The 141610-nt window shown below is 50.0% G+C and overlaps 3 protein-coding genes across 3 annotated transcripts in view; 1 reads left to right on the forward strand and 2 right to left on the reverse strand.

Moving 5' to 3' along the window:
- Nucleotides 1-12133: 12133 nt before the first annotated feature.
- RAD54L2 (RAD54 like 2) lies at nt 12134-57719 on the forward strand (the record flags this gene model as incomplete). Its single annotated transcript, XM_082004818.1, has 21 exons — nt 12134-12284; nt 38457-38655; nt 40100-40239; nt 42428-42559; nt 43338-43570; nt 44068-44250; nt 44527-44660; nt 45968-46164; nt 46689-47031; nt 48710-48887; nt 49496-49747; nt 50365-50483; nt 50793-50908; nt 51899-51998; nt 52359-52564; nt 53844-54019; nt 54799-54995; nt 55110-55306; nt 55786-55875; nt 56423-56515; nt 56731-57719. 21 exons carry the CDS (start codon nt 12134-12136, stop codon nt 57717-57719), a joined length of 4425 nt encoding a protein of 1474 aa, XP_081860944.1.
- A 4049-nt stretch (nt 57720-61768) lies between these two features.
- LOC309408655 (semaphorin-3D-like) lies at nt 61769-74576 on the reverse strand (the record flags this gene model as incomplete). Its single annotated transcript, XM_082004550.1, has 17 exons — nt 61769-63495; nt 63581-63711; nt 63959-64023; nt 64233-64390; nt 64644-64685; nt 65109-65197; nt 65315-65537; nt 65618-65762; nt 66128-66197; nt 66360-66474; nt 66713-66858; nt 67165-67293; nt 67757-67859; nt 68219-68338; nt 68568-68630; nt 69376-69536; nt 74453-74576. The coding sequence occupies 17 exons, from the start codon at nt 74574-74576 to the stop codon at nt 63079-63081; spliced, it is 2301 nt and encodes a 766-aa protein (XP_081860676.1). The 3' UTR covers nt 61769-63078.
- Nucleotides 74577-91803: 17227 nt separating this feature from the next.
- The window catches only part of RBM6 (RNA binding motif protein 6), a 54672-nt gene continuing 4865 nt past the window's right edge, over nt 91804-141610 (reverse strand). Inside the window, exons 4-22 of the mRNA XM_082004511.1 lie at nt 140950-141019; nt 128274-128347; nt 108560-108634; nt 106820-106880; nt 105510-105578; nt 104155-104406; nt 103475-103635; nt 102645-102742; nt 102106-102148; nt 101452-101512; nt 100419-100510; nt 99553-99705; nt 98412-98501; nt 97873-97962; nt 96972-97241; nt 96328-96402; nt 95645-95742; nt 94267-94375; nt 91804-92541 (exon numbers count right to left, since the gene is read on the reverse strand). Coding sequence (XP_081860637.1) covers nt 92416-92541; nt 94267-94375; nt 95645-95742; nt 96328-96402; nt 96972-97241; nt 97873-97962; nt 98412-98501; nt 99553-99705; nt 100419-100510; nt 101452-101512; nt 102106-102148; nt 102645-102742; nt 103475-103635; nt 104155-104406; nt 105510-105578; nt 106820-106880; nt 108560-108634; nt 128274-128347; nt 140950-141019 — 2067 coding nt within the window. The 3' untranslated portion in view covers nt 91804-92415. The remainder of the gene's footprint in view (nt 92542-94266; nt 94376-95644; nt 95743-96327; nt 96403-96971; nt 97242-97872; nt 97963-98411; nt 98502-99552; nt 99706-100418; nt 100511-101451; nt 101513-102105; nt 102149-102644; nt 102743-103474; nt 103636-104154; nt 104407-105509; nt 105579-106819; nt 106881-108559; nt 108635-128273; nt 128348-140949; nt 141020-141610) is intronic.

Genomic DNA, 141610 nt, shown 5'->3' on the forward strand with positions numbered 1-141610 from the left:
AGCCTTTTCCTTTCTTTGCCCCTTTAATGCTGGTACCCACATGTAATTGGAAGGACCTGGTCATAGAGGCTATTGGTAAATACGTTAAATGTTAAGGATTTGAATGAGGAGGTCTATGGATACTTTGCTTTGAGCTCTGGGCAGTTTAAAAGTATTTGCTATGGGGACAGAGATGTTAACAGCGCACAGCGAGAGTCTCTAACTGTGTGATACAATTTATGGTACCTTTGCCCTTTGAGTGGCAATTGCATTGATTTTTCAATTAAAAAAAAGCCAATTAAATGAACTTCAGAAATAGATACCTGTCCACACAAACCACATAATGATGCCATGGCTATTTAAAGAAGGGGAAAAATGAGAGCGTTAAATATGAGAATGTTCATGTCTCATCTCAGATACAAACACCAACCGAAAGGATGGTGGATGTAATGAAGGTAAGGGAGCTTTGTCACAAGGACCATCTCACTTTCTGAAATCAAAACGCTGTCCGTACCCTGGATTGGAGCAACATTCTGCCTGCTAAGCCCATGGCCCTGTGGACTGTGATGCCAGCTTGGTCAGGCCGTACCCAGGGCTGCTTGTTCCCACCCTCTGACTGTATTTTCTTTTGTGCCTGCACAGCTGTTCATGCAACTTTGTAGTAAATTACATTTGGGAACTGAATTTTGCTTCCGACTTGTTTCTCAGCTGAATCAGTTTGCTGTCCAGCCACACAGTTGTGCTGGCACAATACGGGAGTGGTGTGCTTGTGGGAAAGAGCAGCTGCTGCGGAGACGTGTCCAAGGCCTGAGAAGCTGCAATCAGCAAGAGGGAAAAATGGGTAATTTAATCAAAGCCAAATGTTTATTACCCTTCTGCTGCTTGTGTAATCTGACATCTGAAAACTGTCTGTCAATGTCAGGGCATGTCACTGTCTCTCTAATTGGTGGCATTAGCATCAGGTTTTGGTTGCCATCTTGTGTTTATCACTCTGTTCTCTTTTATTTAGTCTTTGCATTTACTATTTGCATCACTAGCTAATGAAAGCGAGAGAACCAGCATCTGTAGTGTAATGTATTTGTCCAGAGGTTTAGATTACTCTTGCAGCAGCACTACTTAACACTTGTGTGAAAAGGTGATTGGCTGTGGCTTCTCCTTTCCAGAAGTAGTGCAAGCGTTGTATATGCCTGCCTTAAAAAAAAGTGCCACGGTTGTGGAGTGCACCTCAGCAACCTCAAACATAAGCTTCTGGGCATAAGAAATAAGAAAAGTCAGATTGTTTTTGCAGGGGATGTTGGGGTGTGGGAGATCGCAGGAACAAAGAATATTTTCTTAAATCAAGAAGTTGCTGTAGGAGTGGTGTCATCAGTTAGGTTTTAAGTTTCTTGTCCGTAGGTGTCAACAAACTGAGGGAATGGGACCAAAAAATAAACCTTACAAAATCAGTGCCTTTCAACGCTTAGTGTATGAAGTGTGTCACAAGCTCTAAATGGGGTAAAGCAATTGCCTTGAAAAGCGGGTGGCAAGATGAGTATTGCGTAGAATAGAGAAGACTTGGGGTTGAAGAAGTTAGATGCTTTGAGATGTGATATTTGGGGAAGAGCTGTTATCCCAGAAAATATTTTTTTTTCTGATCTTTCCTCTCAGTCCTGCAATGTGGTCTTGTTATTTCTGGAGGAGAATTTCCTGCGGAAGATGTGGGGGGGTTTTGTTGTCTTTTTGGTTTTTTGCAGAGGGTGTGGGGGGAAACTCTTAACTCTGGACAATGCATAGTAAGATTTACCCTAGCCAGCATTTTTAAGTTTCTGTCCACTGTAACTTCACATCCTGTTCTCCAGGAATGTGAGTAGCTAAGGCCTTTATTATGTGATCTGCATTTGTTTATTCTATAATGACAGGAGTTAAATACTTGAGAGAAATAAGACCCAGATAATGAGTACAAAACACTGAGGAAACGGGTGATCTGCTTAGTCATGCAGACTCTGTAAGAAATTGTTTTTTTTCTGACTCACCTTTAAAAAAAGAAGAAATTGTTTAGAGGTGTCTTTTTTTTCCCCCTGAACTTACCATAGCATTCACGAAAAACAAGAGGGGAGATTTTATATTTCAACTAAATCAATACATTCAGTGAAATGCTTATTTTAACAGAATGAGATACAGAGCTGTCAGCCTCTGCTGCTAGTGTGGAACCTTTTTGTGAATATAAATATGCTTTTATTGTGATGAGAAGGTGCATCCTCTAGAAAGTCTTTAACTTTTATCATTTGCCTCCTTCATTCCTAACAGAGAGAGAACTATGAATGAAGTTGAGGGAGATTTTACAGCATTGCCAGTAAATCTGCTCTGGAATTACCATGTAACTAGTTTTCTCTGTTAAAGAACGCTATTAATTGTACCCAAGAACTCCCATCAAAAGAAGAGTTATAGTTACTATTCAAATTTCTGAGTTCAGCCCACATCGATAATGATCAAGAATTCCTACAATTAAACAAATGTGTAGTTTGATTAAAATGACTTGACAACCTTGATTCAAGACCAATAATTCAATAATCCAACTAATAATTCAAGAGGAGGGGAGGAAAAATAGAGACGGGACAAGAAATGCCATTCCTGTTACATTTTGGGAGATATCAGCAGCTGAGTATAGGGATGTTGCCTTCTTGCAACATATGGTCCCCTTCCCTTGGGATGGTAACATGTCAACAGGACACCAGAAGAACTGGCTTGCCTGCAGTTCCTTCCGTACTTACTCGCTGGGTACGGCTGCCAGTCAAGCAGCATTTGCAAACGCTAAATGAGCTTTGATAGAAAAAGCGGTCACTTGGGGAAAGCAATTGACTGAGTCTTGCACTTAACTTTAAGAGAAAGAATACCCAAAAGGTTATGGTTTTTTGAAGATCACAGCTGAATGCTCTTTTATCATTCTGCTTCTGAACTTTGGCAACATAACATTTGGATTGTGTTGGGTATGCATATCTATACAGTATTGTCTGTTCAGTAAGAACCAGTACTACAAAAGACATTCCTAGCATTTATGAAAGTTAAGTGAATTTGGGAGATAGTGATATTTTTACTCTAAAGGAGTTGTGTCTAGTAGCCAGCAGCTACTTCTGTAGATGACTGTCATGGTGCTTATTCACCATGCAGTGTTTTTTTAATCATTTGTTAATACGTACCTTTTCAGTTGCACTTTCCTGCCTTAGCATCGGATATGCTTATGCCTATTCATAAGGGTAATTGATGTCCTGTTTAACATACATTGGGACTGGACAGTTGAGTATGTTAACCAAAACAGTATGGTGACCTGCAGGACATGTTATCTCTACGTTAATATTTGCCTATCTCCTTAGCCAAACTTGTATTGTGCTGCCTTTAAAGCTCTTTTGAAAATAAGTTCAAGTATGTAGAGTCATGGACTCAAAATTTTATAAGCTAAAAATGTAACATGTGTATCATGAGACTCATAGCTCAGTTTCTTTTGTGAAATAATACTTCTTAACTGTAATTGGGGTGTGTGTGTGGGGGGGTGTGTATATGCAAAGGGTCCCCTAAACAGTGTGTTGGATTGTTTGTACTGTATGGTGAGAGGCAGTAAGCTGCATTCTTTTCCCTTGCAGGCCTGTCCAAACCATTGGGAGGTTTTGAGCCAGAAAAATGCAACCACAGTGGCGCTTCCATTACTAAGGACAAAACCACAGGACGCTATTTCATCCAGTTGCTTTCCATGTGAGCTGCCTATAGTGTCAATCTTAAGTGTTATCAAAACAAATGTATTTGTGCAGGATAGATAAGGATCAGCGTGAGTGTTTTATTTTGTTCTGTTTTGTGGGAAAGGCAAAGATCAACAGGTTTTGGTGACTTTGTTCTCAAAACCAGCAGAAAAGTGACCTTTATAAGTGGCACTTACTTTAAGTTTTTCCAGCACTGTGCAAGTAGAATGTTATGCTGGAGGGAATGGCTCTGAAAGAAACCCATGTTTCTGACAGTCTTTAATCCTTTAATGGATTTTTAATCTACAGTGGAATCCAATAAAAATTAGTTTAATGTCTGATTGCTTGACAGACTGGAGCAACTTGGGTCTAACATACGCTAATTGTCATCTTCATATCATGCGAGTTCAAAACTGTTTATTTCCATTTCCTCCTACTTCAGTATTTTTTGTTTTTCCTTTCTTTTTTCGTTTGTGTTCAAGTTTCTTTGGTAAACTGTAGGTGGCATAAATAATGCTTTATTGTCACTAGTGTAATTATCATTGCTGGAGGTGGGGTAGGGAATAAAGAGGAACAAAACCATATTGAATTTGTCCTTTTTCTAAAAATTGCCTGAACCAAAACCTCAGGTTTTAAGTCTAGTTCTGAAGAGGAAGAAGGATGAGGCGTTGACAGCAAACTCCCAGTCCTCTGCAACTCTTTGTAGTGAAATGCAGACATATGACCAAAGGAAGAGTTAAGTTGTGTTTACTTTGTGATCTGTTGATGACAGTGTGTAATGTGACTGGCATCTGTCTCGCAGGGGATGGTGGGTTGCCCTGGACTGCTGCTGATGGGAAAGCTTGTTTCCTGAGCAGAGACACAGTCAAAGGCAGTGAATCATTCCCCCATAATGAAGTGTGCTTCTCTGGGAGGCAAAGAAAGAAGAGTGTGTGGATGGGGCAACGCTGAGAAAACAGGATAGATCAGCTAGGCCTTTCAGCATTGGGAAAACATGCAGTTTTCCTCATTCTGAAAGACGAAAACATTGTTTATGAGCTGTATCAGTCTGTTTCTGTGGGATACTCTTCAAGGAGGTAAGCCATAATGTTAGCATATCTCCATGACCAAAGCCATAGCTTGTCTTCATAGAGTGACAGTGACTGATCTTTACTTGAGAGAGGATTAGCTCTTCTCCTTTTCACTCATCTCTGTTCCACTGCTTCTGTTTATGTAATCTAGTCTTGATTTATCACGTAACTTCTTCCCTGGCACCTATGTATGACAAGAGCTTAAACTCCTAGAGGGATCTTTCAGTTATCTGGATCTTCCTTGCTTGTGGGAATTGGCCCACGTCTTTATATAGTTTGGGTACTCACAAAGAGAAGGCTTGGCATGCCTCTCCCATGAGCTGACGTTCGAAATCTGTCTTTTGGAATTTGAGAATAGTTATCAGTAATGCTGGGTAGGCAAGTTTGCCCCAAATTAATCTGCTATAGAAAATGTATTGAATATAATTTGGAATCCTGACATGCTATGCCCTACTATTGAGTCTTCCCCATAATTTGAAATCTTTTCTTGGGATTTTATTCCTCCCACAGGTACTGGTTGTTTTTCATAGCTATAGCACCATGGGCAAAACCTGTAAAAGCACACTTGAAAGTGGCTTTTATGTTGAAATGCTGTTTGCTTTGAAAGCACAAACAGAGATCAGGGAAGGAAGGTTTCCTTGTCTTGACATTTTCTTTAGCAGGGAATGCAAGTGCCATTTATACATAAATGGAGATTCTGTGAAGCAAGAGACAAAATTTTTGTTCATTTGTGATGGTGTTAATCCAGATGAATATCAGTAATTACTGGAAGCAAAACCGATCACGTGCCTCTTACCTCAGATAGTCTGAACTTTTATGTAGTACAAAACAAACAGCTCTTCTAGATGTGGCAGTTCACTTGTGAGGACACTTCAAGTATTTCAAAGGAAAGAGTTGATTTATAGGAAGCCAATTTCTACTTCCATGTGATCAAATAAAATTGCTTTTAAAAGCAATGCAATGTTGTTTATGCAAATAATTATTTTTGTGTTTGTATATATGTGTGTATATAGTTTGCCTATTTCTGCTGGCTCTGTCCGGAGGTAAAGATCTTGACAGTGCCCTATGAAGTCTGTGTGGAAGGGAGCGCTGACATCCTATGAAGAGTATTCTGGTTTTTTCTTTAAAGGTTACAAAATGTTGACACTGTCGGCAGTAGAGTGTACCCACGTCCCTTCTGAATCGCAGGAGAGAAAGGACCCTGTGGCAGGAGGTTCCCGCAGCAGTTGATGGATGATGCGGGTGTGTGCCGCTGCCACCGGTCTGGGTTGTGTAATGATCTGCAGATGCTGCCATTGACTCGCACTAGCTCTTTTTGTTCGGGAGCGCAGTGGGAGCCAGGCCTTATATAATGTTCATTGTCACATTCTCCGTTCCAGTGCTGTCATGTCAGCAGAGGGGAAGGATTAGCTCTCCCTTTTCTTTCTTTATGGGTTGGTTTTAGGGGTGGTGTTTTTTTTTCTTGCAGCAGCTTTTGTTGTCAGGGAACAACCAGTTTCAGGCTGGTTTTGGTATTGTGGCGCCTTTTAGGAAGGAGCTTGTTAACCTAGAGAGCATAAAAGAGCAGGTCCTGCAACTCTTCCAAAACTGATATATGGAAGTGTTTTTTAAAGCATGCTGTTACTTTTTCTCTTAATCCTTGCTCCCCACAAATCACAGTGGACTCCTTAATACCTGCCTAGGTAGGTAGGTATTAAGGATTAATACCTAGACTACTAGGTAATACCTACCTAGACTAGATGGATTGTGCCTGTGTTTACATGGGGTGGGGAGAAGCACGCTTGCCTTCCTCAGAAAGATGGTCCAGGGCAAGCAGATGCTCCCCAATTTATGATTTTACAGGCTTTCCCTTTCTTTAGTTTAACATTCCTGTAGTAAACACGTCGCTTGAGAAGGGATCAATGCCACTTAGTTCCACTGCGATTTGAACACGACGAAATGAAGGAGGAGAATTGTTTTCTTCCTTCCCAGCTAGCAGTGTGTGGCCACCAGTTATCTGTGAGTCACAGCTGAAAAACTGTATTGCTAGAGTCTTAACAGTCTCAGACTGCAAAGGGAGAAGGGATGTAAATCACAAAGTAATCAATTAACGATGGCTTTAAATGCAATTTGTGGGGGCTGTTGCTGGGGGAAAGAAGTTCCTGTTGATTTTTCAGTAAACACTTAAGTTTGCTTTGTTAAAAACATATAGGGGATCTGCTAGACTCGTATTGGTCAGTAACACTGTTGACTCTTTTCTGAGAAATTATTTATCCTTTTAAGTGATTCTCCACTCCCCTGCCATTTTTTACAGGGTAATGTAATATAGAGATGTTAATATGTTACATAACATAAATTAGCAGAGTTCTAATGTTTGTTAGAATTCAACTGTCCAAACCCACTGATCTCAGATTTATTTCTTATTAGATTTTTAAATTGAACAGAAAAAGTATTCGTTGTTATTTTGCAAAAACATTGCAGATTGTTACTTGCAAACTGTTACAAGATTTTTTTTATTGTACAGAGAAGCTTAAGCTCATGACTTCTTTAGTGATCCGTCTGTATGCTTTATAATAATTTTCCGTTAGTTACTGAAGGCTACCCATAAGGCACCAAAACTGTGCTAGCAGCACATCTAGCAAAAAAGATGAGATTTCTCCCGAGGGACCAGCAGTTACCTTTGTACGCATCCAGTTTGAAGTGTTTGTGTGTGAACTGAGTGTGTAAGAGGACTCTTATGGCCCCAACCAACCAGTGATTTTGCTGTTTTGTTGCCAAACAAAAAAGGTAAAGGAAATTATTATTACCATACAACATGACTGTATAGCAGAAACTGAGGAGTGTTATGCGGGACTGACTTTGAAATAACTGGTTTTATTAAACTGTCTGTGCAAATCCTCCTGTGATTTGCCTGCATGCTTGATCCGTTTCTATGGCCAGGCACCACAATGACCACTGTGAAGTCTTGGTTACAAAACAGGCTTTAAGGGACAAATCTTGATGAGTCCCAGATATTGAGCTTGGCTGGAGATTGGGAAGGTGATGGAATCCTCTTTACTATTCAGCACCATAGTAGCATTAGTGTTAAACCTGACCTTTCTGAAGGGATTTGTGTGGGATGGGTGTGCACTCAGGAGCGAGCATGTCCTGTGCTTAAATCACTTGTGTCCTAGCAGGCAAAGAGCTTCTATAGAGCCACTTTGGCTTCTGTGGCTTCCTGGTACAGAATCCCTTGGTACAGGGGAATCCTGCTCCCCCTTGCTCAGGTGGGGAAGGACTCCAGTCTGCCCTGTCCTGCATCCTTCCCTTTTACTTGGTTGTATTTGGAATAGTTAATTAAATAATCGTGTAGTTTTTATAGTGCTGATGAGTCCTCTGATGAAAGCAGTGATGTTGTACAGAAATGGGCAAAGTCACCAGATCCCATGATGTTTGCTGTGTCACTTAATAGTTTGGCTCGTGGCATGCGTGACTATGTGGTCAAAACCTATCACTTGGAAGGGAAAAAGTTCACTCTCAACTTCATACGTAAGAAGAAATTATGATTTTAAACCTCTGCAGAGTGAAAGAAAAACACAAGGACAAGAGAAATGTGTCCAAATTTGCAAGCCCTCGAAGTTTCCTAATTCAGAACTGGACCTCCTTTCTGTGTACGCTGAGGAGGAGGCAGTCATCGCCACATGGCATTTACTTACTATCTGGGATGTTCTACCTTAAAAAAGGAAAGCCCAAAAAACTTCAGAACTATTTTTATCTTTGCTGAAAGACAGGACATAATACGCGAGAGAGGCTGTCTTGGATGTTAATTTGATGTGCAGTTGATTGCAGGGTTTCACTTCCTGGGTGGGATAAACATGACAGCTCTTTTCTCCTCCCTGAGTAAGCAAGAGGAATTTTTCAAAGTGTTTTCACCTCGTACCCCAGCCCGTTTTCTCAGCAGCGTCAGCAGGTACTGAACTGGGCACTGTGCTGGATGGACTTCTGGCTTTCTGTTTTAAACTGTGCTGCAGCGGGTTGGGTTTGTATTTCTTGGTGCTGGTAAACCTCCCGACGGTGTACCGCCCGGGGCGCAGCTTCTCTTTTTGCGTCAGGGCCGGAGACTCGTGGGTTGATGTGGGACAGCCAGAAAGGCCAGACAAACGGTAACTTGGATTAGTTGAAGGTAATATGTTAGTCTCTCACAAAGTGCCCTTCCTACAGCCATTAAAAGTTGAGCACGGGGCGCCTGCGTGGGCAAAGGCAAGAGATGGGGCAGGTTGGAATAACTCAGCCATAAAACAGTAGCGGCAGCTACAATCTGGCCCTGTTGTGTAATTCCCCTTGGTGGAAGGCTCCGAACTGGGTCAGATCGGTGTGAGAAACAAGGGCAGTCTCGCGGCTGTGTAATGCCTACCTGCCTGCCGTGCCGTGTCCCTGCTGCGTGCTCCCGGTGCCAGCAGGCAGGGTGGGAGCCCTCCCGAGACCCGGGGCTTATGCAAGGGAGGGCGACTGCGGAGCTGCCAGAGCCGAGGAGGAGGATGGGAAGGAGGAAGACAGACAGCAGCATGACAATAGGCACCAAGGAGTGAACCATCTTTGTTTCACCCAGCTTTTGCAAGATTTTATTAAGGCTTTTTGAAAGCTTCTGTTTAACTCTCCTGCATATGGCTGGGGCTGCTGAATGGGTGCCAAATGTTAGCTTATAAAGAACATGTACTTACTGCCAAACAAAAACAAAGCTTAAGTTAGAGCCCTTTTGTACTCCAGTCTGAGAGATAGCTGCTCTCCACTAGGTTTGATTTTATTTATAGAAATACAAAGACCCGTATTCTTTCCTTTAAACAATTTTCAGAAAGTGTTTTGTGGTGGGTTTTTTGTAAGGTTCTGTGACAAATGATGAAACATGAGAGATGACACACTAGAGGATACTGATGGCAGAAACTGTATCATGTGTCATTCTTTGACCTGGAGCGTTTAGTGGCATTACAGCACTTCTGCTTTTCCCATTTATAGATGAGAATTCATTCCTGCCATTTTAATGGTGTTTGTATTTCTTTTGTTTTTGTTTTGTTTTGTTTGGTGCTTAGTTTGCTGGGATAGTAAAACAGGGAAGCTTTTTAATATGCTTATGTTGATACGGTTTCCCGCAGATAGCATGCAAGGTGTGTTACAGCATAAACATGGAAATAAACATCGTAACATATGACATGGGAATAAATAAATCCGCTTGAAATCCCAGGTGGCCAGCAGAGACCCACAGAGGTAACACCACTGACCATCTCCTGAGATGTAAGGGAACACATGCAGTTTTACAGTTACAGGTTTCAAGTTTGAGGTCAAGTTTCACAGTTTGAGTTCAACCTGTGAAGAGTAAAACAATGTTTGTTTTCCTTAGGGCTGAATATCAGCTGGAAGGGAACGTTGTTGCTTTTTCAAAGTAAAAATAAGCCACTGTTTTGAAATACAGACTTTAGCACAGCATTTATTCAGAAAAACTTCTGATAATGGACAGCTTTGTGTCTGTGGGCCTTGACTGAAGGCACCAGGCGTCAGAAAGTAAGCAGTCCCGGACCTCGCGGTGCCCAGGGGTCACCCTCTTGCAGCAGGCTGACAGCAACGGGGCTTGGTACCTGCCCGCCAACAGACCGGGGAAGCTGAATGAATCTGTTTGGCTTGTGTAAATTGGCACAGTTCCACTTGAGCTAATTTAGATTTTGGCCTTTTCTACCATCTGCTTGATGACTAAGCCAACTTGTTTTGTGTGACACGTGTAATAGTGTAGGGACTTCGGTTGTCTCTGCCTGGTGGTAAAGCGCTCCTGGGACCTACCGGTGAAAGGCTTCCTATTCCAATACCGATCTCCGCAAAGCCTGTTCTTCCCTTGTGTTTATTTGCTTTCAGATGCTCTTCAATGTTATTGAGGAGGCGAGAGAGGCAAAGCAGGAACTGATGACTTCAGCTGGAATAATTCGGCATACTTGACAGATTTTCAGCCCTGCTACAAGGGTGTTGAGTTGTGTCTTTAACCTTCAAGTTTCTGAGCTTATCTAGTTACTGTTGAAACACAGCTGAAAGTGATTTTTTTCTGTTTCTTGAAGTGTTTGTATGCTGCCTTATCTTCTTAGAAGTTTCTTTTTTTTTTAAGTGGCTGGTAAGTTCACAAACATTTTATAGTTTACACTGAAAATGTGATATAAGTAGGGGGCAGTGGAAAATGAGTGATGAGGAAATGTTTCTCTTGTCTGTCTTTAAAGCTTTCTGGGGAATGTGTGGGTAATAATTCTTCTGAGGCTTGATTTTTTTGAACACATTCTCTGCTTTATGTTCCTTAAGGTCAAGATGTCTTCTTTATTTTCCTTTCTTTATTGTGTTTTTTTTCTTTTCATCCATCTTACGCAGCTTCTTTATGATAATTCTTTGTGTATGGAAGAGGAGTTCCCAGGAGTACCCATCACTGTCCAGAAATGACAGTGCACGATCTGAACAGATAAACTTGTGACTTCATGATTGCCCTGTCCATCTCTTTAGGCTTCGTCGTTGTTTTGTACCATGATTTCTGCTGTGATGCACTGGAGTAGTGTAACAGAGGAGTTATGAGTTATTACCCACAGCCAGCTCCGATTCTTGTCCTTTAGAGAAAGGAAATGCAAATTCTCTTTCATCTATCCTTCCTTTGTGTTTACTTTTCTTCTTACCCTGCTTTGCAAAAGGACGTACAACCTTTAAACACTGGATCTTTGTTGTCTTCTGTCCATACCGTTATTAAGGGTAACGCTGTCTCCATTCCGTTGGTTGGAATGGAGACTTAAGACAGGCTGTGATCAGCAGCTGGGTGACCTTCACAGCAGCTACAGCTAAGTCAGGAGGGTGGTTTCTGTCTGCGACCCATGGTCTGCATACTGCGATGATGTTTGCAGTGCTCGGGGGTCAGGGTAGCAGGTATCCATATGGGATTCTGAGACTGATCCTTTTTAATATGCTTCATATTTGGATGGTAGTGTTTTGAAATTGTTCACGTGATTGATTTGTTTTCGTATCTTTTTATAATCGGATATTGATACTAGGAGTATCTTGCTGTGTACATGTCAAGGATACCAGGAAAGAGATGGTTTTTGAGTGATTAGTTAGTATATTGGTTCTGATATTGATTCTACAATGCTGGGCCTATATCATTATGATACATTGCTTATAGCATCCATTTTCTACACAGGATTTTGTGCACAGTCTGATATAACTTATTTAAAAGACTGATGGTGGATTTGTATTTTTATATGCAGTAATCCTGCTATGATTTTGAGCCTTGAGGCTCAAAGGTTGGGATTTACTGGGCTCATTATGTGCCTCTTTTCTCTTCTTGCAGGGCTGCCTCACGGTAGAACATGAGCAGGTAATGCACCAGGAGCACCACTGGGAATCATGTCAGACGAGTCAATCTCAGGGAGTGATCCGGACCTGGACCCGGACTTGGAGCAGGAGGATATGGAAGAGGAGGAGGAGGAAGATGAGGAGGAGGCAATGGAGGAGGACAATGATGGGGATGATGAGGAGGACTTACTTGATGAGAGTGGTAAGTGAATGGGGTTGTGAATCTCTGCATACATTTGTTATACAAAACTGGCATTACTAATTTTGGTGAGTGACACCTTGGTAGATAGCATACGGGTTAGGATTTGTCCAGGGCTTGGTAGGGAGAAGTGCTTATGTGAGTGTTTAGTTTAAATAGGGATTTAATGTAGGTTAAACTTGGACTCTTGGCCAAAAAAACTTCCCATTACAAAAACAAGCCACAAGCATAAATTGTAAGGAGGATAGAATTAAAATAGCTATAGATTCTGGGGAAGCAATTATGTAAAGAAGTAAATAAATAAATAAATTTACAATTACATTTATTATTAAAAGGATCCGATGAAATTAAATATATTTACATCACTGGCTTGCCCATAGGTAAACATTTAATGGATGCTATGGACAAATATTGCTCACTTACAACAATCATCTTTAACAACTGGAAAATATTCTTTTCTGACAGCATACAGGTTGGCTTTATTTTTGTTTGTTTGTTTTACAATATGAACGGTGGCAGTGCTAAGTAAGTTGTCACCTTCTAGCCTCACCTAGTTATGACTGCCCCACTCTCCTCTTCGGTTAGGACCACCAGTACAGCTGTTCGTGGGCCTGTGCTAAGCAGGCTACATTTAAGCAAGATTAGGTAACTGTTCTCGTTCATGGCATGACCCTAGAAATATGTTTGTTGGTCCAGCAGAAGGGCTGATGTTCTATGGCACGTAGACAGGAATGCATGGCTCAGGTGGGAATTCCCCATGCTGTATTTGCCACCAAACTCCTTGTATCATGAAACTACATCCCGAGCCTAAGGGGATGCTGTATTTGCTTCCTTTAAAATTGTGATTTTTAATGATTTCAAAGGGTGTGCAGATTTTTGAATGTACCTACTTAAACCTACTGAGAATAATCTTCCTTTTCTTAGTGGAGAATGTGTTAAAGACAGTATCTGTCTTTACTCTCCGCTTCTTTACTTTAGTAACTGGAAGAAGAGAGTAAAGACAGATACTTTAGTACTACTAAAGTAGTATACTTCTTTAGAAGTAACTAAAGATGACTTCTAGTTACTAAAGTATTTTTGGTTTCAAAGTACATTGTTGTCCTCAAGTGTTGTTTGTTTGTTTTTTTATTTCTTTCAGCCATGTGCTACTTGAAGATGCTGTTTTGATTTAAAATGCTTGTAAAATGTTTACACAAATGAATTTTATTCCTCTGGTTTTATTCACGTGATGGCTTTTTCTAATGAGAAAGTAGCAGAAATGGAAGTGTTAGTTCAGGTAAGAAACAAGGGAATTCCCAGGAGATAGAGTTCTAGGGCCACAAATTACGTTGTCTCAAAGAGGCTGGTGGTGACCTTGTCACTTTGTTCACTTTGGGAACCTGCACCCAGCGGAGCAGTCAGAAGTGTGACATTGTAGACAAACTTTTATTAACAGAGAGGAGTATGTCATGTCCAAGTGGGTCATTCCCCATGGTTATTTTATCATAGTCCTATGTATTTTATAGTCTACATCTGTATTACTGTGGCTGAATACTCATCATTGTTTGTCAGGATTATTCTTTCCGAAGCAAACAAAATCAATGTAGCTATATCATTAACTGTTAATGACAGCTGTTTATTTTCATCTTAAAACACAGGAAACATGTTTATGCTTTATATTTCTTTAGTGACTAATTAAAAATAAAATTTAACAAAAGTAGGAAATAATGAGGAGGAGTAACAAGACAATTTACATATTAACTAACATAAAATGTTTTTATAGTTCTTCATTAGGTACAGGAAAAACTCTTTTGCACAACGTGAGCAAAGCTAGATTGCCTCTGAGGCTTCAGATTGTTTCAGCTTTAAATCTGTCTGCCAGAATATCAGGATGCTTTCTGTGTGCTTTGCTGTATAATAATTTTTTTCTGTGGAGGTGTCCACTCTGCTTTGCCTGATATCTCTTCACAGCTACATACTGCCGCAGAAATGTCATTTGACATCTGTATTACCTTAGATCTACTATGGAAGGAAGTGCTCTAATGTTTGTACTATGAAGCTTTTTAAAAGCTTAATTTTAATAATTTCTGTTAAAACTTTGTTCTTCCTGTTCCCAGCAGTGCTGTTCTCCTTCCCACCTGATATTGTGGTTGTTCTGTAGATGTTCCAGTGGGGATCCTGGAGGGATCCTCCCACTGTGGATGGGCTCTTGCATATTTTTAGCACTACAAGATTTAGAAGATTATTCATCTTTCACTGTTACTTCCTTGGAAGGGCGACAGGCTGCATATACATTTTCTCCAAACTGAAACTGATTACTTGTTTTAAATAAGTGCCTATAACAATTCTAAAACTAACATTCTTACTGCTTGCTTGCAAAACAGTGGCTTTGTTTTAGGAACATAGGTTTTCCATGTTTTGATGGTGACTCAAATTACTTAAGAACCTTCCAGGCTTAATGTAATTTTATCCACACCCGTCGATGGTGGATAGTATAGTCTCAGACTTAGCAGTGACTTGTGTTTTGCACATTTAACCTGCTTTTGTCTTATTGATATATGTTATCTGTGGAATTAATACTTGTGGTGGTTTCAGTTTCAGAATTTTTTTGGAGTTCTTTTTACATTCTGGTAATTAAAAGTGTTATCTTCAGTTTTGGTGCAGTTCTCATTACTACGTGAAGTTTTGTTTTTGACATAGGCTGTGCCATAGATGGTCTAGAGTTTACTTTAGTTTGGACTTTTATGGTACAAACTTTCAGTCTTGATGAAAGCAGTTCTTAAACCTTCTTCCCCTGCCCTCAAAGTAAAAAAAAAGGTCACAGAAGGCTAGTTCTATGAATATTTCTGAATAAGTCAGAGTTAATAACTGCATAGCTTACATCCTTTGTACATTTCTTCAGTGGTGGTCAGTTAACGAACCGTAGCATCATGTGTACAAGCTGTTATAGCTTTAGTCTTTTTTTCTAGAGCACTTCTTCCTGGACATACCTACCCTGCCACTTGTAACCCCTTCCCAGTGGCTGTCAGACTGCACACCCATCGTAGCAGCATGCTTCAATCCCAGCCGAAGGCTTCCACTGCTTTTCCAGCCTTGTCATCCCTGCCCACTTCAACTGTTTTCTCATCACTTATGGGTAGAAGCACTTGTTTTATCATGTTTGATTTTGTGATATCAGTGCGTGACTGCTAAGAACTTTTTTCATTAACTCCCTAAATCCTTTTCACTAGAAATGTGATGTACTGATGACTGTAGAGATAAAGGGCTGTTTCAAGTCCTGCACTTTTTCCCTCTGATCCTTGTAGTTGCTCAGGGCTGTGTAGAACTCCATAGGAATAAAAGCTAATTTGAGCAAAGAGGAAAAAAACCTCCAATATGGATTTTACAGATCATTTCAAATGCAGGGACTGTTCATACCTCAGAGCTTTCCCGGGGAAAGCTGTTGAATGTTTGAATGAATCCTACTGTAGTGCTCTGTTTTTCCATGTTCTGAGTGTCTTTGGGTTATTTTCATTGAAGTCTCTGGAATTCATTATCTCTTACTCATACATATTGCTGTAATTCTGCTATTAATAGTGATGGCAAGTTGCTTGTTTTCTTACTTCTGAGTATATGGGTTAAACAATTTTAAGTGTAGTTCAGGGGTAGAAGTGTGAAGAGCTGGTTGTTTCAGTTCTCTGAAAGATGCCTTAATAAGCTCAGGCATTCAGACACTGTTCTCGAAGGCTACTAGTTGTGTTTGCATTACAGGGTGTGTGGTACAGCAGGCAGGGACTGGAATCGGTACTTCTGAGCTGTAACAGTGGACAATTTTCCAGTACCACAGTAGTACCGCAATTCTTAATGTACAGGTAAACCAGGCAACACCAAATAATAGCATGTTATATGCCAATATTGTGATATAACAATCTCCATGCAATTGGCCTTGTCTTCTGCCCTGTGTTGTCCACTTTGCCTGTTTTCTCCTTTCTCACTCCCTCTTTCTTTCTGCAGGGCTGGGGGTGTGCTATCTCCATGGCATCTCTGACTAGCAGAGAACAGGAGAGGACGGAGGCATTCTTGAGGTGCAAGGAGCTGCTGCTCATTTTGGGAGATCGTGTTATTCATGTGCTTCCTACCCCAAAGTTGTTCCATCTTTTCTTCTCCCCAACAAAGTGCTGGAACAAAACAAAACTGGGGGGTGTGTATGTGAGTCCCCAGGCTGAATGCATGGGGTTGGGAATAGAGCAAATTTCTGTCCTTGCAGGGGGAGAGAGGAAAGTCTTCGGTATAAACCTGTTAATTTAGCAGGCTCCTCCTGCTCATATATGCAAGCTTTTTGCTTTTCATTTGAAGTTATTCTTATAAATTAGGTCATGTTATACTCACCTGTATGAAACTGAGAGGCAGAGGAAGAGTGTGGAGACAGTCTCCTGAATAATACCCTGCTAAAGTATATCCTATTCTGTATCATTTTATATCCATATTTAGAAAGGCCCATACTGCTGAAGAAAAAAAGAAAAAATAGAAGGAGAGCTGCTGTTAGAAAGTAATTTACCTGCACTTTTTACTTGGATGGTCCTGCTTGTATTCGTAAATGGAGATTAGTCCCAGCAATCTGAAATCTTTTTGCCTTCTACTTTTGACCAGACTGCACACCATTTTCTCCTAGGAAACACTGGTTTTCAGTTGTCCTCCCTATCTACTAGAAAATGAAATGCATTCCTTAAGAAGAGGAGGAGCAAATACATACTTAATTCTTCAGTCTCTCAACTCCTTTTAGAAAGCAGCTTTTCACAGCTGTGTCTTCGGGTGGTATCGAGGGTAGATGGGCATCCCAAGGTCGAGGCAGCCTCAGAGACTATAGCTGCTCTTTGAGGAACCCTTTAATGAGCTGCTTCCATCTGCTGCAGTACATGGGCACAGTGGACTTGATTGTTTCTTGCTTTCTGCCTCAGACTGGTGATACATGTACTTTGATCTCTTGTCCTTGTTGTTTAGCTGGAGGCTTGTGGCAGGGGCTAAGGAAAGGTGCAGGCCTGTCGGAGTAAGCTTGGAGTGGAGAAGAGGCTCTTTTTGTTGATTAAAAGTGGATGAGTCGGAGAAAAAGGCGTGGAAAGAAACAAAAGTCAGGACTTCCCTAAATCTAGAAAAGCCCTGAAGACGATCATGAAGGTTCCTTTAATTTTAAACTCTGCTGTAATTCTGTGTGTACAGAATTACAATACAGAAATACAGTGGTGGGTGCCAGTAAGTAATAGTCCTATAATTTAATCTGCAAGTTACAGTTTTGTGGTGGGTTGACCCTGGCTGGACACCTGGTGCCCACCAAAGCTGCTCTTATCACTCTCCTCCTCAGCTGGACAGGGGAGAGAAAATATCACGGAAGGCTTGTGGGTCAGGATAAAGACAGGGAGAGATCACTCACCAATACTGTCATGGGCAAAACAGTGGGGAAATTAGTTTAATTTATTACCAATCAAATCGGAGTAAAAGTAAGATCATAACTAAATCTTAAAACACCTTCCTCCCACCCCTTCCTTCTTCCTGGGCTTAACTTCACTCCCAATTTCTCTACTTCCTCCCCCCTCAGTGGCACAGGGGGACAGGGAATGGGGGTTGTGGTAAGTTCATCACACATTGTCTCTGCTGCTCCTTCCTCCTTAGGAGAGGACTCCTCTCACTCTGCCCCTCCTCCAGCGTGGGGTCCCTGCCACGGGAGACAGTCCTCCATGAACTTCTCCAACGTGAGTCCTTCCCACGGGCTGCAGTTCTTCACGAACTGCTGCAGCCTGGATCCCTTCCATGGGGTGCCGTCCTTCAGGAACAGACTGCTCCAGCCTGGGTCCCCTGTGGGGTCACAAGTCCTGCCAGGAGCCGGCCCCAGCGCGGGCTGCCCACGGGGTCACGGTCTCCTTCGGGCATCCCCCTGCTCTGGTGTGGGGCCCTCCCCGGGTGTGGGTGGAGATCTGCTCCCCCGTGGAGCTCCATGGCCGCAGGGGCACAGCCGGCCTCACCGGGGGCTTCCCCAGGGGCTGCCCGGGGACCCTCTGCTCCAGTGCCTGGAGCCCCTCCTGCTCTGACCTTGGTGTCTGCAGAGCTGTTCCTCTCACATATTCTCACTCCTGTCTCCGGCTGCAGTTGCCCAGATTATTTTTCCCCTCTTAACTCTGTTGTCCCAGAGGCGCTACCACCGTCACTGATGGCCTCGGCCTTGGCCGCTGGCGGATCCGTCTTGGAGCTGGCTGGGGTTGGCTCTATCAGACACAGGGGAAGCTTCTAGCAGCTTCTCACAGAAGCCACCCCTGTAGCTCCGCTGCTACCAAAACCTGGCCTGGCAAACCTAGTACATGTTTGCAGAGCACAGGGTGGATTTCTCAGGGGGAATGGAAGAATGGTGACTGACATATTTCCATTTTTTTCCTTCTTGATGGACTTTCCTATCTTGATTCTTTTATTTTGGTTACTTGTGGCTGGATGCAGCTCCCTCTAGAGCCTACCAGTACTATTTCTAAGGAAGCTAAAAGGGCATATCCTGGGGGAAGCAAACCTCTTCTCAGCAGTAAGTTTGTTGCCTCTGCAATGGTCCTGATCTTTCTAAGCCTGGGAAGCCAAACCTGAACTTCCATGTACCACTGTGCCCCTTGCTGTTCTTAAACAACCAAGTAGATTTTAATGCTTGTAGTGACTTTTTGTAGACTGTCTTCCAAGACAATAATTGCATGCAAAGAGGATGGCATGTGTGGTATCATAGAGGTACAAAAGTAATCGCTACATGTGAAAGAATTTACTTGTGAATTAATATCCTGCATATTGGCATGTGTTTAAACTTTATCAAATTGTTACGGGAAACTGCATTACCTTAGAAAATGATCCTTATGGATTAGAGTGTTTAAATATGCTTTATCATACAGTGCAGATTGGGGGGCTCAACCTCAAGTCAGCTGGTGTGGATAACTCGGTCAGCAAACCTGCGTCTAACTGCAGACGTTGGATGCATTTCTCAGGTGACTTGCTGTAACTAAGAAGTTGAGGGGTTTTTACCGTTTTCTCAGTTCCTGAAAGGGATAAGAGCATCTCTGAAGTTGCTTTGTGTCTGTTAGGCATACGTTCTCCGCCTCCGCAAATCTTACATTCGAGGGTTGTGTTGGTTTCCCAAGACCCAGAAAGTTAGGAGCTGGCTGTCTGCTGTGTTTCCACAATTCAGCTGAATAAAATACAAGAGATATAGTTAGTATCAAAGGTGAAAAGAGACTGGATACTAGCATTTGCAGTTTTAGCAGTCTTCCTTGCTGAGTATTGCAGAAAGGTTACATTGAAATTGTAGGAAGAAGGTTTGCCTCTCGTTTAGGCAAAAGCCCCACTGATTTCTCTGGGAACTTTGTTTCATTACAGAAAGCTGCATATTTTACCCATTATTTTTATTGTGGCAGTTTCCCTGAAGTACAGTCTGTCTTTTAGAACAAATGGTGTTTCTGTGTGCAGTCTGAGGGGTTTGGACCTGCCTGTCTAGCAAGTGTCGGCGTACCCAGCACGTTGTGTGGGATCTGCTAACGCCTGTGCAGAGCCCGTGGCAGGCACCCAGCTCCTTTGAGGTGGCTTTACTGGACTCACTAAATGGTGACATTAAAAAACCCAAAAAACTCTTGGATGCTTTGCTGGGAATGGCCAGTACCGTACGCTTTGTTGGCTCCCTTTCTGCCGGACCCGAAGCTGCAGATTGCCTTGCCGGGCATTTTGTTTGTGTTGGGGTGGTTTTGGTTGTCGGAGGGTGACAGAGGCAGGTGGAAGTCCCTTGTAGACAAGCTCTTTGCCCATAAATCTGGGAGGAATAGGGGAAGATAACAGGAATGGAGAGGAGTGTGGGAGGAGTGGCGCCTGGGGTTCGTGGGGGTTTTATTGACTGATTCCAGCATTTTAACTAACCTTGTGAACTAGGTTATTCTCAGCGGGGTGAGGTGTGGCTTGACGGCTGCTGTGGGAAGGAAGGATGAGATCCTAGGAGAGCTGTCCCCCCAGCCCCCTTCGCAGGGAATTGCAGACTGACGATGTCGCAGGTCAGTTACTGAGCCTTTCGCCGCCCGCCTGCTCTGTCCGAAAGCACGGACTCTTTTGCGGTCTCCTCTGCTTATCCTAAGCAGTGGGAAGCTCCGTATGAAAACATTCGTGACTCCTGTGCCCCCCTTCCAGGCTCTCTGACAGCGGCTTCTTTTTTGAGAGGGTGGCACAAAGTCTGGCATAGTCTAAGTGTTATATAACCTGGAGTAATGACTTGCTTTACTTCTTTAAAAGGAGGTGATGACGCCAGAGCTCTGCTTCCTTCAGACCCGCTGATTGGGTGCAGGGACTGGCTGATCTCGAGAAATGATGTGGTATTATAACTAGCTATGCTTTTTTTTTTCTCTTCCTCCTTCCCTTTGATCTATTGCGTATGATGGAATACAAAATAGAAATCCTTCTATGCAGTTCAAGAACAGCCCATGTCCATGGCTCTGCGTTTTCTATATATATGGATATGGATATTTTTCAATTTTTTTTTACCTGTAGCTACACACTGCCTATTCTTAAAGCTGCCATAAACATGAGAGTAGCATGAATGCACAGGGAGAAGGGTCGAGCAAGCGGTTATTAGCTGAACAAAGAATTGCTCCAAGTCCTCCATGGGGAGGAGAAGATTCTCCTTTCTTCCTGCTTTTCTGATAGGCTGTGCAGGATATGGAGGTTGTGCTTTATTGGCCAAAAACTTGCTTTTCTCTTTTCACAAAGCAGCCAGAGACTCTGCAACGAAGGACAGTCACGCTTACTTCTCTGTCATGTTTGGTACCTTTTTCCCCACGTACGTTTTCAATAGTCAGCTTTGTACCACACCTAGTCATTGCTAATAGATACCGTACTCCGTCAGCTGCGACTTCTGAAACCATGATGAAATCACAAGGAAACTAATTAGCAAATTCGTAACGTGGTATTTTCCCTCTTGAACAGGCAAGGAGTGGCGAAGTGACTTTGCCAAGGTCGCCTGATGAGTGTGATGAAGCCAAAGTAAAAACCCTTTGCTTTACGTTTTAGGCAGTGCCCCTTTTGTTTTCAAATGTACTAGGTGAAACACTTCTCTGTTTTGCATTTGAGTTTAAACTATACAAGGGATCCTTATTTTAATTTTTCCTTAATTTATCTGGTATTGTGTTGCTTTTAATGACTGGTTAAATAAAATGTGTGTGTAGCTATATGTTGTACAAGTATAATATTTTTAGACAAGAAGCAGCAGCAAGTTTGGAAGGAGAAGGAACTGTTTTAATTAAATTAGAAGTATTCTTCAGACTTTAAAACACAATATCACATCACAGTTACTTGCTTTATTTGTCGTTTTAATTTCCTGCTTAGGCTTTACAGAAAACTGCAACACTGAACTTTCAGAAGTGTCTGGCTCATCTTTTGGATCAAAGTTTTTTGATGCCATACCTGGTTTTTATTTTAATTAAACAGTATTTTGTACTACAGATGTGGAAAATGTCTTGTTCACATTTTCTTCAACATGCAGTTCACTGACTCAGTCTCAAAAAAATTCTAAGTAGGAGTCAGAAGACATTATTTTCACTTGCAAATATGCAAATAGGAATGAGACAGGAGAAAGCTACAAGATAAAATCTTTTTGGGCTAAATGAACAGAAACTTCTAGTTTAAATCTCCGTCGAAGCAAATTTTGCAATTAAAACATCTGTAGGTAACCTTCACCTATGTAAAATATTTAAATACTTGAACTATTAGAAGTAATTTTAAAATGGCACTTTTGTGTACTCTTAGCTTGTGATTTATGTCAAATTTACACTTACATGAAAACTGGAATAAAATTAAAGCTGTATAAAATCACTCTTCTATGGTGCACAAGGACATTTGTCATCTTCAGCAGCAGGAATGTAGCAAATTGTAGGAAGAGATGAGAATCAGTTTCTTGAATATAACTGGGGTTGTAACTCAATGGATTTAGCTTCGATCAAAATGGTGATAAATATCCGTGATATAAAGCCTTTGCCTTAAAATCATTACATGTTGTCTGATAACGGCTTGTTTCCTTTAATACAGTTAAACAATCTTTGAAGCCTGGGACTGCAGTCTGAAGCAGTATATGTTTTGCCACAGCGGCAATCTGAACAGCATTTGCAGAAGGCACTGCTCTTCATCACTAGCTGTATTTTGTGTGGTTAGATTTTTATTACATTATGTACAAATTCCCCCCCCATTATGATTTAGATAAGTGTGGGAAAGAAAATAAACCAAGATTTATATGAATACAAATGAAATGAGAAAAAAACAGTTTGATCAAATCGTACACCTTACAGTGCAGTCCAAAACTCACTAAAATCAGTGGAAAGATTCCTCTGGTTTTCCATGGTTGGTTTAGCTCTTGCTCAAAAAGAGGTTTTTATTTACAGTGCAGTGTTTTTTTTAAAAAGCAAATGATTCTCAAAGCCCAGCAATACTCAGGTGCTGACAAATAGTGTTGTGGAGTTTGATTCCATCTGAACTGCTTTAAGTTGATAAACACCACCTATCCCGTAAGCAACTGTGCTGGTTTTGGCTGGGATACGGTTAATTTTCTTCACAGTAGCTAGCATGGGGCTGTGTTGGGGATTTGTGCTGAAAGCAGTGTTGGTGATACAGGGAGGTTTTAGCCACTGCTGAGCAGTGCTTGCACAGAGCCAAGGCCTTTTCTGCCTCTCGCCCCAGCCCACCAGCGAAGAGGCTGGGGGGGCACAAGAAGTCGGGAGGGGACACAGCCGGGACAGCTGACCCCGACTGAGCAGAGGGATATTCCAGACCATACGACATCACGCTCAGCATATAAAGCTGGGGGAAGAAGAAGGAACGGGGGGACACATTTGGAGTGATGGCATTTTCCTTCCCAAGTCACCATTACGCGTGACGGAGCCCTGCTTTCCTGGAGATGGCTGAACACCTGCCTGCCCACGGGGAGTGGTGAATGGATTCCGTGTTTTGCTTTGCTTGTCTGCACGGCTTTTGCTTCACCTATTAAACTGTCTTTATCTCAGCCCATGAGTTTTCTCACTTGTACCCTTCCGATTCTCTCTCCCACCCCGCCGTGAGGAGAGTGAGCGAGCGGCTGTGTGGTGCTCAGTTGCTGGCTGGGGTTAAACCACGACACCAACTCAAAACTGACATTCTTGTGTGTTTTCCATGTCGCTAAAACAACATGGGAAACAGGACAGGGAAAATAGCCTTAATGATATTTGTATGTGCTACTAGCAGCTGATAATAAAGAGTGAAATTTGGCTGTTGAGGCTAGTTTGTGTTTAGTAACTTACAATTCAGATTTGAAGGCAGCTTCTCTACTTGTTGGAGACCAGTGGGGTGTGCAGAAGCAGCTGGTGGATGTGGAACATGCCCGTGAGAAAGCTGTGGGATGGGGAAGGGACTGCACAGCCAGCATGGAGCAGTTGAGGTGGGCAGGGAAGGACTCTTCTGTTCTGCAGGGCGGCGACGAGCGTGAACAGCACACAGGGCAGTCATTGGAGAGAAGGGAGCTACGCTAGCTTGCAGGGACCAAGAACGTGGTGGCACGTCATGGATCCAGTGCTTCTCACCCATGCTGCCTCTGGTGGGCTTGGATCAGGTCAATGTTGAGCAGTCCCTGAGCTGCTCATCCTGCAGAGCTCAGCAAGGGGAGCAGTGGGTTGAGAGAAGCAGGGTCAAGGTGGAGAACAGGAGCTACTCCAGCTTGAAGGGATGGGGAAGGAGAGTCACTTGTGATATGTTTTGGGATATTTTGTTGAAACTTTTTAGTTGAATGGAGTTTAGTTTGACACCCTCCCTGCCATCTCCAATGTTCATTGCTATACAGAGGAGATAGCGTCCTGAAAAATTTTACAATCAAGTTTCTTATGTGTGTAGGCAGATTTAGGTGTGAGTTTTAACCCTTATGAATTTTCAGTGCTCAGGGATGCTGATATGGCTGCTGAAAAGACGTGTCAGACTAATAAAAGCCATGTTCTGAAGGGCCTTTATCGTGATACTCTGTGAAAAAAACAAATTTTATAGTAATTTTTTTTAATAGGGAACTCTCCTGTGTTGTTTGCAAGGACACCTCTCAAGTGACAACACTTTCTTGAGCAGCCTCTTTTGATGTATAGTACAGTCGTACAATTGCAAAGAGCTTGTGGTTTGAGGCTGAGGTAGGTGAGGTATAACAGCTAGGTAAGATTTCAGACGCTGCAAGGGAGGAAGAACATTCTTCCTTACTGGCAAGGCTGGCCTCGCAGAAAAGCTATTCAGAAAATGGGCTTATCTATAACAAGGTTACCTTCCATGAGGAGATCATTTTATAAACTGACTGTTTCTGGCAGATCTAATTCTTGTCTGTGTGAATATGTATTTATCATGGCTAACAGTGATGACCTCACCAGTAGGCTGTTGTGAGTAGAAAAGCTAGAAAAAATTCCTGTCCATTTGGCACACTGAGGCGAAGAAGGACATTCCCTTTTTATTGCTGTGTGCAGGACGACAGGTACAGGTCACCAGTTTCCCCCAGTGTATTGAACTGCCATCTCCCTCGTGCTTGATCGCTGTAATAAGCATGCCTTGGGAAGCACCCAGTTGTATTTACACAAATACTTGTCTTTAAATCTTGCTTCCCAGTTTCATAAATCTTTTAGGTCAGATGCTGAGGTCGTTTGGTTATTTATTCCAACCCTACAAAGTCCTTATAAGGCCTGCTGCAAGATCCTTGGCTATGTACTTTTCTTAATATATTTGTCCCTCTTTTCCCCCTTGATAAACACTGGATGTTCTTGTGTACCAGCCAGGTGATTTGCATCTGTGACATAGGTGAAGGGCTGTCTTGTTAGCAAGCCTCTTAATTTTAATACAGTTCATCTTTTCTTTGGTAAAATTTGTATGGGTCTAATTATGAAAATAGCACCTTGGGTTTGTTTCAAAGTTGTGATGTACCCTGAAGCAATGAGGGTATTTTGACGGTAGCAAGCGTTCACTGTGCCCTACCACCCTCTCGAATGAAAGGTCTAACAAAAATGGCTGGAGTCACACGAAGGGTAACCGGGCTCTGCCCTGGCTGTGTTTGCAGACCTTTAGATCAACTTTTACTGTTACGAGTGCAGCACATTGTGCTGATTCCGTCCTGGACTCCTGCAGATCTGTGCCAGGGCTGTTCAGACACAACCTGCTTCAGGCTGTGCCCATCCTGGTTTTTCCAACCCTGTCTTGCCAGTTGTTTCAGGCAAAGAGCTGACTTCGTTATGTGGACAGACACTTGCTAGGAGCGAACTGATTTCATTACATGTCTATCAGCCCAGGTTTGCTGTTTGTTACTGACATTGGGCATGCCTGTGAAGGGAATTGGGTATGGAAAAAGTCTCTATAGCACTGAAGAGGGCTAGGCATGATTGCTAGATTCTAGGGGTTCAACCACAGCTCTAAAGTACTTATTATCTCCTGTGCTTACTTATTCTCTCCTGTACATGTCCTGGTGCAGATGGATGATGGGGAGGAGAAGGCTTGCTTAGAATAAGCTTGCACTCCACAAATTCTGCAAGGTTGGTTCCTAAAATCTCATTCATAGTCCGTTTGCTGCACTGAGAGCCTTCTGCAGACTGGCGGTGCTGTACGAGTTTCCGATTTAATGAAGCGGACAGGATGCTCTTTCGCCTATTATTGTGCAAACAGGTTAGGAGCTCGCATCGAATTGCTCAGGTTTCGGTCTCGGTTGTCCAGGTTTCTTGGAAGCATCATGCAAATAGTTCATAAAATCACAGATACCAGGATTGTTTTCAAAGCCAAAAAGGCTGTAATTCTTTCTGCAACTCGCACCCCCCATCTCCGGCTTTTCCTTTCGTGTTGTGAAACTTGAAAGCGGGGTTACGGTCCCGCGTGTCCCCTGCTCTGAACGTCCTGTTGTCTGTTGGGATTCCCCTTGCGTGGGGCCCCGCCGGAGCCTGAATGGTTATGTAAGGATTTTTATTTTATTCTCAGTCTTGGTCTCTGCCACTAGTTGAACTGGATCACAGGCTGAGTGAATGGGACCTGATCCGAACGGGGTGCAGCTCTGCCGTTCAAGACAAGAGAGAGGAGAGAGACCTCCCCTGTACACACCCACTCTGCCTCTCTGCTCTTCTTCTCTCCTTTAAAACTCTTCCCACCTGTAACTGAGGTTGCTCCTGCTGATCGGGAACACATACTGCAGCCAAACCGGCCGGGCAGCGCAGCTCCAGGCATCAGTCCCCAGTGGAGCAGCAGCTACCTGGGGCAGGGCTGTGTTGTTTGACCCTCCAAGCAGGGGAGGAGATAGTGACAATTTTTATTTAGGCTGAACACGAGGCATATTTAACTAGTTATATAACAGTGACTCTGGTCTGTCTCGGCTGGGTGCAGGGAGGATATATGCGTACTGATTCCCGTCACACCAGCTGGGTGGATTCAAGCACTGGGAGCTATTTACCAAAGTTATTTTCAGAAACCGTAAGTGGAGGTTTCCCTGCCTGTACCCTGGACTGTTTTATCAGGAGGCGCTTTCCCGCTTGCGAACTGAACAGCCAGTGAGAGTGGATTTAGTGCTCGCTGAGCTGCGGGCAGAGATAATGAGTTTTCGGGAGTGACTGGAAACTTTTGTCCCGAAGACCCTGAGACAAGAACAGCAGGGCTGAGAGTGTGCGGCCACGTTGAACAAGCGTGTGGGGCAGAGTTGCAGGCAGAGGGGTCTTTCCTCAGTGCCCTCAGCAGCATGTTACTCTTGGATGAGTCTCAGCAGTTTCCAGGTAGGACACAGGTTGGCTTTTTGTGGTTTTTTGTTTGTTCCCCTCTGTGTTTTCTGTTCCCTATTGCTTTCCTCTTACAGACAGTTCTCCCTCCCCTGTGCAGGAGCACCCTGCTCAGCGGTTAGCAAAGTACGTCAGGAATCAAGACTCAGGGGCTCAGGTTTTCATTTGCTACCTGCCTGGCAGGTATGGAAATGGTTGAATTTTCAGAGTATTGCAGTGGTTGTTGGTTTGGTGGAGGGGATATAAGAAGGAAGCTCCTTCTTCCTTTCTTCCTTTCTTTCCTCTGCTTTTGATTCTGAAGACTTTGGTGATGTGACGTTCTGGGTCTGGCTGTTATTGTTTCTGCTGCTGTCATATTGTAATGCTGCAAAAGTAAATTTTAGCAAGAGAGGAGGCAGCTGCTAATACCAGTGTGATTTTTATATAGAATCATAGAACCTTTGGGTTGGAAGGGACCTTTAAAGGTCATCTAGTCCAACCCTCCAGCAGTGAGCAGGGACATCTTCAACTAGACCAGATTGCTTGGTGTCCTCTCTCCCACCACCTTCAACTTTTTGTGTATACTTCCCCCAAGACCCTACTTGATAAGAGTTTTGAGAACTTCTTTTGTCAGTAAAATATTTGGTGACTTGCTGACTGGGCAGCAGTCTGGGCACCAGGCAGAGCTGTTGGTGCTTATTCCAGATCCCCTAATTAGTGCCTGATAGACTAAGAGCTACTTGGCTCTTTTTTTTTCTGCCCCATCAAATGGAAGATGCTGGTGAATCCCTAATAGGATTTTACAGTTTTGGGATGGCTGCCATTTAGTTTGCTTGCTGGTGGGAGCATGTTGTCTGTTGGGGAAAACACTTTGTTCAGATTTGAAGAACTTTCTAAATTTGTAATTTAACTTGTTACTTTGAGGTCAGGTACTTGGGGACACCAAGCAGCTTCTACCTTGTTCACGTGGCAAATACCTCCAAAGTTCATGCTCTGAACTTAATAGGCTGGTCAAAAATGGTCCTCAGGAGTTCCAACTCTGGGTTCCTGGTTTATTACAGGAGTCCAGTGCAGTGCGGTCTTCAGGCGGAGTTTTTACAGAAATAAACCATGCAGTATTTGTTGTCTATTAGTGGGAGGGGAGGATTCTAGGAAGAAAAAAATCCATCTTTTCTTGCTTTCTTAGTTCTCTGGTTGTAGTGGCAGGACAAAGAAGCTAATTCTGGGAGAGTGTGAACTGAGAAGAGAAAGGAATTACGATACAAAATGAGTTTGGATAAATGAGGAATCTGGGTGATACAAGTGGCTTATGTAACTCAATCTAGATAATAGGTATAAAAAGAGAAGACAGGGAGGGGAAGATGCTTTTGGAAACAAGACTGTAGGTCATAGATGGAGGGAGAACGCAAGGTTAGAGGCCTTCCAAAAATTTTAGGTGGAAAGGTATTTTGGGGTCATGTGTATAAGAATGCAAATAAACTCCTCTTTGTGCAGCATTGCTTGTCAAGTTATAAAGTCTGGGGCAAGGTTTATCACAGTCTGCTCTACCAGTGGGAAAATTATCTTTGTCTGAGGAAGCATTTGTAACTGATCTAACATGGTTGTGCTCTGGCTGGCGGATCTGGGAAGGTCTCTGTCCCACTTCTCTGCAGCCGCCTTGTCCCCAGAGAGGATGATAAAACTGCACAAGGTCACAGAGTGAGTCTGTGAGTGGGGGCAGGACTGAGGCACCATGTTCTTCCCTGCCTTTGTGCTTCAACCACTGGTCAGTATTGCTTTTTCCTCTCTGGTTTACATGGCTTTTCCTCAGTCTAGGTGCCTGAACACTTTCTTGGGGTGTTCAAAGTAGCAAGCGCTTGTATATGCAGTGCTGTGCTATCTCTTTATTGTTTTATAAATGTTTCTGGAAATTTAGACAGGATTTTAATGATTTTTATGGTAGCACCTATCAGCTAGTAAATAAGGTTTGTTGCAGTACACTACCTATGCCCTGTTTGAAAAGAGGCTGTTGCCCTGCAAGAAAAATGTCTTTTATTTGAAGAGCCCTTTCTCTTCCCCATACACACATATGCTTCTTTTTACCATAGAGGTAGCTGTAATTATAGCAACCTCCTGAAGGAACCAGTGCTTGTCTCTTTTCCAGGCAATAATGGGCTTAGCTTTTGGGGTGTTATGTATTTTGGATGGGGGTGTCCTTGTGATATTGCTGCTTCAATTTCTGTGAGTCTGATTGCCGTGGACAACTTTGCAGCCCCTTTGTCAAACTCCTTTAGCAGCGCACAAAGCAGCACCAATATTTTGAAAAGGAAAACTAGAAACAGATTGTTCTCTGAGTGATGGTGTTTCATCCTGGTCTTATTAGCTTTCTCCTGCTCTCGGTCACTTTTCTGGCTGCACTTGATGGAAGAAGTGCCAGTGGAATGCGGTGGCACACAGGCTCAAACTCAACAATTTGCATTTTTCTCCCAAGTGATGCCTCCCTCATTAAACAGAGTCCTTAAAAATTCCTCTGAAATTACTTTAGAGACTGAAGCAGAAAAAGGAAATGCAGCTGAAGTTCTGTGCTTTGTTACAGTTCTAAAAAAATCCACAACTATGTTTTGTTTTTCCAAGTAGGAAATTATCTTTAAGGAAAGGAAAGAGAGAGCCTGTTGGTCGGAGCATAGGACAGGGAGCCAACAACTTGAGAGTTACTCAGCACTGATGCCTACCTGATTTCTTTGCCTTAGTTTCCTCCCCTGCAAGATGGACAGGAAAGTGTTTCAGAGGTTATTGTGAGGACTGTGTCGTGCTTGTGAACTCCTTTGATACTGAAGTAGAGTGCAAATGCCAGGTATTATAATTTTGAAATCTCTCCTCTCTTATACCATTGCCATCATGAGCAACAAACAAAGGAGTGCTGAGATGCTGAAGGATGCTTTACGCTGGGATTATTTCCAATGCCACTTTCTTAAACTAGGAATGAATATCAGATGTCTTCTCCCCCCTCCCTGCTAACAGGTCCTGAAAGAAGCTACGGTGAGGGCTTGAGGCAGGGATTAAAGTTCGGTTTGTGCTTGTTGTTTGTTTGCCATTTTGGTGGCCTTGGAAGCGTGCGGCAGCAATAATCCCCTCTTTATTATTTCTCATTGCTCTGAGGGTATCCTGGTATAAAGCTAATACCACAACTCCCAGCTACCTAGTGTAAACTAATGCTTATGTAATCATTGCATAATGCAGAATGCTTGCTCCCCTACTCGTCCTCTTTTCTTAGTCCCTGAAATTTATCCCTAGAAGAGTCACGGTAGCAGCCAGCTGCATTCACTGTGCTGGGAACATGGCAAGCCCCCGTATGCATCTGTTTTCTGAAGTTGGGAGGGGAAATTTATCTTTGTTACCTAAATCAATATTTATCCACCTTAATAGAAAAGACCAGATTCTTTTTTTTAAAAGGTTTTGAACTATTATAAAAATAAGTAAGGTCTGAAGGTTAAATCCAGTTACTTGTGGTTTAGATCCCTATGGTAATTTTTATAATCTGGCTGGCAAAACTATATTCTGGGTTACTAGTTAACTGGGATAACCAGAAAGGGGAGGTTTCAGTTCCCTCCTGAGTGCAGTGTGTTGAAAACTTCCCAGCACTCGGCCTGAAACACTTCCTGACTCCGGTGCAGTAGTTTTATGTAACTCGGTTGCTCTCGCGCGCTCCCAGCTAAAGGACAAATGTAACCCATCCCTGCTTCACTCGCTGCCTTAGCAGGTGCGCTTCCTGGCTTTGTTTCCTCGTCTTGGCTAATGCCCGCAGTGTCTGTGTGAGGCGGGGGGGGCTCGTGCGAAGGAGGCAGCTTACATTTTAGGTTTGAGGACTTTTATTGGGAGAAGTAATTTTGGTTATGTATCTAGAAGAGGGATGCCAGATAGCGACCTTCTGCATTTCTCCAGTTCTTGCCATCTCGAAGCACTATGAAAATGTTTGATTTGAAATTTTACAACCCTCCTATGAGCGTATCAGAGCTGGAAATGGACTTGTGACTGCCCAGTGCTCCTGAGTAACCATCAATCTTTCCTCTGTGGTGCCTGCGAGAGGGAGGACAACCTGACGGGCACCCCCGGGAGCTTGTGTGAGGTCCTGGAGGGGCTGTGCACAGCTGCCCCGGCACGGGGCTGGCCGGAGCAGCTACCTGCCACGCTCCAGTGGCACAGTGTGCTGGTGGCTGCAAGCCCGTGCCATACAACGGTTATATAAGTGCTCTTTGGTGTTTATGTAACCTGGGTCTCGGCATCCGCAACGTTGAGGCCTGGCCAGAACAAGAGCTCTTGGCTATTTGGGGCCTGGTTCTGCTTGCATAATCCCAGGGCTAGAAGATATATTGTCTGTCACCAAAGTTGGCTGTTCGATGTTCCAGTTTGCCTCCTGGCACTTCTTGGCTGCCTCCTTTCCCTTTGGTTTTTGGGTGGTATCTTCCTTGCTCCTGCCCTTCAATTCTTCTGCCTTTTGCTCCTGAAGGATTCCTCCAGGCCAGGAAAGGGGCTTTATTCTGCAGCATAACCTCATCAGGAACTGATATGCTGAAAGACCTTTGAAGAAAAAAAGAAGGGCAGTGTTGCCTTAAAATTTATCTTTTAAAGTTTTCCATTGACTGGGGCTTACTTCCTGCCCAAGAAGGAGTCTGGAGATGGATTTGGCTTTTGTGTGTTCCTGGCTCTCTCCCTGTGCTCTGGCCCACAGAGCCTGTGCTGGTGGTGTTTTCTTCAGAGCCCATTTCACATCTCTCACCTCCATCCCCAGGTCCTGGGCCGGGGATGGAGGCAGCCTGCCATCTCTCACCGGCAATCTGCAGGTACCACGTAGGTGTCTTGAACCTGCAGTGACTGATCACTTTACAGATGCCTAGAGAAATTAAAAATATGTTACTCAGACTTCAAGCAGCGCTGTTTGTTATACCCAATATGACAGTCTCTGTGTCTGGTTACGGTGACAAGTATGAACAGCAGACCTGAGGTGGTTAACTCCTAGATAAATCAGCAACAGGAATGAAGATGTTAGAGCTGATGTAAGTGCCATTTGGCAGGCGAGGGAAGCTTCCCCTGGGAGCAGGCAAGCTCTGGGGCTGGGCAGGCTTCAGCCCGAAAGATGCCTTTGTGCTTCGCAGTACCGTGGCCGTGACTCAGCAGGACACCAACCATCGCGGCCAGCAGCAGAGCTGGGACGAGAGCAATGGTGGAAACTGGTCATTCCTCTGATCAGTGGGCTGCGTTTCGTTGGAGTTGAGCGGGGACAGCACGCAGCAAGGGACTGGGGGCTGCGGGTCCTGTCCGAGGTGCACGGCGTGGCTGCCCTCTCAGCCAGGGCACAGCACGCCTGGCCTGGGAGCTCCCCACAGCCGCGGCCCTGGCGAGGAGAGGGCATCCACAAGGGGCACACAGACAAGCACAGGAGTACCCCGTGCACGCAAGAAACCACTGGTGTAGACAAAAGGCTGATCCCGGCTCGCTGCCGGCTCTCGTCGGCGAGTGGGCGGCTGCTCGCCACCGGCGAGGGCCGAGAGGCGCCTGGCGCGCTGGGCCCCGGCGTGCTGGTGGGGAGCGCGGCCAAGCGGGTGCTGCGGTGCGGACGGCGCGGGGGGGTAGGTGTGCCGGGTTATATAATGCTTACATAATTAGGGCTTTGTTAAGCAGTTGTGGCTGGGAGGGGCGTCCTGCTGCCGAAGACTGAGCCCGATTATTTTCCGAGGAGAACAAAGTCTTGTTGCTAATTAGCTGTGCTGATAGCGGCTGCAGGGGGTAGCCATGGCCCCAAGTCCCCGGAGGGGCTGTGTCCTGCTCCATCCCCCCTGCTGGGTGGCTTTCTCCGTGCTTCGGGAGGAAGGAACAGGGCGTCAATGTGTGTCAACCCTGGGAGGGGGCTTTGTGGCTCTCCTGGATGTTGCAGCAGGTAGAGGCTGGAGGAATGGTGTCTGAGCTTCCCCCTTGCTTTTGCCTACACTGTCCTTGAGAGGTTTCACAAGGAATTTCCTGTTTCCAGCCTTGGGGTGCTGAAGTGTTTCCGTAATGCCGCCTCTATGGGAGGGTGCTCTGTACAGACGCTTCTCCTCCGTTCTTGCATGACATCCGTGCAACAGCTGTACCAGTTGCATACAGAGAAAGAATGTTCTGAAAATATTTTATATTCCACAGCTGAATACAGGACGAGCCAGAGCACTCTGACTGTTGCCAGCCTCTGAGATGATTGCTGTGCCGCAGTTAGAGAACTGCTGTTCTTAGGTGCCAAGCACAGTTGAACTCTGGCATCACCTACACACCCCTCCAGTGCCCAGTGCACTGGGGAAACAGCACATAACCCCAGAGAACATCTTCCAGCCTGTCAGTGCCTTTGCAGGCAGGCTTGCTTTGCAGAGTCACTTCTCTAGCCTTTGGCACAGTTGTAGTTCAGTGTGTCAGTGACTGCGGGTGTTGCAGCTGGAGCCATGCAATTAGTCTTTTTGTGCCATCCCTCAGTGCTCCTCCCATTCTTGCTTTGACAGCTCAGTACCGGCTGTAGTAGTACTAGCTAGTACTAGCTAGTCTCTGACAAGCTATTGCCCACAAACTGCCTGGAAGTTCCCAGAAAGCCTGCAAATAATATTTAACTGATCCTTGTTCTTTGTGCAGGACAAGAGAGCACTCCAAAAGAAAGAATTAACTCCTCGCTGCTCTGCATGCAGCTACCTTCCTCACCATGCATGCACATCCCTGTCTTTAGGGTAAAGAAATAATGCCCAAAGACTTAGCAAAATAGTGCTATTCGGTATCCTGAGTTTCTGTAGTGAAATGATTTTAGAAATAAACAGTTGTCTGGTTTTCAGTGGTATATCTTCCCTGGAGTCATTGGAGGTACCCTGGCAGAGAAGTTGGCCTCCTAAGAGGAGGGTGTACCTCTAGCTAGTCGCATTATCTAGCTAGTAACTGAGGAGGCAAGGAATTAATTATCTTACACAATGTTTTGTCTGCTGAGGGGTCTCTTGCACCTTCTTGTGCAACAGCCTCAGGTAGGGGACCCTCAGGTCTTATCCTGAATGGCAATTTCTGTACTCGAGGAGTGTTGGGCTGTTGCTAGAGTGGTGGATGTTTACTTGTGTGTGCACAGATACTTGGACTTATCGAGGTTTGCCTTGGACCATGGAGATTGGATGCAGCTATAACACTGTTTCTCCCACACCTCGGTGTCAGGAGAAGACTGTTGGTTGCAGAAAACTCACACCCCAAAACATGTACCTTCTGCTTCATGACATTTCACAGCAACCTGAGCCTCCTTGCAGAGCAGGCTGTATGTGTCAAGGGCAATTCACTGCTGGAGGGAAGATGCTAGAGAATACTCTTCGGGCTGCATCCCATGCTCTTTTATGGGAAGTTTGAGAATATTTTGCAAGGAGGAGGTGATGAGGTGAGTTTTTTAAGCTTGGGTGCAACAGGAAGTACCCCACTGTGGGACAAATCCTTGACTATGTTATGCATCATGAGTCACGCCTGTGTGCAGTGTTTAGGGGCAGCTGTAGCAGTTATACCATGGGGAGCATCTGAAGCAGAGTTATACAGAGCAGTCACGACTCTTTTCCTTACAGAGACTTCTCAACTGTGATATGCAAGTGTTGGTCGAGAAGCCAAACACCTCCCCCTCGCTTGTATGTACAGCTGGGGGCGGTCGCTGCTGCTTAGCGAGCGGAGAAAACGGCAACCCCTGGTCTCCTGCATGAACCAGAGCCATGCTGTCATCAGTTCTATTGGGTTTTGGTAGCACAGGCACATTTTAAACCCCTGCAGCGCATGAGAAAGGATAGTTGTGCCCCTCTTGACGTTCAGGGTGCTTTGCAGGACGGTGTGGCTGGGTGTGTGCAGGTGTCCATAACGGAGGAATGGCTTGGGGACACCTCAGCTCATGAGCTGTAACCCACCTGAAGGAGCAGCTGCTTGACAAGCTCACTGTTTGCACTGATGCTATCACCACTACCCTCAGGAGAACCTCTTTGTAGATCTGGTGCCTAATCTGGTGAGCACAGTGCAAAACATGCTGCGGAGCTGGTGTGAACCCAGCAGTTGGTGTTCCAGCTGATTCTCAACGTCCACAGTGTGTAAGTGTGGGTGGGTTAGATCCTCATCGGTGACCACAACTGACCCATGGCTGTCTTCTGCTGAGTGGACTTGGGCCTGCTCTTTCGCCCAGCTGTGCTTGGCCATATGTGTCAGATCTCCCCGTGCAGGGCTGCGCTGAGTTGTTACCCATGGGCTGGTGGCAATGCTTTTCTCATTGAGGCAATGTGGATGACTGCCCAGGTCTTCCTAGAGTGCATGAACAGCTTAAGCATGATCAGGCAGTTGTCAACATGCAAACATGGCTGATGAATCTTTGTGTTGTGTAAAAAGCTACTTGTATAGCCATGTCAGAATAGCATGTTGAGCTCCTGTTACAAAACCATAATTGCATTTCTGTTGTAGATGTAGGCTTGGCAGAATTGGGGCAGGAATTATTCCATTGATTAACTGATGGGACCTGTTCAGCAAGGCTGTTCCCACACTCCCTCCAACCCAAAGACCAAACCTGTTCTTGTATAAAATGGGTTTTTGTGTGTGTAGTTATTGTTTCTTAATGTCTTTCTGTCCCAGTGTGGGTCCCAGTTACATAGCTTGGAGCTCACCACACTGGAGTGCAGCCACATGACTGCAGTGAGGAGTCTCGCTTTTCATATGCGGTCAGATTTAGGCTGTGAACACAATCAGGAGTTTAATACAAAACAGCAACAAAACAATTCCTGCTAGTAACTGCCAGTTCATGTCACAGGTGTGGTGGGAGCCGTTGCGTGGTTAGATGGAAGTGACTTGTGATTTTACCATTGTGTTAGTTAAGCTTTGTGAAAAGCAGCTTTATTCATTGTAGTGGCAAGGACGGGACCAGCCTTGGGAAGCCGGCTGTCATCTGAATCCCACTGCGGCTGAATCAGTGTGATGTTTGGTAGTGCCACCAGCATGGAAGAGATCTCAGTATCTAGATGCGTGTGTGTCAGGAATGTGGGCTGAGGCACAGATTGTGTTCCTCACCTCAGAACTTGTATTGGCAGGACAAACACCAGCCTGAGCTGGCTGATGAGGGCCTGTATTCAGTGCAGGGCCAAATTCATCATCAGATTTTAGGCTTCAGGCTCCTGCTCAGATGAGAATTATCTTTAAAAAAACGTGTCTGATCCAGCTGTGTGTAGGTTTCACCAGCACTTGTATTACACGTGATTAAGAGGAAAGAAAAGTAAAATGCAGAAGTGGAATGAATATACATAGGGATTGCACAAGAGATATGAAAACATACAGAGGACACACGTCATGGCCTCACCTTTGGATTTTGTTAGTATCACCCTCGTCCTGAAGGCACTCTTTCCCAGCACTCTTTCTGGTGCGGGTGGCAGAGTCGCTGCCAAAGGAAGTGACATGGGTAGTTGTGGGGGCGTGAGGAGACAAGTGCTTCCTCTTCCAAACAAGCATGACTTTGTGCTTCTCCGATGCCTTGTTGAGGTCCCCTGGGCCCAGGGTGAGATGGCAGCAGTGTAACCATGGCAGTGTTTGTCCCTGGGATAGTCACTGGTTTAATGACTCATCCCGGAGAATGCAATCACATGTCCAGCCTCCCTGCTTCCCTTTGCCCTATTTCATCCAATCTTTTGATCTAGTTATATAACCAGGAGTCGAGAGGGGTGGGAGGGAAGGAAACAGTGCTGAAGAATTGCAGGTAATGTGACCAAAATGTGTCTTGTAGTGCAAATAGCAGAGCTGTTGTCTGGGAAGCCTGGGAAACTGGGTTTAGTCTCAGCACAGTTCTCTGCAAGTGAATGTGATGTGTGATGTCTGAGCTTGTAAGTTTATGGAGGCATAGTGGGAGGACAGGGCTCCAAGACCTTGGCTGTGGTAGGAGAACTACTGTGACTGTAGCAGCGAACCCCTTTGCCTTTATCTTCACATGCAGCATAACTCTTTCGTGCATTCATCATGAGATCTGTTTCATCACATCAGTTGTGGATTCGTGTTCTTTTAGTATGTGTAGGACTTGCTGGGACTAATGTTCACAGAAATGTTTGAGCTGCTCTGCTGGTATTGCCCCATGGTGGGGTGAGCCCTGAAGTCCTAAATGGATTCTGACACAGGTTTCGAGCAAATGTAGGGGTGGATCAGGTGGGATGTCTGGAAAGGAAGCTTGCAAAGTTGGTGTTTTTGACCCAGGTGTGAATCTAGTTCTTGTCATCTCAATTTTAAGAGGTGATACTGATGGTAAGGGTAATTTAATAGGCATATTGATGTGGCAGCTGTAGAGGTGCCTGTACATGCAATGTGCCATACTGAAGCATCCTTCATTTAAGCTCCCAACTTTTTGCGAAGGGATGCTCTTTGTCTCCAGATCCCACAGTCACAATGTGATGCTTGTTGGTTCTGTATTACTTCATCTGCCACATTCTTCTGCGCTGATGTCTTCTTTCCTTCAAAGTTCTGTCTAAGTGTCATTTTAGTTCAGTCATTAGCTCAGATACACAGTATAAGCAAGAAAGCTGATTATGAGATGAGGTTCAGGGTATCTCTGCCTGACAGAAGGGGACAAGATGCTTCAAAGAAGCTATTACAAGGCTTGTCAGAAACAGTTTACTTCAAGGGAAGCTTTTGAACAGAAACATTTCCTTTCTTTGCTCTGCAAGCATTAGCTTGGTCACTGGCAGCCTGTTGAAGAGCAAAATGTCACATAGAACAAGGTGTCATTTTACATAGTGCTTTAAGACTGAAAGCAGACATTAATGCAAGTCTGAAAATAGGAGGATGTAGAGAAAAAGAAGTACATGTGGTTATAATGTGGAAAGAATATTGCCACTTACTTTTTGTTTTTAAAAAAGCTTGCCAGAAGTTACCATTTAAATCATAAGAATGGAGCCTGGTGATAAAACCACTGAGCTGCTTGCTAAGCCATGACCCAGTGTTTGAACCAGATAACCTCTTGCATAGTATGTTCTGTTAACTTGGAAGATGGTTACACAGGTGTCATATAAACGGAAATTGCTGCCCCACTTGAATGTTGTGAAACAAAGAAAAAGAGAGTTGAGTTCCTTGTTTTAATCAGAGCTCATCGGGCTCCTGTAAGAAAACAGGCCCTTAGGGGCAGTAAGTGCTCTGTGTGGACTGAAATAATTTTGCCTTGTTTTCTTGTCAGGGCACTTTTGGGCTGTGTTGGGTGGTGTTAGTCTTGGCTTTCACAGGGAACAGACCCTTCTCCGTAAAACTTTTTAACACACTTTGAGTGGCACTGTTGGAAAGAAGCCCAGTTTTGACCCTCAGAGAAACATGCTTGCAGACAAGTGAGAATAGGCATTGTTGGTTCCCATTCAGCTCAACTCTTGATGAATGCTCATGTAAAAGCCAGCTGCCAGCCTGGCACAGTTGTTCTCATGTTGTTACCTCCTTGTCTTTTCAGACCAACCCCAGGAAGCAGTGTTCAGCGGTGACCATGTTGAACATGCGGAGGATGGAGCATGGCAGCGCTCTACTTCAACTACCTCATCTCAGAGTGAGCGGGCAGAGCGACACTTGCAGAACCAGCACAAGAGCCTGGCCTCTGAGGACACCAAAAAGAAGAGGGCTCAGAAACCGTCTCACATGCGGAGGAACATAAGGTAAACAGCATCAGGACAGAAGGAGCTAGGGTTCATTATAGACTTTTGGGTAAAAACAGAATCTCTGGACTTTGCTTCTGAGCTACATTTTGCCACTGCTGGCAAACCAGATGGCTTTTCTTTTCCAAAACCTTAGGATTTCACCAGTGGGAGTAGTGATCTCAGACTGGAGTGCTGCATGTGGGTAGAGACTTGTTCGGTATTTCAAAAGAGCAAATATTTGGTTATGGAATATACTGCAAAAATTGTCTATTTGCTGCTGGCTTTTAAGACATGTAATTGAAAAACAACACCACCATTAAGTAAATTACCCAGTTTCAGATATCTGGTGATGAGGATCCTATTGCAAACAGCCTAAAATAAGTCCTTCCGTCTACTATCCTGGGTTGGATACTTGTTGGCAGGAGTGCTTATGCTGTGACTGGTGACTGAAATGTTGGAAACCAGTTTCACCTGAGTTATGTAAAACAGTAATTGTTTGATTGTATAAGTCACCACATATATTCTGGGACAGGTTGTGAGGTGGTAATTCACTATGAAATTTTGTTCAAGGGGATCTAAAATGCTGAGAGAACCCATAATGGAGCAGGAAACCCCTGTGGCAGCAAGTGACTCCTTTGCCCTGTATGTAATGTGCTGGGGTCTTTGGTTCCTATTTAAGCTTGTGCAGGTTGATTTTCTTAAAGCCAAAGGAACGAGTGTTGAGTAGGCCTTGGAAGCTGAGACTTCATTAGGATGGAGGAGATGTCCCTGCAGTGTGGGGTTGGGTGGATTTAAAGGCTAGTTTAAAGCTGGATTTCACTCCTGCTTGTACTGCACCCTCTCTTCTGGCAAAAGAACCTTCATTTCCAGGGATGCACATGTGAAACTGAAGAGGGGGAAAAACAACTTTTGGAAGTAATGAAAGTTACCTGTAAAAGTAAGGTGCTTTGAGAGCATCCTTTGAAGCCATTGTTAAAGCCATTAGAGGTCCTAGTTCCTAAAAATACTATGTCAGGGGAAAATCAGGGTGATGACATTTTGTGGGAGAACTGGTGCCTTTTCTTCCCATGTATCTTCTTTGCATGACTTTGTACATTTTCTGTTTATAAATTGCATAGCAATAAATAACATCCTTTCAGATAGAAGAACTAGTCTGTGATAACCTAGCTTTAGTATATACTTATCCACTCACATTTTTCTTCCTTTCATTATTTTGCTTCTGCCATACTTTTGTCTTTTCCTTGAGTAATAGTAGTGTTACCTGTAGTTGAGAAGCACGGTCTTGAAATAGCTGTAAAATCTGTCTATAGCTTTTGGCAATGATGATCCTGGTCTGTGTAGCTGACAGAGTACCTGGAGCTTGTCAATCATCTTTTGAGCCAGCTGTACAGCCATGCAGGTTTTTGGAAGAAATTGTTTGGGTGTAACCAAATCATCTATCTCTGTTTGCTCCTGTGTTCAGAAAGCTGTTGCGTGAGGACCAACTGGAAGCCGTGACAAAAGCAGCCCAGCAAGAAGAGTTAGAGAGAAGGAAACGGCTAGAGCAGCAGCGGAAGGATTATCCAGCCACTATCCCAACCGTACCCCTAGAGTTTCTTCCTGGTAAGCAGTGGGAGATGTCACTCAAAGCAAGATTTTTAAGGATAGAAGCTGAATGAAGAAGGTAGTGCCATGCTTGTCCATGATAGGACAAGGTGTAACGGTTTTAGACTAAAAGAAGATAGATTCAGACTAGGTATAAGGAAGAAATTTTTTACGATGAGGGTGGTGAAGCACTGGAACAGGTTGCCCAGAGAGGTGGTAGACACCCCATCCCTGGAAACATTCCAGGTCAGGCTGGACGGGGCTCTGAGCAACCTGATCTAGTTGAAGGTGTCCCTGCTCATTGCAGAGGGGCTGGACTAGATGACCTTTAAAGGTGCCTTCCAACCCAAACCATTCTATGATTCTATGCTGCCCTTGGACTTTCAAGTGTAAACTCTTAAAACGGCAGTTCCAAACCACTTGTCAGTGCAGTGTAGTCAGTTCCACTTCTGAGCTAGTTCTGAATCAAGATACTGTGGCTGCATGGTGAAAGGTGCCAGGTAACTTTTCTTGAAGGTATTTTGACAAGTTAATTGTGTGTAAGTGGGGTGCTGGAACAGGTGTCTGTTGTCTTCCAACTTCAACAAATGCAGTTGACGGAAATACCATGTACCTAGTCCAGATCATACATGTAGTGTGAATGGTCTGGTAATGCGTGGGTCTGGTACTAGGGATAGTGGAACAGTAGACTGGGTGTACTTAGTTCATGGTGTTAGACTGGGTGTACATATATTTATGCTGTAACCTTGTCCCTTCTTGCATGTTTCAGCAAGCAGTGACATAGCAGGCAGTATAAATAGTTAAGAATCACCCTTGTCTTTCAGTGAATATGTCATCTTGCATTGTCTTCTAACCTGGATAATTTCAGTGATCTAGTTTATAGCACAACCTCTCAGACTGCTGTAAGGGGCAGAGAAGGGCAATTGGAAGTTGTGTCAGGGGTGTCATGCTTTAACCGCAGCCGGCAACTGAGCACCACACAGCCGCTCACTCCTCCGAAGGTGGGACGGGGGAGGGAATCAGAAGAGTAAAAGTGAAAAAAAAACTCCTGGGTTAAGATAAGAACAGTTTAATAGTTGAAATAAAATAATAATAATGATAGTGATAATAATGATAAAAGTATATACAAAGCAAGTGATGCACGATGCAATTGCTCACCACCCGCCAACCAATGCCCAGCTAGTCCCCGAGCAGCAGTCCTCCAGACAGCTTTTCCCTAGTTTATATACTGAGCATGATGTCATATCATATGGAATATCCCTTTAACCAGTTTGGGTCAGCTCTCCTGGCTGTACCCCCTTCCCAGCTTCTGGTGCATCTCCAGCCTTCTCAGTCAGTAGAGCAGCTTCAGAGAAGCTGAAAAGTCCTTGACTTGGTGTAAGCACTACTTAGTAACAACTAAAACATCAGTGTGTTATCAGCATTATTCTCATACTAAATCCAAAGCACAGCACTATACCAGCTACTAGGAAGAAAATCAACTCTATCCCAGACGAAACCAGGACAGGGGGTAAGGAGTTCTTGAGTTGACTTTGCCTCTTGACAAAATGTATATTCTCCCATAAGTGTCCAAAATGTTCAAAACATTTTTACATGGGGGGAAGGAATAAGAGCTGCTTAAAACACTTTAACTGTTGTGGAGTAGGTTGCAGCCCCAGAAGAACGTCGTTGCATGCTGAGTCACTGCAGTAGTGCTTATTTGGTCCTGTTAGCTAGCCTCTGTCCCCATGTGGCAATACTTAAACATACAAACAAATGGTCTTGATCAGCCAATGTTGTTTATGATATGTGGGATATAATTATTACAGTGTCCCTACTAACAAAGGGCAGTTATCATCCCTTCGTCAGTTGGTACTTTCTCTGCTGGATGGAAAATAATTTTTACTTCTGAGACTCAAAAAAAAAAAAAATTTTTTTTAAAAAAAAAGGACTTTAGCATGTTGTTTGGTCAGTGTGCCCCAGCCAGGGCATGCAGTGGAGAGGCTGCCATCAGCAATGGGCTATTGTTTCGGCGTATTGAGAAAGGAGATTGTGACCCAGGAAGCTGAGTCATAGCAGTATTGTAGACAGTGAGAGTCTGTTATGGAAGATTCCAGGGCTAAGTTATTGGAGCAAAAGTGGAAGGAAATACTGTCTGGTTTCTGAACCGTTTTGTCTCTTTCCCCATTATTATGAATTACTTATTGTTTGTAATTTATGTTTGTAGAGGACATCGTTTTCAGAACAGCAGAGGCTACCCAGCTCCCCCCTCAGGTCCTGGCTGAGGAGGTGATCTGCCTAGATAGTACCAGCAGTGGCAGTGAAGATGATGCTAAAGATAAAAATAGCATTAAAGACGGTAAGTGACCAATTGCCTCAGCCTGATCTTCTCCCAAGATACTGTTTATTTAGCCACAAGCTTGCTGTTTTCATCTATTCAGATGCTCCAGTAGTGAATAACTTTAGGTTTTTGTAGGGCTATTGTTTTCCAAATATATGGCCACTTCTGGCCGTTGGGTCCTAAACTGACTTTTATAACCTGACCTGTCAGGCACTTTGGTGAACTTGTGTTTATTTCTGCTTTATAAATGCACTAAATTTTGCTCAGTGCTCTGCTGAAGAATGCTTACATGAGATGTGGCATCATCTGCTGTGTATAAAAGGAGTATCTGAGTATTCAGATGTGCAACTGAAAGTGGGTTTTGTCCCATCCCTTGTGCCAAATGGATCTAACGCGACTGCTTTATGCCACTCTGGTAGAGTACTTCTGCCTGATTTCCTTGCTGGTCCTTAGATATTGTATCAACAGATAAAATGCATGTCTGGGTTTAGAAATTAAGAAGACATATGGAGGAGAACATAAAACACTTAAAGCAATGGCCTCATGTTCTATTTGGATCAGCCCAAATTAACATTCTCTGAAACATGGGGAAACTCATGCTTTTATATGCTGGCCTGGGGGGCCTGATGTGTGCCTGTACTGTGCCTCCTTGTTCAGAATAGGTCATTAGGCCAGTGTGGAATTGCAAAAGGTGGAAGCCTTATTTTCCAGATATGAGGGTTTTTTCCATGCATGATAAACCCTGACATCAAGTTAACCTTTGCCCTTATTCTCTCCTGTTTTGGTTACTTTACAGAAGTGATTGAGCTGAGTTCAGGAGAAGATGATGCCCTCCAAATTGTGGATAGCAGTGACTCTGGCAATGAAGGGGAGGAGGATGGCAGTGAAGAGAGCAGTGGCTCTCATGTGAATGATGCCTTAAATCAGTCAGATGCTCTGGGGCAAGTCATTGTGAACATCAATCATCCACCAAATGAAGAGGACATTTTCCTGGCTCCCCAGCTTGCGCATGCAGTAAAACCTCATCAGGTAGGCTTTATGAGCCTCGAAAATGCAGTGAATTCAGGCAAGCCTGCCTTGTAATCTCAGCAGAACCTCTTTGGTGAGCTCTGTGACCAGTCTAGTTGTGGTGGCGGCTGTTGTGGACGGTCAAATGATAAGGACAAGTTAAAGGAAGGCTAGGGTTGTGTCTAACTTTGGCTATTGTTATCATCAGACTTTTGTATATTTAGATGAACATTTTAAAAACAAAATTCTGTTTATAAACAAACTAATCAACCCCAATTCAGATTCTCTGGCTACAAATTAATTTTGATTTATTGTTATATTCTCAGAAAGTTTTATGAGTGTCTAAAAACATTGACTCTTTGAGTCTTCCCTAGATTGGAATGCTGTAGTGAACTTGAAACATCCCCTTTATATTTTCATGGTTTATGCAATGCAAATGTGCTTGCCACTCTGTAAATACATACCCATCTTGTTGTTTTCTCCCGCCATTCTAATACATTTTCTACTTTTCTGTCTAGATTGGTGGGATCCGATTCCTGTATGACAACTTGGTCGAGTCCTTGGAGAGATTTAAAACCAGCAGTGGGTTTGGGTGTATTTTAGCACATAGCATGGGCCTGGGCAAGACCATACAGGTCATCTCTTTCTTGGATGTACTTTTTCGGCACACAGAGGCAAAGACTGTTCTTGCCATTGTACCTGTAAGTAGTCCATGTGAAGGGCTGGCTGAGGGGCTTCCTTGCACTACTTCTTTCTTTGCATAGAGAAGACTGATTAATGACCTGTCTCACATCAAGCTCTGTCATACCCTTGCTCTTTTTCTCCCTCTTTCATTTCCTGTGTCCCTGAGTTTGCATGCTGTTGTCTGCTTCTTCTGTCTGGGCACAGCTGGGTGTCATTCCATATTCTCATTTCTGCTATTAAAATCCCAAGTGACTCAGCTGGATTTTTAATCCTTCCATGGCTAACTTTTTCAGGTGAATACGCTCCAAAACTGGCTAGCAGAATTCAACATGTGGCTCCCACCACCTGAAAACCTTCCTGCTGATTATAACTCCAAAGAGGTCCAGCCCCGCACCTTCAAAGTCCACATCCTGAATGATGAACACAAGTAGGTGCCAGTAAAAGCCCTTTTGAGCTCTTAGACTGTGTCTTACAGAACTGTTATCAGAATTGCTGTTGCAGGCTGTTTAGTTTGGGCTAATTCTGTGCCCTCAACTCCCAGATCTTTCCCACTCTGCATTTGTTGTGGATGCCACCTTGAGGGAAGGATTTTTGTACCTGGGAGAGATTTACTGACTCTTTCATTCAATATTTATATCTTGTACTTCCTTCTCACACTGCTGACACACCTTCCTGATCTTCCATATATCTCTTCCTGAGATCAGGAACCAAGTTCCAGAGAGAAAGCTTACTTCTGCAAGCAGTAGTGCTGTGATTTGTTTCTGGCAGTGCAGTGCCAGTCCTATCAGAGTCCTGAGATTCCTGAGGCATGTGCCCCTTATACCATGTGTCTCTTGTGTTTTAAATGTGTTTTTTCCTGAGATTTTTTACATGCTTAGGGATTCCTCTACCTGACACTGTGACTTTCTGTGAACTTGTTGTTAAGTTAAGACACTTTCTTGTGTCCTTGAGGGATTCTGGCAAGTGATACAAAGCCTCTTTGTCCAGAAAGGAGGGATCACTGATTGCAGTTACAGCCTGGTGTGGAGTGTATTCTTGGCTTGTGGATCTCTGCTTTTTTCTGGGTCATTTTTCTTGCATGGGTCAGGACAGTGTAGTGATCCTAGGGAACTCTCAGTTCATTGGCTGTGTTCATACACTTATCTGTTAAGGTCTTCACCTCCCGGGTGGAATGTACTTTGAATCTGCTGATGCTGCTCAGGCCATGTGTTTACTATTGGATGGGATCTGGTGTGCTCTGGGAGGATTGAGTGAGGACAGTGTCTTGATCTGAACTAATTCTCAGCAGACTAGCAGGGGAGGAATAATTGAGAGACACTAGCATTGGAAGAGACAACAACAAGGGATAAACAACTAGATGATTACAACAATGTACATTACCGGCTTGTTCTGAAAATTGTTTTTGCAGAGGCAGTCTCCTCAACAGCTCTTTAAAAAGGATGCTCTCAAGTTTGATATGCTTTTGTACGTGACAAACTTCTACAGCTCGGTTCCTGTAAGGATTTGTCATTTTCAACCCTGCTACCCATGGCACATAAAAGGCTTTTTTCGTTTCCTCTGTACCAGATTGTCTCCTAAAGAAACTTCATTGTATTCCTCTGTCTGGTTTGATATGAGACAGTGCTTTAATTACTGAATGGGTCTTTTTTTTCTCAGCAGACTCCAATCCAGTGGTTCAAACTGAAACTGGAGAGAAAACTTACAGTTTATTTGATTTGTTTGTTTGTTTTGCAGGACAACAGCTGCACGTGCAAAGGTGGTGAATGACTGGGTGATAGAGGGTGGTGTGCTGCTGATGGGATATGAGATGTACCGTCTCCTCTCACTGAAGAAGTCCTTTGCCACTGGCAGGAAGAAGAAAACAAAGAAACAAGCTGGCCCTGTCATTATTGACTTGGATGAGGAAGACAGGCAACAAGAGCTTCTGAAAGGTGGGAGGCCAGTCCTCGAGGGAGTGTGATCCTATTGCCCAGCTGGCTACCAACTCTGGCAGCATGGGGAAACAACCTATAACTTGCTTTTAGTATCCCTGACATGATCAAACTTTGCTGGGCAGGATTGTGTCTTTCGAGACAGCAGATTGTTGAGCTGGCTGAGTCTTTAATTTCTTGCAATAGCTGCAAATAAGCACGGAAGTCAGTACACTGAGCTTGGGGATTTGTCTGTGTGAGATTTGCCAGTCTGATCTGATGCAAGACACTCAACTTCATGTAATGCAGGTCATTGGGCAGAAATCAAGGGGCAGTCATGTCCGGTCATTACCACATTATGCTAAATCGGAGCTAGTGTCTAACCACATTTTATCTCCCGAAGCAGCCTTGCTTTCTGCCACCTGTGAATACTGCTTTTTTTTGTCTTTCAGAGCTATCCCTCTTTTTGTGAAGTTGGTGACCATATAAAATCAGAACTTTGCCTTATTCGTCTCTAACTAACACTTGATGTTCCTTGTCCCCAGGGATTGAGAAGGCTTTGTCTCGCCCTGGCCCAGATGTGGTTATTTGTGATGAGGGACACCGGATAAAGAACTGCCATGCCAGCACTTCACAGGCCCTGAAGAACATCCGCTCCCGCCGGCGGGTGGTGCTGACTGGCTACCCACTCCAGAACAACCTCATTGAGTATTGGTGCATGGTAGACTTTGTCCGACCGGACTTTCTAGGCTCACGGCAGGAATTCAGCAATATGTTTGAGCGCCCTATCCTGAATGGGCAGTGTATTGACAGTACCCCTCAAGATGTCCGTCTCATGAGGTATCGCAGTCATGTCCTGCATAGCCTACTGGAGGGCTTTGTGCAGCGGTGAGTCCACAAGGGGTTCTTAATGGTGTAGTCCATGCAAACAGCTCCTTCATCCCAAATTAGCCTGGTTGTTTGCTGAGTTTATGGAGCTAATCATGCTGCCTTCTAGAATCATTTAGGTTGGAAAAAACCTTTAAGATCATAGAGTCCAACCATTGACCTAACACTGCCAAGTCCACCACTAAACCATGTCCCTAAACGCCACATCTACCCGTTTTTTAAATACCTCCAGGGATGGTGACTCAACCTCTTCCCTGGGCAGCCTGTTCCAATGCTTGACAACTCTTTCAGTGAAGAAACTTTTCCCAATATCCAATCTAAGCCTCCCCTGGTGCAACTTGAGGCTGTATCCTCTTGTCCTGTCGCTTGTCACTTGGGAGAAGATACTGACACCCACCTCACTACAACCTCCTTTCAGGTAGTTGTAGAGAGCGATAAGGTCTCCCCTCAGAGAGCCCCCTCCAGGCTAAACAACCCCAGTTCCCTCATCTGCTCCTCATAAGACTTGTGCTCTAGACCCTTCACCAGCTTCATTGCTATTTCTCTGGACACGCTCCAGCACCTCAATGTCCTTCTTGTAGTGAGGGGCCCAAAACTGAACACAGTATTTGAGATGCGGCTTCACCGGTGCTGAGTACAGGGGACAATCACTTCCCTAGTCCTGCTGGCCACACTATTTCTGATGCAAGCCAGGGTGCTATTGGCCTTCTTGGCCACCTGGGCACACTGCTGGCTCATTCAGCCGCTGTCGACCAACACCCCCAGGTCTTTTTCTGCCAGGCAGCTTTCCAGCTACTCTTCCCCAAGCCTGTAGCGTTGCCTGGGGTTGTTATGACCCAGGTGCAGGACCCAGCACTGAGCCGTGTTGAATCTCATACGATTGGCCTCGGCCCATTGATCCAGCTTCTTAGGCTTGAGTTTTAAACCTTATCTGTCTTTGTGGGAGGATCTTAAGCATACAGAGAAAACTACAGAGGAGATTCTTAGGTTACCAGCTCAAATATTTCTTTCAGAATCTCTGTCTTGTTTAACTTGGTAACTGCAAAGTAGTCCTTATGGCTGTTTTGCCTTGGGGGTAGAAATAAAGTTGGTTTGCTTTGGTACCACAGACTCTGATAATGGAGAACACCACCTCTAACTGCACCAAAGTGGCCTCAGGTTTATTTTGATATCTTAATAGCTAATTTGGATGTGCACTTTTTGTCATTCTCTGCCCAAGGATCTGTAAGTGTTTCATGAACCCTCAGTTATGAAAAGTGACAGTGTCTCCACCACTCTGGAAACAAATCATCTTTGTTTCTCAGAATAGGGTTCTAAGATGCTGGACCAGTGATTTGGGTGGAGTGTCTCAGTCATCTGCAGAGCTAAAAAGAGGCCTTAGGTCTTATTTCTGTTAGTCAACTAACATGGAGAACAGGACTTTCATCACCCTCTTAACACTGTGACCTGTGCTAGAAGTTTGTAACGTTTGAGATATCTGTAACTGTGCTTACAGTTGGTATTAGGCCGCAGGGAGAATATCTTGGAAGTGTCATGCATTAGAGAGGCAAGCATCTAGAGGTCTTTCTCCCTGCAGCCGGGTGGGCGAGAAGTCGAAATCCTGCCTTATAGGCAGTTGCAGAGACATCAGATTGGGGAATTCCCTCTATTTATCTCTCTCTCTTTCTTTCCTCCACAGGCGAGGCCACAATGTGCTGAAGGTTCAGCTCCCGTCTAAGGAAGAACATGTCATTTTGGTACGTCTATCAAAGATCCAGCGGGCCCTTTATACGGAGTTCATGAACCGGTTCCGAGATGCAGGCAACAGTGGCTGGCTGGGACTGAACCCACTCAAAGCTTTCTGTGTGTGTTGTAAGGTAGGTTTTGGCAGGAGATGCAACAAAATATTCTAGTTATGTAAGGCAAAGGCAGGAATATGAGTCAAAACAGGAGGTGAAAGTGTGGTTGGCCAGGCACATCATCTCTCTCCAGAGTGCCCTGCAACAGCCCAGCAGAATTGTTATCCCCACTTCCAGAACTGGGGTGCAGGGGTGTTAAATGTCTTTTTCAAATTTGTGCAAGAAATCTGCAGCCATCAGCTGAACCAGTACTGGGCTGATACCTTAACCATTTACCTGCTGCAATATAGACAAACAGCTTCTTTTGCATTTGTGCTGTGTGGGATGCGCAGTGGCCTTCTGGTTTGTTTTCAAGCAAACAATTTGGCAGTTTTAAAGTCAGGAGAGCCTTGGTTAAGATGGTTTATACCTTGTGTCATGGCAGAGTCACGTTTTCTGTTTTCACTACCTTAATGCAGTCAGACTGGTTTTCTCTGCAGTGCCTTACAGTTCTATGTGGGGATGGTGAGGAGATGATTGAAGTATTAGTTCTTTCCTTTGAGTAACTGTGGAGGCTTTTAGTCTACAGTCATTGGCAAGCAGCAGGCCAGTGCAGGCCTAACCACATTGTTTTCTTACCCCTTCAGATCTGGAACCATCCAGATGTGTTGTATGAAGCTCTGCAAAAGGAGAATCTGGCAAATGAGCAGGATTTGGATGTGGATGATCTTGGCACAGCAAGTACTAATTCCCGCTGCCAGCCTCAGGGAATTAAAGTCAAAACAGAGAGTAATGCTTTGGCATCACCAGCTGGAGAAGCTACCAATAGCAAGTTCCTCCAGAGCGTTGGCTTCAACCCTTTTCAGGAGAGAGCAAATCAGGTCGTTACTTATGAGTGGGTGAGTACCACTGATGGAAAACTCTTCATTTGGAGAGTTACAGTAAACGTAGGCTAGATACTTACTCTGAAAGACTGCACCTCTTTTTGTTAGGGCAGTTTTCTGAAGTAGAGCTAAGAAAAGACTCTTCTGTTTAAGAGTTGGGGATTTATCTCGCATTTTCTCTACGACAGAGCATCTTGATAAGCATGTCTGCATGTTGCTGGGTAGGGGTTTTAGGACTCTCGTGAGGCAGGAGTGCAAGCAGCACTCTTATACGATTGTTTTCATCTGACCAAAAAGTCTGTGGGCTTTGTTATTCTAAAAAGGGTATTAGGGTGGAATTTGATCTAGATAAGATGGTAAATCTAGTGGGCTGAAGGAGAGGTCTTGAGATAGAGTGGAGAGTCATGAGAGGTTAGGAGGATGTTCATTCATCCACACTCCAAGAAGTTTGTCATTTGGAGCTTCTGGAATAGGAGGTAGCAGCAGTAGTTGGGAGTAACATTGTCACCTCAACCTGGCTGGATGTATATAACCTCTCTGCAATGACTTATTTCTCTCACCTTGAGACAGGATTGTTGAACTAAACAGGGAATGAGCAACTCCACCTGTAATAGTCTCCCGTTTCTCGGTAGGCCAAAGACATCTTGTGTGATTACCAGATGGGAGTCTTGGAGAACTCACCCAAGATGGTGTTACTGTTCCACCTAATTGAGGAAAGTGTGAAGCTTGGAGACAAGATCTTGGTCTTCAGGTAAGCAAAGTATCAACAGCTGATCCTATGCTCACTAAACGGTGGAGTAGTTGGACCCCTCCTGCTACTAGGAGGTTGTTACATGGGCTGAATGGTGTGGCAGTTTCCCTTTTGTCCTTTTTTGTATTAGATCCTGGTTTTCCTCCATGGATTTTATACTTCTGCCACTGTCAAGTTTACTAGTGAGAGGTGTGCTGCCACAGACAGGGTTTGGCAACCGTCAATGCTGTCACGGTTGGGGAAGAGTTCTGATTCTCCACTTTTGCTGCTGTGGGGGCTTTCTCCTGAACAGAGATCTTGATTTTGCAGCCAGAGCTTGTCCACCTTATCTGTCATTGAAGAGTTTTTGGCAAAGAGACCAATGCCGAGTCCTCCAGGCTCAGATGGAGGACTTCACAACTGGGTCCGAAACATCAGCTATTACAGTGAGTGCAGCCAGTCCTCCTCTCTTTTGATGTGACAGTGTTTGATCCTCTGTGGTGGACTAATTCCTGAAAGTCACCCACCATCTTCTTGTAGATGTCCCTGGGTGTGAAAATGCTCTTCTGAAGCATTCTTCTGATTGTTCATACTTTAGTTGCTTGGGAAGATGGTGTCAGTTTGATGCAACTAGCTGAGAATTTCTAAATCCTCTTTTTGACATCTTACTCTAATGTCTAACATCTTCAACATCTCACACAGAAGTGCTTTTTTAAGTTGTGAAACATACTTTTTGCTTCCTGTTTGGCTATTTTCTAGATCTCGCTTCCCAAACCAGAATCACTGTGGAATGCTTTCTGTAGATTGGGGCCATGAATTCCTCTTTGCCTCTTCCCCAGCTATAAATCTTGTTCTGACCTGGGTCGTTGCTTTGTGTGGCTACTTTACAGGCCAGGACTGAGAGGAGCAGTGGATATGTTGTTCGTGATTTTTGCACAGCTGCCAGAAGCAAGCTGCTGCCCAGGAACAGAGACATGATACCCCCTGAGCTCTCTGTGCTCAGATCCAGTCTATGGAGTTTTACCAAAGGCTTTCACAATTTTGCTTTCCCTTGGCTCCTCGAGCTTCCAGCATACATGAGACCTTTGTGCCTGCTGCTCTTGCTTGCTGTCTGTCTTGCCTAATACAGAGCCTTAATGTGCTAGGTGTGTTGTAGCACTCACCCTCTTGGCCTTGCCAAGCTTGAGTAATGTTTTGCTTGCTCTTCCAGTTGAACAAATCCCAACCCAACTAGCTTAGCTGCATTGCACCTGCCTGGCTGGGCAAATTAGAGGTACAGAGTGGTACAGTTGAAGTCCTCGAGTGCATGACTTAAGGAAAACCCAGAATTAGTTGGGAACCAGTGCCAAAGCTTAGTGTTTGGGAAGTGGTTTTGTTCTGAAGGGATTCCCCCAAACATACAGAGCTTTTAAATGTGTCCTTAATTTCCTTCTCAGGACTGGATGGCAGCACCTCTGCCTCGGAAAGGGAACGACTGATTAACCAGTTCAATGACCCCAGCAATGCCTCTGTTTGGCTCTTCCTTTTGTCCACACGGTAAGTTGGCTGGAGCAGAAGGGTGCAGTGGAGGACTCACACTGCTGCTCTGTATGCATATGAGTTTCTAATTCTTAACTTCCTTCATAACGTGCTCTCAAGACTCTGTGAGATGATAGTGCCATCTGCTTCTGAATTCCCTAGGGGTGTAGAATCCTCAGGGATTCTTGCGTAGGCCTTAGTCCTCTGCAACAACTTAACAACAGTCTTGGAAAGCAAACATGGGTTTGAACTTGCGTGTATGACTGGAAGGAAACTTTCCATAGATGCCTCATGGACTCTTGGCTGTGATTACTGTCCTGCCTAAAAGCTCTGAATATTGGCCAAGGCAGCGATTTGAAATTTGCCTTTAATTTCCAGTGCTGGGTGTTTGGGTGTCAACCTCATTGGAGCAAACAGAGTAGTGGTGTTTGACGCTTCCTGGAACCCGTGCCATGATGCCCAGGCCGTGTGCCGAGTGTACCGCTATGGGCAGAAGAAGCCATGCCACATTTACAGACTGGTTTCTGATTACACCCTTGAGAAGAAGATCTATGACCGTCAGATCTCCAAGCAGGGCATGTCAGGTAAGTGTGGATGGATATGGCACTCCACTCTTGCCTTTCACTCCTTTTAGCTCCTTTAAGTCCTATTTCTGTTGTTCCTAACCTCTTTTTTTTAAGGTTGAAAACCAGACAGCCAAAGAAGTGACAGAGAGTATTCTAGGGCTATGTTTGATATTTATGAGCTGTCAGTGACATGAGACCCTGAAGGAATTCATGGCAGAGTAGTAGGGGTTGTAGAGCCAGCATCCTGCAGCAGAGTTGTGCTACCAGTCCAGTGAAGTGCCATTTACCTTCCCTGCTACTCTCCTGGCTGCTACAAGAGACTGGAGACTTGGGGAGATGGTCATCCTGTTTTCCCCTGTGCCTGGGTATTACTTCTCTTAAACTGGGCATTACTTATTAAATAGCTCTGTACCTCCATTTCCCCAGCAGCAAGAGAGGGGAAAATACTGAAATTAAAATATACATTGATACGTTTAGTGCTTGCTTAGGAGCCAAGAATAATTCATTCATTCTAGTTCTGACCTGCCCTTGTACCTAAAGTATCTTTTTGGCTTGTGCTAGCTGTCGAGCTGCTCTTGTAGAGCATGCAGCTGAGGGTTATGGTGACCTAAAAAGAGTTCTACTGCTTGTGTCCTCCTTCGTCTCGAAACCCAGCTCTAGAAGCAGCAGCCCAGTGTGATCGGTTCAGTATGCTGTCTTGCACTTGAGGTGGAGTCCCATGGCAGCTGGCCTGGCTCCCAGGAGAGTCCTGGGTATGGATGTTTTCTCCATGTGCTCCCATTTGCCCTGTGTGCAGGAAGGAATGTCCAAGGAAAACTTTCTGGCTTTTGTGAGGGAGGGACAGTGGCTGCTTTTCTTGGCTTTTGACTAAACAGGGTTCTATGAAGTTCAGCACCTGGTTATTAACTTGAGCATTTTTGGTGGAATTTGTGGGAGGGCACGTACTGATGTGGCTGCAGTTCTGTCCCAGGGCTTGTGTGTTTTCAGCCTTGCAATGTGAGATGGGACACCATCTGTAATTAGCTTCATGTTCCTGCATGCCAGGAGCTCAGTGACCTGCACTGCATTGCTCTGCACTCTGGAGCACAAGGTGTTTGTCAGCCTGACTTGATCAAACAGGCTCATCTCTGAACATGGCTGATGATTTTTGTCCCTGCCCTGATGTTTACAGAAGGCTTCTGAGGACCATGCAGATTGCAAGGAGGGAGGTCTATTAGGACAGGACTGTAGGTACTGCTGCCTGCTGCCCTTCCTATCTCTTCCCTTTTCTGCTCACTCCATTCCCTCTCTTTTCCAGATCGGGTGGTGGATGATCTGAACCCAGTGCTGAACTTCACCCGACGGGAGGTGGAGAACCTGCTGCATTTTGTGGAAGAGGAATCTGACCCTGCTCAGCTCTCTCTCAATGCAAGCAAGATGAAGGAGTCTGTTCTACAATTAGCCTGTCTCAAGTATCCTCACCTCATCACCAAGGTAAGACCAACCTGCTTCCTTGCTGGCACAGCACTGCACAGGCAGGAGTAGGTCTGGAGGAGTCTGGCTGTGTGATGGGGACATGGTGGCAAGAGCACATCTGTATACTGGTAGGAAGAGGTAAAAAGTCCTCTAGAGAGGCCCCTAAAAGCCCAGCCCTCCCTGCAATATCTTCTCTACATTTAGAGCCACCTCTGTCCTGGACAGGTTTGGGGGCAGGTTGTAGGGCACCCCTTTCTCCCTTTCTTCAACTTGGTGCTGTGCCAGGAAGGTAGCAGTGGCCTTATCCCAGCTTGCTGCCAGCTCTCTTCCTGGGGTGGCTTTAAAACAAAGCTGGGATAGCCAGCACCCACCTGTGTTATGAAGAGTTTCACTGGTGGGGTGGTGCTGCAGAGTGGGCCTGTGGCTGGGTGCCGTGGGACTCTGGTGGCTGTGTGACAGCTCGGCAGGCTCTGTCCTTGCGCTCTTAGCCTGGCCTTTGGCTCAGGGTTTTGCTGCGTGCTTGTGGTAAGCAGTGGCCTTGGCTGGGCAGGCTCAGCAATGGTGAGCAATGGCTTAGCTGACTCTTGTCACTCATCAAGCTGAGCCTTGGACACACACACAGCGTTGCCTCATGCGTGTTTCGCCATGAGCAGCTCTGCCTCCCAACGCTCCTCTTCCCTGCTCCAGACTGGGATGGAGGCAGCGCTGATGCAGGGACTGAGTGGCTTCCATTTGGGGCATGTTGGTTCCCTCTTGTGGTGTGTTGGTGTCAAAACCTCAGTGCTGTGGGGTTGCAGGAGCCTTTTCAGCATGAGTCACTGCTGATCGACCGGAAGGAGCACAAGCTGACCAAGGCAGAGAAGAAAGCAGCCAAGAAAAGCTATGAGGAGGAAAAGCGAGCATCCGTCCCCTACACCCGGCCGTCCTACGCACAGTATTACCCTGCCAGTGACCAGAGTCTGACAAGCATCCCTGCCTTTAGCCAGAGGAACTGGTGAGTACCTGTGTCTTCCCCTTCTTCCCATGCTGTAGACATGAAATGAGGGGGTAGAGGACGCTTAGCCCTGTCAGTGGGGGCACTGCACTTTCCTCCCTCCTCTCTCACTAGGCGACCAGCCCTCAAGGGTGAGGACAAGCCGGTAGCAAGCGTCCGCCCAGTTCAATCCACCCCCATTCCTATGATGCCCCGGCATGTTCCCATGGGCAGCGCAGGATCAACCTCAAGTTCCAACCCCGCTGTCAACTTCCCCATCAACTATCTACAGCGAGCTGGTGTCCTTGTGCAAAAGATTGTCACCACCACAGGTGAGTTGCTGATGCTCACAGAGAGTTGAGTTGTGATGCCCACAGTGAACTGAGGAGCAGAGTGAGTTGTTCATGCCCACATGAGCTGTGGGCAGACGGGCATCAGAGCCACTGATACTGCCTCTCTGCATTTGAGTGGTTTCCCTGTACCTGGAGGACTTTCCCTGCAGCTGTGCAAGGGACATGGGCCTGGCAGGTTGGGAGTGAACTCCCCATGAAAGGGCCTGCAATACTGTCACCAGTTGTCCTTGTTGGGATAGGGGAGATGCTGTGCCAGAGCTGCATGGCTTTTGCTTCCTTGCAGCCTCTGCTGCCTTCCTGTGCTGCTCAGAAATAAACCCAGAACTTGCTTGTAGCACAGCGCATAGGGGAGACAACTGCACTGCAAGCAAAGGGCTTTGGTGGTGCTCTTCTCAGCTTCTGACTGTGGCTGGAGTGTAATTTCATGGACACTGTTTTGTTTCTTCCCCTACTGCCAGATATTGTGATTCCGGGTACAAACACATCCACGGATGTACAGGCAAGAATCAGTGCTGGTGAGAGCATCCACATCATCCGAGGGACAAAAGGTTAGTCCCTCTGTTTTGGTAAGACTTGTGAATATGGTCCTAGCCACTGCTAATTAGCAAAGAAAAGGATGTAAAAGCATGAATCAGTCCCTTGAGAGGAAAAGAAACAAGAAGAGGAGGAGATCTGGACTCTGCAGTGGCTCTATTACAGCCCATGTTTTGGGTGTGCTGTTGTAATGACACTTCAGGGCTTTTTCTCTCCTGCCTCTGAGAGGAGCTGTTGAACTTCATGGCTGCGTGTCTCATTCTCACAACGCCCACTGCGTATACTGGGGCAGCCAAATACTTCCCGGTGCTCCCAGGGCAAACTTAGTCCCAAGCATGAAGTTCCACATTTCCCACCACTGGGAGGTGGTGAGCTCCAATCTGGGAAAGCTGAAAGGGTGGAAATGGGGAGTGAGGAAGGGGGCAGAAGCCCCCCACTGATCTTCCTGCCTGTACTGTGGGCCTGGCCTTACGCAGCACTGCTGTCCTATCTGCCCGGGCAGCCTTGCAGGCTCATGGATCCATGGAAACGCTGAATGAGGTTGCTCTGCCTCTGTTCCAGGGACGTATATCCGGACCAGCGACGGGCGGATTTTTGCTATCCGGACCACTGGGAAGCCAAAGGGCAATGATGACCGTCGGACAGCTGCCTCAGGTAGGGGCTTCTGAGCGCTGTGTGGGGCTTGCTGACGGGCTTTCCTACCCAAGTGTCGGGCGGTGTTCCCTGGCTGCCTTCTATCACGCCTGTGTTCGGAGCTGACCCCACAGACTCCCCATAATACCCCTACCTTCCTTTCCACTGTTGCCTCTTGGCCCCCAGGATTTTCTCCAAGGTTGTTTTTCTCACCTGCTCCATCTCCTTGCTTCCAGGCTCCCAGAGCTCTTCACTGGAGTCCACAAGCAATGGCAGACACAGTGCCTCATCACCACAGCTCCCCAGCGCGGAGGAGCTCACTCGGCCCATATCACCTGACAGCCCTGAGATCATCAGCGAGCTGCAGCAGTACGCGGAGGCAGCAGCTGCCCGGGAGTCGCGGCACAGCTCTCCCAGCACCAACGCAGTGCAAGGCCACCCTGCTCGCATGGACAACGCGCCCGGCTTAGCAGCCCGAGGAGCCGAGCAGCGCGTGGGGATTCACTGCATGGCTCCTTCCGTATCTTCAGCCCTGCCAGCCACCAGCCAGCCCATCGATGCCCACTCGGTGTTGGACTTACGGGGCAACAAGCGCAAGTCGACCTCACCATCTGCTCCGGAGGAGCAAGCCCACAGGCAGCAGAAGAAGCGCCAGTTGCCATCGTCCGTGCAGCCGTACGAACACGGGTACCCCGTCTCTGGTGGGTTCGCCATGCCTCCTGTCTCTTTAAACCACAACCTAACCCATCCATTTGCCTCCCAACCAGGAAACTCCTTGTACATGGGCACTGGCTCCTCTTATTACCAGCTGCCCAATTTACTCCCAGACCCTCATCTGGTGTTCCCTGTGACTACTGACCCTCTGCTGACAGCCGGCACCGCCAGCTCTTCTGCTGCTACCTCAGCCACCGCCAGCGTCCCCTCATTCATGCTAAACCCTTCTCTGACGGGGGTGCTGCCCAATTACTCGCTTCCCTTCACGCAGTCACTCCTGCCCGAGCCCAGGATGTTTGCTCCTTTCCCAGCCCCCGTCTTGCCTAGCAGCCTTCCCAGGAGCATGGCATCTGCCTACCCTGGCTACATGTCCCCTCACTCGGGCTACCCGGCCGGGGGCCTCCTTCGGTCCCAGGTGCCTCAGTTTGAACCCCAGGAGGTCCCAGAGGTGGGATGCAGCTCTAATGATGAGGACAAAGACGACGATGTTATAGAGATCACAGGGAAATAGTGGGCCCAACCCCTGCTCGGTCTCAGCTCCGCCAGGAGGCAAAAGTTGCAGGACCTTTTGGGAGTCAGGATTTCCCCTCTGGGCCATGGCAGTGGGTGGAGAAGGATGCGAAGGGTGTGGCGTGGGGGTTGTTTTGTTCTTTTCCTTTTATTTTGTTGTTTTTTAACTGTCAAGGATCTGAATTGTATTAGGGGTTGGGAGATGGGAGGGGGATAGAGTGGACCTGCAAGGGCTGGGGGAGCAAGAGCCAAGGGAGGAGGGAAGCAGCAATGCAAACCATAGGAGTGCCTCCCTCCCACGCTCTGTCTGTCTGTCTGTCTGTTCTCTTGTCTTGTCTGGAAGGGGGAGGCTTGGTGTTGCAAGTCACTGCCCTTCTCAGGCCTGGAGGCGTGGGCTTGACCGTTGGCAGGGCCGAGCTCCCTCTCACATGAACTGCCTTATCTGTGAACTTCTCTCCCTTCGGGAGGTATGGGCCGGGGGGTGACTTTAGCAGAGGTTGGGGACAAAGTGTTTTTACTGGGGAGGGAGTGGGGGGCTTCTATGTCGTGTATGTTGGGGGGGATTGATGTAAGGAAAAAAAAAAAAAAAAAAAAAAAGAAACAAAACACCCCAGAAACAATTTGTCATCCTCTTCAAATTCACATGAATCTAGTGTGAGGGCTCCAGGCAGGCTCCTGCCGCGGCGAGGGGGGCAGGGTGCTGGCAGGGGGCTCCCGCGGCCCTTCTGGAGGGTCCCGTCCAAGGTAGGTCAGTCCTGTGGTTCTGATCAGTTCTGTGTGCCGGATGAGTGGAGCAATCCCAAACATTTTGGTGACTGTCAAAGGGGAATCCTGGTGACTTCCCCGGCTCCGTGGCCCTGCCAGGCTGTGAGAAGGCCCTGTCTCACCTGCTGTGGCCCACCAGATCCGGGGGTAGGTGGTCTCGCTGCTGTTCTGAACAGCACCAGGCAGTGGAGGAGGTTGGGAGGGGACACTGGACCACGTGCCAGTTGCTGTTGAATCTGTGATTGGAGCGATTTCCCCCTGCACAGAATCTCTACATTAATTTATTTCATGAAGGCGTAATATTTATTGTTTGGGGGACTCTTTCTTTCTACTTCTAAATTAATTTCCATATTAAAAAATAAAACGCTGGCCTCCATCATGCAGTGGTTGCTTGTTGGCTTGTCTGCGTGGGGAGAAGCAGCTGGCTGACCAAAGCGTAGCCTAGAAGCCCGGCCAGCTGCGGAGGTTGCCGGTAGCTGACCCGTGTCACGTTTGCTGGATCTGCCCCATCAGGGGTTCGTGCCAGAGCAGGGGGACCTGCTCCGGGTGTTCTGCGGCAGCCGGAGGGAGGATGGAGCCCTCTTGTCATATTGGGGCAGGTGGAGGAGCCTCCTGTGCTTGTTCCCGGTGAGGAGGAGGGCTGTGAGGCGTGCGGAGTCGGGAAGGTAGAGCTCCTGCCGGGAAGCGCCTTTCCCCACGCGGGGAGCGGCACTCGGCCCGGCGCTGCTCTGCCACACGCGTGTAGAGGCTGGCCCTAGCCCCGACAGCGGACGCGCTGGCTGTTCGCCTCGGTGCCAGGGCCCCTAAGGAGAGGCTGGGCTACCCAGGCGGAGCTGGTGCGTGTGACTGGGTGTGTGTGTGAACGCGTTAGGATGGAGCCTTGACGTCCAGGAGCCTCCGTCTCACATCAGGGTGTCGCCAGGCAGGAGATGCGCTCACCTGTGTGGGGTGTCCCTGGAGCATGGCCGGGACCGCGGAGTGGTGGTAGCTTGAAGGGGAGCTCTCAGGCCGTGGAAGCTGCAGTCACTGGTGTGTGCTGGGACCAACTAGGTGTAGGAAAGGGCAGGATGTCCTGACATCCTTCATCAAAGGGGCGCTGGGAGATGGGGACCTCCCTTCCTGAGAGAGAGAGGGGGGGGTGTGTGCACGCGTGTGTTACAAAAACATAATAAAATATGTTATGGGGCTTTCCTAGTGTCTTTCTCTGTTTAATGGACATTGTCTGTCAAACATAACCACACCATTCATAGAAGCCTTAGATCAACAGTTTAGCTATGCAAATTATTTTAATTTTTTTTAAAAAAACAAACATTAAAATAGTGCTTTCTTCTTTAACATATCCTAGGAGTTGAAAACCGAGGGGTTCTGAGCAAACTGCTGGACAACTTGTCTTTGGATGCACCATGGAAATAAAAATCAAACCCCCCCACAAAAGTAACAAAGCAAATTAACTGATGGTGTTCATGCAAGTTTCTCCAAAGACTTGACAGTGCTGCATCTGTGAGTCATGCCCTCCTGTGCTCTGTGTGTCCACCTCATGCACAACCCTGTGACACTGATTGTTATGACGAGCTTGCCCAGATGTCCGTTGCGTCCCTGTGAGGCTGTCAGTTTTCCGGTGGATTTGGGGAATGGACCTAGGCAAGGGCTTTCCTTGTCGAGAGTAGCAAGTGTTGAGACCTGCGTGCGGGAGGCCGGAGCGTGAGCAGACCCTCACCGGAGCCCTGCCGCAGCCCCGGTCCTCACTGGTGGTGGTCAGGGTAGTGGGGTTCGTCTGAGGGACCCTCCCACGTCCTTTCTGAACGGGGCCTTTCTGTGGCTCTGTGCTGAGACAAGGCACGAAGATTCGGCTGGGGGCAGTTGGCACTGTGGCTCTGGATGCCTGAGACTGTGTGCCCTTTTCTCTGCTCCTTGTCTCTCCAGGAGAGCACCCGGGGCTTCCTGAGCAGGCCCTGACGCATCCCCACGCTGCTGTCTGATGTCTTCCCGGGGTTCCCCGGCATAGCCCCAGCCCTGTGGCCGTAGGAGCTGGAGGCAGCTGGTGCTCGGCTGCCGCAGGACGCACGCTTTGTGCTACGGGCTGGCTGCTAGCCTCCTGGCACCGGGGCGAGGTGCAAGGGCTCTCCCGGCTCCTGCATGGCCACGGCAGCTTGGAGGGCCCTCGCCACTCTCCCGTGGTGCGGCCGCCCCCACATGCGTCCTGCCACGAGAGGCTTCCTCTCGCTGGCCAACACCCGCTGCTGCGGGCAGCTGCAGCACTGTGCCCCTGCCCAGCGAGCCCCCGCCGCCCGCCCTGAGCATGGCGGGGCAGCACCTCTCTGCCCCACGTACCAGCCCTGAGCACCCCCTGAGCAAGGGGCTGGGTTCCCTGGGCCTGTCAGGGCCTCGGCTGAGCGGTGGTCGCAGAGATAGCCGTGACGCCCTGACCATGGGGCTCCCATGGGGGCTGGCAGCGGCTGGGGCTGCTCCAAGGCGACTGGAGGCACCTCTCTCCCGCGGCGCTGCGGGAAGGATTTCCTCCACCCCACAGAAGCTGCGAGGGCATGCGGGTTACCCAGGGGCTTTCTGGGGGGGATGACCTCTCTGAGCCCTAAAACTCCTCTCCTAGGGCACTCCCTCTCCCCCTCATCTGCCCTCCCCAGACTTTTCTCCTCTTCAGCACGTGGTTCTGCTGCAGAGGGTCCCGTCTCGGTTTTCCTGAGCCTGGAACAGGAGCTTTCCTTGCACGGGTTAAATTTCTCTTTTGCTGCTGAATTTCTCTCTCCCAATGACCGGACGGAAGCAGCTGCCAGTGGCGGCGGGGCTGCGGGTGACACTGAGGACAAGCAGTGCAGGACCCTCCGCTGAGGCTTTTGGACGCTAAGGCAGATTTCTGAGCACAGCCCAGAGGCCGGGGCAGAGCCGTGGGGGCCTCGAGGGCGGCCAGCTGCCCTCCCCAGTGGCCCGCAGCCCTTCCCTTCGGTGGGGGGTGTCCACTCTTGGGGACAGTCGGGTGAAGGCTGGGTACCGCTGCGGGACGTAAAGCCACGGGCAGAGTGGGGCGGGAGGTGGCTGCTGTGTGCCCCAGTCTCGGTGGTTGTGCCCCGCCGCTGGCACGGCTCTTGGGGCGTCATGGGGGGCTGTGGGGTGGGGGCAATGGAGCCCTGCCTGGCCCATGTTGGGTCCCCCAGAGTGCCTGGGAGGGTGGTGGGGTGCATGCAGGTAGTCACAGAAAGCAAATATTCCGGCAAGCAAAGGACGGGATTTCCACAGGGGCTTCGCTAGAAATGATGTATATTTTGGCTTAATGATGTCAGCAAATGGCGGAATGCAAGAGAATTGCTGTTGGGTTTGTGGATGGCTTCCGGGCCAAAAGGGACAAGTACAGCAAATACCTTCACAACTGGTGTTTCTCGCCACTCTGGGATGAATTTTGTTAATCCGGTCTTGGGAGGGGTGGGGGGGCTGGGGCGGGGGGCAGAGGTTAAAAGGGGAACGTAGTCCAGCTAGATTACAGTGAGATGATGGCTCCTTGCAACTTGGAGCGAGCGCTCCCTTCGGAGGGACGGCGGTGCGAGTGAGGGAGGGCAACCTCTGCCGCCTCCCGGCCCAGCGCCACTGCCCGCGGCTGCGTTGTGGCTCCTGCCTTGGTGGCACCTGGCTCGGAGCTGGAGTCTCTGGCAGACCCACGGGAGCCTGCAGGAATCCATCACTGAGTCTCATTTGGGGTTTTTTTCCTTGGTTTTGGGATTCTTTTTTTTTTCTCTCTCTCTTTTTTCCCCCCCCCCTCTTTTCTTTTTTACTACCGCCTTAGTTTGTGGCCTGTCTTTTTGTGGTTGGAAAGAGGAGTATCGCTAGCTGGGTGGGTCGGTCCATTGGCCCCACGCATGATCATGTGCTTCCCTCTTCTCTCTGTCAAACGGGATGTGCTCGCCTGATCTCCCAGAACAGAGACTTTGAACAATTTGTTGTTTATATGATGTATTTATTTTTACTTGTGTTTCATGTCATTTTTTAAAAAAATAATAAATTGTAAGTTGGTATAACCGCTTGTTGTTTCTCTCTCTTTTTTTTGGTAAAATAAATGTCAGAATTTTAAAAAGCGGTGTGGTTTGAAGTGGATCAGAGCTGGGCTGGGCATGGGCATCTCCACAAACCTCAGGAGCCCAGGCTCAGCAAGTAGCTGCGCCTCGTAGCCTCGGCAAGTAGCCAGCAGCATCTGGGCTCTGCCGGCACCTCCGCAGCCGCCCAGGTGAGCGCCCCGCCGGGTCAGGGAACCGCTTGTGAGAGCTGGCTCTTTCCCTTCTCTGTCCTCTGTGCTTATTATTGCTGCTGCTAATGATCGTCATTAAGGGGAAAACAAGGAGAATAAATATTCTGCAGGGTGTAAATAGCTTTGAGTCTCGGAGAGCCGGTGCGGGCTGCGTGCCCTGGCCCCGGCGCGCCCCGTGGGGTGCACGGAGAGGCAGCGGGGGCGGGCAGGGTTTGAGGTAGTAACAGCGAGGCGTTTCTGCACGGGAAGCTGAGAGGTGTCTCAGAGCTAATGCCTGCGTGCCAGAAGGGCCCCGGGGAGCCCGGGAAGGGAGCTGCGGGCGGCCCCGGCTCCCTCGGCACCCTCACAGGGGCTGCGGGTGCCTCCGCACCCGGCCGCTCTTGCTGTCCGGGGACGGGTGCTGCCACTGCTGGTGCCAGGCTTTCTGCCGCTGCCTCTCCTGCTGTCGCAGGGCGTTGCAGTAGATATCCAGGCTGGTGCCTGGTGCCCCCAGGGCCCGGGGGAAGCCCTTGTAGCCTGGGTGCAGGTCAATCCGGGGCCGGGGGCTCTGGTGGGGCCCTCCCAGCTCGGCCCCCTTGCTCCGTTTGTGAGGTGGCACCTCCATGGCCTCGTGCCTGATGACGCGGAGGCTGTATCGGGTGAGGGGCCGGGAGAAGGAGCGCTCCACCGCCTGGCACTCGTAGGCGCCCGCATCCTCCCTCGCCAGCTGGCGGATCAGCAGCCCTTGCTCCAGCACCGAGAAGCGGCCGTTGTTCCTCACCTGAGGCAAAGGCAGAGCACCGTGGGTCAGTCCCCGGGGACCGAGCCACCCCTGCGCCTCGCCCCTGCCGCCCTGTCCGCCGTACCTCGCTCAGGCCCGTCTCCTCGCTGCGCCGCACCAGCCACCGGACAGTCGTCTGCGGGGAGCGCGCCAGGCACTCGAGGAAGGTTGAGTTCTTCTCCACCCCAAAAACTAGCTTCTCCGTGGCAGCGGTCCCTGTGCAGGGGACGGGACAGGGGAAGGGGTGAGTACCCTGCGTGGGAGCTGTGTGATGGGCAGGGAGGGAGGGCAGCACGGAGGACCCAGCACGCAGAGAGCGGCACGGGGTCTGCGGCGGACAGTGCTGGTGCAGCTGGTGGGCACTGGTTTCTCAGCGCCACGCTGCCCGCCCTCCTGGGCACCGCTGGCCCCCGAGCAGAGCTGGCTGCCTGCTCTGGGGCTCCTCAGAGGGGCTGGGGCTCACCCTCTGTGGTGTCCTGGCACTGGCTGAGTGGGTCAGACTTTAGCACGTCCTGGCAGCGGGCACGTCTACGGAAGAGCAGACAGGGCTGTGGGACCCCTCCACGGCAGAGCACCCAGGGAGAAGGGGAGGGCTGGGGGCACCAGGGAGGGCTGGGGGACAGGCAGGCAGGGTGGCAGCAGGGGTCTGGGCTGACAGGTGAAGCTCCAGGAGCTCCCTGCTCCGAACGCCATCCTTTTGCAGGGGGACAGGAGGGCTGGCCTGGGCGGACGCTCACCTCTTCTCGGTGAGCAGGTGTGGGGCGCAGGTCCTGCTGTCCCAGGTGCAGTATGGGTCCCTGGCCAGGCAGCAGTCAGTGCAGGTTTTGCCGTAGAGCTCGCAGCGGTACAGGGAGAGCTGGAGCAGCCCGTGGGTGCTGCTCACAAACAGCTCCTGCTGCTCGGGCAAGCAGAACAGCGGCAGTCAGTGCCCGCAGGCTGGGCACCGGGGCTAGCCAGGGAACAGAGCGCCCTGCCCCGGGCCGGCGTGGGGGGCAGAGCCTGCCACCCCCCAAGCTGCCCTGGCAGGAGCCCATTCCCTAAATGTGCAAGCCCTGAGGCCGAGGGACCCAGAGAGAGGGACGGGGGCCAGCTGCCTTCTGTGCCCTGTCCCTTGGCTGCTTTAGGAAGAAGCAGGAGGGAGAACTCACCCGCTTCGGTGATAACTTCATGTCCAGGATGGGAGAAGGCACCTGGAGGGGAAGGGAGAGGGTGCTGCAGCCGTGTCGGCCCTTCCTGGGTGCCCCAGCTTGCCAGTGGGGCTGGGACCCCCGGGTGGCAGGGTGCCGGGGCCCTGGCCCAGCTCCCTGCTCCCAGCTCCTCGCGCTCCGTGCAGGCAGCCTGGGCTGGCCCTGCTCTGCGTGGGCAGCAGCTGCCGTGCTTTCCAACCCGCGCCCAGCCCTCCCATTTTAGTTTGGGCTCTGCTGTGCCACCCCCACCCCTCCTGGGGACCGTCTGGGGAGCTGGGAGACGACTCAGGTGCCATCCCCCCAGCTCCCCTCCATGCTACGAGCATCGCCTGCCGGTCAGGGCAGGTGGGAGCCACCGGCAGTGAGGCGAGGGACCTCGGCCACGAGCGACGGGAGGCTGCGCGGTCCAGCCCCCGGTTCCCACACCTTAGTGACGCCGATCTCCTCCAGACTGATCACCTCGGTGCCACGGCTCACCCCTCCGGCCAGCCCCACCTTCAGGACTTTACCTTCATCTGTGAACACAACGGGAGGAGCTGTCAGGGCTGGGAGCCACCCAAGCCAGCAGGGCCGGTGTGCCCTGCAAGCCGCCACGTGCCGACAGCATCCCCAGAGCTGGGGCGAGTTCCCACCTGTGCCGAGGAAGAGCACGTCGTGGTGCCGGCTCTCCATCTCCAGCCTGTGCACCAGCAGCCGCTGCAGCCGGTACGGTACGTTGACCCTCACCAGGACGGGCTGGCGGCCCTGCGGGTACACGGGCTCCCACATCAGCTGGTGGGCGCGCATGAAGCTGATCACCTCGTCGGGGAAGTCCTTGGTGGACTGCAGCAGGGGGTCGTAGGTCTCGCTGGGGCACTGTGTGGCAACGCGGGGGGCCGCGTTAGGGCCGGGCCAGCCTGTCCTGCTCCCCCCCACCCTGCTCCCCAGCCCCTTACCGTGCCGGGACGGGGATAGGGGACGCGGCCCTTGTACTCTACCCAGCGGTAGTCGAATCCCTCCTTGTGTGCAAAGGGGCCGCTGAAGGCAGCTCTCACGGCAGCCATGGAATAGATGCAGACGGCAGAGCCGCTGAAGACACCGCTGTGGGGGAACCGTGGGGCTGTCAGCGTCCCTGCTGCTCCACAGGGGCCAGGCACAGGCACGCCCGTGCCCCTGAGCCCCATGCTATCCCCTGCCAGCCCAGGAGTCAGGCATGGCACCCGGGGGGGACAGGAATCCTTTCGGCACAGCCAGGCCAGCCTGGGGGACCACTGGCTGTGCCGGTGCCAAACCTGGTGGTTTGGCAGATGGGCTGGTGAACCAGCAGCAGAGGAAGCCGTTGAAATGGCTGGTGGCCCGTCCTCTCCCAGCTGGGTCCTGCCCTTCTCCCCCCCGCGGGCAGCACTGGTGAGGGGCTGTGGGGGCTGGACTGCCCCACGCAGGGACTAGCCAGAGCCCCCCCTCACCTGGAGACCGTGAAGAGGCCGAAGACAAGGGGGTTCTGGGGGTCCCGCGTGCGCAGGAGGAAAACATCCTCTGCAAAGAGAGGGCGGAGATGAGGCACCTGGGAGCTGGAGCGCAGGTCCAGGGGATGCGGAGGACGTCCTCCATGCCGTGCCCACCGCCCTGGGGCGCGCTGGAAGGAGCAGCCTTGGCGAGCGGCGCCACTCCCGGCTGCGGACCAGGCTGTGCACTCACCCAGCTGGTCGAAGTGGGTCTCGGTGCCCTGGGGCCCAGGGATGGAGCACACCAAGCGGGCCTTGAGGAACGTGCTCCAGCGGTTGATGAGGCTGCGCTTCCCTCCGACGTCGTTCTGCCGGGCACCAAGAGCCGGGCTCAGCCCAGCCTCTCCAGCCCCCCCCGCACCGTGCACTCCTCGGTCCCCGCAGCGGGACACCCTCAGCCCTGAGCCCTCTGCTCTGTGGTAGGGGTGCGGTGACACCCTCATGTCCTGCTGTGGGCCCCTGCTTGGGATAGCCCTGGGCCCAGGGAAGGTAATAGCCCACCTGGTGGGACACCTGGCCACGACATGCCGGCCTTTGGTGACTGACCTTGCAGACCCGAGCCACCCTGGCGTGGATGTGCCGCCTCTCCCACTGCCCAGCTTCCATGGCCGTCTCGCGGAAGAAGATGTAGACCTTGTCGTCGTGCGGGTTGTAGGTATCGGGGATGGCGTAGGCACCGACAAAGGCGGGCTCTGTGGGGGGAAGGAGCAGCACGACATGGCCCTGTGTCCCGATCCGACCCTGTTGTACTGCCCTTGGAAGGCCCTCGGGAGCAGTGTGAGATGCTGAGGGTATGCGGGGTGCCCCGTGGAGACCCTGCTACCCAGGAGGCAGAGCCCCGTTCCTGGCGCGTGCTGGAGCACAGGTCCCACCAGAGGCTTCATCGGTCAGAGAGGAGAAGGGGGCCAGACCGCCGAGGTCGGGACCCAGTGCTGGCCCCAGCCTCTCCCTAGCCGGCAGGAAAGCCCCCCGTGCCCCGCGGGTCCCCCCGCTCCTACCATGGAGCCAGTGGTCCTGGTTCTGCTCCGTCCGGATGTAGCTCTGCTCGGCCCCATGGACCCAGGTCCGGAAGAAGGCGGCGCTGCTGCCCATGAAGTCACTGGAGGTGCCCGAATACAGCTCCCCATCTGTGGGGGCAGAGGGGGCGCGGGTGGGTTGGGGTGCCACTGCTGGAGGACCCTGGCAGGACGCCCCGGTGTCCTCGGAGGCTCCGGGAGGGTGGAGGTGGCACAGCCTTGCTGGGAGCCTCCTCCAGACCCATGACCCGACATGGCTTCTGGCCCCACACCCAGCTAGCCCTTCCACAGCACCGGTATGAGGCGGGCAGGCTGGTGACACCGCGCACCCCCACGCGCGTGGTGTTCAGTCTGCACCCCACATTCCTGATTCTGTTGTAGGAACCTGAACTGGGCCAGGATCGGGCTCTGCGGGATGGCCCCTCTCACGCGCACTCGCTCGGGCACCAGCCCAGGACCACAGCCCACGCGGAGCAGAGCCAGGGCGCAGGCACCACTGCCATCGCCTCCCAGCACGGGCCATTCCCAGTGCTCCCACCCTCCAGCATCGTCCCTGCTCCCCGCTCCCTCTTACCGATGAGGAGCCCCGTGAAGGGTTCGTGGGGGCTGTACGGGCACCGTCCTCGCCCCGATTCCAAGGAGTGGGTCACCAACCGCATGGGGGGAGCCCCGGGACCCTGCCAGAGCCAAAGGGGAGATGTCAGCCCAGGGGGAGGCTGGAAACCAGCTGGACATGGGGAGAAGAGTGGGAAGGAGGCCGGTGTGCTCGCCTCTGCAACGAGCGGGTCCCTGGCGGGGGCTGCCAGATCCCAGTCCCATCCCCACAGGGCACCTTGGCACTGCCAAGCCGGAGCTGCTTCCCGCCACGTGCAGTGAGGCCGTGCGGGCGGCAGGGACGGTGCCGGGCTGGCCGGCCGTGCTCCCCAGGCTCCGGGGCTCCCTCTCCCCCCAGCTCGCTGGGGAAGAGGACGGGGATGTGCTGGGGGTCTCTTGACACCTTCTGTAACAGGGTGTGGCTGGCCAGGGTGTCCCTCACCTTCCCCCTGGCTCCCAGCTGGATGAAGGCGCAGACGGGCTGGTAGGAGCCGGTCCCGCAGGCGAACACGTGGCTCCTGTTGAAGGGCTGGAGGAGGCGGATGAAGTTGGCACACTCCGTCTGCTCGAGGGGAGATGTTTGTTAGCGGCCTGAGCCCAGGTGTGTCTGCTCGGGATGTGGGAGCCCGGCCAGATATTCCCCTGGAAGCCAGTAAGCTGAGCTTAACTCTGGCTGGCTCAACACCCTCATCTCAGGCAGACCCCACGCTCCCTTTTGGGGTGAGGTGGGAGTTTAATATCCAGGGCAAACCTCAAAAGGCCGCGAGCCAGGGGCTGCCAGCCCTGCTTACCTCCACGTTCTTCCCCGCCAGCTGGCAATGCTCAACCTGCTCCCTGGAGGCTGGCCAGAAAATCTGCAACACAGAGACCCCACCGACGCTTTCCTTCACCCGCCTGCGTCGGCTGGCTCCCGCGGGCACCAGTGGGAACGGGCTCAGCCAAAAGCTGCTGCCAGGCTCAGGTGCAGAGTGAGGACATGGGGCTGCTCTGCAAGGGGTCTGACACCCCTTGGGTCCCCAGGGCCCGGCCAAGCCCGGCAGGCAGCCGGCCAAATAGGCTCAGAAGCAAATCTGGTGTGGGGACAAGAGCCTGGGTGGGCCACGGCACGCCCAGTCGGTGGGCAGGCTCCGCTGGATCCCAGCCCGTGGGAACGCCAGGCTGCAGCGCCTTAATGGGCTTTCCTTTTGTTGGGCTTGAGCCGCGCACCCCGCCAGCAGGATGTCTTGGGATGACATTAACCGACTCCGCTGCTGGAGTTGTTCTAGCTCTTGCAGCAGCAGCAGGGACGAGGTGTGATGGCAGGGCTCCGGGCACTGCCCTTCCACCCGTGCCCGGGGTCCACCCAGGTCTCTTCTCCTGGCCAAGCCGCCCTGTCCCTCCCCGGCGTCGGCCTGTCCCAGTGGGGCTCAACACCGCCAGGGATGGGTTGACCCCACTGATTGAGACATCCTGGTGTAAATGTGTCCCCAGTGACATTAGAGCAGCCCAGCTCGGAGCACAACCACCTCCACGCCCCGGCACTGGAACAAGGAGCGGCTCCTGGGGAGGAAGAGGCCAGCCTGGCCAGGGCTGTGCTCACAGCCTCCTCCCAGCACTGACCTTCTCAGGCTCTCTGCTGGGATGGTCCAGGTGGAGCAGGAAGATGTGGTTCTTTGCTCCCACCATCAGCCAAGCCCTGTCTTCATCCACCAAGAGGGCTTGGAAATCCAGCCCATCCCCTGAGGCCAGCAACAGGCGAGAGCTGTTGGATTTCAGAAGATCTAAGGAGCACAAGATGGGAGAAAGAGAAACCCATCCATGAGCGACACAGCAAGCAGGCAGCCCCGTGCCCCCCGACTCTGGGACAGCTCTGGCTACCCACCCCTGCCCCAAGGGAATGCGACGTTCCTGCCACCACCTTAGCAGAAAACCACCATCCTCGGTACCCCGAAGCTCCTCTTGCAGCCTCCTCCCGTGAACCCACCTGGAGGAAACAGCCCGTCACCCTTACGAAGAGGAAGACTGCCCTGCCCTTGCCCTGGGCTGGACTGGTTTGCAGGGCGTGGGGCGGGATGCCAGCCCAGCCCGAGGAGCCCCAAAGCCTCTGCACCCCGAAACTGTGGGGAAGGGACTGAGAACATGGGAGACTCCCAGCACGTTTTCCTTGGGCTTCAGATTGAGGGGGTTTATATGAAAAAGGGGTTGGCTATTTGCCGGGGCGAAGCGTCTCTCCACGGAAAGGCTGTATGGAAACAGGCACCTCAGCCCAGCCTGGACACCCCGCTGGCCGCCCGTCCCTGAGCCTTTTAGCCCGTGAAGCGGCCGCTGGCCGCTGGGCCTTACCCCAGGCGCAGGTACGGGCGGGCGGCTGGGTGCACTGGGACGGACAGACAGACGGATGGCTGGTCCCTGGCCTCGGGAGCCGTGTGCTGGGGGTGCTGCTCTGACCCTGCCTCCGTCACCCCACGTTTTGCCCCCCCGCATGCCGAGACGCAGCCTCAACTCAGCATTAGGCAGAAAAGGGGCTCTCAAGAGCACCCCTTTGGCACTGGTGGAGGGAAGAGCCACTTTGCCGAGGGGGAAGCGTGCCATGGACCCACCACGGACACGGAGGGCAGCGGGGGATGCTCTGCTGCTCAGGCTGTAGCTCCTCCTATGCAGAAGCCCGGGGCGGCTAGCATGGCCCCCGCAGCACAGTTGCGGGCACCTGGGCGTGTGAGAGGGACAATAAGCTCTTGTATCTTGGTTAACCACTCCTGAAACAACATCCCTGGGGCCCGCATCGGTCCGTGATGTGCAGCGCCAGGTTTTGGGGCCGGCTGCCAGGGCGAGCATCCCCCAGCACGGCAGGGACGGCTGCTGCACCGGACACGGGACCGCAGCAGCTGCCGTCCCGGCGAGCGCCTGCTCCCAGGGGTCAAGGCAGGGGAGACCGGCACCGAGGCGGGTCTTAGAGCTTCCAGGAATCATAACACATCGTTTTCATCTTCAAAAGTGGCGGGATCCGATAGGGTGAAGGCTGGCTACGCTGGCAAGGCTTCTCTTGGCTTTGGTGCTGTGCAGGGAAAGGTGCGAAAGGGAAGGGGAGATGGAGGTGGGCTGCTGCTGGATGGGAGGTGGAGTGGGGATGGAAACCCAGCGTGGGCTGTAAGACCCAGGCTGAGAAATGACCCAAAATCATGTGGACTGAAGCAGTGTGCCAGGAACGGAGGGAGGGAAGCTGTCGAGGGGAGCCGGTGCTGGCTGACGTGGATGGGAGCACGGGCGGACATGCGGCCCCGGTGCAGGTGGGGTGTACGTGGGCACGGGCACGGCGGCGTTCAAAGGGGACCGGCTGCCCCGGGAGGTTGCGTCTCTCTTCCTTCCACCCCATTTCCAGGGCAGAGGGGAAGCGGAGCCAGTGCCTGCGAGCTGGAAACGCCACTGACGTCCGCTCGTCCCTGCAGGGAAGGACCTGCTAGGCCACAGGCAGCAGCAGGCAGGGTGCCTGCCCGGATCCACGCCAACGCAGCCAGGCTGGCTCCCAGCCAGCGTTTCCTTTTCCCCTTCCTCCAGGCTCCCAGCTCCAGTTGCTGCGGGACGCAAATCCCCCTCTGCCAGGAGCTGCTCCCAGCTGTGCCGGGGAGCTCCTGGCCCTCCTCCTGCTCCCACAAAAATGGTGCACAACCCCACTTCATTCCCCACTCTCCCTGGGGTTCCCGAGGGGTGTCCTCTGGGTGCCACAGGTATGGGGGGCAGATTTCCAAGCCGTTTCCCACCAGCCGAATGGGATCAACAGCTGAATTCCTGCGGGCCCTGCCTGCGGGCCACTGTCACCGCTGGGTCCCCAGCGAGCTGCTGGGCATTGCCCACCCTCCTGTGTCTGCCGACGCTCCTGGGACCTGCCGGTTCTGGGGGGGAACGAGGGGCAGGGTGCTGGGGCGTCAGGTTGGGGTGCGGGGAAGGTCAAAGGTTCATCCAGTACGTGGGTGTAATCAAGCAGAGCGGGGCAAGGCTGGTCGCAGGGAACGTCACCAGCGGGTTCACTCTTTGACCTGCCCCGTCCCCATCCGAGGACAAGGTCAGGCAGGGTGACGGAGGAGCCCTCCCTGCTGCTGTGACAGTACGTGGGAGGACCTGGGAAGGGCTCGCTGCCCTGCACCGGCACCGTGAGACCTCCGGCTGCGCCAACGACCATGAGGGGCTCAGCCTGACGCCGCGGCGCGGTTCTGCGCCCGCACCAAGGGGACGTCGAGTGCTGTGGGTCCAGACCCCGCCCGCGGGAAGCTGCTGCGCACAAACCAGCCTCTTCTTGCCCCCACCCCAGCTACACGCTGGCGTATTCGAGCCAAGCCCCAACGCTCCGGGCAGACAAGCAGGCGGTCTCTGCAGCAGCTGCGCCGCGGCTAAACCCACGGGCGAGCCCGGAGAAACACCCTCTCCTTTGTGTTCATTATCTCCCAAGGCCACGGTGTTTTCCTTCACCGTCGGGACCCCTGTAACCGCCTCGTCCCCATCCATCATCTCCGCCTGCCCCTTGGCCACAGCATCCTCCGTGCAGGGCGACCCTGGGCTTCCTGGGGTCACAGCCCGGCTGTGCCGGGGGGCTGCCCTCCCCGCTTCCCCCCGCCAGCAGGCAGGGCAGGCCGCGGCGGAGACCCCTGAAGCCCAGGGAGGGAGGCTGGCCGCTGAATCGGGCTCCGGCCCCTTGCTGCCATCGGCTGATAAGAGACGTGTCAGCGCAGCTTTTGGTGCCGATAACCAGAGACCCACCAGCCTCCCGCGCCCCCGAGCACGGGCCGCACGGTGATGGCTTCTGGGTCCTGCCCGGCCAGGCTGGCTGCAGATCAAAGGCTGGCAGAAGACCCGCTTGCCAACTGCTAGCCATGCCTGCCCTGGATTCCTTCAGTAAGAGGAGCTGGGAGGCGTGCTGCGTTCCACCGCGTGGCCTCAGAAAACAGCGAGGCTCAGCTCCGGGCAGCGTCAGGGCTGACCCGGCCCGGCCCAGCCTTGCCCGGAGGCTGCCTCTGGCACGGCTGTGGCCGCCGGCGCGCTGTTATACACCTCCTCTTCGCCGCCTCGGTGGGGTGGGAGCCGCTGCTGTTGTTCCTGGCCCCGTGCCCCGTGCCCCATCCTTCCTTTGCTCTCCCAGCCTTCGGTGCTGTCATTTCCTTCTCACAAGCCTGCTTGCATCTTCTCCCCCCGCCCCCCCAAGAGCTCTGCCTGCCTCCCCCATGCTGGGATCTGAGGGCCAGGCTGACCCCGTAGGCTCTGGGGCGGACGGACGCTCACAGGCCTCCTTTTATTATTTTTTTTAGGGGTTTTTAAACCTAAACTTCTCGAGGCATTGTGTCCTTGAACCTGCCCCGCGCTGTCCGTGAGTCACATCCCCTGCCATTGTTCGCATTGTCCTTGAGCCCTCCTGATGCTGGGAGCTTCCTCTTCTGCCTCTGCCCAAGGCTCGAGGGCTTTTGGCATGTCTGGGCCCAGCACACTCCGGGGCTTTGAAGTCAGTGGTCCCTCTGTGCTCCCGCTGCCCAGCAGCCCTGCTCCGCCTCTCCGGTTCCAAGGAAAGGCAGACCCCGCGCCATGTTTCCGAGCCGGGCTGCCAGCGGGGACCCTCTCCCCGCAGGGATGTCCTGCGTCCCTGGGAGGTCCAGCCCTCTCCAGCCACAAACCGGGGGCATCTTCCACATCGCCGGTGGCCACTGCCCAGAGAAGAGCTGCTCCGGGGGATGGAGCAGGCCAATAGGATGGCCCCAGGCCTTTGAGCGCGACGCCCGCGGGCAAGCCGCGCTGCCGCCTCACCGGCGCGGCGCGGGGCTGGCTGAGCCCTGCCAGCCGCCCGGTCCGGGGCAGCACCGGGGATGTGCTGAGCCGTCTGTCCTTCAAAGCAACTCGCTCCTTTTCACATGGGAGAACCTAAAAGCCTAAAAGACTGTGCTGCGGGTCCATGGCAAGGTGACCAGCTGCCGGGCTAGCAGGGCTCTGCTCTAACTGCTCAGGTCGTTCCCCTGCAGGAACCCTTCCCCAAGAGGCTCCCTCCTTCGGCGCTTCCCTGCTGGGGTGCATGCTGTGCTACAGCCTGCTCCTGTTGCACCTTCAGATGACCAAGAGGCCCCCCCTTTGCCTCCAGCACAAGAAGAGCAAGCGGTGCCTCCCCTGAAGGGCTCATCCTCTAAACAGACAGATGCAAGGGGGAAGGGTAAAGTGCAGCACGGTAGTGATCTGTACAAGGGATCAGCCTCTCCTGGGCAGGAAAGGAGGGGTAAGGGCAGAAGGGCTGCGCTGGGGCAGGACTGTGCCGGTGGAGGCAGGGGAAAGGGCCGGCAGCACTGCCTGGGGCTCAGCGTCCCCGCTGCACGGTGAGCGTGACGACCTGGGGCTGCCCAGCTCAGCTCCAGCCCAGCACACGCCCGGAGATGCCCAGGGTCAGTCTGAGCAGCAGGAGACATCCCCGCTGGTCCCAGCGCTGGGCTGAACCAGGGCAGGGTGTTCCCTGCTCAGCCCCCTTCTCCGATGCCGGCAGCGCCGGCGCAGCATCCTCAGGGGGCTGCGCTCGGGGCTGCGGCCATGAAACATCCCAAGGGCCCAACGTGCGGAGACGTTGCAGCCGCAACGGCGGGGCTACTGCCTGCCTCCTCCGAGCCCTGGCTGCCCCCCTCGCTCCCAAGCACGGCGCAGACCCCGAGAGCATCTGCCTGGGTAACCCCCTTACCTTTGTAGGCGAGGCGAAGACGCGGGGCGTGCTGCTTCCACGCCTTGCCGCAGCCCGGCTGCTGCAGGAGGAGGCAGAGGAGGAGCGCGGCGAGGGGCAGCCTGCGGCCGCGGGCGACTTGCATCCTGGCGCTGGGCAGCGGGGACGGGGCACCTCGCCCTCACAGCACCATGGTCCAGCGCCGAGATGCCGCCTCTGCCGCCAGCTGCGAGGAGAGAAGGGGGAAAGCTGCACCACGACGGGCTGCGTGCGGGTCGGGACCCCCGGCCCGCTGGCCCCTGGCTGGGGAGGGTGCTTGAGGCTCTGTGAGGGGTGGCTCAGCAGGTCAGCTCGTCCCGAGAAGAGAGGAACCACCAAGAGCAAGTGCCCAGCCCCTCGCACACCCACAGCGCTGCAAAATGAGCCGGGGCTGCGGGGGGAGGTCACAGCCACGGCGAGCTCGGCGCGCCGGGCTGCAGCGGCGCGGCACAGGCTGTGGGCCCAGCAGCGCCCGCTGCAAGCGCCCGGTCAGGGTTTATCTGAGCCCAGCACCCGCCGTCTGCCAGGGAGCCGCGGCCCAGCCCCCACTTGGGGGGGGCAAGGGAGGAGCTCTTGTCTTGAGGGACCCGAACCGGCCGGGCAGCGAGCGACAGCAGGGCCAGGGGGGTGGGCGTCTCGCTGGCTGGGCTGTCCTCGCAGCCTCAGCAATCGTCGATGGTTCTGGTGGGCTGAGGAGGATTTCTGAACGTCTCCATGGCCGTGAGCCGCGCCGGTCCCAGCCGGGACGCCCCGCGCCCTCCACCTCCGGGAGCCGGCAGAGCAGCTGGTGGTCCCACGGGGCCGGTTTGTGTACTGGGAAGTGCGGCTGCGTCTGGGAGACCCTCTCACCGGCTGCCCCTTCCGCCACCCGGGAGCTCCAGCACGCTTCATGTCCGGGGACTTCAGAAGACCAGCCATCACAGCCTGCCCAGGGGAGGCGTGCGGTACTCTGGAGCGCTCGGATTTCTGTATCCCAGAGGTGACTGGCACCAGGGAAAAGGCAGGTAGTGCTTTGGGAGAGGTGCACCTGCCAACGGGCTCTGGGAGCTGGAGCATCCTCTGCTAAATGTCTGCTCAGGCTCCCGGTGCTTGGCCAGAGCCCAGTGAGGGACCTCTAATACTCATCTTATCTCAGCATGGGGTTAAATCTTGTCCCTCTTACTGAAGGGGGAATTCATGTTTCGGAGCACCGAATGCCACTTTGGTGATCCCTTCAGCATCAGCTGCGGCCGCCCACGTCCATGATACATCACTCTGGACGGTACCAAATGGCCTGGTCACCGCAGACCTCTCCAAGGCCACCAGCAACCATTGGCTGCGGGATGCTGCAGGCTGGAAGGACTCTCTTACATTTACACCCCCTCAGGGGCGTTCAGGGTTTCACTGCCGCAGCCGCCAGCTCCCACACCTCCCGCGGGGAGCGGGGCTCGCCTGGCACCTCCCAGCGATCGATTCAGGCAGTTTGGATGCTTTTTCCTGCTTATAAATGCCCCGGTCTCTAAATGGCAGCTCTGACTAACTCTCCCTCTTGCTGGGTATTAAGTTCGTTCAGTCCGATGGCTGAGACATTTAAAATGAGGGTTTTTTGGCTCGTTCCTGGCCAGAGGCTCTTGGCACAAGGAGCAGGGGATTTCTGCCGCCCTGGTGAAGGGCTGTGTAGGAGGGATGGCGCAGCCAAGCCTCTCTGGCTGCCTTGGTCTCTGCCTTCCACAAGAAGGAGCACTCGGCTTTGCTTCGGGAGGTTTCGGGCTTGCAGAGTTGGGGTTTCCCTCCCTCCCGGCAGACGGGAGCAGGCAGCAGCCGCTGGCCGGGGTGCAGCCCCTCGGCACAGCTCCTCTCCTGCCCGTTCCCTGCCCTCACTGCTGCCTTGCTCTCGCTCTGGCCAGCACAACCTGCCGCGGTCCGGAGCCTTCCCCCATGCCAGGAGACCCGGCACCACCCTGAGACCCGGACGGGACCTCGGGGCAGAGGCTGTGCCGTTCTCTGTCTCTCTTGGGCTTGGGGCTGCTTTCTCAGCCCATCTACCCTTTCCTGGGCAGGCTTTTCCACCGGCCGGCCACTGCCTGGGGAACAAAACCCACTAACACGAGGGGTTTGGCTAGGTTTCGACTGCTCGTGGCTCGACGCGTTGACCGGGGAGGCGGGGGGTTCCCAGGTAGAACCCCACCAGCCGTACTGGGGACCCGCTACCGGCAGCGCTGCCCTCGCTTCCCCCACCAGCACCTTCCCAGCAGGCAGAGGTGATGGGCGGCTTTCCTGTGCCGGGGACGCTCCGGCCATCCCAGCTCTTCCCACGCTCAGCGCCTGCAGCAGTGTCTCCCAGGCCCGTCCTGTTGCCGACTCGCGGCTGTGCCCTGAGCGAGCACCGCCATCCCGGGAGTCGTCGCAAGGACGTGCCTGGGATTTCACGGGCAATTCTTTTTTTTTTTTTTTTCTTTTTTTTTTTTTTTTACCAACGTGCCTTCAGCTGCCGGAGGCCTCGGGAAAACGCCGGCCTCTGATTGCAGCTTTCTATAAATGGAGCAGGGCCTGTGCTAGGCTTAGGTTTGGGCTAAGCCGGCCCCGGGAGGAACCTGTCATGACCCGGAGCTGCAGGGGATGCCAGGGCGGGTCGGGATTCTGCGGATGGCAGGCAGGGCACCACTCCTGCCTCCGCGACACGCTCACGCACGGCCGCGGGGCCGGCTCTGGGGAGCAGCGGGGATGCTTCGCGTGCCTGCGGCAGGGGCCGGGGCGGGCGTGCGCGCTCCCGCGTACGGCTTGGTTGTACCCCCGCTTCGTCTCCTCGCCCAGGGGATGCCAAAGGCAGGTTTGATGGTGGCAGGAGCAGCAGCCACACGCGGGAGGAACCCGGAGACCCCGGCAGAGCTGGGTGCAGGGTCAGAAAGAGTGGGGGATCCTGCTGGAGGGGCAAGGAAAGAAAACACGGTCGGAGGATAACTTCCAACAAGAAAGGCTTCCCTGATATGTATCATGCGTTCACCAAGCCTTCGGGGTCCTTGCCATCGTGCCCAGGCAGCGGCGAGGGACCCGGCATGTCCGTCCCCTGACGTACAGCCAAAATCCCAGCAGCAGCTCCGGGCCCGGCTGCGCCCGCAACCCCTGGCACCGGGGCATCCCCCGCTGTGCCGGCCGGAGCGGGGACACCGGGGCGGGAAAGACGCAGCAGGGTCACGTCCCCCGCCTGCAAACCTCTGCCCAAATCTGCCTGGAGGCGAAGAGCGAAGAGCTCGGCAGAGGCAGAGTTTACACCGAGCGGGGGAGCGCGGGTGTCTAGTGGATGGAAACAAGCTGCGGCTGATGAATCCAGGGTTAAATTAAACAGTCCCGACAGTTTTAAATAATCAACTGTCCGGAGCTGCAACTATTTCCATCTCAGTTTGGAGAGGGAAGTGCTGCTGAGGGCAGGCTGCTGGGCGAGGGGACGGCTGGGGGTTAAGATTTCATACTCCGGGCACCGTGGGGCATGGAGGGGGGAGGACGTGGGTGACCATGGCCCTGTTCCGGGGGCGCTGGCCGTCGCCAGGAGCGCCTCGGTGTAGGCGTCGCGGGCGGCGACGCCGCGGCGCAGGGGTCCAGCAGACGCCCTGGACCCAGCGCTTACCCTGCGCCCTCCCTCCCCTGCTGCCGGTGACCTGCCGGAGCCCGACGGGATGGGCCGTCACCTAGAGCCACCGTCTCACGGCACGGCGCGGAATTTTCCCTTTGGAGAGGAAGAAGTCCCCTGGAAGGTCTTGCCGGAGACTGAGCGGCACAGGGAAAAGACAAATCCCTCCTGTTTGAGACGTGCGAGTATGGGAGGGAATTGTTTATCCGTGAAAGCACCAATTTCCTCCTGACAACGCCTATTTGCCGCCATGCCGCGAATAGTGTAACACAGCCCAAATTTCGGAGGGGGAAGGGCACTGGCAGGGGGTTTATCAGGCTATGGATTATCTCCCGAGAGGGAAGAGCGTGCCAAAGCCGAGCTCTTCAGCGGCCCTGCAGCCCCCCGTGCTGCCTCCCCACCCAGCGCAGCCCGCCATGTGCCCCAGCGCTTTCACAGGCCCCGATTGTGTCCCCGCTAATCCCCACCCGCCGCTTGCAGCCCCGGTGCCTTCTTCAGTTACGCTGCGGGGCCGGCCAGGCCACGGGCAGGGGGAGAAATGCTGGCCCCGGGCAGCCGGGAGAGCCTCAGGGAGCCGGGACCCTCCCCACCACGGGGGTCCCGAGGCTGCCGAGCAGCCGAGCCCCGGCTCCCCGACCCGAGCCTCACGCTCTTGAGGCCGTCCTGCCACCCCGCCGCGGGAGCCCTGGGCGCGGGTCGTCTCCTCGCTGCCTGGGAGGGCAGGTACCGCTCCGCCGTTTTTGGGAGCCGGGAGAATGGAGTCCCACCCCAGCAAGGAAACCGAGGAGCAAAGCCAGGCAACCAGCAGGGACCTCAGGCAGGCAAGATGGCCGTGCCCAGCCGTCAGGGAGTCTCCCTCGCTTCCTAAAGCGCTGCCGGCCCCGATTCCGGCCGGCAGAAACCCTCCCTTGCTCAGCCCGGGGTGTCGGCTGTTCCCCTCCGGCCTGCGCAGGATGATGGATGCCCCGGCAGCTGCGGGGAGAGGCAGCTGTCGTCCTTCTCCAGGCGGGAGGACAAAGCCACCGGGGTGGGCCCTCGGCTCCCTCCCCGCCTTCCCCCCGCGCTGCCTGGCCGGGGCAGGACCGGCGCCGGGAAAGCCCGCGGCGCCGCGCTGCTTGCGGGACGGGGACGGGGCAGGGGATGCTCCCGCGGCGTGGCACAACTTGGGGCCTCAAAAGCCGGCGCCAGAGCCGGCGTGGCGGCGGGGTGCCACGGCGTGGCCGGCGCGACGGCGGGGCTTCAATGCACCCCTCCATAACACGGGTCGCACACGCCCACGCGGAGCCCCAGAGGTTGAGGGGGAGCGGATTTCGGAGGGTTTGGAAGGAGGAACCGTTCAATAACAGAGCAAGGCTGAGGTCGCTCAAGCTTTGCCCGTGTTTCTCTGCCACAGCATGGCCAGGCCGGCCAGCGGGCTCCCTTCCAGCCGGGACGTCTCCCGACAGCCTGCTGCGCTCCCGCCTCCTGAGGTTAAAGCCCACACTGGCAATTAGCCCCGGATCACCCTTCCTTGCCAACCGCCCGCCGCCGAAGCGTGCCAAGCGCCGCGAACGGGGAAGAATGCACTCCAGCTGCCACTGGCACACCGCAGCCCTTCGGCCGGGCCGCGCTCGCGGCGCGCCGTCGGCACATCACCCCTGCCAGGCAGGCGGGCTCCCCGCTGACGGGCGCCCAGCGATAACGGCGACGGGACAGGAGCGGCTCCGTGGTCTGGGTGGTATCGGAGGGACTTCACTGCCCGCCGTGACGCTTCGGCGCCTGAGCGCTCGGTTCCCTTTTTTACATCTGCTGACGTGCGAGCAGTCCCGGTCCCCGAGACCTGGCACGCCACACGGAGCGCATGCCAGCCGTGCCGCCGCGCAAAGACGGACCTCGGCCTCCGCTGCTGGTTGTCCTCCTCCCCTGCCGCGCGGAGAAAGCGGGCTCCATCCTGCACCCCGAGCCCACCCATCAGCGCTGCCCCGGACGCCGGCGGAGCCCGGCTGCCTGCCCCGCTGTGCAGACAGGAGTTTTCTCTCTCCTTGGGGCCGGGGGAGGCGGGAGCCAGGCTCAGCTCCTTATCTGTGGGGTGGGGGGTAAGCCTTTAGGTTTGGGAGGGCAAACGCAGCACCTCCTCTAGCGGTGTTTGTCTCCCTTCAAGTTTCAGTAGCTTAAGGCACACTCCGGTTGGGACCACAGCCTTTGAAAGCGAACGGGGAATTACCAAGCCCTGACTTCACTTAACATCCTGCTAATCCCTTCCGTGGGAGGCCGCCGGCTCAGCCGCTACCTTTCCCTTGCTACTGAGAGAGGTGAAGCCTGCTCTGGCTCAGCTCTCGGGCGCTGGGCTGGGAGGGTGGCCCAGCAGCCGGGCTTGTCTCACCGCACGGTGATGGGCACGGCGATGGGCTGGGTCGGCCATACTTTCAGACAGCAGGTCCCACGGGGCTTTTTGGGGTTGCTGAATGTGCTGCTTGCGCCGGGTAGCGCCCGTCGAGTAACCTCCGCCATCTCTAATTCACCCCAAGGGCATCCGGCACCAGGGAGGTCGCAAGTCCCATGTGCAGAGCGAGCCGGATGGAGACGCACCGCAGTTGCACCTTGCAAGTCTCCTCACCTAAACCACTGCCGGAGCACAGGCAGCTTCCAGTGCCACCGGACGGCTGAGCCCGGGCAAACACGCCTCAGGGAAAACCCAGGCAGGCAGGGACTTCCTGGGACTCCGTGCACCCTCCGGCTCTCTCCTTGCCATACCAGCACCGCATCGCCGGCACGGAGCGGTGCTGAGGTCCTGCTGCCAAGCCCCAGCTCAGGCAAGCGGCCGCGGGACGCTGCCACGGCCAGGGCTCCCAGAGGGGGCAAACCACGCCAGGACCTGCCTTGTGGCACCCTCTGATCTTGTGTGCGGGAAAAAGCACCCACAGAAGGCAGCGAAGGGGCTCCATGCTGCCCGCTCCATCACCAGGCCAGCCCCCCCCAAAGCCTTGGGGGTCCTCAGGGGCAGCGCCACGTTCCTCAGAGCCATTTGTACCGTGGCCTGACACTCAGGGCAGCCCTCGTGAGACTCGGGGAGCTCTGCCCCGCTCAGGAGACGTTTTCGGGGCTTCAGACTTTCCAGGCTGGGTTTGGGTGAACCAGGCGCGTGCTAAAACGCGGCAGGGGCTCCGAGGCCGGCAGTCAGCACGGACTCTAGCCAGGGACGGGGTGGCTAATGCTTCTTGCCGCAGGCTGGCTGAAAAGCCTCTGCTGGGGAGAGGGGCTGGGTGACACCCAGGGTTTTCGTACAGGGCTTGCCAGCTCTGGGTCACCGGCTCGAGCTCGGGCAGGCTCAGCCATCGCCTGGTGTCAGGGGCTGCTGGTCCTTCGGTGGCCCCTGCAAAAGAAGCGGTGGGCTCGGCCAGGGTGCTGGTGGGCACGTGCCGGCGTCCTAGGGTCGTCCCAGGGACGGGTCCCCCTGAAGCACCCCAGCAGAGCGCCGGGGGCTGGGGGCAGCTCCGTCCCCAGGGGTGCCTCACGAGAGAACCAGCCCTGGGGAGCGCGGAAGCACCCCTCTTCCCTGGACAGGCAGGCTGCAGGCGTGCCAGCCCTCCCAAGCCAGAGCCTGCCGCTGCCCTAAGCCGCCAAGGCATTTTGCAGCAAACCCGCGCGATTTGCAACGCGCGTTTTCTTCGTTCACCGGGGATTGGTGCTTCCCACCTCCAGACCCATCGGGCAGGGATGCTCAGCACCCCTCAGAGAGTTGTTGGCTTCAGCCGCGTTTCCCCAGCTGCAGTCCCAGCGCCGTTCCGGGCGGGAGCTGGCTGTGAAGCCCCTGCCCCGCCAGTGATGCGGCTGCCGGTCACGCTCCCAGGGCCCCTCGCTGTCCCCGCCGGGGCCGCCCGCCTCCCCCGACGCTCGAAAGCTCTGCAGTGTTTTCTTTTCATCAGCGGGAGCCCTGCTCTCTGCTCTCCCCAGCCCGCCGCGCTAATTGGAACGGGCTGGGCGGGCGTGGGGGGCTTCGCCGGAGAAAGTATTTTAATGAGGATGGAGGGTGCCTGCACTCTTATCTGCTTCTTCTCAGAGCGTCTTGGCCGGGCTCCTCGGTAATTACAGCCTGGATTGCCGGGTAAGCTCTCTGGCTTGCAAGCCTTGGACCCCTGCAGAGCACCACGCTCCGGCAGCCTCCTCGGCGGGCCGCCCCGTGCCCCGGCCCGCGGCTCGGGGAGCCGGGGACGCGTCTTCGCCTCTGCTCCCGAGCGGCTGAGCGGCTGAGCGACCTCGCAGCCCCCCCCCTCCGCCCCGGCTGTGGCCAAGGGGGTTGTCTGGAGCGCTGCTGCCGCTCCCACCCAGGTTATTTCCTCGGATCAGCAACCCATGGAGACACTGCGGATGGGCGCCGGGCCGTTCGCCCCAGCTGGCTGCTCGTCCGTCTGTAGCTTTGGTGCGAGGCTCACCAGGGCGACCGCTGGCAGCAGCGGGCTCGAAGGCAGGCAGCTGCCCTCGCTGCGAGCGTTAAACTGGCCAGCCGAAACAGAGAGACCCCAGCCCCGCGGATGGTCACGCATGGAGGCACCTCCTCGCAGCACGCGCCCCATGCCGGTGTCCCCAGCTGGCCAGCGCAGCCCAGAAGCAGCCACCGCCACGTACGAGGCTGCTCCTGGGGCACATCCACCCCGGCCAGCCCCTCAGTCCTCCCCGTGCTCGTCTGCACAGCGTCCCGCCGTGGCAGGCCACCGTGCCTGTCGTTATTCCAGCGTGGAGCTGAGGCACGGGTGGGCTAAGTGACTTGCCCGTGGCCAAAGGGGAACCGTAGCAGGGCAGAGATTGACCCCAAGTGTCCCATCTCCCTCCAAACAGCAGCTCATCCTCCTACGGCACAGACCAGCTCAGCGCCGAGCCTGACTCTACCACTGCCCGTGCACGAGTGAGCGCGTAGCTCCAGCACGTGGTGGCAGAGCTGTCACCACCCGCCTGCGTGGGAGCACGCACCGTGGGAAGACCAGCTCTTCCCCCACTGGACCACGGATAGATTGAAACCGAAAGCCTTTCCCCCCCCCTCCCCACTACAAAGTGCTCAGGCCAAATGAGGTGACATCAGTGGTCTCCTCCCGGAAAAGGGGGAAATAAACCTGAACTCGATGGTGGGAGAAGCGGGGCAGTTCCTGCGCACAATAAACGGCAGCTCGCCAGCGCGCGAGGCGGGAACAATAACCCCCCACGGCCGCGCGCTCGTGAGCGGCGTCGTTGTAGGGAAACCATACCCTGGGCAGGCTACCAAGTCAACGACGGCGCCGCGTGCCCTGCCATCCCGCTGGCGGAGCTGGGTTGTGCCGGCCCGGAGCGCGCCGCGCGTGGCGTGCCTGCAGGCACAGCGGAGCCGGGGGTGGGTCGTGGGGTACGTGGGGTCACCGAACCCGGAGGCGGCAGAGCCCGAGTATCCTACAGTGCCCACGTCGGGGAGTAATAAAGGCTTATCTCCGCCCCGGAATATGGAGTGCTCCCTCCTGGGTACCGCGAAATCACTGCCGCTCCTCGGCATCGAGCTACAAGTAGATGCTGGGTTTTCATGGCTGTGACTTGGGACCAAGGCTGGAGACCCAGCCCAGAACTGGTAACGCCGCTTTCGGACGCCCCCGGCAGGAGCTCCTCGCCACCCCGAGCGGGGTGCAGTGGGTCCCCCTGAGCAGACCCCTCAAAGCGGGCAGGTGAAGCCGGCTACGTCCCCCCGCTCCCCAGCCGAAAGCCCTTCCCAGCTGCCCCAGGGCCAGGGGGTTGCTCAGATGACTGATCTCGTGCCTTTGCTTTCAACGCCAGGTTCGTAACTGCGCGGGCGAGTGCCTGTAAAGCCCTAATCACCCCGTGCGCTCGCTGCCGCCGCTCGCTGTAATCCCAGCTGGAGCGGGGAGAGACCACGCTTGGAAGAAGAGGCAGCTCCAAGAGTCCGGGAGCCAAGGTTTACAATAAATCTTCATCCTTGCTGTAAACAGCCCCTGAGAGGGTGTCACGGGAGCACAGCCAAGAGCGAGGCAGCCAGAAACCCTCACCGGTGGGAACATCTGCCAGCCCTGCTGGCCCCGGGGCTTGGCGTGGCAAAGAGCATCGTTAGCAGCGAGTGCTGACGAGGACCCCGGGCTTGGCTCCCGCTCCCTCTGCTTGAGCGCGGCGCTGCTTGGCAGCCTCGCAGCCTGGCATCGCCTCTCCTCTGGCCAGCCGAGGGGGCTCAGGCCGTGGCAGCCCCTCTGCGGCCTCCGCGCACAAGCGCGTCGGCATTCGGGAGAGCGGCTTGCAGCCTTGGGGGCTTCCTGTTTAATTCTCGACCCAAGGAAAGGGAGCAAAAGATCCCTGTCTTGCATCCTTGTGGAATTTGGTGAGATTAGATTAGGGATGAATTCTTCCCATATTTCTTATAGAGCTGATATCTCTGCCCTGGCTTTCCGATTGACTTCCCCGTCCCCGGCTCGTAAATCACAAGGGCGTTTGCGTCTCTCCCGTTTTCAATACCGGTAACTCAGCAGGAGAAGTCTGTACGTTACAGCAACCCACGGCGTCGAGCCAGTGACCCATCGGGGCTGCCAAACCCCCTCCCTTTGAAGGCCGAGCGAGGGACACGCTCCGCTCGGCAAAGAGAAAGCCCCCCACGGCTCGCGCACGGGTCGCGTGGCCAGCATGCGTGCGGGATGATAGCTGCAGTTCTGCCACCAACTCTCCTAAAGCGCTTTCCCCTCTTCCCTTGGGCGGGCGGCTGCATCCAAAAATGCTGGTTTCCAGCTTAGAAATTTCACGCCGGTGCTCAGCAGCCGGATTAACGCAGCGATTCCTTTACAGGCAGTAAACTGCTTAACTGAGCGTGGCCGTGGCAGCGCCCGGGGGCTTGGGGCTGACCGAAGCCCAGCTACGCCTGCCTGTTAGGTGCCTCCTGACGATTCCCAGCGGACGGTGCGTCCCGCGGCCGGGCTGCCGTGTAGGGCTGCCCCACGCTTTCAGGAGCCGTAATCCACGCCGCAGGGCGGTCTTACTTCAGGGATAGGAAGAAACAACCCTCTTTTTGCCTTAATTTAAGTTCGCCCTGTGCTTTGTTATTTGTTTCTGGACGTAAACAAACGCTTCGCCTTCTCCCTCCCGCCCTCACCCCGAGTATCACAACCCCGTCGCACCGAAACATCCACCCATTCCCCGCGATGCTTCCACGCCGAAGGATCATCAGTCAAAGGGCTCCCTCGGAGAGCGCCTGGCATTTCTCAGGCTCCGTTTCTTTTCCGCCGGCTAGACCGCACGTCCCGAGGCTCCCAAGAGCCGAGGCGCTGCAGAGAGGCAGGTTGAAGAAGTACCATTTCCCTGTCCCGGCAAGAAGCCTGAGCAGGGGACAAGTCCCCCACGGTCCGGGGAGGCTCTTTTTTCTCCTCAGGCCAAGGCTGTCCCAACCGCTCGGAGGCAGGTGATTGATTTTTGTTTGGGAGGGTGGGGGAAATCCAGCAAAGCTGCCTTTGAGCGGTGGAAAAGTCCCCAGCAAGGACGAGGGGTTTAGTGGCAACGTGTCTAACGTGGGACTTCGGGCTGTTAAACCTCAGCAGCAAAGCAGAGCACCGAAGTCACGGAGCCCCCGAAAAACCAGCTCTGGAGACAGAGAGCTTTACCACAGTAATAAAACTTCCTGGAATCCCAGTTAAGGCATTAACAGATATAACCATAAAAGATTCCTACCGCGAACTTTTCGTCGCGTGCCAGGGCAAACCGAGCGGCAGCCGCAGCTCTGCTCTCCCTGGAGGAGCGGGGAAAAGAGGAGTCGCGCCGACGTTACGCTACGCCTGGGTGTAGGACGCAGCGGAGCAGGCTGCAGGAGCAGACAGGTTTATGGCGGGTCAGACCTGGTGCAGCTCCCACCGGGAACGCTACCCCAGCCGGCTCTCCCGGGGAGGGGAAGCCGACAGCCTAGCCCAGGCTGCGGGCAATTAAAACCATCTCTGGGCTACTCACCGGCCAAGGAGCCTGCGGAATCTCGGCAGCGATGAGCCCACCCTGCAGCCTCCAGCCCGTTGCCCCCAGCAAACCCGCGGCAGGGAGGAGCCGGGGGCAGCCCTTCATTCATGGGAGCAGCCCGGGGTCCTGCTGGCGAGCCCTCCGTCCCGCCGCTCCCGGCCCGGGATCCGCCAGCAGCAATTGCCATCTAGCGGTAAACGCATTTATTTGGCCGGGGGGCTGCGAGGCGTGCATGAAGTCATAGGAAAGTCTTCGGTTTTTTCCCTGGGATATTTCATTTCTGCAGCCTAAAGCACACCTAAATGGGGGTGGGATAGGAACGCAGCCCATCGGATGCGTCGCTCCTTTTATTTTTCGGGTTTGGGGGTTGGTTTGGTTTTTTTCCCCTTGTGAATTGTGGAGACCGAAATGCAGCGGGATGGAAGGGGACCAGAGGCATGCGGGCACCGTCCCACTGCTGCCTGGCAGGGGGGGATTTGGAAAGCAAAGCTCCAGCCCACAAGTGACTGGAGTCGTGAAACGTTATGGAAAGGGAAATCTGGGAGGATTCGGGCTCCGGGGGCTGCGCGTGGTGCCGTGGGAGCGGGCCCGTACAGCCGAGGACCCAACGTATGTACTATGCATTTACAAGGGGCTTTTCGCTCCAGACGAGCTCCGGTCCGGTCTGAACGCCCGTCGGTGGCTGGGGAGCACGAGGCGCATTCCTGGAGCACGCTTGCTTTGGTTTCATCCGAAAGGAATCCAGCTGACGCTCTCCCCAGCCTGAGCTCTCCAGAGCTGCTCCAGGACACAATCCAAAGCGCAGCAACGCGGGGAAGGGCGGGAGGTCAGGTTCGGAAGTGCACCCCTCGGCCAAATCAACGCGCTGGAGCAGACATGCCCCAACAGGGCTCTGGAGAAAAGGGACTTTGGTGACCCCCCACCCGACGCCCGGGGGGCTGCTCGGCCCCTCTCCTAAACCCCAGCAATAGGAAGGGCCCAAGGGATCTGCCCAAGATGCTAGAGGGGCAGGGAGGGTGTGGGGGCCCTGAGGGCACTAACTGCCCCACCTGGACCCCCATCCACCCACCCACCTGCTGCCCGTTGGGCTGGGAGCTCCACTGAAGCCCAGCCTGGGCCACGAGCCCCGTCCCGCGTGGTACGGCAGGTAGGTCTGCGCTGGGTCCGCGCTGCTCTCGGGGAGGATCGCCAGCCTGACGTAGGCAGCCCCGTCGCAGGCAGCTCTGTCGGCGGGACCCGCCACTACCACCACACCGGCCCTGCTGGGGTCCTCTGGGGCCGCAGCCCGGGGAGCAAGGGCAGCGCCCGCCCCCAGCTGAACCTGCTCCCGTGGCCCCTGCTTGATGGGACCCCAACGCGCCCCGACGCCGGCACTCCAGCTCCTCAGACCGGTCCTCCCGGCATGATGCAAGGCGAAGGCATGTGCTACGTAGGCAGCGCAGGAGCTGCTCTCCGGCGGCTGCGACAGCGGTGTTTGTGAATGGCCGGAGCTGCTCCGGGGGTGAGCTCCGAGCTGTTATCCAGCTCTCCCCAGGTTCTGGGACCAGCCCACCCTTCCGCTGAGCGGGACGGGGGACACCCCGGGGTGCAATGCTCTCGTTCCCCAGCTGCCCTGCCGCACGTCCCAAACGCTCCGCAGGGAAGCGGGGTGCACTTCGACGGCCGGATGGGGCTGGCCCCTTCCAGGCTGCGAAAGGGCTGAGCCACAGGTGCCCGGAGCAGGACCGCACTCCCGGGGGCGATGAGAAGTGCTCGTGGCAAGCGCTGCGTGCAGCTGGCTTGGACTTCGTGTTGCTGATCCACTTTGGCTTCCCGGGGACGGGGCCAGCCCCGTCCGCCCCAGTGCAAGAAGCAGGTGCTGGATACGAGCCTGCATGACCACAGTAAGCTGTGGATCCCACCTCCACAACTGGAAAGTGCCATAGAATCAGGGTGGTTTGGGTTGGAAGGGACCTTTGAAGGCCATCTAGTCCAACCCCCCTGCAGTGAGCAGGGACATCTCCATCTCGAGCAGGTTGCTCAGAGCCCCGTCCAGCCTGACCTGGGATGTTTCCAGGGATGGGGCATCCACCACCTCTCTGGGCAACCTGGGCCAGTGGTTCAGCACCTTCATTGTCAAAAATTTCTTCCTTATAGCTAGCCTAAATCTGCCCTCTTTTCCCTTAAAACGTTTCTCCTGGTGTTTTGCCTACCGCACGGGGTGCTGCTGTGGGTCAGCCTGGTGCCGTCTCGTCCCGTTCAACCCCTTCCCCACACACACCCCAGCTGCAAGTCGGCCAAACCGTATCCCCTTCAAAACGTGCTGGTGGAAAGATCCACTTAGCGTTTGGACAAGGGCTTGTCTCTCTGCTTATCTCCGCTAGCCTGGTCCTAACGTGGCTTATTTATAGTGTCATTCATCTGCCTTTGAATCTTTGTGCTACCGGATGGAAGTCCATGAAAGCGCAGTTTCACAAAGCTAATACTTGTTGACATTTGAAAGCATAATGACCCCAGTACAAGGAAGAAAGAATAGAATGATCTTTCTTGTATGTATATGGATAAATACAGAAGTAGATAACAGACATGAAAATGGGGGCATAATTTGAGCAACAACCTCCTCTTGACCATTAAACTCCTGTTCCTTCTGTATTAAAAAGTTAAATGAGTACAATTGTTCCTGATGCTCATCGAGTATCTTCCCATCTTTAACTAGAGGCATGTACGGATGTTTATTACTCTTGGCTTTCATTTCAGATAAAGAGAAGGCCTATGGATTTGTTTGAAAGGTATGTATAAAAAATGGCTAATTGCAATGAAGCCCGTTTGTGAAGCATCAGGTCTTCCCCTGAGAAAAACAGGGAGTTTAACGCCGCTGTTGACGCAGTGGCTGTGCCTGGGCCTGAGATGCGATGTTTTTTCGTGCCCAGCTGCATAAGCATTTCAGAGAGGGTCCCCCCCGGGGACCTGCCAGGTCGGGGAGATGTGGCCAGCTGTGGTCTCAGTCTTCCCACTACCCCAGTAACGTGCATTTTGCTCTCCTGGGTGCGTGGTACATTCACCTCGTGCCTTCCCCTTGACTGGCTTTTCGGGCCGTCTTCACAGCCAGAGCTGCGCAGCACGCTCGCTTTGCAGAAGAGGCCGCGAGCCCCAGACTCCTTCCAGCTGCACCTCTTCTCTCCTTGAAGCAGGTTACTGCTGCGGAGGGAAGCATGTTCACTGGTTGCCTTCCCCCTCCCCTTTACAAATGCTTCCCTCATCCCATCTTGCTGTTCTCTTCCTTTTAGAAACCACAACTCCGGCTCTTTACACCAGTATGTTCCACTTACAGCGTCCTGAATCTCTGTTGTATCGATGCGAATATGAATGAATATAAATAAATAAATAAAAATAAATAGGGAATCAAAGCTTATCTACTTCTTTTTCATTGGGGAAGGGGGGAAAAAGCAGCTCTTGCTCCAGAGAGACTCGGATGTGTGAAGCAGCCTCTTCAGAAGCACCCACCCTCTGCTTCCCACCTTCTAAATGGTGCACTTAACCTCCCCCTTGGTCCCCCCCAAACGGCCAACATGAGGTTCGTGGCTCCTCTTGCCTGTTCCTAAAAACATCCCCGTGCCGACCAGAGCCTGGCAGCGGTGCTGCCAGCAGCCGCGTCCCAGGAGCAGCGTCCTTCCTTACCCACACAGCCCATCCTTTTAAACCCCTTTTTTCCCTGCGTTTCCTTGCATGCACACTTCCATCCGTACCTTAGTACCGGTTACAGATCACCACGGTCCTCCTCCTGTGAGTAACGCCTCCACGCCAATCTGGCGCAGGATTTGCCTTGTGATCTGTTCCAACACTCCTATCTGGGCCTTCCAAAAAATGAAAATAAATTGTAATCTTCAGTCACAGCCATCACCACAGGATGGCATGCAAGGCAACACGCTGACCACGGCAACAGCACTAGCCTAGATGCGAATAATCTTTGAAATACAAACTGAATAATTATAAGGTATAAAGATAGTTGCAATACAGCTGTGGCTTTAGGCGACCATCCTTTAAAAAATATTAAGAGACATCAAAAGAACTATACCAACGATAAATTGTAAGGGTTTCTACACCACTACCTATGCTGTTTTCCTAGCAGAATAGGATGTTTTCTGACTTGGTGCTGCTTTTTAATGCTTTTAGCTTCTTTCTTTATCTATCTGTTCCTGGATATCCCCCGGCCGATGCACAACATGGGCGGACATCGTGCCTGCGCGTACACGTACGTACCTTATATCCATACGCTGGGTTCCCTCGGGGAACCGGAATTAAGCCACTGTCAAATGCAGGGATCACCTTGTTTGCCCACGGGCTGGTACCGGGATACTCCCCTCAGTCCAGGCGAGTGGCCTTTTCAAGCCACGCACAGCGCATCGCCTCGAAATCCCACCCTTCGGTGAGTAACAGGGTATCGTCCCGACATCTTAAAAGCCACAAGCGACGTTCCTGGTTTCCCGTAATCATTTACTGCGATCCTCAAAATAACGGAAGCCAACAAATCTGGGATTTCTACGGTTAATGTAACTAACGGGAGGTAGATCTACCGCCACGGAGAGAAAAAGGATTTCTCTCGATCGGAGACAGACGCACCCTGCAGTTAAGACTTTTTTTTAATTAATTTTTTTCCCTCTTTTCTCTGCGGCCTGTTCCTGCTCCTCTCTTGCTCCGGACTTGAGCCCCGGCAATCGGCCTACGAGGAAAGCGCTGTGTTGCCTCTCCTTTCACACACGCACCTCACGCTGACTACAAGCGAGCGAAGGCCGCTGAGCCAAGGAACATGCAATATTTAGCGAGGTCCATCTGTCCAAAGGAAGCTGCTCTTACACCTGTTTTATTATCTCCTAATTAATTATGTATCATCGCTCGTTAACAGGTTGTCACTGAGGTGGATGTACCCACTTAGCTTAATAAAACTGGGCAAGGGTGACTGGCGGTCGCAAAGGCGTTCTTTGGGAACAATGCTCTGCGGATGCTCCTTTTTGGCACACGCAGGTGCCCGGTAGCACCGGGGGCAGGACAGCCTGTGCGGCAGCTACTGATCTGCTCGCGGCCTCCTTCTGCACGTTTTTCCAAATTCTTCGCCCTCCTTTGGAGATCACTAGGAGTGTGAAGGGTTGCCACGCGTTGAGATTCTGCACTACTCGCTCAGGCTCTGGTTTGCGGCAGTTCCTCACTATTTCCACCCTAACAGAGCTATCGGGGTCCTACGGGTCAGGGTCATCACCCATCTGCCCGTTAAAAGCACCATTACCGTCGTTACCCAGACCCTCCCGGTCTACAGACCCAGACAAGCTGCTCCTGGCTGCCGGCTGTGCCGTGTGGTCCCCGAGTGTCTGTCTTTGAACACACAAGCATTTAAGTGGCCCTTCCACCACGGCTCTCTAAAGCAGGTTTCTTGAGCAGCTCCTGTCCCCCCGTTTGCACAGGAGCCCCTAGAGCCGACACGGAGGGCTCTCTGGCAGGAGGGGGCTGTTACAGACCCTTTCTGAACAGCACGGCTTGCCCTGGGCGCGCGCATTCCCTCCCCTCGCACCCACGTACTCACCAGCACCGCAACGTCGTCCCCACCTCCACCGTTGCTGGGTGCAGCGCCAAGGACCGGGGTGCCAGCGAGCCAGGTCCCCCCGACTTCTCTGAGGAGGAGACAAGGAAATGCAGCTTGGACAGGCCTTTCGCTGCCTTTATAAGTTGTCAGCAGTTGCAGGTGTCCCTTCACCTCCAAATCCTGCTGTCTTCAGCTCCCACGTCTCCCGTCTTCCCTCCTTCGGATACCTGAAAGCGATGTCAGGGCCTGTTCTCTGCCGGGTGAGCAGGAAAGCAGCGGTGGGTGCTGGCCCTCCTGCCCATCAGGCACAGGGTCTGCTCCCACCGGCCGCTGCCGTCAGCATCGTCCTTACCCGTACAGGCCATGCTCAGCCTTGTCACCCATGGTCCCTCGCGCGCACACACACACACACACACACACGCGCGCGCGCGCGCCTTCACTGTCCTTCGGCCAAGCTGCCCCCATTACACGTCCCTGCACGCCCCTGGGCTGCTCCCAGCTCCCATCCTGATCCAGGAATACACGGCACCAGGGGCATCTGTCCCTGCGCTGGCAGGGAACGCGCTGCAGGACGCCGGCACTGATGGGGCTGCAACTCCCAGGGACCTCATCAGCAGAGAGCAAAACACGATGGGTATCTTCCAAAGCATCACATGCTTTTAAAACATACCATTTTAGGCAAGAGACCAGCACTGGCAAATTTTTAGTTTTATTAAAAAAATTCTAGCAGCAAAACCTGTAACAATTCAAAAAAAAAAAAAAAAGTAAGACCAACCCCCCCAAAAGAACATGACATAGAGAGAAAGAGATGGAGATGGAGAGAGACAGGCTTGGGGTTTTCTCCACCATTCACTCAAGTTCCTTATAGCGGGCAAACATGACTCTCCTGACGGCGTCGCGGTAGGTCTCGTTGGATTGCCTCTTGCTGGGCTTCCCTTGGGCCCCCAGGCCAGGGCCCTTCTTCCGATTTTCTGCCTGAAAAGAGACACACCTTATGTTAGTGATTTCTCCTCTTCGCTGGCTGCCTGTAAAGAAAAAGCTTTCCCTAGGCTGCTTCAGGACAGCTGACTGCTCCCATGTGGGTCCGGGAGAGGAGGAACAGCAAGTGCAAAGTGTTCCTCCAAAAGCTGTTCAGGAGAAACTATTGGCCCTTTGTGGGCAACAAAAACACAGCTAGCAAATGCCCAGCGAGAATCAAACCACAGGGATCAGCTGCGGAGACCAAGAACAGCACACGGCGGGGCGGGAGCGGGCAGCCAGAGCGGGCAGCGCCGGCAGACGAGAGGCAGCCGTGTGCGAGCGAGGGTCGAAACAGAGCAAAGGAAAGAGCCGGCAAGAGCCCTGGGCTCCCAGGGAGCCGTTTGCAGTTAGTCTGCACTTGCACAAGCTCAGCTGTTCTCTCCTCTAATAGAGTTCCCATGGGCTCTGGTAGCTCACTTTCAATTTCAATCAGTTTTTAATGACTGACTTCTGCAGCCAGTGTCTGAATTATTCAGTAATACCTGCCTAGATTGAGCCCAGGAGAGCAGGCCCAAGGCTGAAAGTTTCTCTTGCTTTTAAGTCCGACTTATCTGAATACCAGAGATGTCATTAGGCCGAGGGATCGAAGTCCTGTGGGGCTGAAGTGGGCACATGGCAATGCTCAGCATGACTCAGAGGTGAAAAGAAAGCACATCTCTGGGGCTCTTCTGAGAGGCCTTTATAGGAACTGGAGGAGGGCTGTGCTTTGCAGTCAGCTCCCCCAGCTGGTGCAGGGAGCCATGATCGGAGGTCGGACCTCCCAGAGCGCGTCGCTGGAGCTGGCTCTGCGACAAAGCCCGTTTTATGGCCACAGGAAACCCTCCGTGAGGACTGAGCAACAGCTGGGGATGGTTCCTGCTGTCTGCTCCGAAGAGGAAATCTTGCCTCGTGTGTGTGGGCTCAAGCAAACACACGTCACGAAGCCTCAAATATTTGCCTCTAATGATATACTCGACTGGAAGCTGAATGTCGCAACGTGAGCTGCGCTGCAAGTTGCCTGCCACTCGGTGAAGCACTGACGCCACGGCCGCGAGCGCCAGCAGCCGCAAGGGCATGGTGCTGCTCACGTGCCCCCGTGCACTGCAAGGGAGAGCCATCCCTGCCCCAAGCTGTGTGTCAGATAAACCCTCTGCAGCAAATTAAGGTCCCCTGAGAGCCCAGCTTGTCCATCCCTGAAGCCCTTTGCTGATGAGGACTCTGCTCCTCATCAGACACGTACCCTGCTGTTACCTTGCGAAGTCCAGAGTCCAGAACAGCAGTGAGAGCTGCACAAGCGCTAAGCAGAGTAGACAAATAGTATCACATGCCCCGTGGCTTCGGCTATGCTCGCACCTCCCCGGAGGAGGTTCACCTTTTCCCCCAGCTTAGGCGGCTGCAGAGCACTGAGCCAGTGACCTGCTCAAACCCCAGCCTGACTTTGGGCAGGTATTAATCAGACGCTCAGACCCTCCCTGCTCACTGCTACTCTATTTTCAACACCTCCAGATCCATATAAATTCTAACCTTTTTCTACTGCCAACATACTTGCGGCCCCTCCCAGCCTGCAAATACTATTCCATCAAGTAGGTGCCGGGTCTTGCAGCCTGACTCTTGTTCTGGCTGGGAACTCCCTCCAGCTGTCTTGGGAGACATTACCTGCCGCAGGACAGTGATGTGTTTTGGAAGGAAGGGGAGACTCACCTCCACTGGTGATGTGCCCTGCTGGTTGTGGCCGAAGCCCTTCTTCCACCCCGTGGACTGCAACACTCGATTCCCTTTGTTGTTACTATCAATCCTTGGGTCACAGTCACTGCAAAAGAGGCAGAATAAATCTTCCGGTCTTGCAATGCTTCAGACACATGCCAGGGATTTTTAGCTCTGCGAACAGCACCTTCATTGACATTCCAACTTCTCCTGAGGGATACCCAGGTTGCTTGCAAGAAGCACATTGCTCAAGGAAACCAACACGGTGGATTCTGTGGGCCGGGCTCAAACACCTCTGACTGCATAACTTCTTGTCCCACCTCAGGGGAAAATAAACCAGGGCACAGGAGATGAGCTCACGCTCCAAAATATTCATGGTACAAACAAGCCAGAGGTGTTCTGTGCTTGGCCTTCCTTAATCCAAATTTCAGCAATAGCAAGAAAATGAAGTCTAATCCCTGCTGCTTTAGTTATTAAAGTTAGATCTTTTCTCCCAGTGCTGTGGTCACTGAGCTCAATAGATGCAGTGTTGACTTGGACACCTTTTCTCCCACCTGGTCATTACTCATCCAAGACTATCAACCAAAACCTATAGTTTTGAAAACTGGTTAGGACAAACCTGGTTAGGCAAGTTCTACTTTCTGGCTGCTGCTCACACTGCACACAAACTGCTTTAGTTTATCCACAGCTATTCCAGGAAAACAGAGGGAAGAGAAAATGTGGATTTTTAAACTGCAAGACACAGAGGAAAGGTCTCCTTCTGAGGTGCTGTACCAGAAGGGAACAGGCACATAACTAGCTCTGTCTTCAACACATGCCCAGCAGTTCCTCAGCCCACTGGAACATGCGAGCTCACAGCAGGCAGGCCTTCTGAGAGCTCCGCACAGCACGCACTTTCTTCCTCCACCTACTCCGAAGGAGATGGAAACAGCTCCTAGTGTTCCTCTGAGTCAGTGGAACGGATGAAACACAGCTTTGCTCTTTCTTTCAATGGCTAAATGCCAGGACAGGAGGACAGCAAGTGCCATAGGATGAGGTGGATGGGAACAGGCTGCATTCTGCTCCCTGCGCCTGGCCAGGCGCACTCAACGCCCTCCCATCTCACCCATCCAGCACCAGGCAGCTTGTTTCTGCTTTCCCCTAAACCCTTGTTTCCAGCCCTGCACCCCTGGCCTCCTCCTGCCCTCTCCGAGACTCCCTGCAGCACAACAGGCTCATGCTTTGGGGAATTCTACCCACAAGAATCCCAGTCGGTCTGGCTGTCACTCTCGCAGATCTACCTTGCTGGCTGATTCCCGGCCTTGGCGTGCCAGCAGCACACATGCCATCCCAGCATCAGCAGCCCCAAAGAGGTCGAACCAAGAGCAGTCATTACCTTTCTGAGTCCCGGTCATATCTGAGTCGTTTCCTCTCCGGTGAATCCATCTGCTGGAATTTCTCTCTCCGGTCATTTCCTTTGTCTTTATATCTCCCCTTCAGAACAGAAAGAACACAGTAAGTACGGGAGCTATGAAGGATTCAACACTCCACGGGAGAAGGCTTTGCTCATCCTCAGCTGGTTAGAAATCTGTCCTGGGAACCCACAAACACTGAATGCTTCTAGGACCCACAATTCACTTTCCTGATGGCATCTCTTGGGCTGCCCCAGACCTGTGGTTGCAGCTTTCCAGCTACAGCACCAGGAGCAGCTCTGCTACCTTCCAAACAACAGACAGTTACAGTTCGCTGGCCAGGGAGCAGCATAGACCGCATCAATTTTAGACGCAAATTTGGGTCCCACTTAGCCCCGAGCCCAAGGCTGGCTGGAAGGACAACAGAACCACACTCAGACCCTTCTGGGAGGAGCGAGACCTGCTCTTAGAAGTCACAGCACTATCGACAGGTCCAAACGCAAAGCGTGTCCACCATTCAGTCTAAGACTCTTTGGGAGGCATTCAATGCCCACGCTGCAGATACAGGTGCATAAGTCCTCCGTAAGTCCTCCACTGGTCTGCCTGGGACCAACATCCCCCTAGTGCAGAACCACAAACAGAAGTCTGCCCACCACCGCAGACGCACCTCACGCTCTCTCTTCTCCAAATACGCCAGTTCCTGCTCAGATCTTTTGATCTTCATGTGTATCTCCAGGTTTTGCTGGAAGGAGGAAAACAGAAGCCAGTGTCAGCAGAGGACACAGGCTGTCAGGGTCATTTGCTCCACCTGCAAGGAGTACAGGTAAAGCAGCATGCTCTTGCACCTGCACTATACCAAGTGCAGCAGCTTCTCTTGCAGCCCAGACTACCTGCTCCCCCCCAGAGGCCAGGAGCCCTTCCTCTCCACAGTAAGGAAAGCAACCAGTCCTGTTTTAACCTGCGTGCAGCTTGGTCCTCCTAGAAGCAAGAGCTCAAAGGCAGCGCAGAACATGGCGAGGCACGTGCTAAGTTCTTACTGCTATCACACTCATGTGTGCTAGCATCCCACTCTCCCCAAGCCTTAGCTATCTCCCTACAGCTTAAAAAGTCACACCTTGATGTTATAGCACTCCTGTGGCAGGAAAAGCAGCTCACGCAATGCTTTGACGGGAACTTTGCCTGCTACTGTGTCAAATTCAGCACAGCTCTTCCCACCTAACTGTTGCATTTTTCCCTGCAGATCACAAAGCTGTTGAGCCAAAGGCAGCTTGCAGCACACACGCAGCGCCCCAGCCACCAGCTCCCCCATACCTTGTGCAGGTTGGAAAGCTGCTGGTGCTTGATGAGCACCTCCTTGTTGGGAAACTGCCTCCTGCACAGCAAGCAGGCCAGCTTGTTCCAGTCGGTCAGCTTGTCGTCGCTGGCCTTGGCCTTTCTCAGCTGCTCCTCGCGTTGTGCCGGTGGGTGGGGAGGCGGCAGCCACTGAGCCTGTGACTGCTCCTCCTCTTCCTCCTCCTCTTCATTGTCGCTGTCTCCTCCATACTCTCCCAGAAGTCCTATCAGAGGGTTCACCACCTTGGGCTGAGGGAAGAGGCAGAAAAGTGTGACAATTTGTAGCACCAAGCCTGCCCTGCCATGCGGGGCTCTGCTTCCCCAACCAATCTCCCCATGACTTCTGCCTCCGTTCCAGCCCAAGAGCCAGAGAGCAGATACCCAGCAGCTGCGGCAGGGAATGGAAAGAAGCTGGCTGGCCAGCATTCGAACACCACAGGGTGCCCTTCTGTTCTCTATACAGGCTGTGCTTTGCTACCAGGCTTTCGCACCCCGCCACACACCTAAGCACAAGCAGCTGACCAAAGCAGCGGCTATTTGGCAGGGAGTTGCTGTCAGTCACTTCCTCTAACAACGGAGATCAGTGAGGTTTGGCCTTCCTCAGTCCAGAGGCAGCTGGAAGAGTTTTCTGCCTGAGGACTGCTTGAGCGAGGAGACCCTGCTTAAATGCAGGTATTAAATTTCCCCGTGCTAGAAGCCCACAAATAAGCTCACAGTTACAAACCAAACTGCCTTCACCACTCCATCCCCAGTGCTCCCTCCTCTGGCATGAGAAGCTGGCACCTCTGTCACTCAAGGTCACGGCCAGGCTTTGGTGAGCCTCGCTAGTCCTGTACCCCGGCTCAAACAAGGCACAAACCACTCCCATGGAGCCACTTACCGGGGCTGCACTCTCGTCCTTTTTCACGGAGGGAGGTAATGGTTTTTTAAAGACGTCTTCTGCAGAGAACTTCTCCTCTCCAGTCTCATTCTGAAACAGCCAAGATCAGGTGTTAAGACTGCCATAGCATGGACTCGGTGCAGGCAATAGCTAAGCACCCACTTAAACAGGCCTCCAAGAAAACCAGGCAGTTGGCAGAAATGAGGTGGTGGTTTTGGTGGGAGACATTCCCATTCTGGGGAATCCAAACACCGGTTTTCTCTGCCGTGTCTGTGGCACAACATATGGGCAGGCTCAACCAGCCTGGTGGTGTTTTCAGGATTCTCCTTATACGGGACAGAGAACACCAAAGACTCCACTGCAACAGGATGAGCCTGCGACGCTCACTTGTATGCTCGGCAGCACAAAGAGTAGGGGTAAAGCTTGACATTTATGTGCTTTATAGAGAACTGGTCTGAAGCCCTGGACGTGCTCTAGTTTAGCGGTTCATTAGCTACTCATACTTGACTGGGGAAGACAAGTGCTATGCAACATCTTACCAGGCCTGCACTCTCATCCTTTTTCACAGAGGGAGGCAATGGCTTTTTGAAGACGTCTTCTGCAAAGAACCTCTCCTCTCCAGGCTCATTCTGAAAAACCCAAGATTGGGCATTAGGCCATCAGCAGCACAGACTTCAGCACACAGAGCAGCCAGGAAGCCACTTCTGAGCACCCATGGAAACCAGGCAGCTGGGAAAAATGATGGGATTTCTACTGCAGGTACTTTCACCCTCCATTCTGACAAGACCATGTTTCTCCTAGGTCAGTGCCCTTGAAAGCAGGCATCCTCCATACCAGACAAGACTCCTGGGCTGGCTTGGTACCAACCTCAGAGACAATTACACCCTTCGGGTCCCAACTGCCCAGGACTGGTCATGCCACAGAACATATCCAGACCAACAGGCAAGGAGGAAAACCAAGTTTCTGCATTCATGGCTACATCACTTCTACCAACTCTCCTGGCATTCGTCAGGCCCAGTCACTATCACAGCACTGGGCTGTGCTCAAACACCCATGCTCAAACGTCACTTTGGGCAGCTACTCCCAACCAGCAGCTCCCCACGCTGGGGAGACAGCGCTTGCTCACTGGGAGCAGCACTGAAGGGCACTGCCGCCGGGCTGGGCCTCTGGGAGGGACCATATAGGACATATCTGTGTTCAATCTCAGTTCACCTTTGCAGTCCATCTGCACCGCCTGTCTCATCTTTTTGCCTGTCCATGATGTTTGGAGGGGGAAGGAACTGCAGTTAGGGGAGAGCTGAGTCTGTTATTATCTGACTTGGTATGTTTAAACATCTCTGCTATTTCTTTGTCGGCTCTGTTACAATAGCTGGGTGCTTTCAGCAGTGTGAGTGAAATGCATGTCTCGGTTAACCTGGATGTTTCTGAATCCTTTGGTGTAAGGAAGGGATGAGAAGCCCAGACTTAATGTCACAAGAGAAAAATTTCAGGAACTTACTCCCACCTGGCCGGACAACAACCATGTTCCTGACCTGCTGCTTATCCCACGTATTTCATCGTTTTCTCTCGCTTTCCCTCCCTTTTCGAATCCTCTATAAATTACTCTCTATTTTCTAACCTCTCTTACCTCAGCCTCTTGGCCTCAGATCTGTCATCATTCTGATGCCTGGAGGGATTTACCTTAGCAGAAGTATTTTTCCCTTTCTCCTTTTTGTCCCTATTGTCCCTGCTGTGTGGTTCCTTCCTTTCATTTGTCCGTTCTTGGCTCCCATGCCGCCGCCTTCTGCTCTCTGTAGGTGATGAGCAGGCTTCTCGGTCTATTGTGACTTCTCTCTGGAAGAGGCATTTGGAACAGACTTAGCCAAACCCCTGCAATCTTCTTATTGGGCTTATTGTCCTTACTGGGCTGGCAAGACCAGCACAGTAAGAAGGGACTGCAGAGCCTCAGACAGCTGAGGGCAAAGGCTTCAGAAGTTTGCCGGGGCAGAAGAGACTCTACCACAGCCAGGTCGTCAGAGGACCACCCTGCTCGCCCAGAACATGGACGTCTCCAGTATCACAAAAACAAGATGATAGTGCCAGAGAACCTCTGCTGATGGCTCTTTTTTGGCATCCTTGTAACTATTGCTGGCTGGAGTTGCGGAGCAAAGAGACCACATATGTAAACAGAGCTCTGCTGTCCATCTTGCAATACAGAGTGTCACATATCACATGTCTTCAGTAAAATCTAGCATGGATGTTCTGCCCATAAGTCTACTCAATGAAGAGAAGGCCAAAAACCCTCCACAGGCAGGGCTTCAGAGGCCAAAGAGGCAGCTACAGGAACTGGTTCAACACACAGCTAATGGGTTCCTAGCCTCTCGTTAAGTGGATATTTTGGAACATGTATCCCTTTTATACAGGTCAGGGGACTGAGTGAGAGAAGCAAAGCTGCCTCTATGCTGTCCTATGCTAGCCTCTCTTCAGGATCTAGCTGCAAAATCTCTCCAGAGAAGGGCAGTTTGTAAGAACATACCGTGTGTAAAGCTTCCTTCCCACGCACTCACCTGAGTTCTGGGGTCATAGTATGTCCCAGCTATGGGATCGTAGTAATTCCCAGTTTCAGGATCATAAATGTATGTGGACACATCTGATGGAGCTGAACAGAGAGACAAGAGTTAGCACCACAATGTTCCAAAGGCAGAACACGCCTTTTACAAAGACAAAAAGCATGAGCAAATATTACACTGGTAAAAGGATGAAGAATGGGAAAGAATTTTTCCCTCCTGGCAGGAGAGGTATCAGTGTCCTCACATCACTCGACCTACATCTTCTTTTCTTTAAGGAGTCGGAAGGGAGATAGGTTTTCACAATTCTTCTGTTTTAGGACTCTGGCAAAACTTCCACATCAAAACACACTTACAGGCGCTGTGCTGAGATCACCAGACCACAACAGTGATATGAAATTCAGTAATTTCCCTAAGAATGAGGTAATGAGTACCAGGCTCTGTGTCCACCCACCCCTGTGAACAAGGAAGATCTGTGCTCTTTCAAACAGTTTCCTGTTTAAAACGATGACACTCTCCCATCCCTTCCGCTCGTGGGTGCATGAAAGCTCCGGACAAGAAAGGGGAGCAAACTGTTTCTACAGGAAAAGCCAAAGGCCTTAAGGGTAGGCCCATAATGTGAGGAATGTTTCTCATTTCCAAAGTGGTGTTAGAGCTCAGCAATACTACATGTAAGTCAGTAAAACAATTGGGAGTGTTCTTCCAGCTACTGGCACTGCTGCCTAAAGTATATTTTCTTCTGTCTCATCTAGTAACTGCCAGGTTGATTTTATCCCATCAGCTTACCACAACAAGGAAAAGCATGCAGCAAGTTTCCTTTATCTGCATGTAGTTTTGCACAGCAAGACTAGAGAAACACACCATCAGATAGGAAAATGTGACTAAACAAAGTTGGCAAAGGAACTCAGAAGTGGGTGTAGTAAACAAACCTACTCTTAGCCTTTAAAAATATTTTTGGGCTGATTTCTACATGTCAGTGCCCTTTTAAGGAAGAAAAGTCTCCACAGTAGGAGTGAGGCAGAGCTTAACTTACACTGTGCTCTGGTGCGTCTCTGTGATTCGCCGCTCCTCCTGTCTCTCATACCCCTTCTGCCCTGGAGTAAGTGAACAACACAAACAGATCAGACTCTTTGACAAATGTCATATTGCTTCTCCTCCCTCTCACAGGCCCAAAGGTCAGGAAAACAGCTCATTTATCTACCCTAAATAGAGCACAAGCAGACAGCTTTTCGTCTACACAGCAATGGATGGTGTTGCAAAGCACAAGACCTCTGCAGCATTCATGAATCTTTAAAGGAGGTGCTCATGGCAATCCGTATCAAAGCCTCCAACCCATTCAGTATGGGAAGAGTCCTCTAGTCTAGTAACAAGCACTAGAGAAGAGATATTCACTCCGGGAACTGAGATCAGTCATCAGTTAAGTCATTCTATAAGTGTGGTATAGGGTAATCCAGCCCTGAACTCCCTCAAGCAGCATCTGCACTTTGACTCGTACTTCTACGCCCATTAGAAACACAGTGTTAGGGGCAAAGTAGCAGCGAAGAGCACACTTGAGCGTTATCAACCCATCTTCAAACATGCTGAACTTTCAGCAGCCCAAAGGGAAAAAGCCTAACAAAGTCAGGCCTATAACCCCCAGTTCTTCCTTCCCTTTCTGGCAACCTGCAGGGCAGCTGTGCAGACCTACCGGGCCGTAGTAGGAATTATCGCCGTGCTCCCCATAGTCATTCCTGTTGAGATAAAGGTTATACGTTAATGTCAATTTGGCTTTACATTAACCTCAGGATACTCAAAATGAGCAGCAGGACCAATAAAGGCAGGAAGACCATCTTCGCTGGCCACATGTTGGATTGTGTCCATCCCAGGGGAGAAAGACTTTCCAGATCATTGTCTCCACAAGAGTGATGACCACACTTTCTGCTGTGTCAGTAAAGATGAATCTCTTCAACTGTTTTTTTAAAACGCTGAACCCATAAATTCTCTCACGGTGGGATTTGATAGCTGGACAACAACAAGGGGCCATTCAATATGATGATTAATCCCATACTGCTCAATCACTGAAGCTTCTTCTAGCTCCAATGCCTTCCCTTCTCCAACACGTTTGTAGGTTGTAGGAACATTTGTGCTAATTCACGTGCCAACCTTTAAGCATCTGGTCTGACAACACAGCTCTAGCCTCACAGCACATCACACAAAGGACAACCTTACTGCCTCATCTGTCTATACCTTCTCCTCCCTGTAGCGAGATTCACTTCCACTGTACGTCCATCAATGCAGATTGGGGGATCCAGATTCTGCAGTATCTTTAGCAACCTCAATGCCTCCTGTAAAAAGAAAGGAGAATTTCACACCCATGAGAAGGAAACACAAACCCATTTCCCAGATCCAGCCTGCCTGAAAGGAAGGCTTTGTGCTTACACAATGACCATAGTAGGACAGGAAACACAACACTTTTGTCTAAATCTTAGTGTCTAAATATTATTTAGGATGCGACAAAAAGGATAAATGCATTGTTAGGTTCTCTGCTCGTCCTATGACCATTTTCAGCAGCCAGCTAGGGACTATATTCTCCTAGGGCTGCTAGACAATGCAGCACCATGGCTGCTGTTGCCCCAAATTGTTTTGCTGAGCACCCTCTGGACCAATGCCAAAGCACAGCTATGGAGTCTGGGAGTCACCCAGAACCAGAAAATGTGAACCCTCCAATGTGGGACTGTCTGTTAATTAAGATTCTCGCCTTCTGCAGAGGGAAACCATTGAATTCAAGCTCCCTGCAAACAAAGTATCTGTGCAAGAGGTGTTCAAATTTAGGAGGGTCTCAAAGAGATGTACTGAGGCAAGAAACTCACTCAGCATCACAGCTTGTGAAAATAGACAATCTTTGGCTCCTGAAGCCAGAGGGCAACAACTGTATCCAATATTCCCTCTACCTAGCCAGACAAGCAGAAGAGAGGACTCACTCCAGGACAGCTATTGCCTATATTTATGTGGTTTCTCTACTTCTATGGACTATAGATGCCAACAGGAGGAGCATGTGAAAGCAGGATACTACTTACAGCATGGGAATCCAGTTCAATGAAGCCATAGGTCTGCCCCATCCGTCCAGCCTTGTTCTTCATGATGCGCACGCTGGATGTGGAGAGACGCACATATGGGGCGAGGAGCCCCACAATCACTTCTGGTGGGGTGAATCGAGTAATACGCTTCAGCATAATTGCTGTGAAGCACAATGAGGGAGGTGGCCAGGAAAGAAAAAGTAGTAAAAAAAGGTAATTCAGATCTAAGTTTATTGTGACAGCACACGTAAAACTAAACCCACTCAAAGCAACAGCATGGCTTCTTGCAGTTGAGACTGGAAGCCATCACTTTTCTCCTCTTCACTTTGCAGGATGCTCAGAGTACCACCTCCAATTGCTAACCTTTTCTTCCCAGAAAAGAGCGCAGAAAGTAGGCCCCTCCTCAGAGGAACTCAGCCCAGGGAAACTTTTGGCCAAAAGGACTTCTGCTGCTGTGCTAAGTTAACTGTAACATCCTGAAGCCAGCTTGCCCTGAATTAATTTTCCTAAAGGCAATTTGCCAGCACCTTTGGAGCTGGACAGCCCACCATTATTTGATGCCTTGATTTGCACAACATGGAAACAGCCTCCAGAGGTTTTAGTGAAATGCTGCCCTTTCTGCAGATGGCCTCATGGAATGCAAGCAAGATTAATCCAAAATTGGGCCCTGTGCCACTCACTTCTGCTTCCTCCACCATCCTGTGGTGTGCCTTCCTCTGCTTCTCTCTGAGAAGGCAGCTCCTGGTGCCGGTCCATGTCCCTTCTCTTCTCCTGTGAGGGCCGCCGCTCTCTCCCATCATCTCTCTTCCTTGGCTCCTGTTCCTGAGGCTGACACTCCTGCTGTGTAGCAGGAACTGAGGCCTGGAGGGGCTGCTTTGGAGATCCTGGTTGTCCTGATAACTCTTGCTCAGGTTTTTCAAGCTTTGTCTCTGCTATTAAGAGAGGAGAAATGGACTGGTTCCAGATACAGTGTTTCAGCATGTATTTTTCTTCTGCTATTTTCTGGCCACTGCAGCAGCACCCCTTATAAAAGGCTAACCTGTTCCGCCCTTCGCATATCCCGTGTCTTAACACTCTGCAGACAGACACAAGGTGTGTAAAGGACAAGCTAGATACTGCTCATCCTTCCACTGCTTTGTTTCATGCTGGGCTCCTGGTTGACCTTCTCCTGTCAGAGACGAGAGGCTTTTTGGCCTCCTTTTAGGATTGGCTCTTGCCTGGGCAAATGTGAATCAGGGACAGGTTTGGATATGTTCCTTCCATGTCCAGGCCACCCTACATGGCAGTGGTATCCTTACTATGCCGGACGTATTCTTGAACACCCATAGCAGTGTTCAACTATCAACTAGCGGAGCAATATCAACTACTAACTGTCACCCTATCTCTGTGCTAGAGGAAAATGGGTGCAGACCCCTATGGTCAATAAGTGAAAGGCATCATAACACAATCACTGATTTTTACCGGGTGCCTACTTACCAAAGATGAGGCAGATATTATGTGGTAACGCCCTGCCCCCCAACCTAGCTATGCAATAAAGAGCTCAACCCCATCCAGTTTCGGTGCTTGAAGGCCTCTGAAGCATCTGGCTTCACTTCAAAAGAGAACCCTACCTGAGCTTCTAAACCTGTTGGAAAGGGAAGCCAAAGCTGTGGGGCTGCAAGGTCAGACACCACCAGCCCTGAGAGTGCAAGACCTGGCACAGCAAAGCTTCGCTCTTTAATGTCCCCCAGAGCACCTCCCCGCTCTTGTCTGTTTGGGCAGTGGGCAGCATGGCAGAGCAGAGGACCATTTTGCACATAAATGTTGGGAAAGCCGCACACCGACTTGCTTGGCTGACAGCACAGCTCATGTTGGACAGGCCCATATTAATTTGTCCGCAGTTTGCAGCGTGCAGAGCTTTGGCTACACTTTGTGAGCAGAACCTCATGTAAAATTTGCATATGAAACCAGTCTGCACGTGCAGCTGTGAAAACTGCCCGTGCAAATCACACAGACATGAGCACGACCCCAGAGATGGGGAGAGCAATTCTCTTACTGAATTCTTGCTCAGCTGATGCATCCTCTCCCTCAGAACCACCTCTGGACTCTGGGCCTGCTCTGCTCCCTGTAAGAGAGGCATATTAAAATCCATTTCAAGACCATCAGTCACAAAGCACGCAAGAACTCACGCAAAGCTGCAGTAATGCCTATATATGCCTAGAGAGTTGTTTTTGTTTCACCCAGCAATTAAAGGACAGTCATAGGGAGGTTACCTTATTACACACACTCTCACAATCAACAATACCTAGAAACATTCCAGGTCAGGCTGGATGGGGCTCTGAGCAACCTGATCTAGTTGAATGTCCCTGCTCACTGCAGGGGGGTTGGACTAGATGACCTTTAAAGGTCCCTTCCAACCCAAAGACTCTATGATTCTATGAAAACCAGGTCAGTAAGAAGCATGCAGCACAATCTGTCTTCGCAGCATCTTAAAGGCTCTGTTTAATTTGCTCCTCGGCAGTTTTATTACAATCCACAGTTGTGTTGGGCCAGCTACGCGAATTTTGCCTTCATAATGCTGATGGAGGAGCCACAGCACGAGGAAAGCACAATCAGGGAGACAGTGTTTCAATAAATAGAGCTTTGCATCAGCAGTTATTTTAATGCCCTTCTGCCTAGGGTATGCAGGTAAGAAATGCAAAACATCAGAAGTCTGCTCAAAGACACAGAGTTAAAGCTTACAGAGTGCCTGGAATACCTGATCGTCCCAAAGAAATCAGTTCCTCAAGGGAGAGTGTTTTGGCTCTTGTGCCCTCCCACCCCAAAAAGCAGAGGTGCTGCTGGGGTGAGGAGAAGCTCCTGGAGGAGCAGAACTCCTTTCCATGCACTTCTTACAGTCAGCAAGGTGAGTTCAGCAATTCAAATCCTGGATTCACCTCTAATCTGAGAGCCTCAAAAGAATAACACTAAAAACATGCAGCTGCATCTCCCAAGGAAGGTGGGTTGAGGGGAAGCCATCTCGCCTATGGCCAGCAGTACTAGCTCACAGTCCTGGAGGACACACAAACTGTAACTCCATGGATGAAGGACAATGCACAAAGCAATAGGAAGGCAAGGCTTTGTGCAGTAAGACACCTCTCCACCAAGCCTCACAAGAACAGAGAACCTGGTAGCAACGCATCCGCATGTAGCATCTTTAGTGTGGACAGGGAAAAGGGTCTAAATGAAGCAAAACTAATAATCCTCCTACACAGTGCTCAGCTAGTGCACAAAGAGGGGTGCCACAGGGAAGCCAGAAGAGAAACTTACTTGTCAGGGCAGATGAAACTTATCATCAGCCAAGCACAGGGGACCAGATATACTCACCATCTCTTGGGAGCTTGCAATAGGAGCAGGAAGATCTGTAGCCCACAGTACACACCTTACACTGCAATGGAAGACGGACAGCATGAGGGAGTCATGTTTTGAAGGCAGTGGGTACAACCTACTCCAGAAAGCCAGACTCTGCAGTGCTTTCAGAGAGTAACAGCCATGGAAAAGTTACAGTGAGAGTCTGAAAGACAGGATGGGTGATGGCAGCAGGAACCTTGACTGGAACGGGAGGGAAATGCTCACGTGGCTCACAACCGGGATGGCCTTGGGAACAGGATTTTCACATAACTTCTGAGCACAGATTTGTTCACACCATGGAGGTACTTCACTGGTCCTTGAGACAGGACCCTTCTCCCTCTCAAGTGATGCTGGACCAAAAATCTCCACGCTAGGCACCATATGGCTAGCCACCCTGTTGTTTCAAAGGATCCAAAGTTATCTTTCTATTCCCTAACCTCGACTCACTCCTAAAGCAGTTACGAAGTCCTTATCTGAGCTAAACTGTAGATCCTGATGTAATCTGCTGCACAGGGAGAGTCAATGAAGAGGTGTCTGCTAACCGAGAGGTAAAGCTGTACAGCCTCGGATGGTTATCCCACCCAGAACCACCGTGGAAAGAGCCAAGTGCCCCGTCTTCATAGCTCTCTCTGAACACAGCATTCCTAACTTCCTCTTCAAGCTCTTTGTAAATGCATTGCTTCCCTTTCATACTATTTTTTCCCTCTAATTGAAGCCCTGCAAATGCTCTGGGGCACAAGGGAGCTCTTTCAGGCCATGCTTACACACAGCAACAGTAGGGACATACACTCCAGCTATTTCTCTTTGCACTGAGAGCTGTTGTGAAACCACCACCTGAAACTTCTGTCTCTACTTGATCTCCGGAGCATTGCAAGCACAGGCAAGGTACCGAGCAACAACTCTGCTGGCAGTCAGCGCACCCAATTAGCCTGGATGAGGGTCTTTGTAGCCCAGTGTGATCCAATGGTCAAGGTGGGAGTCTAACTAGAACTGATCCCTTCCTGCCCTGCCGCAACCTCTTGGTCTGCAGTCAGTGGGAATGCAGGCAACAGCCCTGCCCTTTGCTCTAGCACTCCTCCCCAGCCTACTGCAGCCAAAAGTGCTTTCCTAAACGTGAGAAAGGCATGGGAACAAAACTGACCCTCGGGCAACTGTGCCTCCCCAGAAATGGGCCAGTTCCTGTCTGTGCTATTTGCTCTCTGGACTTGGACTCACTTCCACACTTCCTTCCCTGCTGCACTTACCACACTCAAACCTAGATCACAGGTTCCTGCGTGAGACAGAGGGGTAGTGTGCACTGCTACACTGGTGAAAACTCTGGTTACCTGGGCAGTGAAGACACTTGTGGTTACACACATGAACCAGAGTGAAAGCCTGTTCCATTCTGGGTGGCAGAATCACTGTCTCACGTTGGTTTTTGCAGAGAAAGGGTCCATACAGTATTTTCCCCATGTTAAAAGGGAACCACTGCATGGGGACGAAACTGCTCTGTGCATAAAACACTTGCTACCTGTACCAAAGCAACATGCACTCATAGGTGGTACCAAAAACACAGTAGGGAAAATCACAGAAGTTTAGAAGAGGCAAGAGCTTCAGGACAGGTATTACTCTTAAGAATCTCCAGCCACTGAGCAAATATCTAACACTCGTCTCTGCTGCCACTGCCGTCAGAGCCAGCAGGGGAAGCACAACACAGCTCTCTGATCGCATACTTACACGTTTGCAGCGCCAAAACTCTGGGCACGGAGTGTACTCAAGGGTCACTTCTTTGCCACCGATCGAAAGAGTTCCCTGTTGAGACAAGGGGGTAAATGACGAATGTGCCCAGCACAGGAAGATTACTCAGAGGCAAAGAAAGGGCTTAAAGCTCTGGTTCCTAAAGGTCTCGCAAGTGAAACAGGGTGAAGGGGGGAGAAAGTCTCACGGTTCAGTCAGCTGGAGCTTTGCCATGGAAGTGGAAGGGAAACTGCCTGTGCTCTGCTCTAGCACGGGGCTACAAAGCTGCATGTTAGCTCCAGAGGAACTAGGCAGAAGAGGCTTTGCTACCTCCCAGAACAGCAGAGACAGAGTAACCAGAGCACGAGAGGGAAACTGCTTTAACCTGCTTTGTCCTCATGCTGGAAAGGGGCAGCTGGACAGCCTCCTTCACACCAGCCACCACCTCAAGGCAGCTACTTGAGAAGGAATACAAGGAAAAATGCCACTGAGGTGTGAGCATTTTCATACTTGAGTTAGTCTTCATGTCACTCATGAAATCCTGGCTTTCCTTCGGAGAAGTATGCCAGCACGTGGCAAGGCCACTGGCTCCACAGCCAGCACAACTGCTGCTCTGCAGCCAGTGCTTGGTGGGGCTGGCCTTGAGCACCGGTACAGCAGCAGCAGCAGAGGAGCTCCACTGCCTACAAAGACACACTAGTCTCAGCTCCACACATGACCCTCTGGAGAGCTGGCAGGAACCCAACAAATCCACAAGCTTTGCTGAAATGCAGATGATGTAAGGGTGAAATGAAGTTGTAGGTGCAAATCTCCCAGCTCTGGCCTGGAGCAGCCCATAAAAGAAGAGCAGCAAGGATTCCTGGTGGCTCTCATCTGCTGTGGACAACAGATCATGCCTGGGCATGCAGGATTGCAGGCTGATGGTGCAAATGCACAGAGCCATGAGACATCTCATGTCACTGGAGGCACTGCCAGACCACGCAGTCTGTATTTCCCAGTACCACAATATGAGACTTGGTGACAATAATGAGACTCAGACCCAGGTCTCCCAAGTCCCAGGAGAGCAACTGCTCTTCTGGCCCATTGCTGGATCGTACAGACTGATGTCAGGGAGTTGTAAACATCCCCAAGCGATTTTGGGGACCTCTGGTGAGTCAGAAGTTTTCCAGGTACTCTGACCCAGTAGCCTAGTCACATAAAGCCCCAGAGCAAACCACAAACATGAGAAAACAAGTTCCCAGAGTTATTATTCAAAAGTCATGATACCCCCATGCATAAATTGCTGTGCAGAACATGAGGGAGATCCTAGGGAATATGTAAAGTAGGAGGGAAGAGTTCATGGGAGGGAATCACTCAGTGACGGTGCAACAACAATCCTTTAACCCCTATGAAAAAACACAGCAGAGAAAGTTGGAGACCAAAGACACTGCCCTGTAAGGTCAGGTTCCACCACCTCCCCTCTTGGCAGCCTGCCTTTTAGGGACCATGGTTGTCCTTTCCTACCAGGCCTATATGTGTTGAACACTTCAGGGGTTTCCTTTCTGCCATCCAGCTGTTCAAGCACTGCTTTCCAGTGTGGACTTGCTGTTGCCTTTCCAGAAAGCTGAGCCATTCCTAGACCTTACGGATGGCTGGCACGTGCACCCAGAGCACAGTGCTGCAACCTCAGACACAGCATGGAGTATTGCCTACTTTACACATCTGGGAGAAGGTTTGCACCTTCTTTAAGGCATGTGAGGAAACAGAAGTGAGAAAGACAGGGAAGTGGAAATCAAGGCTGTCCCACTGGGACTGTTGGTCCCTCTTGAGATGGACACGCTCCCTCTCCCAGGCAGGGCACTCGTCACATCACCCACTCAAGAGACGGGCAGTGCCAGGAAAGCAGGCTAGAAACGCCTGCGCCTGCCTCAGGACCCACTGGGCACGAGGGGGAGAGAAGGCAGGGTGCACATCCTCACAAGCAGAGCTGCGGCTGCTCCGTGAGCCCAGGAAACTCTTTGGAAACAGCAGCTCCTCAGTAGGCAGGTGCAGCCCTGCCTATGAGCTGGGGAAACAAGGATAACGGGCTTTGAGGACACTTCCTCCAGTAGGGCAATCCATCTTACAGCTTCATCCTTTTACCAGCCCTTGAGGATAAAACTTGCCAGAAAGCCTTAAGATTATTTTTGATTATATGGAAAATGGTTTTTAAGTGCAGGTGGTGCTGGTCTCTACTGCAAATTCAGTTCTCGGAGACTGCAGAAAGTGTCACTTGCATAATTATTCCTTAATTTCCCTAACACCCTGCTGATTGCCTGCTCACTTTTTCAACAAGCTCTCTCTTACTGATTTCTTCTTGATAAAAGTCATTTTCAAGGTTGCAATCATCATTTAACACACCAAAATGAGTCCTTTGTTTAGGACAAACATTGTCAGCATTCAGTAACTTTAAATTCCTCATTCCCCCATTTTGTTACTAGATTCCACCCCAAGTATTTTCAGAACCTTTATTTCCTCTAGTCCCTGCCACTGCTTACTCTTTTTCATCGATATCTTCTTCCTTTTCCTTGCAAAGTGTTTTGGATAATACTCTCATTTTCAGTTTACCACTTTCAATTGAGCATATCTTTGTGAAATCACGAAGATTTTCTGAGAATTTCAGGGAACAGTGCTAGGGGGAAGATAAAAAGGTAAGCCCAAGCTATGCCGCACATACTGTCTGGTACCCAGTCTGCAAGAATCTCTTCCATATTTATGCGTTTTATCCTGGACCTCTCTCACCAACTCACCTGCACTACCCCCATTAATTCTCCTTGTGGATTTTCAACATCCTGGACTTCTCAGCTGCTTGGCCTTTTCTTTCTAAATCAGTATGCTACAGAAATGTCTCTCTGGTCCTCCCAGTCAAGAACCTCCCCCTCAAAACTAGCAGTAAACACACAGTTGACTCACCAGTGAAGGGTTTAAAAGGCAGCACAGCTCTGCCGTGCTAGAACACCGAGCTCTCAGTCATGGAAATGCCGAGATTTCCAAGGGCATGAGCAGATTCTACTGCTGTTTTTCTGAATTGCCACATTCATCAAAACAGAGCATCAGGACTTTACTGCTGGGAGGAACGTTTTATGCTACTGTTCGGTATCTCTCATGCACAGTGATACATGTTTTTTCACTTAGAGGGCTGCTGAAGATGCAATACTGGATTCTAGTCTAAATGATACAATTCAGTACAAGCCATATCACCTAAAGCAACTACAAAATCTGCATTATCTGGAATAACAGCCGATGGCCTAGCATGTAAATATTGCTGTCAGCAGACTGATCAACTGAGCAATCCCATTGTGAGGTGGTTCTAGAGAGCGACGCCACAAAACCGTAAAGCCTGTGTGGAGAAAGCACACACAGCAAGTAGCAGTGTCTCGAAGCCTTTCACTGAGCGGGGACAAAACCCACAAGAACCACTTACTTTAAGAGAGGGAAAGAAAAAGGGAAAATCCCTTAGCCATGACATCCTTCCAAAAGCACTTTGGAGACCGCACATCAGCTGGGCACAAGGTTTCAGCAGCGAAACTCCGGTTTTACTAGAGCAGCTTCCAAGCTCTTTGCCACCAAAGGCAGTTAAACCAGAAGCATCAGAAGAGTATCAATAGGACCCAAGCGGCAAAGGTAACCCCAACTGTACGAAAAACACAGACCGCATCCTAGCACACATAATGCCCGCGCACAAGGGCTCAAGCTCTTTGCAATCACACTGCTTTAGCAAGGGAGGAAATTCACCTGCCGCTCCGGACAGAGCTCACACGGGCAGAAGTCGCGTGTGTTACCGAGTAGCGCAGGTACGCGAGCACAGATCGCTTTGATCACGCTTCCGAGGGGAGCAACACAGCCGCTGACAGGGCCAGGAGACAGACTGGTGCAGGTCAGGCAGGGAACCGGTTACCCACGTCAGACGCTATTCTGTCAATCAGCATTTACAGTTGGCATGCTGGTAGTTTTCATGCTCGTTGACAGCCTTCTAATGACGATGACTGAGGGTTGAGGAGGGGAAGAACTTGTCAAAAAACTATCTCTATGCTCTCCAAGACCGAGATGACAGAAGAGTACAAATCATCAATGTCAAAGTTTTCGCTGTTTCTCTGAAAATAATTTAGAGCATCCAAGAGTGACCTAGAAAATCTGAAATGTGGAGAGCTTTTGGAGCATGGCACACTCCCTCAAATCAAACCAGACTTCTGCTTTAACTGAATTTGGCCAAACGCTAAAAACTTCAGTAAAATCTCACTTTGGAGTCTCGTAACAATGAGCTGACAGCTCTCCAAGTATTCCACCCCATGGGTCATGCTTCAGCCGCTACCACAGGGGCTGCAAAACTGCACGGAGACGTGGATGTAGCAACCAGCACTGCTTGTGGATTGCTGTGGAGGAAGCGTGCTCCAGCCCTTCCAGGGGGATGGTAACCGCGTGCCACTGTCACAAGAAAGGCCATGGGTACCTGACTTGGTGCAATAGCAATTGTCAGCCTCAGCTTTACCTGGAGCGGCACAGATCATTTTTGGAACAGAACCAAGGCCCAGGTCTGGAGCCCCCAATCCACAAAGATTAACAAGCTGAAGTTTTCTCCTTGGCTACAACCACAGAGGGGCAACCAAGAGAGCGCAGGAAGCACTGTCCCCACACTCCTCAACGAAGGTGCCTGCACCACAAGCAAACCGTATTCAGATCTCCAGCGCCTGGCTTGTGCACAAAACCAAACACCACTTCAGCTAATTATTTCCTTGTATTGTTCATAGTTTAATTACATGGAAGATATCCGTGCTGTGAACTGAAAGGTTCTGGTACTGTTCTTGCTGAGTAATAACCAAGTCAGAAGACGGACATAGTTCCACATGTTAAAAATGAACTGAAAATATCATTTGCAAACAGACATAAAATGGCATACAAGGATTATGACAAAAGAATGCTTATGGGCAGCACAGCAAAACAGTCACAGTCAAATACCAGAATTAACCTCGTTTACATGATGTTAATTCAGCCCTCATGCATATTTACTATAATTAGGATGGTTATTCAAAAATCATTATACATCCATCATTCAAAAATTATTTATACCAATTAATGACTAGTGTTTATTGCCTTGGGGAGCCTCCAAGAGTACCCCAGGAGGCAGCCTGGGAATGCAGAGGGAGCAAACGGTCCCAGCAGCACTTCCTAGAACAGCGAGCTCTCACCATCCTAGGGTTATTTTCCAGTCCTGGCCTCCAAACGCACTGGACGGCATGGCACGGCACAGGGAGACAAGCAGCTGACAGCAGAAGTCGTGTTACCGAATTGTAACCGCAAATCAGATTGCTTTCAGGTTTTTCTCCTATTCGAGTATGGATTATAAATGCAAATTTAACAACCACAACACAATGCAATTTACGTAGTTGCATCCTATTTCACTGGCATGGTTCTCGTCTCTGTACAGAGGCTGGAGGGAAGCTGGCAGGGAGAGCACAAGGCTCTCTCCCTTAAGGTATTCATCTTCAGATAAAGCAGGCAGACAGGGTCAAACACCAAAGGTCCTTCGAACCCACACATCCCCAGCTGCTCATGGAATTCCGGAGCCAGCAGCTTCCTGGGACAGTGCTGAGGGACAACACCAAGACACCTGGGAGATTAAGAGATCAGCTGGATATATTTCAAAACAAGATCATTTCAGCCACAGAAACTGGCTTCTCATCCCGATTTTTCCATATGCTGAAGTTTTTATCTCTGAGCTTCTTGGCAGCTGCTGCACAAGGGACTCAACTCCACAGAGCAACAGGCAGTACATCTGCTTACCTTTGACAAAAAGCAGCTGAGAAAAGCTGTGAACCCACAAACCACAATCCATCTGTAATTAAACATTTAGAAAACAGAGTGCGACATGGAGAGATGAAGAAACAAGAGCAATCCAGCCTGCTGCAGGGTACTGCAGCAATCCGGCATTTGCTACAGGAACAGGAACTACAAGCAAATTCCTGGTGTAGTGGGACCTACCACAAGGCTCTCAAACCCCTTTTCCAGCTCCCTAACCATTTGTAGCTCAGGGACTTCTTTTTATTGGCCTGGTCTATCAGTGTCCAGTATTCTACTGCAGAGTAGCTGACAGCCAAGGCAAAAGATTCAAGACATACAGGACAAAGGATGATCTGACAAGCGGTGTATCCCAGGGGAATGGCTATATCACTGTGTGGATCCAAACAACCTTGCTGCATATTATTTTTACAGGTCTTTATCAAGACTAACACTGAGATGAATCTTGCACAATAGTTGTGTTAGTGGTCACCTGGAAAGGCGGATGTTTGCTTCCTGAGCATCAGCGGTGCTTGGAGCTCAAGAGCACGTGGCATCACTTCGAACCATTTAGCAGTAAGACATTTGTTTCAACAGTGATCTGGTGCCAACCAGCATGGCATGCTCAGGGCTCATGGCCTTCAAGGTCAGAGGAGGCCTCAGGCTGAGAGCCCAAAGATGTCATCATCAATCTTGAGTTAAGCCAACATAACTTCAGGCATACCACTGACGGGCATGTTAAACAAAATTGGCACTAACACAGAACGGAGGCATTAGGAGGATAACTTGCAGAAGTCCTAAAGATGTAGTAGCTAAATATAACAGATTAAGATGCTATATAAGGATTATTTTATCTCAGATAGCACTCAGTGCCTCTTTTTCAAAATCCTTTCATACAAATCCCATTACCCACTTGCACTGGGACCATCCACCGTGACGCACAAGTTTACACTTCTACTTGCTGCCAGACAGCCCTCCTCAGACCTCCCTTTCTGCCTGCTTATCCAGGTCCTTTGTCCTTTAGCAGAAGGTGCCAGTCTGCAGCCTTTAAGTACCTTATTTCCACAGATGCCCCATCCAGCCTGCTGAGACACCTCCAGTTTTCTTCCTACGATTTCTAAATTCCCTGGATACCAGCCATACTCTTTTTAAGCAAGTCCCAGTATCTTTCTACAACTCGTCTCCCCTCACTGACATCCTTTCCGCAAACATACACAGAAATTGCCTTTCAGACTATGCCAGGTCTCTACATTTTATTGCCTGAATTCTGAACTCCAGTTGACTTCCAAGTTAGGACTCTCAAAGTGCTTATCTTTTAAACGCAGCATTTGCTTCACTTGTCAGCAGACTCAGTCCTGCTCTGAGAACACCACCAAAACAGTTGGTACAGGCAAGCTCCCAATTACGGCTCCCAGAAGGATAACAGCGACGTGTCGCAGCTTGAGAAAACACACGATGTGCCTAGGACTTCACATGCTCTAGGGCCAGCTTTGGGTGGTAGATGATATGAATGGCTTCTGCATTTCACCCTTTAAGGAGATTTCAATGCATCTGAATGTTTTCTTTGATCCAGTGAAGCAAAGTGGACCTTTTACCTGCCACTGAAAGCTCTAACGTCTCCCTGCGCAGCTAATTCTAACCTCCAGCTTCCCTCACACCTCTCGAGAGGGCATCTTTGCAGATCAGCATTATAGGATCACTGGACAAATGTGGAAATTTTAAAATGAAAGCCTTTCCTACACAGTACAAAGAGGTCAGAATAGGATTTCCAGAGTTCAGGTAGTGAGGGTCTGGGGGCATCAGAAGATAACAGCTCCAAGAGGGACAAGTTCTGTGCTCTGGTGTTCCTGGCTGCACTCCCATTCCACAGCTAAAAAGAAGAATCAATGGTTAAGGACTTATTATGGGGAAAACTAAGAAGGTCATACGTATCAAACACTTGTTCCCATACCCAAAAAAGTATGAATCAGCTTGAATCCTCTATTTGAAAAGTATACATAAAACTATCAAAAATTAAGAGCATTTCAATATTTAGCATACTGAGTATCATTATTCATAGGTGGCTCTAGGGAAGTTCTGCCTCATCGATACTGCTTTTCTGATTCGTCACAGTCTACTGCCTGGACACTGTGTTTGAACAACAGCTATTTCAAAGGCTCCCTTTGATCCCAACACAGGGATTTCCCTTCTCTCTCCCAAATGCTGCTCCAGTGCCTGGACATATTTCTCAATACTCTATTATATGGCCACCTTCTTCCCCAAAGGTCATCTCATCCCATAATGCTGTTAAACAATATAAAGATTAAGCACATTAGCACAATGCACTAATCCACCCCAGGATCTTCCTGTGCATTTCCCCCAGGGGTACCTTACAATTAGCAATGGCCATAAGGAAGCTGGGAGAACAATGAGGAAAGGCCCAGCTCCTTACTCATAGATTTGAAGCACAATATCAAAACACTAAAGAGCAATCCCAATGCAAAATCATGCTGGAAAAAAGTCAGGCTGGAAAGCTCTGCCTTAAAGAGGTAAATTTATTCCTAGGCAATTCAGCGTATTTGATTAAGCACTTAAAGATCCCACACCCAAACAAAAGCACGTTCTTCTACTGGAGCATGTCACCATGGGATTACACACCGATTCCAACACAGCTCGACCAGAGGATTTCTGTGCAGCAGCAAACCTTCACTAAGAACATGCCAACTGCAAATGGGGGAGAGCGCAATTCCAAGGCTCCCCCTCCAAACTCACTTCTGCACCCACTGAATTAAGCACTCGGAGCCTTCACTGGCAAAGCTTTCTCTGCAGCCAGCGCTCAGGCAAGCTCCCTGCAGGACAGCCTCTCTGCTGCAAGGAAAAGACCCAAAAACCATGGGAAGAGGGATCAGCGCTGGATGAAAAGAGGGTTTTGTCCTTGGAGACTTCATTTCTCAACATCCCCAAATTCCCAGTTAATGGCAAAATGGGTGTTGACTCCAAAATGGTAAAAGAAAGAACCCAGCCAGCTGCCAGGGGAAATGCACCAGCAGTGCAACACTTACCGGTGCCGTCTCGACAATGATTCCCTGCACATCACCATGACCTTGAGGCAGCCTGTCCAAAAGCTAAATCCAGGTCCTTAACAGTCACACCTGGACGGAGCCGCAAGGCAGCCGGCACATCGTCAGGCTGGCACCTGTACCGACTGCGACATCTAAAAAGGTGCTGCCTCTTAAGAGAGCTCTTCTTAGGAGCTGGTTTGGGAAATGGCTGCTGTAACCTCTTTGGTCAGTATTTGCCCAGGAAACCTGGCACAGTGTGAGAATAGAGCTATCTGAGCCCTTTGGAAGGAAATTAGTTTCTCCTGCCAGCCTGGCTTGGGTGAAACGTAACACTAGTGGCTGTCACAGCTCCCCACAGGACCCAGCAGCTCCTCCTTTACCAGAGCACTCAGGTTTAAGAGGTTCATCCAGGCAACCGCACTGCACAATATCCAGAGGTTCATCCAGATCCCTCCTTCCTGGCGAATTCCCAGAATTGCTGAAGAAAGGAGCTTAGTGCCTTGTCAGGGTGCAAAAGGCAGAAGCAGCAACTCTCCTGTGTGGATACCCAGGCTCCGAGCCTGCACTAGCTGACCTCCGCTCTTCAGGAGAGAACTCTAGCCAGAGGTGAGTGTGCAGAAGAGCAGTTCCTATGATAACCCTGACATTGAGGAAGGAAAAGAACATGATTCCCTGTTGTGTCACAAGTGCCCCAGCTTGCCTGAATCCCTAGGGCATTGGGAAGGCAAACAGCACGCACCGACATCTCCTTAAAATGTCACATAAGCAGCATGGTAGTGAGTGGCTCGGGTATTGCCACTTGAACCTCTTCTGGGACACTAACACCCGGGGATGTATCAAGACAGGCAGTGAAACGCAGCCTTGTACAGAGACCAGGCCCCAGCACATCGCTGCAGACCGAGGGCAGACAGAGAAGTACCGCCCGCTGCTCCCCGTGTGCCGCCGCTCCTCTCTCAGCAGCAGGCACTGGAGCACCAGAGAGGTGATGCTTTCAGCATCTCTTGGAATCAGATGATCAAGCGTCTGCCCATCACTAAGAGGTGTCCATTAAACATTTTGGAATTCACATCTTACGTTTAATGACTGACCCACTACACACCAGAAGGAAGAAAAACAGTTAGTGCGATGGGCAGAGAAGCAGGCAGTGGTAGAGGACAAACACCGCTCTCACATGGACCAGGCACAGAAGAACACCTTGTGAGAGGAAAAAAAACCAAACCACCACAGCTCTCTTCTCCAGTGATATCACAAGTTGGGAAGAATCAATCAGGCTTTCAAAAACCTAGGACTATAAACAGTAAAATACCTTAGTCATCATGTCATTAATGTACAGCTTTGCACCGTGAGACAGCTTCTTAGTGAGACTTCTCAACCTGATTTTATGTGTATGAAAACACACCTTGGGATTCTGAGGACTTAAAATTACTTTTTCTGTTAACTCTGCTCCTGAGATCCTTGATGGAAAAGTACATCAAACGTTTGCTTGGGCATTTACTGCCATCCTGGCTCAAATCTGGTACATGAAGCCCATCTGAATATTGCTAATTTCCTGCTAAGGCATGGACTGAACATCAAAAAAACCTAAGATTTCCCCTGCTGTCTATGAAAACGGGAGAGAATTACTTTCCTCTTCTTGTTCTAAAGAGGACCGTTTCAGAGATATACATACTTAAATCTCATGTTTACAGCACTGACCCTCATTAAAAATGTAATTCATCACATGATGCACTTGCTTATAGACCACTGTCCTTTGGGGAATCTACTTCTGGAAGCTGTCTGTTCATCCTGTGGAAGACGTAACTAACTGAACTCACAGGTGGCCTGAAGCGATGGAGATGCAGGAGGACACTCAGATGCAACATCTGGTAGTTGTCAATGCATACACACAGTGCAACAGCAGAGCAGAAGAAACCTTAAGGCAGAACACTACATCAGACACTCCACTGCAACAACCAACCGTACACTGCACAGCTTCTGTCGCTGCAGAAGCCAGGAACAACTTCCCACCTCCTTCCTGTGTCCCCTTGTACAAAAATGGCTTCAGGATTTCCCCCCATTGCCCTCTTCTGGGAACAAGCATGGCTGAAGACAAAAAAGCTGGTCACACAGTGGTACTGAGGACTGCTCAATCGCTGTCCCGTTCACACATGCTGGTCACCAGATACGGTGCAAGAAATTCTCCCTCTCTCAAACGAGAGAGGATCAGGGGAACTTTGTGCCTATCCTGGGAAGTGCAGAGGGCTGCTGTCTGCCAGCACCCACGGTGCTCTTCCATCTAACGTGTTTTCTTGTCCTGCACTGATGTAGAATGACAGCAATGCTCCTGATCTCTGATCCCGTAGCATAGAGTGTTTCTTGTGATCTCTGTAGGTATTAAAGCTCTTAATAAGAGTCTTGAAGGTGCCCTGTGGCTTGCAGGGGAATGGGGTGGATAATAACTGTGTGTCCTTCTGTGTTAAATACCCGTTTCCTTGTTGCCTGTGATTGATGGATAATGACACAATAGCCCACTCAGGCATGTCAGCCCCCATTTTCCACTGTAATCAAGTTTCATTTCCAGTCAAGAATATTAACAGCCCAGTTACAGTCAAATGGAAACAGAAATTCACAAATAAAAGTTGCTGACTGCTTGCCATAGCTTTGATCTTGCATCTTCAAACTTGAAACATCTTAATTTAACGTCTTCCTTGTGCAATTCTCACAACCTGAGCAGAAAATGGCAAAATTCAAGGTACTCTTTTTGAATGTACCCCAATTCAAGGTACCCAAACTTCCATGATTTACATTAAAAAGGTCCAACACAAACTCAACTGGGAAGGAAACAGATCAAAATCCACATCTGAAGGGAATGCCAGCTCGCTCTCACTGTCTATCACAACCATAGTTATGCAAGAAAAAAAAAGTTTCTGCAGAAAAGCAGTCTGACCACCGCTCTTCTAAGAGAAGGAAACAGTGCTTCTGCCTTCCTTAACCCCAGGGAATGTACAATTTGACATTTTTTTTCAGTCTCTAGACTCAACCTTTTACCTTCCTGTTCCAGCAATCCAGTATCAACAGTGCACCAAGGAATAGAAAAAGCAATCACCACCAAGATAGCATAAAAGTATGAACAAACAGTTCTGATGCTGAAGCTCCACAACCGACTCAAGTGAAAATGGTAAGAACATTTTGGTGTGCTCCCACTTATCTAAACAGTCCAGATGGACTCTTAGTGCTATAATCTGGCTGATATGCTTGTAAAACATATCTGATATTTCCCTCGACACTGCTGGAACTGGGCTGAGAAGGACTGCCATCTCTTTCACAATGACGGGTCTTGTGCAGACGGTTATGGCATAACTGTGATAGAAAATGGTCTTGCTGTGGAAATGAAAGTTATGCTGTGCTCACCGAGATGCCTTTATTCATCTAAGCTGAATCCATACAGACATTTCCCTCTCACTGCCTCTGTGTCTCCTTTAAGTAACTTCAGTCATATCATCAGCACCATCCACTTGCAAGAGTACAGAGGGAATTTCTGATAGTGCATCTGCAGTTCTGTTAGTCACCAGCCTGCTTAAAGGATGACTTCAAAAGCATCAAAGCAAATTAGTGGCACAAGTCCTACTAACTTTCATATACGAGCTTGATCATGGGATTTTACATCTTAATCTAAAATCAACTTCTGATCACGTACACAATCTATCAATTGTGGCAACACGCTATCTGTACTACGGCTGATTTATCATACTCTTTGCACTTTGATGCTACAATGATAAACACTTTCCAAATGGTTACACAAGCATCTATTCAGAATTTCTACAGATCTTCATAGAAAATCAACCGATCGCAAGCATACACAATAAAAAGCATACAACCTGTGAGTAAGAGCAGCCGGCAGTAAAACATTGCTCTTCATTTTAAGGTGAAACCACACCTATACGTAGCATCTGTGACTATGATCTCCTCATTGTCACACAACTGTTCCATTAACAGGTTAGGAAGACAGGACCTGATGCTACGCAGACCGGGTAGCATCAGTACCCTGCGTATGCATCCAAGAACTACTTCAAACCCTTTCTAGCTCAAAGCAAAATCTCACCCACAAACGAGTTCAAAGGATGAGTGTGCCAGATGCCACGTCACTCAGGAAAACGCTTCGCATGTTGACGACGACTGAAACAAAGCTATTTCTTAGGTGTGGCTCTGCTGATGCGTGCTCTGCAATCCAACCTTAGCCCTATGGAAGGGGCAGAGAGCAGACTTGTCTATGGTACACGTTGCACTTCATATCCACAGCCGGAGAGGACTGGACACTTACCCTGGCAACACTCGTGGATCAAGTTATTTAAACAAATTTCAGGAAATCACAACTATTCCTTAATGCTTGGCGGCTCCTGGCATTGTAAACAGAGCATCATCTCAACAGAGAAATACTTGATTAACAAGGCATTTTGCGATCTACAGGGAAAGAAAGGATATTTCCAAGATATAACATCACACAGATTTGTTAATGTCAACTGGCACAAAACCCCCAGCAAACCTATAACCAGAACATAAATGCCCAGGGGCCAGAGGGAGAGCAGTTTCATTTTGGAGAATGGCAGAGAAGGATGCTCTACCCAGAACAACCTATTTATACAGCAGCCCAAGTGAGCTTCAGCACACAGAATAGATAATTCTGCAATATACAGCAATATTTGAGTCCTGAGATAACCCTGCTGGGCCATATGCCCCCAGCAGCAACCAGAGAGGCTAAGAAAGTCCTGCTTATGCATCTGCTGCATGCCCCAAGCAGCTCAGCCAGAGGCTGTCCTCGGAGACAATCCCGTTACAGAGCAGCAGTTCAGCAGCAGCAAACACATACAATCCTCATCACATGGGTAAGGTGAGGCTGAAGGAAAAAGGGAGGACAGGATTTTGGAATAAGAGCAGGGAGGTAGAGGGACACAGCAAGCCAGGATCACACAAGTAGAGCAAGAAGATGCAGCTTCACAACTCTTCCAGTTAAAAGCCCACTTATTTTAAAATAATTTGGTTAGGATGGTTCGCTTCCTGAGGCAAGGCAGGACAGAGGTGCCAAGAAGCTTGTTATCTGGGTAGAACTAGAAAAGCCAGTTGACGGGCAGCTACCACTGGCTGAAGGAAGAGTGTGTGAAGTCTTTGGCAGAAGTCTCTTACAACCTCCTGTGCCAAGGAAGACAGACTAAGAGGATTCACACGACTTGAACAGTTGAGATGACAGAAGATGTTGAGATGACAGAATAGAAGAAGGTCCAGAGAAGTATTTTCATTACCAGATTTTTTTGGCAGTTACATTTTACAACAAAAGACACCCTTCTCTGCACAAGGAAAGTCTCCGTAGCATGCAGAGATTAAGTCAGTCCTTCCAAACAGAAAGGCAGACAGTGCATTTATCACAACATCACTGCAGGATATGCACGCGTACACCCACGCACCCAGCCCTGTCAGGGGTCATCGCAGGCAGATCCGACTGCTTATTCACAGGCAAGCCTCTGCCCAGCACTTGGAGCCTCCCACTGCAGACTTCCGTACGGATCTGAGAGGCTTACAGCTCCAATTAAATGACGGTACAATTTAGTGGTTTAGTGAGACACAAGTGGGAATGAACAAATGATTGACTCAACATGTCAGGCCTCAGTGATGCAAGACCAGGGTGAGCTCATGACAAGGTCACACACTGAATCAGACACCAAAAAACCCAAATCAGCTCTGTTGCCTGGAAATCCACGAGGGAACTTTCCACAGGTCACTTGGATCATAAAAATTACTCCATAACGTGCATGTTTCCCAGACCATTAGGATGTTTATAGAAGAAACACTGCCAAGGTATGCAGGCCTCTCCCCTCTCTATACACACACTCAAAGTGGAAGACTCCAAAAGGTAGTTCTAGAAATCCACACGGTCAAAAGCAGGAGAGGCTTAATAGGGGAAAAGAAGTTGCATGGTAATGATACAACCTGAGCAAAATCCACACACCTAATATAAAACACGAAAAGGAGAAGATACTGTCAGCTGATAATCCAAGGAGGACATGTCAAAAGCAAGGCCATCTCCAGCACTCTTAGTCTAACATGCAAACGGATTTCAGTGTGTTTGTGGACACGCTCAGTTGTCACCACCACCCTCAACTGCAGGTTACAGCTAAAGAGATGGGGTGACATTGTCAAGCGAGTAAATGATGGATACCAGACAGCCCAAGAAAATATACCTGAGGCGGGTGTCAGCTTCCGTTACAGGGTGTATTTTGCAGATTCTAGAAAAAAATGCCAGACTCCACAACTCGACATATCCTACCAAAAGGAAAACAAATTACTTTTTACGTCTGGACACACAATTTCTCTTACAAATTGCAACACACTCCTTGCACCACAGGCTTCAATAAATACTCCACGGCTACAGGTCACCAACACAGATGCATTCTCAGGAAAACCACAAGCTCCTTTGTATTTAACTGGGAAGCCACACCAAATTGTGACTGGTTACTGCAAACGTTTTCAGGACAGAAAGTCCTAGGCTTTGCCTGCTCGTCAAAGCATCTCGCAGATTTTAACACCAACAGCTACAGTGAAAAAAAAGCCTGTGAAGTTTGATCTGTACGAGAAGCTATGTTCACACCAAATGCAGAAAAGCACTGCAGCGAATGGATAAAAGGGGATGGGCTCAGAGCAGGAGAAATGCAGAGCTGATGCCTCCAGTTGCACAGTGGTAGGACGTGCTCAAGTAAAGTGAGCACCCATAAAATCCAGTAAGAATCCCTCCTACCCTCTCCAGTAAGAAAGAAGCAGGGAATGGAGGTATCGCTGTTCAGCAAGCTGAACCAGGACCGCAGAGCACCGCAGGGGAAACCGCTCTCTCATATGTGCTGGTCTCAGCACAGGAAGGCACAAGAGCAAGCCTTGGAATGACCGCTCTAGCACACGCCTGAGACCTCCGCAATAATTTACAAAGTATGTATTTTTAAAAGTTCATGCTATAGCTCTCCCATTTTTGCCCTCTGACTTAAGAAACAGGAGGAAAGGATTACAAAGATGTTAGTTACTAGCAACAAAAGCTAGGAAATATTCACACTGCCAATGTTGCTAAGTTTGAGGCCTGAGAGGATTTTTAGACAATACTACATAGTCAGTCAAGACTAATCATTCACTCCTAAGCTTAAAAACCCCCTTCTGCTTCCCTATGTATAACAACCAGCTTTATCTCAGTGAAAACAGTAAAATATCCAGGCAGCAGAGCCAGGCTCTCTCCATGTCTCCTCCTTCACCTGCCTTTATGACAGGCGATAGTACACAAAGGGTATTTTATTTCCTGCCTGATTTTCTGACACCCAATAACATGCTTTTTATGTGTGTTTCTTCGACTGATGAAGGAGGAGCGCAAAGAGATCCCAACGCATATGGAGAACAAGAGCCACGGGATGCATTCCCAAAGTTGCCTCCAAGAAGCCAAGCCGGTGCCCCTGGACAGGAACACTACTACACCAGGGGCTACATCAAGCCTGAACGCAAAGACAACGCAGTAAGTAAATGCCACACCACACTGCAACCTTTCCAAAATGAGAATAAAGGAGGGGAAGACTATTTAGGAGAATTCATGTGACTTAGCAAGACAGAACCCCCATTTTCCGTTCAAAATAGCTGCCTCTCCCCAACGGAAAAGCAGCTCATCATGGACAGAAAAGAGGCATCTTCTCATAAAAGTCGAATGACAGCCAACGCGTAACAAAAGACCAACAGGAGCATCAAAACCATCAGGCTGCAACAAGGGCTGCACCCAGGTTCTGCAAAACAACTCAACAGCCCATCTGCCCCACCAGGGCGAAGAGCCTCCCAAAGACAGCAGGAGAGCTGGCGGCCAGCGCTTCGCTCAGCCGAACCTGCCGCCCAACACCTCCGCGCCAGCAGTAACGGCAACCCGTCACGTTTTCTGTACGTTAGACGGGACCTTTGAGCTGTAATAAATTGCCAACGCAACAATCAACAAGGCAAAGCAATTAACAAAGGGGGCATTTTCATTACTTTAGCTGCAGCAATTAATACAAGTGGAATGAAACTCTCCTACAAAATGAGGGCAACATGGAAGGTGGCTGTTTCCTTATCACAATGTACTTAACAGAAAGCCCCCTCAAACCTCAGCAGTCACATACACATGCTAGACTTACTGAATGGAGGGAGTTGGACCTGGTAAATCTGTAGTTAGCAAATTTGGGAATGATCTTAAGAGGGTGCTGGTCTGTGCTGAGTAAAACAAAAGGATTTCACATTGTAGGAATTATACAATATAGGGATGTAGCAAATTGTTCTTTAGGCAGGGGCAGTTAAACGGGCATTAAATGGCACCAAAAAAAGCTGTCTCTGCACAAGCTATTTATTCCCAGCCTACAGATGACTCAGAGAGAGGCAGGATGACTAGTGAGGGACTAGGATGTCACTGTGGGCTGACACTTTTGCTATTTATGCTCTCACAAGCGACTGAATTTGACAGGAATAGCTGATACCTCTCTGAAAACAACTGAACTATCAAACAACCTAGGTCTTGCCTAACACAGGTTTTGGTTTTTGCAGTTTGTAAAGATGCAGATTAATTCTCAGTCTTGGGAGATGATCTTACAACTCTACCCTGGAAGATATTAGAGTGGGCTATCCATTGTCTAAGGACAACTGAATTGCGTAACTCCCTTTCTGAATATCTCTATTTGGTTTTTACTGAGAACTTAAAAGTCAGCTCCCTCCCTTGCAGCAGGTCAAATATCAAATACAAATCTTACTACTTCTCTTTTTTTTTAGTTATTTTTTAATTTAAGTACTTAGAAGGCCTTTTTTTTCATGTTCGATCAAGAGCAAATTAGAAAAATTAAACTATGTGGGGCAATCCAGAGGTTACAACTCTCCTGACCAAATTCATTATAGGATGGGTCACCCCAAAAAGCACATTTTTTACTTTACTAGTTACAAACTGCTGTAGCTCTACTAAAACATAGTGAAGATTGGCACATGCAGGCTTTAGAGATTATTCCCTCCAACCACTCCATCTTCCAGGTTTCCTCTGTACACACGCACAGCCATGTGTAGCAGGAAGGAAAACTGGAAGACTTCATACCCTATCTGTTTTTAACATGTCCCAGTTAGAATGCACGGCTGGGACCATTACCCCCTCTGCTTAGCGGGGTTCTTGGCAGCACCCTGCCTGAAAGTTGGAAGGGAAACACGGTTAAAAATTATCCAGCCTGAAGGCCTGCTATAACTGGGGTTGGTTGCTGGGAAGGGTCAACATAAGCGGCAGTTGAACACCAGCCAGGATCTCCTCATGTGCATGTGTGTACAGTGGTTTACTGGGCACCTCTAGACACTCAGTTCAGTTTAAGGACTGGTGCTTACGGGCTCTTGGCTGTAGCAATGGACCAAATCTGATGAAGTCAAACCAGTCCAAGTACATAGGGATGCTCTAAATGGGAGAAGGGGCAGAGCAGGCATCAAGAATAGGAAACAGAGGAATTCCCAAATTCCCAGGAATTTGGGAATTGCTCTCACATAGGGAGATGTTATTTCATGTGAGTAGAACTGGGGAGAGAATATGGAGAGGCATTTGGTTAAAAGGAGTGTCATACATAATTACAGATTCCCCAGTGACAACAAAATAAATTGGGAATTGTAGCAACACTGCAGGGGAAATAGAAGTTGTCACCGATGGTAAAATAATTAATTCTGGAGCCTTGTCTCTCTGGGCTCACCACCACCCCCCCCCAGTGGGAACGTGCCAGGCTCCTTCCCAGCAACAGAATTATTTCTGTAAAACATTTTTCTAAGTTGCAATACCTCTGCAACTGAAAATAGAGGCAAATGTGAGTGCTTAGTAGGACCTCTGAAACCCCAGCTGTGAAGACTCATTAACTGTAAGTACATTTTTGCAGATGCACAGCTCTGAATCTGACTCATGACTTTCCTCCCATGACAGCAAGACTTGGGATTCAGGTAAAAAGGTTTTAGGTAATTGATATAGATTCTCACTCAAGCAAATTAGGAGGAAGAAGGCAGCACAGAGGAGACTTAAGGGATATAGTGAAGGAAAAGGGATCAATCGTTCAGTCGTTTTTCTTGAGTGATCCATCACCTGCAATTCCAAGGTACAGGGAGGGTGATGTGAGATGGTAATCTATGTTTTACCTAACACATTTCATGCATCTTGTTCTCATATGGTGGACAACACCTCTAGCCTCAAATACCAGGTCAGAGCAAAGGTTCCCCTTGGGCACTTACCCACTGGGGATTTAAGCCATTATGCACTTTTAAGGGCTGGAAACGTTCAGATTTACCAGGTGCAACTGCACATAGGGTAGTCCTCATGTTTGCAGCTTCAGCTTGCCAAAGGACAGGATAGATCTGGGGGAGACGCACAATTAAGAACCTCTCTCACACATGAGACATACGGGAAAGTGGAGTGTGCAAGTCATAGTCGACTCGGAGCTGCATACCAGAGGCCTCACCCACAGTCACATGTGTATGTGTGTGTGCACACACAACCGCGGGAGGCATTTAATGCTAACAGAGATCTTTCTGACTGGATTTCGGTGTAAGTACAAAAGCATCAGGGCCAAAACCTGCATTAGGAGTCTGTCAGCTATCAGCCTCTGACGCTAGCCAGTGTGCCGACATACGCTAGGGAGGAGGGCAGACCATTTGGTGTCCAGCGGCTCTTTCACACTGGCATTTCTAAGCCTTTTACAAGTTTCTAGAAACAACATTTAAACCACAGTGTTGTGTATTATACAAGAACAAATCTTCCTTTGAATGGTTCAAAAAAAACCTCATTGGCTTTCCACCACCCCACCAAAAAAAATTTAAAAAATCTTCTAGCAGCATTGACCGAAGTTTAAAGCAACCTGGTTGGCTTCCATGCATCCGATGGCCTCTTCCAAGAGTGAAAACTCCACGCAGACATAGCCATAGTCGTAACCTGGGGACAGCATTTAAATACAGACGGGAGTCATGTTAGTGCCTTGTCATAAAGAAAGCCACATTAAATACTCACTTTCCCTTTCCCTCCAATGACAAACCCTCCTAACCACCACCCCTCTACTCCCGAATGAAAAAGAGAGAAATCAGGGACTAGCTGGATGATGATTAACTGTGCAGTTTATCATGAATGTTAATATTACAGTGTTCCCACTTCCCCTTACACAACCCAGTGACAGGCACGCCCTTCCTTAGGGCAAGAAATAATTGGGTTTTGTTTTGTTTTTTTTTAAGGCACGGTGATTTTCCATTGCTAGTTTCACATTTTGTGCTACCTTGGAGGCAGGGCTCTCCAAAGCAAGTGTTGCTAAGTCATTCCAAAGTACCTCGCTGCAAATGTATTTTACATCAATAGCCAACATTTAATTAGGCAGTATTTCAGAAAGAACTAACGCGATTCCTTTGCCTTTGCTATTTTTTCCTTCGACACCTGCTTACTTTTGAAGTCCAATCCCTGGCATTATGAAAAAGTGCAGTGGAGCAGGAATGAGAACTCCAACTTTTGGTATAGATGTTATTGCACGTGTAACAAGAGGGTGTGGGAGCTTAAGTTTAGATGCAAGAAACTAGAGAGCCTTTACTTGTCTTGCTCCTTGGAAAGCTGTCATCTCAGTCAGTGGCAGAAGGGACCCACTGATTCAACTGCGTACTCCAGTTACCTGCGCTGAAATGTTACGTCCCACAGTAAAGTGCAGGGTGAACACTACAGAAGCTAAGACCATCCTAAGAGTCATCCTTGATCTTGAAAGTAGCTCCAAGAACTGAAGCGCTGAGGAACAAACCTCAAGTTATAACCTCACTCCAGAACACTGCTTTCCAGATGATCATGGGCTACATGGGCAAACAGCGAGAGGAAAGGCTTGGTTCCCTCCTCCTGCTGCTCTTTTGGCTGGTCGGGAACGAGGGGAAAGCCAGTCCATGCGTGGACTGTACCATTGTAGGCACCTAGCTGTCCTGGTGAAGAGCTGGTCTCCTCTCCTAAAGATGTGTATCTTAACACCAGTACCTTCAACCCAGGTACATATCTGGTTCCTATTGCTTCAGCCCCTCACCTTCCATGGGGAGGTAACTCCACCCACACTTCTTTCAGGCAAGGCATTCCAGTCTGCTGGAAAACAGCCCCCATCTCCCCCAAGCCTATGCCAAAGAACATTTGCTGCACTCTCCAATTTTTCCTTCTCTGTTTCTTTACCCACTTTGTACTTAACCACATCAGTGACAGGCCATACAAAACTATTTCATCATCACACCCTACGGATTTTTTAATTTTGGGAGCTCTTTGCACACTTGTCCTAACAACATAATCCTAACTGTAAACATTTGCTGGTATAACGAGACTCCACTTTGAATCTAGCTCCTTCTCCACCTCACATAGGAATTTATTCCCCTTCCCCACATTTTTTTTGTCAATACAATTTTGCTAGAGGGAAATTTATCAGTCTGGGTGCTTTTCAGCTCAGTGAAAGACGCGGGCCAGCAGCAGGCCATCTGTGGTGGAATGCAGCTAAAGCCACTTGATATTCTTACATGAAGTGGGCACCTGGAACTAGAGGTATGGTTTCAGCTGGCAGAATCGACAGAACCAAATTCACCCAGCTGTTCCCATAGCAGCCATTCTCTGCAGTTCCAGCCACACTAAATCACACTTTGAAAATGAAGCAGCCCTCCTCTCTGCAGAAGAGAGCTGCTCTCCAGGAGCAGTGCTGCCCCTTGCTGGGAGGCTGTTTTGCATTCTAGGCAGACGCTACTTCATGGCACAGCATGCAGGCTCACACGGTACGTTTTAAAGTCTTATTCAAATCCAGAACTCTTATTATAGAGTCACTTCTCTCTCTCCTGTTCAGAAAAGGGCTGCATGAATGATATTTGTCAGCCTGTAAAGCTCCTGATTCCCCTTCACAGAGAGGATTTTTGAAAGCTGCCGTGATCAGCAAGCCAGGATCAGAGTTCTATCTTATTTCCATGCCTATATGAAGTAGTGGGTCTCCTGACAGATAGAAAGCTAGATTGCAGAAGTTTTCGCTCTGTTTGCTCTACAGTGAGAGGCAGTTTACATCCCAGTCCTTGTGAAGTGAATGAGTGGTTTAGACATGGATTTAATCCAGCATGACACAACCAAGAGTGCAACGCTGAATGTTATACGTAAATACAAAAGCCGAGACGCTTGGAGGAACGTACGCTACAGGATGATTCCAAGCATTACATGGAGACAGCTAAGGGGAAGACCAGCACATTTCTCCTTGAGCATTTTCTTACCTCTGCCCTCCCCCACCAAACTGAACCCCGCTAATAAGCACAGCTGCAGTAACACGTACAATGAGATCCAAAGCCAGAAACTGTGGCCCCATATCCTGCCAAAAAGCAGCTTCAGGCCAGATGTTCAGCTCCTGTGGTCAGGTGGCAGAGGGACGCAGCGCTCCGCAATCCACTACGAGCTGTCCTTGCACAGACAGCGCCAAAGCAGTGATGCAAGACGACAGCAGCCCGGAGCCACTGCTCCGCTCCGAACTGCTGATGCAGATCCACGGGGGCTTGGCACTTTCCCCCGTCCCCAGATCCAGCCCTTTGCATAGATCTGACAAGCACACTTGGTACGTGAGAACTACAGAATAACATCAGCCTTGGGTGGTAACGACAGCCCTGCTCTGTCCCCCTGCCCCCAGCTCCACCAGAGCATCCTTCTGCTTTAGACCATGATGGAAAGGCCACTGAAATGGAGGCCTGTGGAACAACGGCACTGCTGCAGAGCACCTTCAAAATGCAATGTTTGCTGATGCTTCCACGATCTGCAATAATCACGTTACCCAGAGCACAAGGCTTGAAACAAAACCAAGTGACTTGAGGCGGGTTCCTAAGGGGGAGCAGCTAGAGAGGCTCCTGCCACCAACTGTTGTGCCTCTTCCCTGCCTCCTCTGTAGGGCTGGTTCAGCTCTTTGTGTAGCAGCTGCTGAGCTTGCGTATTTTTATTTCCAAAGCTTTCACGCAGTTTTGCCTGTCAGAATGCAGCAATTCAGCTGCCGTTACCAGAAGTGGGGCAGGGGATTTTGACAGAGGCATGAGACCAGGCACCTCATGTCAGGAATTGGTTCAATAGGCATCCCAAGGTAAGCTGTCCTCCCCTGTGAACGAGAGCTCTTGGACACCCACTGGTATTCTTCAGCTCGTAATAGTAAAACCAAAGTGATCAAACCAGCAAAGCAAAATCACTGCTGAAGATGACAGCATGTGTTGGGGTTTTTTTTTTGACTCAAGGTGCCCTAAATTCATACGCAATGTTTCACATGAAGATATAAAACCTGGTATCTTCTTAGTTTGATCTGTCGCTTGCTGATTAGTATAATACCACAGTTTCAGGATCCACAAAAAAGTAGAATGGAGTAAAAAAATGCTTTCTATTTTGGCAGAAGTATATGTGATCAACACAGATTCTCTGTCAAAAAGGAAATAAATCAGTATTTCCCCCCATGCAACCCCTGAGTATGCTACACCATAGTTACACTGTCCGAAGGAACTTTCCAACGGGAACAGTCCTCCAACACTTGAACTCATCCACATTTTGGCCCTAAGCACAACCATAAAGCACGCATGTCCTCATCTGCCCCCATGTTTTAGGTCCACTGTGTAAAAGGGCTTTTGTACCTTATTTTGTACTCCTACTCCTCAGCTGTGCAAGTCTACGGTACCAGAGGCTGTATACAATGGGTGAAAGGCAAACACAAGGAGAGCGTGCACATAAAATCCAGAGGACTTCCATTTTCCCTTAAGTGCTTCTCTGTATACACAATCCTTTAGGGATGTTCCCAAAGCATGTTCAGCTGTTTTCTGCACTGAAAATGGGCACGATCGCTTAATACTTCAGAGTAAGAACATACTTAGAGCTCCAGGAAGCTGCTCTGCAAACATTTGAATAAGGAGCATTTTGCCTCTGAAACAGATGTGCTTTAGCGAAGTGAAATTTGACAACAAATAGCAGGTCCCTGTTAGCATGCCATGGTTTGGCTAAAAATCCTGAAAGCCTAACTTAGAGTTACTGTTCTTTGGCTTCAGATATGAAGATCAAAGACTTGGGATTTAAAATAAGACTTGTTTCTCTACACACAGTTTCTACTGAACAACTGACACATAGTAATGTGTTACTTCATGATAGTTTGTTATGTCAAAGATCTAAATAAAGGAAAACCATAATGTTGTTCTGATAGGGGCTGTAAGCAGTGTGAAGACTTCAAAAAAGACTCTCTGGATTTTTAAGAGGCCAAATGAAAAGATCATGTAACTACAGCAGCCCTGCCTGTGCCAAACCAAAGATACTTTTGGAAAGAGGGCATGATGGCAACATGACACAGGCATCCAATTCCAGAGGTGGTCCAGCTCCTTGATTCTAGGAACGAGCACACAGTAAGTCACATTACCGCCCACCCCTACAAGCTTAAGGCATTAGGTAACCTTAAGTCCCTGGTGAACAGTCACCCGCCTTCTCAAAAACAGGTTCTACAAAATCCCTGTCTGCTGTGGTGCAATACGAAGATATTCTCCCTTCTCTGGCGTGGAAGGTAAGAAGATGGTCTCCTATTAAAGTAACTCCATATAGCAGGTTGCCAAAAGACACTATGCTAAACTGAACAGCTGGGCCAGCTGCGAACACAGTAGAGGTCCCTGGATCTGGCAGGTGGGACCAAGCAGCCTAAGGGCAGAAGACGATGATGATGGAATCTCCATAGGCAGAGAGCTTCTCAACCATCCCAACACCACTTCACTTCTGTTTTTTCCTGTAGGATGAGTCAGAACTACCACAGAGGAAAAGCATTTGCAGTTTTAGGCACTTTTAGGACTCAGAGATAGCACATTAAAGCAGAGCCATGGCCAGCCTGCTGAAGCAAGGATATTCTTGCTGCTTGCTCTCTCCAGAGACAGCATGGCAGAGCAAAGGGCAGCTGGGGAAATCCTCTACAGAGTTTCATCCATGTTAGAGAACAAAGTTCTATTGCTTCAAAGGCAACTACGGTGTAACGTATGGAGTGAATACGAAGAACTTTCACATCCCTTGAAGGAATGGGCAATCTCACACACTGACCTTTGCACAGTTTGCATAGTGGAGACAGGATTTTGCACACTGTTCTCAGAATCTGCTATTCCTTGGTTGATAGGAAGATCTACCTCATCTGTGGAAGACTTTGGCAATACGCCCATGACCCCATGCACAAGTTTTTCTGTTTCCTCCAAGGAAAGATCAGATTTAGGTCATCCATACTGAAGAGTAAATACCTCACCACAAGAAAATACCAGAAAACACAGGGCCTTCTCCGTATCTCTATGCTATTATGGTATACTAGTATTAGTGGGCATAATACACTCGATGCTTCCAGGAAGCCAGGAGCTCCTGAACATGCACAGCGGCGGCTGTATCTGTGCATATGCAGTGAGTCCTGCCATTGCAGCGAGGCTGGGCAACAGCACAGTGCCTTCTGCGGCGAGCGGAGAAAATAAAGCCGTCCGCGCAGTCTGGAACCTTGGAGGGCACCCCCGCAGCACAGCGGGGAACGGCGGCAAGCTATCTATGCTAGCGCAAGCTCAGAAGCCAAAACCAAGAGCTCTCTCAATACCAGCTGGTGGATTCTCAGCATCCATAAACTTGTCAGATCTCTTTATTGCACAGATAAATTGGTCTTCAGAGCTACTAAAGCTGAAGAGCTGTACCAGAAAATCTTGCTGTTGAATACTAAACACGACAATCTGCAACAAGCCATATGCCCAGTTCCTTTCAATGGCTGAGCATTTACAAGCCACACCTGGCTGCAGGGAAAAGGCCTGCCACTTCATACCGTCCCTCTGTATAAAAAAAATAGACTCTTACGCACTCATTCATGACAGCGCTGCACAAGAGAACGGCACTGAAACCAAAAGATGTAACACACAGCTATATTCTGAAAGGTAGAGCACTACAGTCCATCCTCCTCCCTCCATCCAGGAGGACAAGACCCAGAAAGGACCTGCCTGAGACGCCCTCAACGGCGGACACAGGCAGCCCCGTAAACTACAGTGGTCAGAGCCCCAAATGGCTGTCAACCCTTCTTGGCCCAGAAGGATGACACACCAGCATAGTGGGAGAAGGGAAAAAACCCACAACGTTAAGATCTTACACACCATATGCAGCTTTATTAAAGACAAAGTATTACATTATGTTTGTACAGAAACCTGGAATCCAAGGAAGACGGGGCCATCACAAAACTCCATGACAAGACTGGAAGCTGCATACCTGGGAAGATGTTGCAGACAGCAACTTGTCTTTAAAGTGCTGCTAATATGAACCTGATCTCCAGGATATATGATCTGTCATTTAGCACAAATGACTCAGAAAAGCAATCAATACAATAGTGTCAGCAGCGTGAAAAGCCTTGAAGTTTTGCGCTGGAGATGCAAAAAGGGTGACCACATTTGTAAAAATGGTCACAGAGAGGATTCTGCACGTCAAAAAGGCTGTGAGCATGTTTTACGGGTGAATGTATTTGTTGCTTTTTCTGTTGAACAGGCCTTATAATCCTGAACCAAGGTTGATCACTATCACAAACACTGAGTTAAAACAGATTTGTTGTTCCTATTTCCTAAGCCACCACATCACAGAGGAGGAGAGATGGGCAAGAATGCCTTTTGCTTCCAAGAGACAACGCACTACTGCCCTGAAATCAAGCAAGACTAGCCAAAAGCCTACCGCCCACACAGCTGGGAAAACTAGCAAGGCCTGGTATTGATGACCATGGACTAATTCCAATTAAGTGCTTTTTTAATCCTCACCAGGCTATTCTGGCTACAAACAAGAATCAATTGCTTCATGCAGATCAGTGCTGAAGATATTTCCCCAGGTCCTGAAAGGTGAGCCCCTCCAGGCTGAAGAACTCTACTGATGAGCAGGTGATCTGGTCGTGCCTCAAGAGGAAACTCCATGTGTGCTACAGCATCTTGTAAGCTCATGGATGATCACTTCAGCTCTCAGCAAGTGCCCGAGATCAGCGTGCCCTTATCTGTGACTGATGCAGTAGAGTGGGCCACACAATCTTCACTGTGCAAAGCACTAAACACAGCAACAGGAGATTATTCTTCCTGTGGTGCATTAGCACCAGCCTTGACGGTGAGCCAAGTTGTCTTCTGTATAATTAGCACAACAGGCAAGATGTACCTCTGTGCCACAGCGTGTATTAGAGACATCTCACATCAACCCACAGCATGTTCTTTGTACCAAACCAAAGAATGTAAGTCCTTGTGGGACCTACTCCTAATCAAACTCCATAGGGTTGGTGCCAAGCCCTCTTCGTGAGGAAGCCTCTAGATAGCCACAAATTCACCCCTCAGAGGGGTTTCCCCAAGGTCACTGCATCACTCCTGCAATGAAACAAAAGGTCTCAGTTTAGCACGGTTCTGCTGCACACCCCCAGAAACATGTTCCCCCCGCAGTGCAGAGCAGCTGTTCAGCTTCCCAACCCTACCCAAGGCTGGAGCTGCAGCATGATGGCACCTGTGGCATGCAGGGGCTGGGGGCAAGGGCAGTATTTCACCAGCACTTCAGAGCTCCAAGAGCGTCACTAGCCCAAACCTCACCATGTGCAGCTGCAGTGAAGGAGCTAAGACTCAGTTATATGTGGGCCAGAGAAATGCACAGCCATGCCTGCTGCAACAAGAGCGCTGCTTTAAGGGACAGGACATCTCACTGCCTTGGGATGCATTCCAGCCATGGAAAATGGAGGGCTTATCCCCAGTATGGAGAGGTGCACCACTCAAAAATCTGTACCATTTTTTCCATCATGAACTGTAAATTTCCAGACCTTACATTATGAGTTTTAGCAAAATGCAACACTAAAGAATATAATTTTAAATTTCAGAGCCTTCTTGAAATATTCCTGAAATGAATGATTCACTGTTTTGGTATACAGGATAGACTGCACTTGGAAGGAAAAAAAAAAAAAGTACCTTTTAAAGGTTTATCTAAGGGACTTATTAATATTTAACAGGGCACCAGTGTGGCAGAGCTTAGTGAGAACAAGCAAGATAATCCAGTTTCTTCTCGGACTTGGCCAAGGCAGTTTGTTAAGTTTAACAAAGGGAGGAATAAAGAGGGCAGTTCCAAGCACCACATAAGGGCCAGGTCTGGAGAAATGAAACAAAAAATAAATGCTAGTGCAAAAAGGTGACTAAGCAAGCAATAAAGTACGTTTAGTGCCAATAGTACTTGCAAAAACAAAAGCTTTTCAAACCTGAGCAGGCAGCTGCCATGAAGTAGCTGCTAGGTTAGCCACATTTTTAAGTTATGCTACATTTCCTGCATGTACCTCCACCAGAGGAAGCTGCCTGTCCTTTAGCATCAGCCACCATGTGGACATCCCTCCGGCCCCAAGCACTACTGCTGCTCAGAGAGCTCCTCCCTGCTCCCGTCACCCCCTTTCCATGGCTGCTTTGCTCCCCAGGGGTACAGCACGGCATTCTCGCATCCCCACCCAGGTTCAAAAGTGAGCATTCAGAAGAGTCAGAGGAGGGTTAACGAACCGAAATCTCCCGATTTCTGGAGTGCTGCACTAATTTAGAGGGTACATAAAGGGGCTGGAGCAGACCTCACTGCTCCATCTGACTGCAATCCAGCTCACCTGGTCCCTCCAGGTCCACTTCACAGAGCTCCTCTCTGCACACGCTGCTCTCCATCTCAGTGTGTCCATTCTCCACCAAGCTCTCCCAGCTCAGCAAAAACTCCTCTCGGTTCCCCAGATGGGCTTGTAGAGTCAGCTAGAAAAGCCTGATGGGCTGCCAGCAATTTCTCGGGCTCGCTTTCCCTGAACAGCTTTTCCCAACTGCTGGTACCAAATCTAACACGAATCCTGGTTGGAAAACACATGTTCCAAGCTTGTCCCACCGCAGACCGCATCCAGGAGAACAACTTGAACAGAAGGCTCAGAGTACACTTCATGTTTTCACTTTGACATCATTGCAGCATCTTTTAAGGGTGAACGACTCATCATAAGCAGCCCTTTAAGATAAAGATAGCTACATGTGCTCTCTTCTCCAGGGCATACACGTGTGTTCAGGCAAAGAGTTCTGTGCACATCAGACACTCAAGATGATCTCTCAGACTTTGCTTATGTTTGACATTAGTCAGGAAAGTAGAAATAAAGCTTCATGAGAATAAGGCAGGAGATAAGCTTAAAATATGATCAAAATCAAAACCAGGACAAGATGTGTGCGTGTTAGATTCCTCGAAGATCAAAAGGTATTGGTTTCAAGTTCCTGGCCGTCAGCACCAACGCAAGCGCACTGACAGTAACAGGAGAATGACAGACACCAAGCCACAAGTAGCCTGGTGCTGTTACACACTGCACTAACAGCTCCACAGAAGGAAGCCCCCGACACTGTAAAGCCACATGAAAGCCTTGACCCCAGGGAGCAAGGACAAGTACCTTCAGATGTGACAGGGGCCGCTCACAAGCTGTCACTGACAACCCCTTCTCAGAGAGCTGCTGACAAGTCACCACCACAGGTATCTACTGAAGCAGCAGTACATCTGCGGCGCTGCCTCCGCCTGGGGAGGTATTGCAGACTAAAGCAGTTGATGGTCTTTGAGACGGTTCCACTATCACCTCAGGGCTTATTCTTTGTAATGATTAATTGAACAGACATGACCAAACACACTTGAAAAGGCAAGCTGAAAGATAAGCCAACAATCTAATAGGGTTATTTCTGCCAAGGCTTACACGTTATGTTGGAAGAAGCCCTCTTTCCCTCACAAATGGGTTTGATACTTTCAGTCTGAACATACAGGCATCAATTCAAAAATCTAACTGATGGAAATTGTAAGTTAATGTTGCATAGGGTAATACTACGAAGTCTGACTTTGATATTTTATCCTTGTCTGTAAATATCTGCCCTTTTGATTTAAATAAAATTACTATGCCACTTCTTGGGGTCTCTCCTTTCACTACCTTGTTGAAAATCTAGACACTGTTTCAGTCTGTGGGCATCACAGACAAAATAATCTAAAGAATAAACAGCTTGAATGCATACCAAAATCACACCAGGTATATTAAGAACAGTGTTTCATGCTCAGCACAACCTTCAGTGAAAATATGCTTCCCTTAGCACATACACAGCGTGTAGAAAGAAAGGGCTTTACAAAAAGAAGTTGAGCTGCTTTTTCCAAGAGAAACCAACCCTATATTTTCCCCCAAAACAGAAAGAGTCTTATGAAACATCATACAGTGGAATCATCATGTTGAAGCTGCTGAGATAAGCTTTATGATAAGTGTTATCTTTTTGTGAAACTGATCCGAACCTCACTTATTTCGAGTTAATGGCATGCTATTTGTTATGGCTGTTATTGTTCTCCAACAGCTGCAGGCATTCTTCTCTCAAACACACTCAACATGCATACTCATGATTAATGTTATTTTTAACATTTCTGGACAGCACTCAAAAATATATAACCCACTCAGACAGGCTTAGCACGCACTCTTCTGAGCCAGGCTGCCGTCATCCCATTGAGCTGATACAGCAACGCAGCCAGCGAGCCCAGGTATATCGGAGAGCCATTAGTAATCCAGCAAGTTTGCTTTTAATTCTTATGAATATTTACATACACACCCCATCCTAAAAGCATTGTTTAGGCCATGGCTGGCCTCTAGTTTCAAACAGGCTTAGCTTTTCTGAAGTTAGCATGAATTCGATTTCACACACTTCTCTATAGGATGACCTAATGTGAAAAGCTGGATTAAATTTACTACAGCTTCTAGTTACACAATTTCTAGAAGAAGTTTTCACAATTCAGGAAGCTTTTATTGTCCTAGACATATTCATCTTGTGTAACAAGGATGAGAAAGCTGCTTAAATTAGCAGCTGCATTTGCAGCCTCAGGCCATAATGCAAAGCAAAGTCTTTAGAGTATCCACGTAACCTAGAATAATGCTACACTGCTTAAATTACTGACGTTGACTGCACAGGGTTAAAAAGCAGCTTTAAATAGCTCACAAAATATGAGCTAATTTTAACTTCATTCTTTCCCTCCCCAAAACTGCCAGAAAAACTTGGGGGGGGGGGGGGGGAACACCACTTTGCAGCTGAGGAGACAGACTGAAACAGAATGCAACTTTTAGAGAGACAACAGGAAACAGCAACCCTCACATTACATGTGACCACCAGCAGGTACTAGGGCTTCCACGCTTAAGTTCAGACACTATCTCATCCTGAGTAGCCTTTGGAATGGGGAATGTGAAGGAGGAGACAACAGTTTCCTAACGACGGCAATAAGTCCTAATAATATACACAAGAGACTTATGAAGATATTCCCAGTTCAAGTTGATTTATTACTGAAAAGTTATAAGTTTCAGGAAAAAAAAAAAAACACTGACAAATCACACCAGCACAGGCAAAAAATGAGTATGTTGCAATTATTGGGTTGTGGTCAGTGTTGTGTGGGTGACAATAGCCATGCTGTGCTACGCTTAGAAAAGAGGAAAGGGAGCAAGAAAGACTGACTGTGCCCCTTAAGCCCTGCTTGTTGGGCCAGACCAGATTATGTGACACAGGGGTGTTCTTTAGTTCAAAGGTTCACGAGAAGGTTGTGAAATCTCCTTTGACAGCTTCCAGAAACAAAAATGTACTTGAGAAACACCCAGCTGCCCCATTTCTCTCCCCAGCTACTAAACACATAAGGAAGCCTTTATCTAATGTATTGACACCAAGAATTCCAGCTGCTTCACCATACTGGTAATAAGAAAAAAGCACTGATGAAGGTAGAAGCCTCTGCTTTCCCAGGTTTAAAAAAACCAGTAAAATACCGGTTTCCAGCTACTTCCTACTGGTATTATCCAAACCAATCCCCAGGACTCACCCTGCATTTCCTACCATCGCACCTCTTTGTTCCAGCACAACTTTCTCACAAAGCAGCCTTGTAAAATATTTCTTTCTTCAGAATCCTAAACATACTGATCAGAAGTACAGCAAAACTTCATTCTTTGGATGAGGAAGAGCATCCAGACCCAGTATTTGGATATTTGCTTATAAAACTTAACTTTTTCTTTTTTTAACCTGTCTTCATATCTAAGAACAGTTTCATGTTACTGAAGGAGAAATGTTAGGATGTATCAGGTTTCATGAGGACACCACTTGTGCAGGACATGTTCCACAGTAAGACCATCTCAGAAACAAGATGTAGAACAATCCAAAAGGATTTAATAATAATTTTATAAAAATCTATTGGGGAATTAACCTGCTGTCCCATGTCAGTATTGGCTTTAATCTTGATGGCTATTTGAACAGCCTTATTGTTTTTCTTGCTGCTCCTACATCTATCTAGAGGTGCCAGGACACATGCTTTACCTCTGAAGCAGCAATGAGCACAGCCATCAGTTTTGAAGACAAGAGGACAAGCTACAAAACTCAGTGGGCATTCGTATTCGAAAATACCTGTAATTACGGCACCAAAGACTTTAACGAAACTGCTTAAGTGACCATTGGTGTGAAAAATACCCTTTTGTAAACTTGAAACCAGAAGCACTGGAAAAGCATTCTCACCTGAACTGTAATCTTTCAGTCGCAAGTCCTTCACAGGTGTCCCATCAGGCCCTCGGAAAGCGTTGAGAATCTACAGGAAAACCAAGATCCACTTCAGTCTCCAAAAATCAAACCTCGGAAAGTGAAGCACTTGCTAATGTACATTTCTCTCTCCCCAAGGCTTCTTTTCTTCCTAGGTTAACTCTGTTATAAATTGACACGTTTTCCTAGTTAAGTTCCAGCAGTACCTGAGTATTAAGTTTTGGGAAGTATTTTTGGGTTTTGTTTAAACTAGCAAGCACCATTTACACCCCAATTCAACTACACAAAGGTTTATCACGCTGGTTCACCAGACAGTTCACCTCTGATCCTTATTTAAGGTCAGAGATGTCTCACTGCCTTTAAGAAAAATCAAGAGACATGGAGTGACTGTTCTGAGTCTTATCCTCTGATGGACACAGTTTCTTTCATGAGTTCTCCAGTATCAAGCCTCAGAAGCTCTGATCATCACAGCTAACCCTAGCAAAAACTGTTGCGTGTAGGAGTTCTTATATCTGGATCTGCCACCAAAAAAACCCATCCTAATTCAAAGAGGAAGCAATTGGAAAGGGAAGTTCTTTCACCTTGTAGCCTAGATTATTTTTTGGTTTTTTACTAAAATCAGCAGTAGCAGCAGACATCT

This window comes from Phaethon aethereus (genome assembly GCF_964289735.1).
Source record: "Phaethon aethereus genome assembly, chromosome: 11".
Classification (NCBI taxonomy): Eukaryota; Metazoa; Chordata; class Aves; order Phaethontiformes; family Phaethontidae; genus Phaethon; species Phaethon aethereus.